Source organism: Lontra canadensis, unplaced genomic scaffold, assembly GCF_010015895.1.
Source record: "Lontra canadensis isolate GAN:19392208 unplaced genomic scaffold, GSC_riverotter_1.0 scaffold4, whole genome shotgun sequence".
In the NCBI taxonomy this organism is placed as follows: domain Eukaryota; kingdom Metazoa; phylum Chordata; class Mammalia; order Carnivora; family Mustelidae; genus Lontra; species Lontra canadensis.
The window spans coordinates 33,546,830-33,668,725 of NW_022630998.1; the positions used below are offsets into that span (position 1 = coordinate 33,546,830).

General features: G+C 41.3%; 3 protein-coding genes across 5 annotated transcripts; 1 reads left to right on the forward strand and 2 right to left on the reverse strand.

The window, feature by feature from the left end:
• Positions 1 to 4,415: 4,415 nt before the first annotated feature.
• BHMT (betaine--homocysteine S-methyltransferase) lies at positions 4,416 to 21,776 on the reverse strand. Its single transcript, XM_032847835.1, has 8 exons — positions 21,645 to 21,776; positions 19,855 to 19,987; positions 14,760 to 14,878; positions 13,081 to 13,272; positions 12,571 to 12,718; positions 9,133 to 9,315; positions 7,646 to 7,874; positions 4,416 to 5,076 (listed from the first exon to the last, which is right to left on the reverse strand). Exons 1-8 carry the CDS (start codon positions 21,675 to 21,677, stop codon positions 4,890 to 4,892), a joined length of 1,224 nt encoding a protein of 407 aa, XP_032703726.1. The 5' UTR covers positions 21,678 to 21,776; the 3' UTR covers positions 4,416 to 4,889.
• A 15,337-nt stretch (positions 21,777 to 37,113) lies between these two features.
• On the reverse strand, positions 37,114 to 56,095 carry LOC116861303 (S-methylmethionine--homocysteine S-methyltransferase BHMT2-like). Of its 3 annotated transcripts, none has more exons than XM_032847854.1 (4): positions 55,921 to 56,017; positions 50,983 to 51,115; positions 43,700 to 43,878; positions 37,114 to 37,189 (listed from the first exon to the last, which is right to left on the reverse strand). In XM_032847854.1, the coding sequence occupies exons 1-3, from the start codon at positions 55,951 to 55,953 to the stop codon at positions 43,736 to 43,738; spliced, it is 309 nt and encodes a 102-aa protein (XP_032703745.1). In that variant the 5' UTR covers positions 55,954 to 56,017; the 3' UTR covers positions 37,114 to 37,189; positions 43,700 to 43,735. The 3 variants fall into 3 exon arrangements, 2 of the variants coding, with proteins under 2 accessions (XP_032703745.1, XP_032703744.1); XM_032847853.1 differs by lacking the exon at positions 37,114 to 37,189 and adding an exon at positions 41,677 to 41,966; XR_004381461.1 differs by lacking the exons at positions 37,114 to 37,189; positions 43,700 to 43,878 and adding an exon at positions 49,693 to 49,766 and having other exon boundaries at positions 55,921 to 56,095.
• Positions 56,062 to 117,902, forward strand: DMGDH (dimethylglycine dehydrogenase). The gene is made up of 16 exons (XM_032847845.1): positions 56,062 to 56,230; positions 57,134 to 57,308; positions 65,187 to 65,285; positions 67,505 to 67,669; positions 70,759 to 70,963; positions 77,594 to 77,842; positions 79,625 to 79,823; positions 86,432 to 86,601; positions 87,373 to 87,526; positions 89,437 to 89,602; positions 90,072 to 90,202; positions 91,452 to 91,669; positions 93,569 to 93,726; positions 96,476 to 96,535; positions 109,749 to 109,883; positions 116,790 to 117,902. The coding sequence occupies exons 1-16, from the start codon at positions 56,130 to 56,132 to the stop codon at positions 117,003 to 117,005; spliced, it is 2,601 nt and encodes an 866-aa protein (XP_032703736.1). The 5' UTR covers positions 56,062 to 56,129; the 3' UTR covers positions 117,006 to 117,902.
• Positions 117,903 to 121,896: the final 3,994 nt, after the last annotated feature.

Here is a 121,896-nt window from a genome sequence, read left to right on the forward strand (position 1 = left end):
CTTGACACGTGGGGTGGGGTGGGGGTACTATTGTTGAGGGGGCAGGAAGTGGCAGTGTCTGGGGGAGGATGCACAGGGCAGAGAACACTCATTGCCACTGCTGCTGCTCTTGACTGCTGTTGGCCTATGGGTAGCATTGAGGTGGGAACCCCAACAGTTGAGAGCCAATGTGGGGCCCATGTACGCCACTCAAGTCAAAAGCTGACAGAGATATTTGGTGGCCAAGAGCCCTGAACTTGTCCTGTGTCTGACATGAGTCATACAAATTCCATGTTAACACTATTCTACACAGCTCATCTTACTTGATTCTGGGACATTAAGGCTGCACGTGCCAGTGGGAGCCATCCTATCCCCAGTTACCCTTGCTAGAACTGGAGTCAGAGTCCCAGAGCTCCTTAGGACACTTGGTGACTCCAGGAGTGAGGTGGAAATGGGAGGGGGTATAGAGGGTCATTGGGCACCCAGAAGGGAAGAAATAGGGACTAGGTTCCCTGCTTACCTGCTCAGGCCTGGGGCACCCCTCCTGGATGGCTCAGCTGACCAGACAGGGACTTAGAAAATTTTGAGGAAGGCATCTCTGATGAAAAGGCCCATATTTGGGTCCCCTTGCCTGAACAACCACAGATAGGGGCTCAGGGCCTGAGGTCCAGGGCCCAGGTCAGGGACTGACTTGGGTCTAACTGTCAGGCCGATGTCAAATACATGTTCTTGAGGATGGATCCGGTCTGGAGATCTAAATCTGCGAGCCATTAAGATTCTGAAAATGCCTTTACAGAAGAAGGAAGACGTTCTGAGGCTTCTAGCTCCCTGACTGCACCACCTTAATAAAATGGGAGAAGGTAGTTCTCTCTCTTCCTAGGTAGATGAAAAACTCTGGACAAGAATTATTGGCTTGATGGTTTCTAGAACTTCCACAGCTTATGCAAACCTACAAAGAACTCTGAGTCCTAAAAACAGAAACCGTTCATAATATGAAAAACCACAGACCCAAATCTCCCTAGGAAGCAGTACCTGTGGGGAGGAATGACATTTTTCATTTCCCAGTGCCAGGCCGAGTCTGGGCTGATAACATTTTCCTTGCCCTCTGAACAGTGTTATTTGTTTTAGTCTGCTGTCTGTGTAGTCAGGGGAGTAATTAATTAACAGTTAAGTCTGCTGGAAACATTCCACTAAGTGGCACTCGGTAAATATTTGATCACAATGATGAGGCTATTGCTTATCTATACCATCATATTACAAACAGAAGATTGTGGAGTCTTTCTCAGCAAGGTGTTAGAGATTTGTCATCGTATAGATGAGAAAATTGAAGGTCAGAGAAGCGAGGTGATTTATCCAATGTTGTACAGTGCGGTAGGGGCCAAGCAAGCCTCGTACCCCGAATTCCCGATTCTAAATTTATTCATTGCTTTTTCTGCTACACTGCACTAGTGTTTGTATGAAATAGCTGAATTCCACTAAGCAAATTCGTATGTTGAGACATTAACCTTTCCAAAGAACAGTAAAATCTCATTAAGTCGGAATAATTGGAAGAATGACCAGGTTGAATTGGGGGAAAAGTTTGAACTATTATCAGAGATACTCAGCTTTTTCCTTTCGAGGCCATGGAGTAAATTGGAACAAATAGCCACAAAAATGAGGCCGAGTAGAGGTCTCCCTGAACCTGTGTGAAGGAATAACAGGAATAATTCATAAATGGTACATTAACAGTTTGCATGTAAGTGACAACTACTAAAAATATTACAGGCATTTGGAGAAATAAATTTTTGTAAAAAATAAGCTAAATGTTTCCCTTGGAAACTCCTTGGAAAAATTTACATAAGGGCCTTCACGAACATGTCAAGTCAAACCATGTGCTAAAATGATCATGCCTTTGATTTAGTGGCATGTAAATTAACCTCTATGGTTTTGCTATACTCAAATTGGCATTATTTCTATAGATCCCAGCAGGACAAATGATGACCTCTGTCTCTCACTTCCCATCCCTTTGATTTTTTTCATCTGCCCAAGGCCAACAGAATTCTTCGAGCTGCTCGAAAACTGGAGGCATTTGCTTTCCCTGCCTACCCACCCACACTCCCAGCCGCTTTTCACCCAATGACCCTCCCCTTCCTGCTACCATCTGTGAGAAGTCTTCATATTTGGCTCTCTGTCAGGTTTTCCATTCACACACTAACACTGTGCTGTTCCTGAAGATGTTTAGAAATGCTGGGCCTTGCTGTCTCTAACTCGTATTTAGCTGAACTGTCGGACACAGTACTCCCGAAGCAGCTGGGAGGCAGCTTCTGTTTTTCTCTCTTCAGACCGACTTTTCCCTCCTTTATTGTGTAAGAATTAGTGTTGTCTACCTGGCAGGTAACGCATAGGAGGCTCCACACTAGGCAAGGGGCTGTTACTGACAGGAGGCTGTTTGGGAAAATAGTCTGTGTCATGCTCTCAGCTAAGCTATGTGCTCAAAGCTGAGAAAAAGGAAGATATCTGGGGGAAATGGGCACATATAAGGCTTTCTTTGCTGGGTGTGAAGTCCTGGATGGGATTCAAAGAGCCACGTATCTTAAGAAAAAAACTGATCAAAAGAAAGGAGGGCTACAGATATTTCTGCCATTTGATGTTAGTTTATTCTGATGAAATAGCTTAAGGTCAAAGTAAAATAGAGCACCTCCGGCCTTCCCTGCTGGTGACTTGCTGCCCCCCTCTGGAGAAGTTGGAAACTGAAGCTTTGGTTCCTTTCTGTCCATTTCTGTCTCTATTGTGGGTCTGTATTCCCATGGCTTCCCTTCTGAAAGGTGCTTTGCTACAGTGTAAAGAAGTATGGGGCCACAACCCACACCATGTGTTTAGTGAGTTTACAATGACTCTGAGTAATGCCAAGATTTTTATATCCTGGCTGGAGGATGAACTTCTTAGCTTTGTGAACTGTATGTCCTGGATCTATTGTCCTTCTACCAACAATCCAAACTAAAACCATCTTTCTCAGCAGAAAGTCCCTTCTGACTTGGCATCCTGCCTTAGGAATCTTATCCTTAAAAGGGAGAGTTTGGACTCCTGATCTCTGGGGTCCCTCTGGCTGATTCTATAAAAATACCTTTACTGGCGAGAAATGTCTGTTTAACTTGAAGAAACTCCTAGGTATTAAACAAGCCTTCCTTTTATTGAACAAGATTTCTGGAAATAAAACAAATGCACTTGGTGGAAGGGTTGAATTTCAAGAAATTTTTCAAAATAGGAAATCTGCCACTAGGAGGCAGTGTTGACATACAGTTCTATTCAAACATATCCACTATAGGTCCTTTTGAGGGAAGTATTTAAAATCGAAGGATGTAAGAATGATTAAATCAGAGGATGTGAGAATGGTAGAAAGATATGTTTTCTGTGGCAATAAACTTCTGAAAAGGTATTAAAAGGGCATCCATATTACATAGTAATAGAAGAGTAAGTTGAATAAAAGTTTCTATTATCTATGAATGAAATGTGAAATATTGAGCCTGGTTTGAGAGTGAGATATGGTAGGTAGCAACCTTGTAAAAGAAAAATAGCATTTACCCTCCTTTTATTGCCTCTCAGCCACATGGCCTCTGAAAGCTGTGCTGTTTTGGCTCTATTTCTGTGCACTGGAAGATGAGGGGTAGATTACTAATTACCTGGGTAAGAAAATTCTAGAAATTTCTTTCCCCTTAAATACTGCTGCCTTCACCTTTGAAACTCAAATACTTGCGAAGTAGGAAGGTTGAGATGAGTAAACTGAGGCACATAAATTTCATGTAAAGCTTAAGCAAATTATGGAATGAAAATAAGAATCAAATACAAATTGCTGAAGAAATTATGATTTTGAAACAGCTAAACCAAAAATATGTAGAAAGCAGAATGAACTCTTCATACGTTAAGTGTAGCCATGTTTATGCCAGTATCATCTTTGGGCTTGAGCTTTCATTAGAGAGTAGATGTTTATCAGGTAAAAATATCATACTTCTCAATCTAGGAAACTTGGACAGAGTTTGGAGAAGCCCTATTTTTTTAAAATTACACTTTTTTTTTTTTTTAAGCTACCAAGGTAACACAAACTCACGATCCGTCAGCCTTCCTGACGAAAGTATTTAAGTGGATCCTGTTTGAGGCAGGATGGACAAAGCCTAGATACTGTTGCCTTCTTTCCCCTCCACCTTGGTCTGTAATGGGTCGGCAGGGAAGGGAGAACAACTTTTGAATGCTGAGAGGACGGCACTGGTCTTTTGATATTGATGATGTCTCGTGTGACTGATTTTATAAGAACAAACTTAAAGAAATAGCAAAGTCCTCGTGTCTGAAGTGTTCCGTAAGTGTTTTTCAAACTATTAAGTCATAAAATCCATTTGAAGGGTCTCAGCCAGCATGTTTTATCAGTGAGATAGGACGGAAAGGAATGGAATAGAAAATACCAAAATGGATCCCACATTTTATTTCAGTGCTTGTATGGTATGTGTTTTACTGGGTTATTAAACTTTTGTTTCTTAGTAAGGGTCATATTGAAAAGAACTTGAAAGTCACTTCCCTATAGCACTCTCTCTGTCACTGTCATGTCAGCTCATATCTCCTCCTCCTTACTAGCCTGCAAACTAACTAAAGTGGGAATGAATATCTGAGTTACTTTTCACTGGCCACAGTGATTTCCTTAATACCTTCTGTGTGGGATAGGGAACCTGTTTAAGATTTACTTCTCACTTTGCTTCTAAGTAAATTTCTAAAATATACTTTTTAAATTATCCAGGGCTATTTGTAGTTCTGTTTTGTTTAGCTACTACCAATTTTATACGTAGCCTGGCATTAACATAAGCATTCTTTTTAAACCATCTTTTCCTTATTTTGGGGAACTGTGGCCCAAACATAGAAGTCACCAAAAATGGCTTCCACGGAGGCTACTGGGCAGATTTAAGTTTCTGTTTTTCAAAGAGCTCTTTCAGCTGCTGCTCAGTTGTGGCTTCTTTCTGCTGCATCAGCTCAGCCGTTCCTTTGGTCACTCCCCAGGCGTCGGGCTTCGACATCGAAGGGTCGTATGGCCTGCCTGAGGCTACGCGAAGACTCTCCCAGTATTCCTTCCTGGCCCTGGGTGAACAAAGCACACCACATCGGACTCCTTCCTGAGTATCCATGTCTGTGTGTCACTGAGCTAGGAATACTTCCACAGAACTGGCTCCAGACTCTTGAGAGTGCGTCCACTAATACACATTTATTAATCTGGACTACAAGTTTTTGGGTTTTTGTTTTGAATATTTTATTTATTTATTTTGGGAGAGAGAGAGCTCGAGAGCATGTACGTGCACAAGCTGGGGGAGTGGCCGAGGCAGAGGGAGAAGCAGGCTCCCCGCTGAGCAGGGAGCCTGATGATGCGGGACTCCATTCCAGGACCCCAGGATCATGACCTGAGCCGAAGGCAGACACTTAACGGAGCCACCCAGGCATCCCTCAAAAAACATTTTTTTAAATTTAAGTTTTGGGGTGGGTGGCTCTGTGGGTTAAGCCTCTGCCTTCGGCTCAGGTCATGATCCCAGGGTCCTGGGATCGAGCCCTATTTCAGGCTCTCTGCTCAGCAGGGAGCCTGCTTCCTCCTCTCTCTGCCTGCCTCTCTGCCTACGTGTGATCTGTCAAATAAATAAAATCTTTAAAAAAAATTTAACTTTTATTTATTTGTTTTTAAAGATACATGTATTTGTTTCAGAGGGAGAGAGAGAGAGAATGAGTGGGAGAGGCTCAGTCGGTGGTGTCTGCCTTTGGCTCAGGCTCCTTTGCCTCATGCCAGGGTCCTGGGATTAAGCCCTGTGTGGGGCTCCTTGCTCAGCGGGGAGCCTCTCCCTCTCCCTCTGTGCTTCCTCTCTCTCTCTCTAAAATAAAAAGATAAAATCTTTTTTTTAAAGATTTTATTTATGTATTTGACAGACAGAGATCACAAGTAGGCAGAGAGGCAGGTGGTGGGGGGGGAGGGGGAAGCAGGCTCCCTGTTGAGCAGAGAGCCCGATGTGGGGCTCGATCCCAGGACACTGGGATCATGACCTGAGCTGAAGGCTTTAACCCACTGAGCCACCTAGGTGCCCCGATAAAATCTTTTTAAAAAATAATAATAAAAAAAGTGTTGGATGCTCAACCAACTGTGCCACCCAGTCACCCCTGAAATCATTTTTTTGAATACTTGCATAGGGATCAAAAGCTAAGAAATTAGGATAGGGACATTCCTATCCTACACTCCCCATCTTAACTTTCTGGCACTCTTCCTCACAAACCAGGTGAGCTCACAGCTGCTGCTCTTCTCAAACCCAGTATCACTTCTGCACATCTCACCCCACGGATCCAGCCTCCTCCTCCTCTCTATTTCACTGTCTCCTAGTTCAGACCTCATCACATCTGATATGGTTCTGGCAAAGGCCTCCCTTGCAGTTTTCCCTGTTTCATGTCCATTGATATTTGAGAACCTAGCCTTGGACCCCTTGATATCCTCCAGTGTGCTAAGGTCATACACAGCTCATGAGAACAAATAAAAGTCCGCCTCCTGGTCCTGAGGTGTGTCTTCTATCAAATTCTGTCTCTGATATTCCCACACTTCCGGTGTCTCCGTAGACCATCTCTTTCCACCTCTTGGTGCTTTTGTACAGGCTCTTCCCTTGTCCGGCAGTCTTGACTCATCCATCAGAATTCAGCTCAGGCATCTGCTCTCTTAGAAAGTCTTCACTAACCCTCCTTTGCCTTCTGCCCCCGTAAGCATTAGCTCAGACCCCACAGCACCCGTGCATGTCTTCGTACTTGAGCTTACTCTTCCAGTTTGAACTTCCCTGTTTCTCTCTCTGCCCACTAGACTGTTAACGCTTTGGGGACAGGGTCGTGCCTTGTTCTTGCTACATCAGCATCCACAGTAGGGTCTGATAGAGTTGGGCAGAGTCACTGTCAGCTGAACAGAGTGCAGCCACTCCTTCTGCATGGGTAGTCATCCTTCCTTCACCCCCTGCTTTATCTTGTGGCTAGTTAGCCCATCAAAACACAGCCCCCGTATCCCTTCTTCTAGAACGTCTTTCTGTTAGGCAGAGAGAGCCATTCTCTTCTCTTACTACTTTTTAAATCTCTGCCTCTACCAAAGCAGTTACTACGGTATAATCCACTGACTTTCTTAATAGTTTTCCCCAGTAGCCTATGTGAATCTCTGGGCGGCTCTTCATTTATTTTCCCAGTACTCTGCATGTTGCCTGATGCAAAGTCTGTTTATTGTTCATCTTCCTCACTGGAGTGTAAGCTCTGAGGGCAGAGACCTGTCTTACTCACCAAGGTCTTCCCAGCTCCAAGAGTTGTGCTTGGCACAGAACAGGCACTTAGTTAATATTTGTTACATTTAACTTAAATCTTAACAACCAGATAATTCAGAGTTGTTGAAGTTCCGCGGCATGGTACTATCCCGGAGCATGAAATCGCATTTCATAGCAACCTGCATTATTTATCTGTTAAATCTTAAAGCCTTCTCCAGAAATCACTATATAAGGTTACTCTGTAAACATTTCTGTGAAACAATTTAAGGGGGATAACTAAGTATCATCATGCAGCAAATTAGCTATATTCTTTGCTCTCACCTCACTTGGACATACTCACAATGGAAATGAGTTTGGTTTGACAGATACAGTTGAAAAGTTCTTACCTTGCTCTAATCCATGGTTTGGTGTGCATGTCCAAACCACTTCCCCAGCTGCCATGCTTTTCTGAAGCTGGTGGCAAAAATCCCCTTTCTGGGGCCAGCTCCTCTGCAATCGCCCGGATGTGGTAGGGCTCAAATCCACAGCACCCACCAATGTACCTGACCCCCAGGTTGTAGGCCTCTCTGGCATATTTTTGTATATCCCATCTGGTTGCAACTCTGGGCTCCAGTCCTATAATAAATGGAGTGAATTCTTCATTTAAAAAACTACTCAAAATAAATAGCCATAATATGCTTGTAATTTTCAACGGCTGAATTAAATAAGTTGTCAAGACCTATTTCTTAACTTTCAAAAACCATTAAGTAATTTGTGTCTACACATCGTCTTAAATGTTGTGGTAGCCAACCTTCAGATGGTTCCCAACGAACTGTGCCCTTTGATGTTCTCACTCAAGGACACTCAAGCATCACAGTGGAAAGGCCCATAAGCTAAAGTACTGAGGCCTCCACAAGAGACCACAAGAAGTGAACATCTGTTCCCGATAGCCAATTAAGAGAGCTTGGAAGTAGATTCCCTAGCTCCCTTTAGGCCTTCAGATGACTGCATACCTGACCAATATCTGGACTGCAACCCTTTAGGGGACCCTGAGCAAAAACTCTCCAGCTAGGCTGCTCCCAAATTCATGACCCATAGCAGCTCTGAGATATAATAACTATTTATTTTCTAAAAGTACTAATTTTTGCAATAATTTGTTCTATGGCAAAAACAGGGGACTTGCCATTCCTCCATGGTTCTTCTGCATGGGTTATTTTGTAATATCTTACTTTTCTGAGAGTCCCTATAAAATATAGTACCTTAGGACTATAGGACCTTAGAATGGAACAGACTGGCCAGACTCTGGCCCGGGTGACCTCTCTGGTTTGATTTTCAGGTAGACCCATACTTCCCAAACATGCTTTCTCCCTTTTCCCAGACTGCAAGTCTGCCCTTGCTTCATCTGCTTGGTCTCTTTGTTCAGATTTGTTACGTAGTGATCCTGTGATGGTATTGTCTCCTTCCCCCAAAACTCTATAGTATCTGAGCAACATTCAGAACAGGAGAAAAGTGTCTTAGACATAAATTGGTCTGTCCTTCTAATTTTTCTGGTGAGGAAACTAAGGTCTAGAAGAACTAATGGGTTTTACTAAGGTTATATGATTTGGCAATCGAGCTGGACCAGGGCCACTATCTCTGCCAATCTCACTTGGAAGGGCATCGTTTTTTTACCAAACTACAGGTAAAAGGTTTAGAGGTCTTTTTTGCCTGCTGGTTCTATCTTTTCCTTCTGCTGTGGTCCAGTAAATCAAGGAGCTGTCTGTAGGGAGGGAAGCTGGGGGCAAGAGATGAGACATGCTGCCATTTGTTTACTATGAGAAAGCTCTATGGCTACAGTTAGGGAAATCTGTCCAACATCAAGACACTGAGATGATTTATAAAATGTCTGTCTTACCAAAGGGGAATTCTGGTAGGTCGATAAATCCCTGTTTGTTGCAGTCAGGAGTGTGGTAGGCCAACGGCTGACTCATCAGGTGAGCTTTTAGTCGGGCAGCCTCCAAGCCTTCTTTCATGAGCTTCACTGTTTGTAAACTGATTGTGGGGTCAAAATGGCAGTTCACGCCAACGATGGACGCTCCTGCAAGTGGGAAGAACAGTTTAGCTTTAGGGGTTCATCAGACAGGTAGGCTCAGCTCTCCTCCCTTAATTAGGGAGCTTTTATTTGGAATAGTGAATTGTAAATACAGCCTTTGGTTCTTGCTTCCTTGCAAACCTGTCTTAGGTTCAGGTGGGGATGATTGCTAATAGGCAGCAAGGGCTCTCCGTGAAAGGTGTTTTGAAGAATCTGTTAAAATGGAAGTGTCATTTATGCACACTTGGTTGTCCCACCTTTTTTCCAGAAACTCATTATTAGAGTTTTTTTAACTCCACATTTTAGATGTCAATTTTTCAGTCTTGGATACAGTAATTTTCCAACACTCCCAGCTGCTCGATTGCACCTGTGGTTATCATACCATTCATTTGGGGAGCAATGTTTCCTTTTATTGGGCCAGTTTACTAATATCACTAATCCAGATTCCAGGAGCTGCTAAGTTGATGCCATAGGTCATGGTATCCAGTGTTCAGTGACAAGCATCTCAGTAGTCCTCATTGTGCTGGGTGACAGTTTGCTCCTTCATTCTTGTTCCAGTCCTGCCTCCTGTTATTCCTCTGAATTTTTTTTTTCTTTTTTTTGTCAAGAGCACCAATGACCTCAACCTTGGCAAGGCCAGCAGTTGCTTCTCTGTTCTCATCTTACTCGATGTCTCAGCAGCATTCAATCTACTGGACCATCCTCTCTTTCATCAACACTCTCCTTCTCTTGGCTTCTCATGCTCTCTAGTGTTACTCCTACCTTGCTGGCTGCTTTCTTTGGATGTTAGGTGCTGAGCCCCTGCTCATGGCTGAACCTTTCAATCCTTCATTGTCCCAGGATCTCCGTGAGCCATCGTCTCTTCACCTCTCCTTCCTTTCCAGTCCCAGGGCTCTTGGGATCCAGAACTAGATCCAGAACTCTCTAATTTTCTCTCTTTAAGCCGGAATTTTCCCTTGGGTCCCAGACTCATATATTTAACAGCTTACTTAACATCTTCACATCTTCACTTGGATCTTGAGTACCTTTTCTCTTTCTTCTCCTTCTTTTTTGTCTTTTTAAATTTTTTTTTTATTTTTTTGATGTTCTGCTGCCAGAGTTTCTCTTTCCTTTCTTGACTTCATTACACTAATGAATTAATCATAGGTTGGCTACTGTTAGGTATAACTGTCCTTCTAAGGGGCTGTAGAGAAATAAAAACATAGGACATAGTCCCTGACATCAAGGATCTCATAATTTAGCACGGGGCTTCCAAAGGTTTGCTCCATGAGAGTAGGCTCTGAGATCGATTTAGAAAGTAGCTATTTAATCTGTCCCTTTCTTGGAGACTACCAGTATATATAAACATATGAAAGACTCAGAAATTCTGTGTATTGTTCCAATTTTAGTATGTGTGCAGCCTAAGTGAGCAGTAAGGCCCTGAGAAACTCTGTTTATTGGTTTAATACAGCATTTTCTCTCTTATTTTTTATTTTTTATTGTGTTATGTTAGTCACCACACAGTACATCATTAGTTTTTGATGTTGTGTTCCATGATTCACTGTTTGCATGTAACACCCAGTGCTCCATGCAATCATGCCCTCCTCAATACCCATCACCAGACTCACCCACCTCCCCACCCCCCTCTTTTATTTTTAAAGATTTATTTATTTGAGAAAGAGAGAGACCACATGAGCAGGAGGAGCAGAAGGAGAAGGAGAGAGAATATCAGACTGACATGGGGACTCCCATCTTACAACCTTGAGATCACGACCTAAGCTGAAACCAACAGTTGGATGCTTAAGGGACTGTGCCACCCCGGGGCCCCTAATACAGCATTTTCTAAATGTATTTCACTACAGAACCCTACTAATGTTCTCACAGATTAGAAAATGTTAACCAAGGATATCCCAAATGTGTGGTATAAGTAGAAAGAGTTCGTTTGCTGAGAGGAGGGCATGTTCACTTGTACCCAGTGCTGTGCTAGGCATGGGGCTGCTCAGCAATGAGCCCAACATAGTCTCTGCCCTCTTTGATCTTACAGTTTCGAGAGTCAGACATTAAAGAGATAAACAAATAAGGCAAATGGCAAGTGCTACAAAGAATATAAATAGGGTACGCTGATGTCAAACACTGTGGCCTCCTACCTTGAATGGAATGGTCAGGGAAGAATTAGATGCAGGCCAAGAATCTCTGCCAGTTATCAACGGGGTGATGAAAGCCTTCTCTGGTCTTTTTGAAACAAGTTAACTTGCTTCTTCCCCTCCCCCCATATTTATATTTCCGGTAAAAAGTTAAGATTATTTAGTTTCATTCCTAAATCTAATTGTTATTATTAATGACAAGTATGAAGTGACTTTCATGAAATATCAGGAGTTGGATAAAAATCAGAGATCAAACATAGCCAGTCAAAATCTCCCCATTCCACAGAATGAGCTGGGCTCTTCACTAACATAGAACAACTCCTTGCATTAAAAATGAGGCCGCTTTGAAAACAATCTGTGAGTTTTCCCTTATTGAAATGAAACCCAGTGTTAAGAATGGAAATTACTTGGGCACCTGGGTGGCCAAGTAATCTAAATCTAAAAAAAAAAAAACAAATGGAAATTACTTAAAAAGATAAATTACATGGCCCCTATTTCATACCAAAAAATTTTTTTTTCTAAAGATTTTATTTATTTATTTGACAGACAGAGATCACAAGTAGGCAGAGAGGCAGGCAGAGAGCGAGGAGGAAGCAGGCTCCCCGCTGAACAGAGAGCCCGATGTGGGGCTTGATCCCAGGACCCTGGGATCATGACCTGAGCCGAAGGCAGAGACTTAACCCACTGAGCCACCCAGGCGCCCCATACCAAAAATTTTTTTGACTTATTATACCAATTGCAAAAAGCAAAGCATATCAAGAATTTATGAAAAGGGGGAAAATTCTGTAAAGAAGGCAAACTGACTTAAAAGTTACTGTCTTAAAACCTCAAGTTAGGGTTAAAATAAAATGCACTTTTTCCTCAAGCTCCTTTTGAATTACTGAAATTCTTCCTGTTTCTAGGTGTGATACCTTGGTCTAGTTGCCACTTTCAGAACACTGGTATGTGTGTATGTTTTTTTTTAGTTTTACTTTTTTTCTCTTTAGGAGTCAATAGTGATATTATCAGTACTCCCAGGAAAGCACATTAATGGCTTTCCTTTTAACAAAACAAGTATATAATGATTCGTAGGTGGGCCTGTATTTGTACGTAGTTTTCAAAGACTCCCTAATTCAAACTGGTCAAAATCCATCATCACCTGCTTTAACCAGGCGCACTGCACACTCGCCGGGGCTCACGCCGTGCAAATCCCCCTCTGGGCCGATGCACATGGTTGCTGCCACGGGTTTCCCAGATGTCTTCAAGGCTTCCACTGCCCACACAGCCTCTTCAACATGCTCGAAATACTGAAATAAGATCAAATTAAGGTACTTTTTATCTCGTTTCTCCTGAACGATTAGAAAACTTATTTTACTGTGTAATAATTATCACTAAATGACTAGTCTTCCAACTTTGAGTTGTGACCCATTAGCATTTTTTAAATGGAATAGAAGGGTAATTACTGTGAAGTGCAGTCAAAAGGTTTGAAGAACACTTCATTAGATTAACTGAATCAAATTCAGTAGAAGCCCTAAACTGGAAAAAAGATTTAAAAACTAAATATTTACTAACCATGATTGGCAACTATCCCACATGTTCCTCAGGAAAGCACAAGGTAGAGAAAATACACGAGCTGCGATGTCTCATCTTTGATCATATATTTGTTTACCTCAGCAATCAAGAAGTCCACATTCTTCTTCGAAAAGACCTCTAACTGTTGCTGAAATACTTTTTTAACTTCCATTTCACTCTTGCAGCTGAGGTACGAAGGCGTTTGACTCACGCCTCCTGCCACCAAAGCGTCTCCCTCATCAGCCACTTGCCGGGCAATATCACAAGCAGCTTCATTGACTTTCTGCCCCTAAAATGAGTGAAATAGGATGTATCTACATTTTCATGCAGAATTGAAACCAAATTATTATTCAAATGTCCACATCTCAGTTGGATGTTACCATGGAGAGTTCTAGGAGATGATAGTGATAGAATAGTTCAATTTACCAAGCTGAGCAATTTGCAGTAACACCACCACCAACAGTAATGAAAACAATAAATCTAATGATGGTATCTAGGATATTACATACAAAAGCTCTGTGAGAGGATAAAAATCTTTACATAAAAGGATCTGGTATCTTCCAGTGTCTAAGTGGCACTTAGAAGAATACTTAGCAGATAGTGGTGATGATGATGATTATTTGCTCTCAAGATCAATGAGAATAAATGTAATTAAGATGACTACAGAATTGGGGCACCTGGGTGGCTCAGTGGGTTAAAGCCTCTGCCTTCAGCTCAGGTCATGATCTCAGGGTCCTGGTATCAAGCCCCGCATCAGGCTTTCTGCTCAGTGGGGAGCCTTCTTCCCTCTCTCTCTGCCTGCCTCTCTGCCTACCTCTCTGCCTACTTGTGGTCTCTCTCTCTCTGTCAAGTAAATAAATAAAATCTTAAAAAAAAAAAGATGACTACAGAATTCATGACTTATCATCATTATGTATTTTCTTAATTAACGGATGCATATATTGCAAGGTATTTTCTAATTACTTAGACATTAAAAATTGACACTTGTCTTCAATAAACCCCAGTGCTGTGGCTCACACAGACTCATGCTATTTTAGAACTTGGTCTTTTAGACTGCCTTTTAGAGCTCAGTCAGTGAAACCTCTGACTCCTGATCTCAGCTCAGGTCTCAATCTGATGGTTGTGAGTTCAAGCCCTGTATTGGGTTCCATGCTAGGCATGGAGCCCACTTAAAAAACAAATGAACAAAAAGCTTCTTTTTCATTATAAGGATTGAGAAATTGTCACTTTGATGGTGTAGGTAAATGGTTTGCCCAACATGATACAGTTGATTATAGCTGACTCAGGAAAGTTCCAGGATCACTGTGCCCTTCCTTGTGTCTTTGACCTTTCCCTACATTTCCCCACATTAAAAAACTGTAAGGATGTAAGAATTTGTCAGGATACCCACTCAGCAACTTAGGATGACTGGGAGAATCATTAATCATTAACTACCTCTTCTTTGATATGCTTCATTAAATGCCTTTCTGTCAATTTTGGGAACTCCACCTAAAACCTAAAGAGAGTTATTCACACATATCTCATTTCTGTATTATCTAAAAACTATATTCTGAGTGACTGGGAAAATGTTCTTTTTATAAAATGCTAGTGAGATATAGCAGGTGTTTATTTTTGTCAGAAGAATTAATGCGCAAAGTAAGAAATCAGCAATCCTGTATCACACATATCCCATTTCTGTATTATCTAAAAACTCAACATTTTTCTCTATGAGAACTTTGATGATGACATGTATGTCTACTGTGCCCATCTAAGAATGCCAGGTATGGCTTTACTCACAGATATTTTCTCTGCAACATAGTTTCCCCTGTTCTCCAGCTTGTCTTCACTTGCATAAAAGGTGAAGGTTTGCATGACATTGGATCCAGCTCTGAGGAACTCTCGATGAAGCTGGCGAACTGGGAGATTGGTTGAGGAAGGTTATTCATGACTATCAGTTTATAACCCATGATGCTTGCAAAAGGCTACCAGATAAACAGCTAATGAAAATATCTGCTTACATTCTTTGCCTGGCATCGCACATCCTGAGAGCAAACGAGAAGCAGATCTGGAGGCTCTTGTTATGAAGGAGAGATTATTTCTACCATGGATGTGGGGTGAAAGGAAGAGGGAGCTCCCACAGAGGAGGAATCATTTAACGTTTTTGCTGGGCAGAGGTGGAGAAAAGATTCCTTACAGAGGACCTGAACAAAAAGGAGGAGGCAGCAATAGGTTTGGCATTGGGGGTGCAGCAGGTAGTGTCAGCAGCTGAAGTTGAGGATGTGTCAGAGAATTAGTAGGAGATGCAGGTGGAGAGGGGGTACTGGGCCTGCAGAGTACAAATGGCCTAACACATCATCCCAAGGATCCTAGGCTTCAAACCGCAGGTATGGGGAAACACCAGTACTTTGTAAAAATATGAATGATGTGATTAGCTCAGTGTATTTGAAAGATAATTCTGGTAACTGAGTGGAATAAGAATTAAAGGAAGGGTCATAAGCATAGGTCCATGGATAAATGCCAAATGGTAAAGCTTTCACCGCTAAAGAAAATATGATGGGGCATCTCCCCCCATATAACCAATTATATTCAATTTAAGGAATTAACCTTTGCTCTAAAATAGTGGTCCTAAACTCTGATTGCCCATTAGATACCCTGTAAGCTTTTTAAAAATAATGGATGCTGGGGTCCAATTCACAGATATTTTAATTTAGTTGGAAACTGATTCTTAGCTTACATTTTATTGAGAACCGCCACTCTGAGTGACTGGGAAAATGCTCTTTTTATAAAATGCTAGTGAGACTTAGCAGGTGTTCGTTTTCATCAGGAAAATTAACTAAAGTAAGGAATCAGCAATCCTGTATCAGCCCCTGAATCTATTTTGAAATTTCATTGGCTTTTCAAAGCCAAAGATCTGGGAGTGACTACATTAGAGGCTAGGAAATTTTTAGGACAGTGGAGTTCCTAGCCCTTTAGTCTGGCACGTTTGCATCCCAGGGGCCTAGTGGAGTGCAGAGCACATAGGAAGCTCAGTGTGGTTTTTAAAGGAACAAGTCAGTGAGGCCAGAAAGCTTCTGAATTTCAGAAAATGGGTTTCTAAGCATGCTATCTCTAGTTCTGAGAGGGAACTTAAAAGCGTGCCTAATGTGGAAGCTTCAGACTTGTTTTAATTAACAACAGAACCAATGAAAGACATTTTATTCGGAGTCCCTGTTCATGGATCAAACACAGAGCTGCTGTGGCTGGAGCGGGGTGAAGGGCCTATCGATGAGGTTCTTGTACACTAGGAGGAAATGGATTCTAAACAGGAAGTCCAACCAGCTGGTCCTTGGGTGGATTTCCAGGGACTGTGTTAAAAAGCCCTGGAATGGTGTGCAAATTGAGCATATGTATATTTTACACTGCATTTTACACCCTTTTATTAGATTTTCCCAGAGGGCAGTGGCCCAACTCCTTGCTCTTAATCGATCTGGTTATTCTACGGTGCTTCTTAAAGCTGCAGTGCTTCTCAAAGTGTGACCCAACTGAGACTCACCTGGGGGCAATTAATAAGAATTAAGATTCCCCAAGCCCCTCCAGATTCAGCAAGCCTGAATTCTTTGCTGAATTATATGCTGATTCCACTGGGTGCAAGAACTGCAATTTTTGGCATAGACTTTAGTAGGACAATTAGTCCACTTAAATGAGCCCAAAATACTCAAGAAACAGATGGCCAAGAGATAAATGTGCTGTTTCTGTATTAAGAAAGTCAAAGTCAGTATCAGAGCAGTTTTTCTTGAACTCCTCGAACGTATAACTTTAAAAAAAGGTAACTTGTAAGATTGAAGCTTGTGTTTAAAGCACAATCTTATTTTATTTACATGGCGGAGTTTCCACCAAAGTACCTTATTGTTAATACCAGTTTCACCCGAGAAATATTTCACTGAACTTAACCCAGCAAGCAGACCTTAAGAAACAAACCGCAGATATATTTTAAATTCTCATTCTTGGATGTTAATTATTCTATTGTGTTCCTTAAAGCCCTTTAATGCAACACTTCTCAAAGTGTGGTTCACCTTGCTATCACCTGGGGACAGTTATAAATTTGTAGGTTCCTTGACCCACTCACAGACCTAATGAATCCAAATTTCTAAGTGAAGGCTGGGAATCTATCATTTTTAATAAACTGCTGGTGCAATGAAAATTTGAAGACTACTGTTGTTTTAGCTTCCCAAGCCTACTGAATTCTCTTTTCCTTTCCTTCCTTCCTCCCTCCACAACTGCCTGCCTGCCCCTCCCTTCCTCCTTTTCTTCCTTCCTTCCTTCCTTCCTTCTTTCCTCCCTTCCTCTTTCTTTCTTTCCTTCTTTTAGGGCAGAACACAGTATTATTTCTACTTTTATTTGGAAATATAAAAGTTGTGTATATTTGCCAGGCTTCATGGTGTGACTGTAGCTCTTTTACTTTGAATACAATTCAGAGCTAGTGTGATTTAAACACAAAATTTCTATACTTCTCCAGCAGAAATAGATACATTACAACCAAGACACTATCAAGAGAAGATACAATGGATTTAATAATAGACTTGTAGTGTTTCACATTATCAGGCAGTATTTTAACGACTTTACATATAACTTATTTAAATCTCATAACTATCTTATGAGATAGATGTCAATATTATCTCAGTTTTATAGAAGAGGAAACTGGGTCCCAGAGAAGCTGAGTAATTTCCCCATGGCCACACAGCCTAGTGGCTGTCAGAATTTCATTCAATTAGTCTGGATCCAGAATCTGTTTGCTTAACCTTAAAGCTGTACTGTCACTTTATAGGCTTTGTTAGTTTCTGTCCTTTATCACTGAGTTCACTGAAATACACTCTTTACTCTTAACTCTTTAATAAACATTAAAGACGGCTCTTCAACTTGGGTAATATTCATAAGAACTTCCTCCAGTTTCCTCTAAGTCAGCTTCTTTCAGTGTTGGCTACTGATGGCTGTTGGCTGAGACATCTCTAGGAAGTACCCTTGGCCAAAGGGAGCTTCCTTGCAAAGGGCTAAACCCTCTCCTGGGAGAGGGGAGAGTTGGTAGTTTGGATACAATGCTTGGTCTCTTAATAGGGAGAGAGCAAAGGTCCAGCTCCCTTGCCTCAATTTGGGACTACTCTGAAGGGCCTATCCAAATCCAGAGCTTCCTGAGGGACTGGCCAAATTGTTGTCTTTAACAACTGCATCACAGTGTAAATGCACTTCACATTAAAACTCCTGAGCACAGGGTGCCTGGGTGGCTCAGTAGGTTAAAGCCTCTGCCTTTGGCTCAGGTCATGATCCCGGGGTCCTGGGATCGAGACCCGTTTCGGGCTCCCTGCTCAGTGGTGCTCACTGCTTACCCCCCTCTCTCTGCCCGCCTCTCTGCCTACTTGTGATCTCTGTCAAATAAATAAAGATCTTTAAGCAAACAAACAAAAAAAGACTCCTGAGCACAAATCTCCACTTCTGGCCAACTGGCAATGAGCCCCTACCTCGTGATGGGTGTTAGAGTCCCCAGCATGCTCTAGGGGTACAGTTGTTTCAAAACTCATGTGTGGTGAACTGGAATGAGATGTCCTTAGAAGGGAATGTACTAGCAGGTGCAGTAGCTCAGATGGTTGAGAAGTTCAGAGGCAGTAGTAATTATAAGGACTTTAGAATCAGATGGCTATTGTTGGGTACAACTAACATACTAGAGAAAGACAGTGAAAGGTTAAGGGTGATTCATCACCAAATTAAAGCCAAGTATGAAGGGTGGCATAACAAGAAGCTCACCTTTTGTAGCTAGAGAGCAGAAAACGCTGAGGATCTGGCCCCGGACTAAATTATATAGGGAGCAGAAAGTCAGAGAGGGTGAATTCTCAACCAGGCAAGCCTTCTATTGCCAAAGTCAGGGCCTGATTAGGAAGATACGGGTCCCTGAGATTGGGATGAAGACATATAGGTGGAGTCACTTATGAACCTCAAAAACCTAGATCCCCCTTGAACCCTCTGGGCCTGCAGAAGTGGCCCATTTCTCCCTTTAAAGGGTAATGCTTCCTACTTGGTTTAGGCTGATAAAACCCTTGTAAGACAGCATTATCTCCCTCATGTGCCATCTCAGAACCCCTCTTGGCACTTTACCATAAAAGATTTGTGGTCAAAAAAGTGAAGTGAGAATAGGCTGTGTGGGTATAGGTGCAAGGTAGGTAGACAGTTCAATTTAAATAGGATGGGACGAGTATACAATGGATTTAATGAGTTGGGAAATATACAGTGGAGGAGAGCATATCTACAAGAAGTGATTGTTACTGTAGGTAAGGATGGATGATGAACACATGGGGTGAGAATGGATTAGAAATGCTAACATGGAAGGGATGAAGGACTGAAAATATTGATGAGGTTGAGGAGTGGGAGAATTAGAGTGAGCAGAAAAGATAGAAGGTGGTTGTCAGAGTGGGGTCTTTGTAATTGAGATTTCAGGAGTAGACGGTGGTGATGGCAAGGTCTAGGAGTGTGTTGCTGAGGTGAAGGATGGAGGAAAAATAGAGTTGGAGATGAGGAGGAGATCAAGGCACTGACAGGAAGAGTCCTAGATAGACCATCTGCATGGATATCGAGGTCACCCAGAGAGGTAAGGGAGGGAGGAGCAAAGAGGAAGGCGGTGAGCCAGCTTCTAGACTCACCTAAAGTGAAGGGCAGGAACCAAGAGGTGGATATAGGTGATAGCAACAAGGAGGACCACTGTGGTCATTCAATGTGTGAGTCTGTCCTTACATACCTAGCACAATGCCCAGCAGGCAATAATAAATGTTGGGAAATGTACCATAAATGGATCTGTTTGATGGTATGCTCCTAGACTGGTCATTGCAGTGCTCTTTCATGAGAACTTAGAATAGAGTTATGCACCAACCTGCTTCTGGGTGTTCCACAGCAGCCTCTGGGGTCCAGGGGCCTGCTTTCACGTAGCCCCTCTTCTCCAGTGCGAAGACAAACCCTCCATCTCCAATCACAACTTCTCCAGAGTTTAAACGTTCTAGGATGCCCTAAAATTATAGAAAGGAGTTACTTGAGTTTTGAAAACAATTTTCTATTTTTAGTACTTTGGTTATCATATTCTTGAAAAGAATGATTTCCTTAGAATTATCAGAAAGTACATATATTTATAAATTCATGACTATAAGGCAAACAATCAGAATGCTCACATAATGAAAATATGTGTATACATGTACTGAGGGTGAGGCTCTTTCAGAACACATCAAAGAATTTAAAAATTTTATCTTTTATTTTGATTTTTTAAAAAAGATTTTTAAATGTATCTATCCATCTCTCGGTCATCTATCTATTTAGAAGGAGCATGAGCAGGGAGGGGCAGAGGGAAAAGGAAAGAAAGAATCCCAAGCAAGTTCCTCATCCAATGCAGAGCCCCATATGGGGTTTAATTTCATAATCCTGAGGTCATGACCTGAGCCAAGACCAAAAGTGGGAAGCTTCACAGACTCAGCCACCCAAGCACCCCAGAACACATTAAAGTATTTTGAAGAATATGGTGGAAGAATGTTACCGTTGAAGAAATATGTACAGAAGAATTAAAAGAAAAGGTTTGATTGTAGAGCCTCAAATGAATACTTAGGCACACATTCTTAAAATGGTGAAAGCTAGTGTTCTTATTCTGTTGGTAAGGAGTCCTTACGGTTGTCCTTGATCCCCGGCTGTCTCCCTGGGGGCCTCTGTCAGCCGGGTGGGGGGCACTTTGATACCCCCGGGTCAAGTATATTTCCTCCTCCCTTGCCTCTTTTCCCACCAGCCCAACCATATAGCCCTGAAGTTGCTCCATCTGTCTGCGCCATGCATCTATCCTCCTTCCCCTCCCAATCTAGATGAAGGCCGACAGTCTGGACATTCATCCCAGCTAGGAAAGAGAGAGGATTGTCATTAATCAGGTGTTGGAGCTGCTGGGTTTTTGGTTTTTAAATCTTATTAACAGCCCTTACTCAGTATCTTAGAGCCTCTCTATCCGTTTTTGTTTTGTTTTGTTTTGTTTTCTGAGGCATGAATGGTACATTTTGTTGTGATCGCAGAAGCCAAGCTGGGGTTAAAAACTTACCATGGCCTAACCAACGCGTGAGCCTTGGAGCTGCGGCGGGACTGGGACGCCTGCACGCAAGAACCGGGCAGGGAGGCGACCCCGGGACTCCGCTGCACCCGTCAGGGCGCGGGCAGGAAACTGTCGGACTCCGGGCCGCGCGCCTCCCTGGCCCGCCCGCGGACGGCGCAGAGGGGCGTGCACGGCCGTGCGGGCACAGACGCGGGGTGGCCAGGGCGCGCCCTGAGGAACCCCCTACTCCCACCGCTGTAGGGAAGGAAAGTAGTGTGTTTGGGTCTAGGAGCCGCACTTCTGGGGGAGTGCTGTGGTGTTGGGATGCTGGACTCAGAAGATGTTGGGAGTCGTGGAGTTCCGGGGGTGTCCTCGAGTCCGCGGTCACGTAGATCTAGGGCGCGCTCGGGATATGGGCAGGGGAGTTGGGTGGAGCTCAGAGGCACCTTGGGAGCCTGCCCGAGAAGTTCTGAGGGCACCTTCTGGTCACAGCCGGGGTTCGAGGACCCCTCTGAGCTTCCTGAGGCTGGGGTGTGGGGCCGGTGGGCCGAGACGGAGAGCGCCCGCTGGGATGGAGAACGCCCTCGGGTGCCCCGCAGACTCACCCTCTTGGCCTTTTTGCCCCCAACGGGTGCCATCTTCGAGGTGTCCAGATGGCTGCTAGGCACGGATGCGGACCGACGAGGGGAGTATACCCCGCGCGTAGCTTGGAGCTGCCCCACTGTCGCGGCCGGGCTCTTTATACGGTGCCTGAGTGCGGGGTGGGTTTCCCCAGCCTTGGCGCGGCCAACGCGGGCCTCGCTTGAGAAACACGCCTCCCGGACTTTTTTTTATTGAGGCCGGCGGTTAGTTGGGAACTTGCCCTGCGGAGATGATCGAGACTGTTATCTCAAATCGGTGAACACACAAGGCAAGTAAAATAAGAAAAAGTAATAATGAGGTTGCCCCTCGCTCAGGTTTCTACCTTACCTGTGCAGGATCCCTCCCATTCTCTGCCCCCGCCCCCCTCCCACTGTTTAGAGGGGTCCCGACCCTGATTTATTTCTCTCTTGCAGGGCTCTTGCACAGTTACCCACTTAAGACACGGGAGGAGGCCCCTAAGAATTCTATACATGCACAAATAGGTGTCAAAGGCCAGGATACAAGGTTACTGAATGAGATTGTGTCCTCCAAGAACTTCGGTCTATAAAGTGTGATCTGTGGACAATATATCGAGCAGTTTCATAACCGTTCACAGATCGTTCACAGAACGGTCTCTGATACGAACTCTGAATTAGTGGGTATGTTCCGAATGACCTTCTGCTCTTATATTCAAAAATGCCGTGCAGTTTCTAATAATGCAGTAGTTTCTAGTAAGAATATCTTTGCATTATTTAATCAGGACGGACTTCTAACGTCTATATATCATAGTGGAGATATATACCTTAGCCACTTCAAAATTCAGTTCAAAAACTGTGTGTAAAAGCCTATAGGCACCAGAAAAGCTGGAAAGAGATAGAAATGGTAACAGCAGTTATTTGACGATAGTGGGCTTATGGTGTGCTCTGTTTTATTCATATATTTTACTATATTTTCCCAAATATGTTTACAACGAGAACACATACATTTTGAAATAATAAAAAATATTACTTTAAAAAATGTACAGCATGACTGTAAATATTCTAGAGGACAACTAAAAATTTTGAGAGTTTGGAACCTTTTACCCAAATAAAAGCACACAAGGAAATTTTCTATGTGGAGCAATAACTTCCGTTTCAACATATGCAAAGAAGAGAATTACTGTAACAAAGGATGAATTAGTAGAAATGTAGTTTCTACGGTGATGTGCACTCGAGATACAACTGAGAAAGGAGAAAAGTCCTTTTTGTTGTGATAACTGTCAAGTTAAAATAAAAAAAAAAAAGTATGGATGATGGATGCATATATGGTAATTTAAATAATGCAGTGTTTCAGTTGCCCAGCAAGGATGAGTAGTGAGGTAATGTCATCCTTCCCAATGCTTTTTTCGACCATTAAAGCAATGGAGTGTCTGAGTAGCTAATAGTTTATTTAATCCATTAACTACTTATAGTTGTACCCTGATGAGTATTGGAGAAAAGAACACGTTCCCAAAGAGCCTAGCCGTGGCTGCAGGGAGTAGATGTAGTGGTGGGTACCAGACGCCAGGGGGCGATATCAGGGCTCTGAGAGAAAGCTGAATGCAAACAATTCTCAATTTCACTGTTCCAAATTTAGCAAAACTTAGGAGAGATTTTAAAGTATTAGCATTTAATTTAAAAACGAATTGTGAATTTTTACTACATAATATAGACACATGGCAAAATTTTAAAAAATCATTCCCCAGCTGCTCTTCCCAGCCCAAGTCCTCCCAGGAGGTAACCATTATTCCCTATTCTTCCAGAGGAACTCTGTATGCTTATCTATACATGTATAGATAAGGATTTGTATATAAACATAGGAAATTTTAATTATTTAAACACTTGTCCACCTCCAACTTTTCTAAAATAATTTATGGGCAGTTGTTGAAATATTTTTGTTTTTTCCACACCTTCTCAGTTTGCTATCCTACCTCCCTATTCCCATCCCAATTAGGGCCATCAAACAGAATTCAGTCACCTAGTAGTTCCACAGTTGATAATAATATCCACAGTTCACTGTTTACTATGTGCCAGGCACTATATTAGGCCTTTTACATACACGGTATTATTTACTCCTCACAACTCTGTGAGGTCGGCAACCCCACTTTGCCCTCAAGAACTATGAAGTCAGAAAACTAGAGCAGTTATCAGTGTGACTTCTAAATTTCCTTTGCCCCATTCCCAAAGGACTAAGTCCATTTTCATACCCCCTGGGGAGTGAGTTCTGTAATAGCTGTTCTTGGGTGGCTGCCCATGTTCTCTGTTCTTTGCTAGAGCAATGAGATGACCAAGGTCGAAACACTGAAGTCTTTGGCCTCTTCCAAAGCTGTTTAGGATTAAAAGTAAATCCCAAAGGGAAGAAGGAGGGTTAGAGCTGGTGATCCATCCTGAATCTTCAGATTTATGACCTTCAAACGGAAGTTGTCCTTCTGTCTTCTGCTGGTGCTTTGCTCTTCTTAAAACCCCTTCATTCATTCAATATACCTTTAAACGTTTCACTCATACAATGTTTCAAACACCATGTTTGGTGTTTGAGGTAAAGGAAGTAATGTGATAACTCCTCCTTTTTTCCAAGGGAGAGATAGATGCCATCTCATGAAACAGGTAAAGTTAAAAGGTCCCCTTTATCAATATGTAGATGGGAAAATGTCAGGACTTCATTTTCCATTCAATTGGGATCATCTTTATTTATTTATTTATTTATTTATTTTAAAGATTTTGTCTATTTGAGAGAGAGAGCATGAATAGGGAGAGGGCAGAAGGAGAGGGAGAAGTAGACTCCCCCCTGAGGAGGAAGCCCCATGTGGTGCTCGATCCTGGACCCTGAGATCATGACCTGAGTCATGACGTGAACCTAAGGCAGATGTTTAACCAACTGAGCCACCCAGGTACCCCAACTGGGATCGTCTTCAAAATGAAACTGGCTAAAAGGAAAAAAAAAGAAAGAAAGAAACTGGCTTTTCATAGATCTTTTTAGACTAAAAATGTTACCTTTATCCTTTAAACCTTTGAAGATGTTTCATGTTTTAACACCATGTAGAACAGTGTTTACAAACTGGTGGTGTGGAAATGAAGCCAACCTCTGTATTTCCTTTGGCAGGGTCAGTGCTTTTAGAAACTAAGTTCCTTTATGTGGAGCCTTCCTGTTTGCCAGTCTGTCCCACATCCAGTTGTCCTACACTCTTCTGATTCACATAATTACCTCATCTTGAAGGCATTTGAGTTTTCCATTCCTGCTGAAAACAGAAAATATATGTGGAATTATTAAAAACATTTGAGATGTTTTTTGGCTTGAATTCTCCCCAAAAGCCCCCAAATTGTAGGTTTTACTTTCATTTACATTTTTCCATTGCCAGTAACTCCAGCTGTCTTTTGTTGGCACTGCCCAAGATTAAAATGACGGGATGGTGGCGGTGAGTTTTTCATCTACGACCCTCTTCCCTGGTGCACAGCCTTTCCTCACTTTATCTTTTCTGGTAGTACCTCATTCCCTCTGTCCACTGCAGTGGCCACACTCAACACACCAGGCATACCAAATCACCTCACACAATTACACCCCGCTTTTAAGAGCCTTGGTTTATTCATATGTAAAATTCCAGTTGAAACTAGGTGATTTTTCAGATTTCTTTTTCAATTGGTTTGGCATTGACTTAGCTTGGCATACACGGGGGCTTAAAATAGCCTTTTCCCAGGGTGGTCACTTTGCCTTCCCCCTGTGGTCATCAAGCACTCTTAGGTTGGTTTGGAGAGTGCCTCTGGCTCCTGTTCATGCCTCCAGTGTTAGCTCCTTCCTACTTCCTGCAGATACAGCAGAGTGTTTTGCTAGACTGTTCATGGCTTCCTTCTACCACAGGTAAAAACGCTTGTCTCAGAGCTCACAGATCTGCCAGCTTGTACAAAGCCTCCTGAATGCCGCAGGGAAGTCCTCCAGCCAAGGCTTCTGTGGGTTCTGGACACACCCAGTTTCCCCCACTATCCTCTGGTGTGGTAATTGCATCCCATTTTCCTTCTAGCTCTGAAATTTTCTCTCTTCTCTTCAGTTTTTCTTTTAATGCTTTCTGAAAGGATAATGGGCCTGTCTTCTGCTTTCATGCGCCCTCTTCCTTCTTTTGTTTGGAGTCGGCTGGCACTTGACTTTAGTCTATTTTAAGATTATTACCAGTACACAGCCCTCAGTTGATTTAGAAAAATAATAACATATTTCTAAATAGCAAAATTGGCATCGCCTACCAGCCTCTGAACCTCAAGAATATAGGAACATACATATTTTTCAACTTAACATGCATATAATAAGGACCCCAAAGAGTAAAAAAAGGGCATCCATAAAAAAAAATAAGGCTCTCTCTAACTTCCACTTCTTCACATCAACCTTTTTTAATAACTTACCCAGCTTGAAGAATTTTGGGGAAAATATGGTACTTTCCGAAACCTGGTTCCAATGATACCAATACACATGCACCAGAATAGCTGATATGGAAAATATGAGATGTTGGGGAGGATGGGGAGCACCTGGAATTCTCATTGCTGCTGTGGGAGTATAAACTGGCACAACTGTTTGGGAAAAAGTATTTGGCCGGTATCTTTTAGAGCTGCACATACCTCTATCAAGCATTTCTTCTCCTGTTGGAAACATGTGAGCATTCCTTAAAGAGGTTTATAGTACTGATCACAGCAGCCCATTCATAAACCAAACTGAAAAGTACTCAAAACGTGCATCAGCAATAGATCAATGAATTGTGACACAGTTACACAAGGGAGTGCTGTACCCAGTGCATATAATTCACTTCTAACTACATGCAATGGTGAGAATCAAAGCTCACAAGCAGTGTTGCGTTAGAGAAGCCAGACGCAAAAGGGCAATCCTGTCAGCTTACCTGTATGTGATGTACAAGAACAGTTAAAAACTAAGCTATCCTCTTAGAAGTCACAGGATTGATTACCGAAGGGGGAGGGGAGAGTGACAAGAAGGGAATGGGGTACTTCAGGGATGCTGGTAATCGTCTTTTTTTTTTTTTATCTTGGTGCTATGCACATAAGTGTGTTCAGCTTATGAATATTCTCTAAGCTGTACACTTAAAACACATGTACTGTTTTTGGTATGTATCTTATCCTCGAATAAAAAATTAAAAATACAAATAAAAATGACATAAAGCAGCTTCTTGGACTTTTCTGGATCCCACAAAAAGTCCAATGAACTAAATAAACTAAAACATCTAAAATAAGCCAGTCAAGATTTTGAATACAGTCATTTCTCCCGTGGTGGGGAGTGATTCAGGCAGATGGAATTAACTCTAATAATTTTCTTATTATAAAAGTAATCCATTTTTGAAAAATAAATTCAGTACTTAATATATACAAATGGTACCCAACACTCAAAAGGTCCTTAATTGTTAATGAGATTAACTATACCAGCATGATCTAGAATAAACAGTAAAAAGAAAAAATTAAAACGCTATTTCAGGGTCTCAGTTTCATTTTATTTTTAAGTGACTGTTAGATCAGCATTGCATAATGTGTAGAAGATCCATTTTTTACAAGTTAATTTCACTTTAATTAATGAGTTAATTAAAATAGGTAAGATGTTCATTTGGTCCAAATTTCAAAAATTAAAGAAGGGCCTCCTGCCCCTCATGGCACCCAGTTCCAGTTCGCCAATGTTCCAGTCTTGTGTGACCATTGAGATATATTTTAGGCACATACGACAAATATATATAAACATTTATGCCCATTTAACCAACCAGTAGTGCACCATAGACACTGTCTTTATCTTGCTTGCTTTTTTCCCCTTTAACATATCTTCTCAATCATTTCACATTAGTAGATAAGGAGCTTCCTCTTTTTTCTAATGGCTTAATATTTATTTATTTATTATGAATGTAGCAGGATTTATTTATTTATCTTTATCTTTATTTATTTATTACTTATTAATGTAGCAGGATTTATTTATTTATCCCTATTGATGGGTAGTAACATTATTTCAAGGCTTTGCCACTTCAAATAAAACCGAAATGAACAGCTTTCTACCTACGCTATTTCATACATTTGAATAAATATCTATCTAGTAAATCTAGAGGACTAGTTAACTTTGTAGCATCAATATTCATTTTCTTTCTCCATGTAATAGTTTTAGTTTTGAGGTTAAAACAATCAAAAGTGAGTCCTAGAGTTCTAAATCGTGAGGGTATTCAGATAGAAGAGATTGATTGACCCATGAGCTCATTAATTTCTTCAACAAATAATTACCAAGTCCTACTTTATTCTCCCAGATGAAAAAAAGGGACATTTTCTGCTGCCCTGGTGTTTACATTCTGGTAAATGTGGGTAGGGAGAGGAGAAAGACAACACATGAAATGGCTAAGTTATATATACATGTCAGGAAAGGTTAAATAATACCCTGGAGGAAAATAAAGCAGGGATGGGGAGTAAGTCATTCCAGGAAGGGCGTCGTAACTTCCAACAGGGTCAACAGGGCCACTGTAAAAACTTGGTATTTACCCTGTGTGAGCTGGGGACCGTGGGAGGATTTTTCCTACCATTACGTTTTCTCTGTCTTTTTGAAAAATACGGTTTTTGTTTTGAAATAGCTTTAGGTTCATGGAAAAGTTGCAGAGATAGCATAGATAGTTCATTGTCTCATCCTCATCGTAGAGGTCCTAACAGGAGCACATAGCTCTTGAGAAGTTCGCTACAAGGATTTCTAAAAGCAGGCTTCCTCACCCAGTTTCAGTTTCCCTTGAAGATACTACCTCTCATTGCTGTGGTGCTTTTCTCAAAACCGAGAAACCGCCATTGGTATACTCTTAGTAACTCAGCTGCGGACTTTACGTAAAGTTTTCACCAGTTTTTCCATTCATGTCCTCTCTTTATCTCAAAATCCGATCCAGGATACTACATGGCATTTAGTTCTTAATGTCTCCTTCGGGTCTCTTGGCCATGACTTTCTCAGTATTTCCTGGTTTTTCATGACCTTGACAGTTTTGGGGAGTACTGATCAGTACTGTCCCTCAGTCTAGATTTGTCTGGTGTTTTCTTTATGACTAGAGTGGGGCAGTGGCTCTGGAGAAAGAATACTAAAGAAGTGCAGTGCCTTTCTCCTTCCGTCATGTCAGAGCCACCTGAGCAGGTGATGCTGACCTGGTCATTTGGGTTGGGTGGGTCTGCCACGTCGCTCCACTATTACTTACTATTTTCATTATCTTCTCCCTTTCTATTCGTTATTCTTTGGAAGCCAGTCACTAAATACAGCACACACTCAACTCACATACATTTTAGAAGGCTTTTCCTGCTTCCTGGTTGACACTAGATTGTCAACAGGACAAGGGCAAAGGCAAGTATCAGGCTGAATTGATGGAAGCTGGAACCCGTGCAGCCACAGAGGAGGCAATGAGAAGTGTCTGGCTTCCGTTTCTAAACTCCAGAGCCAGGGAGCCCTGAGCCAGTTCTGTAGGGATGTGAGGATACGTATGGATGTAGCGATAGACCACCTGAAATCGTGTCCTTCTCGCCTCTCTGGGCTGGGCTTGGGCTTTATGTCATTCCCTTTGCATGTTAACCTGGAGAGGATTCCGGCTGTAGATGGGACATGGGGAAGTTCGGTTTACTCGCTGAATTACATAATTCACATATAATGCAGGGATGTACAAGTTCTAAACGCGTGATACGTTGGCACTTGCTATTATTTTCACTTGTTCAATAATTAATAATGGAGAGTCGATGATTTATTTCTAGGTGTAAGTGAATAATAATTGTTAGGTGGAAACATAGCACAGGGTGGGGCTCTCAAAATACTTGTTGATTCAGCCGCAAGAAATTAGGCAGCAAGTGACTGACAGAGCAATGGCCCCTCTCACCTGGTAACCTTGGCCTCCAGAGCTTCTCCTCTCCTCCTCTCATGGCCATCACTTGGAATTTCCCCTCTTCCTACTCTTTTTCCTTTAAATTGCTGCTTTCTAGGGATAATCCCTTCACCTCCATCCCACGTTGGGTCAGATGGTTCTGGGGTTGGTTAGCTATGCCACAGAAAGTAAAAAGCCCCAAAGAAGTTAAATAGAGAAACAGCTCACCTATCTAGTCTTATTTCCTCCTGAAATAAAATAAATCTCTTCTTGATTCTTTGTTTTGAGTGTCCAACAGTCTTTCTCTGGGGGTGATAGAAGAGTTATTCTTTTCCATCTTACGAAGTCTGCTTTCAGAAATCCCCATAAGGGTATGTGCTATGGTGAGTGCTGTGAAGTGTGTAAGCCTGACGATTCACAGACCTGTACCCCTGGGGTTAATAATACATTATATGTTAATAAAAATAATTAATTTAAAAAAAAAGAAATCCCCATAGGTAGGTTTTAAAGACCTTGGTGGTCAGGTCCCTGCTGGCTCAGTTAGTTAACGCTCTGACTTTTTTTAAGATTTTATTTATTTATTTGACAGACAGAGATCATAAGTAGGCAGAGAGGCAGGCAGAGAGAGAAGGGGAAGCAGGCTCCCTGCTGAGCAGAGAGCCCGATGCAGGGCTCGATGCAGGGCTCCATCCCAGGACCCTGAGATCATGACCTGAGCCGAAGGCAGAGGCTTTAACCCACTGAGCCACCCAGGCGCCCCATCCTCTGACTTTTGATTTTGGCTCAGGTCACAGTCTCAGAGTTGTGAGATCGAGCCCTGTATTGGGTTGTGTGTTGGTCCTGGAGTTTGCTTAAGATTCTCTATCTCCCTCTTCCTCTGAACAACCCCCCCACAACCGCTCTCTCTCTTTCTCTCAATAAATAGCCAGGTACTTATATTAGTCCTGTAGAGTTGGGGTGAAAGCTGAAGCTGTGCTCTGTTCTGTTCTTCTGCCTGCAGTGGGCTTCTTGTCCTTGAATTGTTGGTTATTCTTTAAGATTCAGGCCCAAGTTTTCCCTGGTAAATCCTTCCCCAACCATTCGTTCCCACTTCTCCCAAAGTAGGAACTCTGTGCTGGCTTGGGAGCCTAATCACATTCTGAAGTAGGAAAATTGTGTTCAAAGTCTCAAAATATTTATAAATTTGTAAACATACTTTAGAACACAACTATGAATTGCTTGTGTCTTTAAAAAACTACCAAGCTACAAAATATTAAGGAAATTAATATAAAATTAAGATCATAATGTTTTTAATTAGGCCTTTGAGATATGGTTTTGGCTTCAGGTAGTTTACCTGGGACACAACTTGAGGCAGCCTGAAGGAAGAAGTGGGAAGAGTAAGACAGGAGAGGGGTAAGGTCCCTATGTGGTGTCCTAATAAAGGTTGCTAGCTGTAAGCAATGGGGTTGCATTGCTTCTTCTGTAGGACCTCCTGAGAATCATCCGGAATATCTGTTGGAATTGTCTACTTGGAAGAACAGGATGCTGGAGCAGTAATCCACTGGATCTATTCCCCAAGCAGTTGAGGGTTGTCTTGAGGGTGTTACCTCTCTTACATTTTTGGTCATCTGTCTGTGGAAACAGACGTTGCATCTGCGTGGGTGAGTGTCTTGGGCCACAAGCAGGATGAGTCAGGCGGTACCAGAGAAGGGTGCTGTTGGCGCCAGGTGAGTCTTAGCTACAGGGGAATTCCAGTTGGAGGTGTGGAGGTGACAGGACGTGGGACCCTGGGGCTGCCTGTTCTAGTTATAGGATGAATCAAGTGCTTAAAATAGCAGGCACTGCCATGGCTTGAAATTCTGGTCTGGGGCTCCTTAAAGTGTCAAATAGAGGAACTAATTCTGGGTGCTTATTACTGTTAACTTATTGTACAAGTTCCCAAATTTGATTGCAAAACAACTCTGTGAGATATTCCAAACAGATATTACTCTCCTGAGTCTTTTTTTTTTTAATTGTGGTAGGAGATACGTAACATTAAATTTGCCATTTTAACGATTTCCATGTGTACAGTTCAATGGTGTTAAGTACACTCACATTATTATGTAACCATCACCACCATCCATTTCTAGAACTTTTTTAATCTTCTCAAACTGAAATTCCACACCCGTTAAACAGTAACTCCCCATTCTGTCCTTTTGCCATTTCCTGGCACCCACCGTTCTTTCTGTCTCTTTGAATTTGACTACCCTGGGTACCCCATATAAGAGGAATCATACAGTATTTATCCTTTTCTGACTGGCTTATTTCATGTAGCATAATGTCTTCAAGGTTCATTCATGTTATAGCGTATGTCAGAATTCTCTTCCTTTTAAAGGCTGAATAGTATTCCATTGTCTGTATATACCATTTTTGTTTATTACTTCTGCTTCTTGGAAATTGTGAATAATGCTCTATGAACATGGGTATACAAGTACCTGGTTGAGTCCTTGGTTTTGCATTTCTTAGGTATATATCCTGAGTGGAATCATTTGATAATTCTATTTTTAATTTTGTAAGGAGCCACTATACTGTTTTCCTTTTTTTTTTTTTTTTTTAAGATTTTATTTACTTATTTGTCAGAGAGCAAGCGCGCAAGCTGGGGGAGTGGCAGGCAGAGGGAGAAGCAGGCACCCCTGCTGAGCAGGGAACCTCATGTGGGAGTTGACCCAGACGCTGCCGTCATGACCTGAGCCAAAGGCAGACACTTAAACAACTGAGCCACCAGGAGTCCCAAGGAACAACTATACTGTTTTTTACAATGGCTGTACCATTTTACATTCCCACCAATAGTGTTCAGATGTTTCAGTTTCACCACATCCTTGTCAATACTTGTTATTTCTAATGGGTGTGAGTGATACCTCATTGTGGTTTTGATTTGCATTTCCCTAATAATTAGTGATGTTGAACCTCTTCCCATATGCTCCTTGGCCGTTTGTATATCTCCTGTGGAGAAATCTGTAATCAAATCCTTTGTCCAGTTGTTTTTTGTTGTCGTTTTTGAGTTCTTTAAACTCTGTAAGGAGTTCTTTATGTATTCTTTATATATTAACCCTTAACCAGATACATAATTTACAAGTATTTTCTTCCATTCCATTGTTTACCTTTTTCTCTGACTCTTTTGTTTGTTTTTAAGATGTTGGGGCTTAGAGTGACTTAGTGACTTGTAAAGATCACAGATATCAAGTTGGAGCCACTGGAACTTGAACCCGGCTCTCCTATTTTTTACCTAGTCTCCTATTTTCACTGTCTCACCCCAATCTCCAACATTTGGTCACATCACCATAAAAAGTAGTTTGTCCTGCCAATGCTAAGTACCAAGTAATAAAATTTTAACTGGTCCTTTGGATGACCCAGGCTCTTCCTGCTCTCCCCAGTTAGTCCTCCTCTCCCATCATCCAGTGCTGATGCTTATAAAGATACAGAACGTACCTGGGTGACTTTAGTTATGTTAGTTAGCTAATTAATGAATTAAATTTATTTTTTTCATCATACCCACCTTAAAGTGTTCTATTCTGCTCCTTAAAATGTTTTTAGAAATCAGAACATGTTTTCCAAAGGCTATCATTTTTTTTTTTTTAACTTAACAACTGCGTAATGTTTTACAATGTAGACAGCTATGGGTTTTTCTACCACATTTTAAAGAAGAGACTTTTATTCGATGGAGCAAGTTTCCATCCATTCCAAATTAATCCTAAAGCATCGATGCTAATAAATGCAGGCCACTGCTGAGTAGAATGCCTGACACAAAGTAGGTCTCCAATAAACATTTGTCACATGAGTGCCACGATGCCACAATGAGTGGGGGAGGATTTATAGGGGAAGCAGGCTCAATTGTTTGATTTAGCAGGGGAAAAGAAGCAATATTTTCTACATTATGGCCTCTGTGGAAATTGGTTTTATTTGTCTCATTCTTCATGTCTGAGGCTTTGGGACACAGCACGCTCCGGAGGGGGCAGGCATAAATCTCCGCAGGAGAACACAGCAAGCTGGAGTAGCCTCTCTGGCTGGGTGTTGCAGGGAGCCTGAGGGTGGGCTCTTTTGAGCAAAGCATCCTGCTTCCCCACTGTATTGTGGGAGGCTCTGAAAAAGGATTCTTGAAAAAATGAGGAAACTATTTGGACTTTCAACATGATTTCTTTTCAGCAGAGTCCCCTTGAGCAAATCACTAAACTTCCCTGGGCCTCTGTGTCCTCTCAGCAGCAATAATGGAGGTGAAGTAGGAGAGCTACTTTCTTTGGGCTCTAAGATGGTATATTTCTAGTTCAGTATTCAATGTGCAGGAAAAGTCTGGAAAAATAACTTGAGCAGGCCTAAGAGTTAAATATACATATTTTAAATCAGATCTTTTTTTTTTTAATCAGATCTTAACTGTTATTAAAATTTTGGAAAATTTATTTATTTTTACTTTTTTTAAAAAAGATTTTATTTATTTATTTGACAGACAGAGATCACAAGTAGGCAGAGAGACAGGCAGAGAGAGAGGGGGAAGCAGGTCCCTTGCTGAGCAGAGATCCTGATGCGGGGCTCAATCCAAGGACCCTGGGATCATGACCTGAGCTGAAGACAGAAGCTTAACCCACTGAGCCATCCAGGCGCCCTTATTTTTACTTTTTAAGAAAGATTTTATTTATTTATTTTGTCAGAGAGAGAGCATAAGCAGGAAGAGGGGCAGGGGAAGAAGCTGGCCCCCTGCTCAGAGGGATCCTGATGTGGGGCTTGATCCCAGGACCCTGGGATCATGACCTGAGCTGAAGGCAGATGCTTATTAACTGACTGAGCCACCCAGGCGCCCCCAGACTGCACATCCATAACATCACTCTGTGACAGTATGTTCATGTCATGTGAGAGTTGTGATTTAGATGACACCATTTATAATCTTCATGTTTGAAACTGTTTCTCTTTTATTACAAAATTTAAGGATCAACAGTCATAACTGAACCATGAAAGAGTAGACTCCCCCCTTTTTTGAAAAGATAAAACTGGGGGCACCTGGGTGGCTCAGTTGATTAAGCATCTGACTTCTGCTTAGGTTACGATCTTGGGGTCCTCAGATCAAGCCCTACATCGGGCTCCCTGCTCAGCAGGGAGTCTGCTTGTCCCTCTTTCTCTGCCCCTCTCCCCTGCTCATGCTCTTGCTCTTTCTCAAATGAATAAATAAAACATTTAAAAAGAGAGATAAAAGGCACATAATCTTTCCATCAGTTTCATTGGGCACAGCTGAGAAGGACTAGAACTTTCCAAGAAGATAATTTAAGGGGCACCTGGCTGGCTCAGTCAAAAGAGCCAACTCTTGATCTAATCTCAGGGTTGTGAGTTCAAGCCCCCTACACCGCGCCCCCCCCCCCACCGTTGGGTGTAGAGATTACTAAAAATAATGATAATAAAAGGACAATTTAAATACTACACCTCCCTGTCCTATTGTTTCCTTTCTAAGGCTTATTCTTAATACAGCAGCGAAAATGATCCTCCCTAGGTCAAAACTCTCCTGTGCCCTTTCCTATCACTCAGAGAAAGCTGAAATCCTTGCTAGGACTGACATGTCCTTACATAATCCATCTGCCCTTGTCTCTCGGATCTCATCTCCTGTGCCTCTCCTCTCACTGTGTCCTCAGCAACCCTAGCTTCTTGGCTGCTCCTTGTGTTCATGGGGCCAGCAAGGCATCTCTGGCTTGGACCTTTCTGGACAGCTCTTTTCCAAGAAAGTCTGTGTGGCTGTTATTATCTACTCAAGGGCTTTTCTTCAAAATAATCTTTAGCAAGGGCTTCCTAGGGCCCTCTGTATCTAAAATCTCAACTCTGTGGGCTCTGGGATGACCAACATCGGCCCAGGAGAGAGGGCTTTCCTAGCACAGAGGACTCTCAGTGCTAAAACTAGGTTTCTCCTGGGCACACCAGTCCAGTTGGTCACCCTGTATAGTCCCAGCACCTAGAACAGAGCTTGGCTCATCAGAGTCTTAATAAATATTTGTTGAATACAAGGAATGAATGAATGAATGAGCAAGTAGGTAGAGGAAAGAAGTATTTTTAGTGGGAGTGTAGAGGAGGTACGTATTGCCCATAAAATCAGAATATATAGATATATATGTTCACCATAGCAACTTGTAAGGCTTCTTTAGCATGGAAAGAAGCCCGACTTTCGTGAACAGGGGACCACTATTTCTTAATCTCCTAATCAGAAAAGTGTAATTTACCAATTTTGCTGCTACCGAGAGTGGTTTGAACATAGTGTCCCGAACTCATCTTTTAGAGAAAATTAATATGACTGTGTTGGCTTCCCTGTTTTTAGACTTTAACATGGTTTCTGTATTTTAAATGGATTTCTGATGCATTTCTCAATGTGCACTTTTTCCATCGCTAATGACCCTGAGTCAGAGCCCCCTCCTCTATCCTAATCCTTCCCTCAGCTCTTGCAGCCTGGACATTCCTGGGGATGCTCATTTAGCCATCTGCTCGCACAACCTGCAATTCCACTTACTGATGCCCCCTGTTTCCTCCCACCCATCTCTCCAACTTCAGCTCCTTTGAGTCAGCACTAGCTAATGCTGTTCTGTCATACATGATGTACTTGTTCTTCCAAATTTTTGGTTAGAGAATTCAATAAGGAAGCATAAGACAGTGGTATATGCGTCTTTGCCACCTTGGACCTGACTCTGGTTTGTATGTTCATTCATTCATTCATCTTTTTGAGTCCTACAACGTGCCAGGCCCTGGGACTCTAACAATTAACAAGATATTTCCTCTATCCCCTCAAATAGGGACAGGCGAGTAAACAGGAATGATCCAGGGAGTACTGACACTGTATTGTACTTTTTTATGATAAATATTGGGTACTATGGGAAGGGTGCCGTGACTATCACAGGTCAAGCACTAAGTGCATGTTATTTGGGTAATGAATGGATGAGTCAGTGATTGAGAGTGGATATAATTGTGGTTTTTTTTTTAATTTAAATTCATTTAGCCAAGGTTTGGGACATCATTAGTTTTTGCTATAATGTTCAATGACTCATTAGTTGAGTATAATACCCAACGCTCCTTGTATCCTGTACTCTCGAGAGTGGATATAATTGTTATGAGAGCACAGAACCCTCAGAGTAGGTCATCACCATCAACTGGAAAGATGCTTCTTCCATTTTTCTGTTTTGAAGAAGCCAGCTCATCTGGGTCTCTATCATGAAAAGTACGACTTCTCTTTCCCTTTCTCTCCTTCCCGCTCTAAGTAACAGAACGGAAGTGCAGGTGGCAGCAGAGTGTCAGCAAGGCCACTCAGCATGCCCCATCTCCTTTGCTCAGGACTCTTTAGGAAAATAACTCTGATGGCGGGCGAAACTGTAGCCTCCTGAAATTCTCTCCAGCATTTGCATTATTGATTAGACAAAGTGCGTGCTGGTCTCCAAGGCAGTTGACTGTACAGCCAAAATGAGTTGCTTAACTCTGCTTACGGTTTTGCAGAAGGGAATCAGATCTGGTCTGTGCTGTGGGTGAAGGGAATTGTTTTTCCAGCTGAACTTCGCTCCTTAGATGCCACACATGTCTTCCATCCCTTAACAGCTATTCACAGGGCGTGCACTGTTGACTCTACCCGCAGCGCAAGCAGGGTTTATCAGGGGGCCATCGACTCTTCTAGGTAAGTCCCCGGTACAGTAAACATCTGCTGCAGAACTGGAAAGAGCCGGTTCAAGCCAGTCGTTCTTCGTTTCACTGGGCAGTCTTGGTTTTGATGATTACCTTATTCTTAATTTTCGGTACATGTTGACCATTTAATGTATTCTTCTTAATGGCTCCATTGTTTATCATCCTATAGATGTTTCTTAATTCACTTAACTGATGTTTCATTATGGATATTTTGGTAATTTCCAGATATGTACTTCTGCACAAATATGAAAATAAATATAGGTTACATTCCTAGAAATGATACTGCTCATTGCTATGGCCTATTCTTTACAAATAGTACCAGTTTACACTTCTACAAAAAGCCTATGTGTGATGAGTCTTTCCCCCATACCCTTATCACCATAAATTATTATCAATTTTTTGGTTTTTATCAATGATAGGTGAAAAAAGATATTTCATTGTTTTGACATGTACTTATCTAATTTTGAATGTGTTGCGTATCTTTTCTGACCCTTCGTAGATTAAGGAAATATATTTCCTAATCTATAGGGTAAGGAAAGTCTCTTAGTTTCTGAAAGGTGTGGTATTTGTAGCAGGATATTAGCATTCAGATTGCTTTAATCTGTAAATCTGTTATCCCTCCCTTTTCCCTACACTGCAAAGCTCTAAGGCAAATATTTCCCCCGCCTCCAATAAAAATGCCTTTTAGGAAAGTGGACTTCATTTTTCTGTTAATTTTGGTCTAACATCCTATTGTAACTCATACTGTGAGAGGAAAAGAGGCTTTCTCTGAAAACCTTAAAAGATTGTGGGAATTGAGGGAAATGGAGAGAAGGCAGTATGATGCCCATGTGCAGGGTGCAGGAGCTGGAAACTGATCCCCAGAAGTTGCCACAAAAGGGAAAAGACCTGCTGCCTGGGAAAGGAAGAGGCAAGTAGCGCCTAGCAAGTACCATGTTAAGGGATAATGAATGTGTCCATGCCCAGAAGTTGCCTGACGTCTCTGGCAGTGCCTGGAAGCTCACATCATCTCTGCTGGGTGCACTGTGCTTCCTGGCACCGTTGACTCCCAGCGTCATAGCTTACAGTGGAATAGTGATTGTCGAAGAATGGTGATGCTCCTGGTGCTTACTCCAAGGTTTTGCTTGGTCCCCAGCTGCATACAGCTCCCTCTCATAACACTTGGAAGCCCAAGAAAATTGGGTGGAATGGAACTCTGAATCCCAGTCTCATAGGTGAGCCCCACCTTCATAATATCTGCATAAAAGGGAAGAGAGTTGAACTAAGATGGCTCAAGATCCCCTCCTGGAACAGTAGTTACTAACCTTGTACACATTATTCCCCTTTGACTTTACCTCTGTTTAGAGGATTTTGAGTTTTGTGCAGACATTTAAATTTTTTTGCATGGTAAAGTTGATGTTTTTTTCTTTAATGACTATTCTTTCATGCATTTATGTTTAAAATCAACCTTTGATCAACCTTGAACTTGTTTTAAGAGATCTACTTTTTTCTTTCCATATGATTGTCCATTATTAAACAGTCCAGTTTTTCTTCACTGACCTGAAATACCCCCTTTATCATACATTAACTTCTATTGATCTTTCTTTTCTTTTTTTTTAAATGCACATATCCAGTGGCTTTAATCGCTCCAGCTATGTTACATATAGTGATTTTTTTGGCAAGGCTACACCTTCCTGACTACCTCGGTTTTTCTAATTTTCCTGTAACCCCTATGGTTTTTCTCCTGATATGAACCCAAGAGTTTGCATGTCTATTTTCCCTCAATTCTAATGATATTTTTCACTGGGATTATATGATAATTATTAATCAATCTAGAATAACTTTGCATCTTACAAGATTGTGTCTTTGTCTTCATAAGCATGTGTAGATGTATTTGTCTTAATCTGTATCCTACAGTAGCACCCTCAAATTCCCTTCAACAGCTCTTGTACATTTCTTGTTAATTTTTTCCAGAGCTACTTAATCATTATGCTGAATCTGTAAGAGATCTTTACTTCCACTATACTCTCAAAATACTTGTAAAGTTTATGTAGAAAACAATGACTTACATATATAATTAAGATTTATTCATTTATTTATTTCATCTATCAAGCTGTTGTACGAGCATCCACTCCTGGAGCACGGAGTTCGGGACCGGGTACTAAACTTAAGGAGAGACTTTGGTGCTGGAGTGTGGCCGGAGGAGAGTCATCGTGAGGGTACAGGGAATGGGAACCAAGTCACTTAATTATATTACACTATATTATGTACACTGAATGCCTGCTATATGCCAGACACTCTTCCTAAGTATCTTGTTATTTTACTTAATCCTCATAGTAATCCAATGAGGATGGTTCTGTTGTTAACCTCATTTAAGAGATGAGAAAATGAAGGTAGAAAAGTTAATTGTCCAATTCACGGTGCTAGTATGGCAAGGCACATCTTAGAAGTCTATGTCTTTGGTTGAGGGAAATGAGGTAGAGTAAGTATAGAGAAGCATGACACCTACCTTCAAATTTTTGAAACTCTCTCATATGGAAGAAACCATAAATTTTTTTCTTTGGGTGCCCAGAGACCAATATGTGGACACATAGGCAAGAGCTATTGATAAGTAGATTTCTGGCTAATGTACGTAATAACTTTCAGAGAATGAAATATATCTTAAAAAAGAATATGTGATCTTGCAAGGTAGTGAGTTCCGACTGGAAAAGTCCAAACAGTGATTGGATGGCCTTGGTTGAAGATGTTGGCAAAGCTACTCAGGCTTAGTGATTTGTATTAATCATCCTTAAGGACCCCCAGGGCCTTGGGAGGATGGTAAAGGATTTACCCTTTAATTTCCAGTACAGTGGGGTTATGGGTACAGCAGCAACATTTAATGAGTTCCAGGTTATCTACCTCACAAAAACAGGATTGAAGGGCTGATTCATATTAAGCAAAGCTGATAAAATCCATGAAACTCCACAACAGAAAAATTGGATAGCATCTAATAAAAGCAGCAGCAGTGTATATGATAGTGGTTGTGCAGTACAGTCCTTGTGAACATGGATTCCGGAGCCAGACCATGTGGGTTCAGATCCCAGTTCTACCATTTACTAACTATGGACCTCAGTCTCCTCACATTTAAATTACTGCGTTAAAAACACTCTCATATGGCACCTGGGTGGCTCAGTGGGATAAAGCCTCTGCCTTCGGCTCAGGTCATGATCCCAGGGTCCTGAGATCAAGCCCCGCATCGGGCTCTCTGCTCAGCGAGGAGCCTGCTTCCCTCTCTCTCTCTGCCTGCCTCTCTGCCTACTTGTGATCCATGTCTTTAAAAAAAACAAAAACAACAACAACAACAAAAAAACACTCTCATATTTTAACCCCTGTAAGGGACAAATGAGTGTAAATAGATAGGTGGATGGATGGATGAATGAATGGCTGGTTGGATAAATAGAGTGTGAGAATGAGAGAGAAGCAATAACCTGAAAACCTAATAAATGTTTGCTATTATTTTTCCAAAGGATTTCCATGGTATTTTAAATATTCAAACACAATAACAGTAAATCATCTTTAATTGTATAAATTGTCACAAACTAATACATTGTTTTGGAAAAAATAAAGAGAGGCACATGGCAAATAACACAAACCTAAGTCAAGAAAATACTAAACTATGATAGATTAGAACTCTGACTCTTAAAATGTTCTTCTAAAACTGTCGATCTATTTTTATTTATTTTAACAATCAAAAATAAGTATTTCATTGAGCATCTAGAGTGTCTATTACTAAGGACAGCACAGTGCTAAATACTTTAAGGAAAAATATAAGAATATCACATTGTCATTGTCCTTAAGTAGTTTATAATTTAGCTATTTGTGATTATAACGACACATTTTTTAGATTTATGTTTTTTACTGAGGGTGGAGGGGCAGAGGAAGAGCTAGAGAGAGAATGCCAAGCTGGTTCCATGTCAAGTGCAGACACAGGGCTCACTGCTGGGCTGGACGTAGGGCTCGATCTCATGACCCTGAGATCATGACCTGGGTGGAAATCAAGAGTCAGATGTTTAATTGACTGAGGTGCCCCTCAGTCAGGTGCACCTCTTAAAGACACATTTTAAAAATGTGCCCCTCAGGTGCCCCTCTAAAGACACATTTTAAAAATTCTAGGACTTAACACCTTTTTTTTTTTAAAGGACCTAACACTTTTAAGTAAAATCATCTCTGAAAGTAATCACTTTGAAAAGTTATACACTTACTTCAATAATTCTGCCATTGTTCAAAACACTTTTTGCATCTATCCCTTTGGGATTACCCTTGGAGTCATTATACAAGTAAGTCATGTAAGAAAAGCAGACTCATTGCTCCTCCATCTTCCTCCAGCACCTAGCTTAGTTGCCTGAATTCACCAGTAGATTTGGTGTTCAGTGACTTCTGGTTATTTTAACATCTCAGATTGACCCTAAAAGCCAAATTTTGCTATTCTTGATGACCTTCCAAAGAATGGACCATGACGTTACTGGACAGTAAGTAACTGGAGGACCAGGGACCTGTCTCATTGTCTTTGCATCTCGGGCAGCACCAGTTGGGTGCTCATCCACAGCAGGAAGGCAAGAGGCATATGTTGACCTGAACTGAAGGTCCAGGAGCACATTAGCTGTTCAGCTGGAGACAGCAGGGTGCGCTGAGGGTAAAGGCAAGTAAGAGTTCCAGATGGGACTTGAGGGGGATTTCTTTCTGTTCTGTCATTTCACTGTTTCCTCTCACCACTCCTTAGGTGTCCAGAAGGACAGAAAGCTCTGCCTGAAGCTGGCAGCAGATTTTCCCAATACTCCCTCTAGTCCTGTGTTTGAAAAAAATAATTTAAAATGTTTACCTACTTTATAAGTCCAATATGTTTTATATATATATATATATATATATATATATTTGTGTGTGTATATATATTTATATATAAATATATATATGTATATGTATATGTGTGTGTATGTGTGTATATATATATTTGCCAAATACACACAGAACTTCAGTTTCAACCTACAGACTAAAAAACTATGTCCATTAATGCCTTTCTCACATTTCTATCAAAAGCAAGCATTGGGTTTCATAACACCTTTCAGAAAAAGATGTGTTTGAAATCTGGAGGTATTTAGAATCACCAGGAAGGACAGCTAGACACGACCCCCTGCTGAAAAAGCCAGGATCTGAAAGGGAAGTAGCAGACAGAGAAGAATGCAATGCCTGTGGCATGAGAAGTACAGACCCAAAGTTCCCAGTGGAAGCCTGTAAGGAGCACTGGTGAAGACCTGCCAGGCCCAGAAAATGCGGTCTTCCTGTTAGGCTGCCAGCCAAGTACAAGCAGTTGACTCCGCTTGCCATCCTCTCTTCTCTCCCCTTGAATCTGAAGAGGTCAGAAATCCTGGTTAGCAAGATAGGAAGAGAGGGCTGGAAGCATGAGACAGAGAAAGAGAAGGATCAGGCTGGCCAGGCCTTCCCTAGTTGCCTGCCTTTTGAAGGCAACTGCTGGAAAACCAGAGAAAATACAAGTTTTCATGTGTTCCAGATTTTGATTTTACGTGGAACTGAACATTTAAAAAAAAATTGGCCTCCATGCCCTGTGTGGACATGCCAATGCAGGGCTTGAACTCACAACCCTGAGATCAAAACCTGGGCTGAGATCAAGAATCGGATGCTTAACTGACTGAGCCACACAGGTGTCCCTGGAACTGAACACTTTTAATTCCTGAATTAAGACTATGTTTGCTAAATAAAGTGGTCATGGAGCTTTCCGTTGCCTAATATGGACCCAGTGAAGTCCTAGGGCATGTCAGTATTTTCAGATAGGGAGAAAGGATAGACTTCACCCAATGAGCAGGTTTAAAGAGACAGAGGAAGACAAAAAGAAAGTTGCCTTCTGATTATTATATTTCATGAATCCTGTTTGTTTAATATAATTGTAATAATATTGTTAATGTTATTTACTAGCTTTACATTTTTATAATAAATCTATAAAGCTTGAAAGACTTAATTATATTTATAGAGCAGAACACAATGGTTCTAAACCTTGACAATTTAAGAGTAATGGCGTAACTTATGCCAAGAGGTAGATGAGGGAGGAAGAGTAGAGGGGAGTGGAAAGAATTAATTCTTATTTTACAGAGTGTAAGTAAGAGATGTTGCTTTACATCAATGGATTAAGGAAATGGGAAGTTAAACAGAAAATTCAAACTTATAAAGATAATGAACAGAAGAAGTAAAAATGTAATCAAAATTGGGAAAAGTAAAACAGGGAGAAAAGGGGAATGTTACATGATTTAAATGCTTGAGGCTTTGTAAAGGGTTAGCAGTAATTACAGCTTAAAATTGTAAAACCAGACATTAGGTATAAGACTTAAAAACACAAGCAGCAAACAGGTCATTAACTCTGGGAATTGGAAAGGTGTCAGGAGAGGGGCGGCCATAGTTTTAATCTTATACACTCTATACTTTTTGAATATTTATTGCATGCATAGTGTTTCTACCAATAAATAAAATGAGGTTAGAGAAAAATAGTGATTTTAATTAAACAATTCCCACCTGGCTCAAATCCAGGGTTTGATGTGCATATTAAGGCTACTTCTCCAGCTGCCATGTTTGTCTGAAGCTGGGGCCAGAAATCCCCCGCCTGGGGCCAGAAATGTACCAGACCCCTAGGTTGTAGGCCTCTTTGGCATATTTTTTAATATCCCATCTGGTTCCAACTCTGGGCTCTAGTCCTGCAACACAATGATCACAGAATTTCTGTCACTGACCCTACATTCACATCATAGGCGCTCTGATGGGCGTCTTTTAAAGTTAAAACATTATTGGGATGTCTGGGTGGCTCAGTCTGTTAAGCAGCTGCCCTTGGCTCAGGTCATGATCCCAGGGTCCTGGGATTGAGTCTCACATTGACTTCCTTGCTCATCGGGGAGCCTGCTTCTTCCTCTGCCTGCTGTTCCCCCTGCTTGTGCTCTCTCTTTCTCTCTCTCTCTCTCTCTGACGAATAAATAAATACATAAAATATTTTTTTAAAGTGTTTTTTTTTTGTTTTGTTTTGTTTTTGTTTTTTATTTATTTGACAGAGAGAGATCACAAGTAGACAGAGAGGCAGGCAGAGAGAGAGAGAGAGAGGGAAGCAGGCTCCCTGCTGAGCAGAGAGCCCGATGCGGGACTCGATCCCAGGACCCTGAGATCATGACCTGAGCCGAAGGCAGCGGCTTAACCCACTGAGCCACCCAGGTGCCCATAAAATATTTTTTTAAAAATAAAATTAAAATATGATGAACTTTAGATTATCTCATTTTTTTCATTAACATCGACTGTTTTTGGTCTTACTCTGTCTCTTTTCATTAGACTGTACCATAACTGTTCATTATAGCCTTTTCCATGTTGTCAGCATAAGAAAACATGAGGACAGGGCACCTGGGTAGCTCAGTCTTTAAGCGTCTGCCTTCGGTTCAGGTCATGATCCCAGAGTCCTGGGATCGAGTCCTGCATCGGGCTCCCTGTTCAGTGCGGAGTCTGCTTCTCCCTCTGCCACTCTCCCTGTTCCCTCTTTCATTCTCTCTGTCTCTCAAATGAATAAATAAAATCTTCAAAAAAAAAAAAAAAGAAAGAAAGAGAGAAAGAAAAAGAAAACACAAGGACCGCTCCTATGCCCTGAACTTACCAAAGGGATATTCTAGGAGACCCACAAACCCACCTTTGCCACAGTCAGGGGTGTGGAAGCCCAGGGCCTGCACCATCAGGTGTGCCTTCAAGCCTGCAGCCCTATAGGCCCCTCCTTCATGAGTCTCATTGTCTTCAAGCTGCTGCTGGGCCCAAAGCTGCAGCTCACGCCCACAGTGGCCATCCCTAGGCAAAGAAATAAAGAACTTGTACATTTTACTTATTTTATTCTTTAATAGTTGGAAATTGCCTTAGAGATTAGTTATCCTGCTCTACTTCCCAAGTTTTACCAAGAGGGAAACCAGTGCCAGTTAATTCTTTTGCTGAACTGCTCTCACAAGATTAAGTAACCTTTGTTAAATTTCTCAAACAAGAGCTGAATTGCTGACCACATTATGGGTCCGTTTACCTGCCTTCACCAGCTTAAGAGCACATTCTCCTGATGTCACACTGCGCTTGTCTCCGTCCGGGCCTATGTACATGGTAGCTGCCACTGGCTTACCAGATTCTTTTAAGACTTCCACGGCCCATACGGCTTCTTCAGCATGCTCAAAATACTAAGGGAGATTTCACTTTTTCTATTGGTCCAAATGTAAAGCAGATTTTGAAAGGTGAAATAAATATGTTGCAAAATCGTTGTAAGAATGACCAAGTATATGTGATAAAACTTAACTGAGGAACAGGTCTTCATCAAACTAAGGAATACTCTTCTGAGTAAACATTTTAATTCCTTTAACAGTAATATAAAGATTTGCATTCAGAGATCATTGATTCAGCAAGATGAAGACTGTTACGGAAAGAAACAGAAAAACAACACAAAGGTTTTTAACGTAATTGAGTATTTAAAATCATAATTTTGAAGGAACTAAGGGTTTTTTTTTTTTTGCTATCTTCTATTTATTTGAGAGAGAGAGAGCAGAGCAAGCGAGAACATGAGTGGTGGGGGAGGGGCAGTGGGACAGGGAGCTCCCCACTGAGCAGGAAGCTGGATTCAGGACTGGATCCCAGGATCCTGGGATCATGACTTGAGTCAAAGGCAGACACTTAACCTACTGAGCCACCCAGGTGCCCCAGGAATGAACATTTTAGAAATAAATATTATTATTATTTTTTAAGATTTATTTATTTGAGAGAGAGAGAGAGCACACCTGAGTAGGGGAAGAGGTAGAGGGCGAGAGAGAGAGAATCCCAGACAGACTCCTCACTGAGTGGACAGTCCATTGTGGGGCTGGATCTCATAACTCTGAGATCACAACCCGAGCTGAAACTGATTGGGGCACTTAACTGACTGAGCACCCAGGCGACCCTTACTAATAAATTTTATACTCCTCTTTATGGAGCTGGGGTAATCTCTGAAAAATAATGAATAGTTTATTATACTTTCTACTTCAAAGTGATTTTTTTTTAAGATTTTATTTATTTATTTGACAGAGATCACAAGTAGGCAGAGAAGCAGGTAGAGAGAGAGCAGGAAGCAGGCTCCCTGCCGAGCAGAGAGCCCGATGCGGGGCTCGATCTCAGGACCCTGGGATCATGACCTGAGCTGAAGGCAGAGGCTTTAACCCACTGAGCCACCCAGGTGCCCCTCAAAGTGATTTTATATTCACTTCTCTTTAGATGGGATTTCCCCCAATGAGACCGCTGTGGCACAGAGGAGGGAGGAATAGCTGCTGAGTTTGTCGAGGGTGGACAGGACACCTTGCCTGGTAAACCCAGGTCATTTGTAGGGGTCTTCCCAGGAATGCCCTTAAGGGCCACAGTTGAAAAGCTGACCTTAAGGAAGTGAAGAAAAGCCAGCAAAAATCTGTCTTCTTGACTTAGATTCTGCAGAAGCAATGTGTGAGGAATGGCAGAGAGAGTCCACAGAGAGGTTCTTAACAAAATGAACTTGTGTTCCCATCCGTCTGGAGAACCTATCAGGTGGAGTTTGTGCCCATCTGTGCAGGTGATTGTTGCCAAGTGCGTCTGCCAGGATTGGGTGGCCCTGAGCCTTGGGAAGTTTGGTGAAGCAAGCTTTTCAACAGATTCAGAGAGTGATAAGGGAAACAGCAGCTGGGAGATTATTGGCCTTGTTGGGGGTAGAGACTTGGGCTGAGAGTTCGACTCCAGGTGGTTGCAAAGATGGGAAATGGGGAATGAGGGCTTTTTCATTTTTAGAAGTGGAAGAAAAAGAATGTTCTGGGCCTTCATGTCCAATCAATGACCAATTCTCTTTCTTTCTTCAAAATATCCCTCATATGTTATAGCTTGAGTGAAAGCAGAGGGATGGGAGTGAGCACAGCATGGACAAAGGAGGGCAAGGAAACTTGCTGGTACTGAGTATTATTAGTGGGGCCTCATGAGCCTGACTAGCCACCTACCTCCTAAGCTTTGCTCACTCGAAGCCTCCACCCCCACACAGCTCTGTCCAGCCCTGCCTCTGCCACAGGAGAGGTTGCTCCCTGAAGCACTGTTCCCTTCTCACCCAACATTGTAGGGTCCCTTTGAGTCACCTGCTACAACCATCCAAAGAAAACCAAGGCTATGGCTGGGCCTCTTCTGGGTTCTGCCCTTGGACTTCACTAAACCCCAGCATGCAAGTGAGAGATGTTTGCCTTGACAGCAATGCATGTACATAAACCTTTGACCCTGTACCCTGAGGAAATGAGGGCACAAAGCAATCCAATACCCTCATGAAAGGTGAAGACTATATAGTGGGATTTGTCAGAAGAGGGTGACTCCTCTCCCTAAAATACTAGGCTTACCCCTGCAATCAAGAAGTCTGCATTTTTCTTGGTAAAAACCTCTAGCTGAAGTCGAGAGAAGTTTTTTTTTTTTTAATATTTAATTTTTTTTATAAACATATAATGTATTTTTATCCCCAGGGGTACAGGTCTGTGAATCGCCAGGTTTACACACTTCACAGCACTCACCATAGCATATACCCTCCCCAATGTCCATAACCCCACCCACCTCTCCCGATCCCCCTCCCCCCAGCAACCCTCAGTTTGTTTTGTGAGATTAAGAGTCACTTACGGTTTTTTAACTCTAGCTTCATCCTCGTGGTGTCTGCACACCGATGTCTGGCAGATCCCTCTGCTATTAAAGCATCACCTTTGCCAGCCACTTCCCCGGCAAGGTCACAGTCACCAGCGTTCACATCTTCCCACTGAGGTCAGAGAGCAAGAGTTTGGATGGTGAGCCTGGCATTATCACGGTAAATGTAATAGATAACAAAGGGGGCAATGAGCAAATCAGACAAGTCCCAGTCACGGTTTAAACTGCAGTTTGAGGGGGATGGGGTAACTGGGTGATGGACATTAAGGAAGGCATGTGATGGGATGAGCATTGGCTGTTATATGCAACTGATGAATCACTGAACTCTACCTCTGAAATTAATTATATACTCTATGTTAATTGAATCAAAATAAAATAAAATTTAAAAAACCCTGCAATTTGAGAAGACCAGCAGAGTTGGGGACCTTTTCCTTTCCTACCAGTGAGCTTATATTTCCATTAATGTACTCACCACATGGCATTTTAGTAAATGTTTGTGTTTGCCTCTCTCACTGGACCGTGAGCCACTTTCGAACAGGCTCCATGGCTTTCTTTCATCTTTGTTTTGAGCATAGAGATTGGACTATAACAGGTACTCAATAAATGTTGGTTGGTTGACTGAGTAAATGGGCATGAGCATTGACAAGTATGAACACTTTATATGTACACAGTATCACACAGTACTTACACGTTCTTCCCCGCTCTAGTTTTCTCAATAACCCTGTGCATTTAAGCATAAATGATCTCCATTTTGCACAGAGAAGACCAGTGCTCTGAGCAACCAAGCATCCTGCACAAAGTCACATGCCCAGCAGGTGGCAAAGTTGGGCATCAAACCCAATTCTTCTCATTCCCAGGCCAGTGCTGTGTTCCCAAGGACCACCCTATCTCTAGATGGACAAGTTAGAAGAGAAGATGGTTAAATAAGGTGAAAAGGGCATCTAGAAGTGTTTTCTCTACAGAAAAATAGCACAGGATAACCATTTCCTTCCAATGGCTTATTCCTTCCCAGTCCTATCTTCCCCTCCACCCCAGCTAAAGATGCAGAGAAAAGCTCATTTATGTAGTAAATATTCATTCACATAATAATTTCTTAATAAACATTTTATGTGGAGTTTGTTATTAGTAACATATTAAGTCAGTTCCATACCTTACCCTCAAGAGGTTATTTTTATTACAGATGATCCCTGACACTAAACCCTGCCCTCCTCCCACCCCCCATCTCCACCCCCACAAAAATGACAGTTTATCTTGCTATCTATATTGTCCTCACTGGCAGAAAAGGGAAAGTCTGCATGACATTTGATCCAGCTCTCAAGAATTCCATGTGAAGTTGACGAACTACAAAGTAGATTTTAAAATTAAAATTAAGGAGATAAAATTCATAGGAGCTATCATGTGCAGCAAATGCAGCTTATGCACTCACAATCTCTTTCAATCACACACAATTTCAAGACTGGTTCTAAAAAATTGCAGCTTAAGGTCAGTAGAGTTCAAGGACAGGAAATGGCAGAGTCAATACTAAATTGGGACTGTTTGGAGTGGCCTCATATTGTCCTGTCCATGGGCCTCAACGGTCTGGTGCAGCCATAGGCAGACATTAAGGTCTGGGTGACCAATTGCCCCTTGGTCTTTTGGTCTACAGAGGGTTTATTCATTTGCCTGTGTTGTGGAGGATGCGGCTAGTCTACTTACAGTAAGGAAATCCTTCCATGAAGAAATTCTCATGGTGGACAAGATATGTGTCGGTGGTGCCCCCACCAAACTGATTCAACAGCAGGCAGCTGGGGAGATGCGGTCAGAGAGCTTTCATTGGGCTGTCAGGACATCCTTCCCTCCTTTCTCTTCATCTCTTACCAACCTCAGTCCTCATCCTTGCTATTTCAACACTTTCTTCCTGGTTGAGCAAAAAGATCTTCTAAAATTAAGAACAAGTTCTCTGTGGGCCAGATGAAATCTTGGTGCTAAGCGCCAGAGAAATAAAATTTGGTCCTACCATATAACTCTGAGTGTCTGATGAAACAATAAAATTGGTCAGTGGGTATGATGTGTTGGGCTTTTTATGCTGGTTAACTCAGGAGGCCTCACAGCTAGTCATGTCATATCCTCCTGTGACATGGGTCAAGAATCTAAGCCTGGGGGTGCTGAGCGGCTCCTTCGGTTGAGCAACCAACTCTGGATTTTGGCTCAGGTCATGATCTCGAGGTTGTGAGACTGACCCCCACATTGGGCTCCACGCTCAGTGCGGAGTCTGCTTGTCCTTCTCCCTCTGCTCCTCCCCCCACTCACACTCTTGCTCAAAAATAAATGAATGAATCTTAAAAAAAAAAAAACAAAACAGAAACTTATCCTTGGAAAAGTCAAATGACTTGTTCAGTCACACAGCTGGTGGGTGGAAGCATCAAGACAGGATCCAGGTTTCTCAGATACATGGTGCATATATGAATATGATCAGAGCAAATCAAAAGACCCACTCCCAGCTTGCAACCATTTCATTCTTCCGCTTTATTTTCCACTTTAGTTTAGGAGACTGCTCTCAAAGAAGAGTAAAAATAGAATCAAAGCTCCAGTTCGATGTTACTCGCCAATCCCATCACAGTTTTTACCTCCAACTCTTACTGTTTTGTTTTTTTTTTTCTAGCTCAGGGGATGAGGTGAAACTGTGTTGGTCCCTTCACACCCCTCTCCCCCAACAAACCCCAAATGTCTATCTATGCTGTGTTAATCTGGTGGTTACCATTAATCATCTTTACCAAGCACACTGTTACAGTACAAGACACAAACTAGCCAGAGGCATTAATGTGAAGCAATAGCAGTTTCACTTTGTTAAGGAAACTCTTGAATATCCACAGGGTGGATATTCATGGAACAAATATTAAGGTGTGTATTTTAGCACTCCCTACACCTGAAGATGCTAGTGTGTGTGTGGAGGGGGGCACTGGAAAAGGGAGAGGTCGTTTTCTTCTATATGCTTCAGCCCATGTACTGTCACTGTCTCGAGGTCTTGGCAACTCTGGCAAGTGAAACGGTCCTTAGACAACACTCAGAATTCTTTATTTATCTTCTCTCAGTCAGATTTAAACAAACTGTCACCCTCTGAATTAAACACTGTCTTGGGGGATGCCTCCATTGACCTGCGTCAGGATGATCTGCTGCCACTTCCAGAGTCCAGAGCCCAGCCTTCACGTAGCCCCTCTTCTCCAGAGTTATGAGAAAGCTGTCACCTCCAACTACAACCTCTCCACTACCCAGACGTTTCAAAATACCCTGATGGAAAGAAAGAAAAGTCACTTAGGATACACACCTTTTTTTTTTTCTCCTAAAAGCAGTCTCCAATTTTAGGAAAAGTGGTACTGTTTTCTTACAGCTCCAGTTCCATTAAAATCCTCAACGTCTAATAATATTTCAGAAAGATTGAGTATATTATATTTCTTGGACACTCCAGATATTCGTTTTGTGCAAAGTGCTGTGAATAGTTTTTCTCAAATAACATTTAATCTGAGTCAAGTTATAGTGAAAGTGCTGATTCTATGATAATTAGTTTGGTTTTTCAACATGTTTGTGGCAGACAGTGATAGTTGCCTAATTAATATGTATTTTCTCTCCTCTTCTCTGTTAATGTATTTCATTTGGGGAGACAAGTGTCCCTAACTTAAAACAAATCCTTGGGCTCCCTTGCTCCTAGGGGTGGCCATTTGACATGGTGTTGGCCAGTGAGACATAGGTGGAAGTCAGTTAAAGATTTCTGAAAAGTTTTGCTTTCCTGATGTAGAGGGGTACTGCCTTCTAAAAATCTGGGCATTTTTCCTTTTCCTTCCTATTTGGAATGTTACCATAAGTCCTGGAGGAACAGCAGTCATCTTTTACCCATCCCATTGGAAGCTGACTAAAAGCTGGTGTAACTAGCAGCAGTGTGTGTGTGTGTGTGTGTGTGTGTGTGTGTGTTAATAACAACTTTGAGTAGCTAGCTGCAGCAACCAAGGATTGTAAGACCTCATGTTAGGTGGAAAAAATAGACTCTTTTTTGTGTAACCACTACACACAATCCTAAGGGACACATAGTTTCATAACAATGCCCTACATTTTCCAGCATGTTCACATACATGTTTTTATTTGGTACTCTGGACAACTCTATGAGCTAGGTAAGGCAGATGGTTTTTATTCCCATTTTATAAATGAGGAAACAGACATTCAGAGAGGCTAAGTGACTTGTCCAAGGTCACAGAGCTAAGCATGTAAAAAAGTAGACTTTGGATCTTCTAAATTCCTAATCTAGCCTCTTTCTACTCCCACTTCTCTGTTGGGCCCAGCCATACTTGTATGCAGAGCAGTTCTCCAAGGCCTTACAGTTTCCATTGTCTAAAGGGTGACTCCCCCAGATACCTGCATGGGTCACCCTCTTACTTCCTTCAGGACTTTGGTCAAGGGTCATCTTTTCAGGGAGGGCTTTGCTGACCATCTTTTAGAAACACTGCAAACACCCCCATGGCCATCCCCATTCCTCTTGTATAGACTGCCTTAGTTAAAGGTAGGGGTTTTTAAAAAATTTTTTAAGATTTTTAATTTATTTATTTGTCAGAGAGAGAGAGAAAAAGAGAACACAAATAGGAGGAGTGGTAGGCAGAGGGAGAAGCAGACTCCCTGCTGAGCAGGGAGCCTGATGCAAGGCTCGATCCCAGGACCCTGGGATCACGACCTGAGCTGAAGGTAGACGCTTAAAGACTGAGCCACCCAGGCATCCCGAGATACAACCTTTTATTGAAAATCAAGGTCAGTTCATTTCAGCCCGTGTACGGCTGGACACAGAGCAATGCATGAGTGGGGGAGAAAAGCATCTAGTTGCTTCTTCTAACCAGTCTGCAGTCCCAGAAGGTACATTAGCAAGGCTTGTACTTGAGGCCACCTTATCCACAGCATCTCCATTTTGGAATGGAATTTGGAAGTGGGATGGAGACCAGCTGTGTTAACTGTGTTAGCCAAAGACACTGTTTTGACAGAGAGGGCTCCCGACTCTGGGTACTTTTTCCATACTTCATATCTAAAAATGAATTTTAGATGAATGTGGAAGAAATGTTAAGATTTATTATGACTCTCACCTCTTTCTCTCTTCTATACAATGCAATTCACCCTTTTAATTCTGAACTTTTGAAACATAAAAAGGACTTCAACTTTAAACTCTCCCAAGACCTTTCCACCTGCCAGGTGTAGTTCCAGGCAAGAGGGATAGGATAATACACCTTGGAATAAGATGAGGTCCCTGCCCTCAAGAAACCCAATGTCTGGCCACCTTGGGGAAAGCCGGGGTGTCAAAAAGTCCTCACAACTCGCGTGATAAATAAATGCTGCAGAGGACTATGGAAGAGAGAATCAGAAGCAGAGTCGTTTGCATAAAATGTTGTCTTGAAAAATCTAACACTTCAGTTCAGTTAACCATGTTAAGAATCAAATTTAGTTCTAGAGGGGGAAAAACACTGCCATACAATCTGGGTGTTACAGGATAGTATCTCACCTCCCACATCCAGTCTGTCCCAGGGTTATGACAAGTGTATCTATTTAACACTTCTTAGAAGTGAAGCCCCCTCCCGTCCTCAGTGCCCCTACATTGTTGAAATGGCCTCCATCTCACTCCAGCCCACTCCGGCATATCTTCCGTTGCCGCAGAGTGAAACCCTGCCTGACCTACTCTCATCTGGGATTGCCTCCTGCTTTGTTCTGCCTAAGGCCAAACACCATCCATTCCTGCATCTATCACCTGTATTGCACGATCTGGTTACCTTCCCGTCTCCTCTGTTTGGCTTTAAAATGCTTGAGGCTCAGGTGACAAATCTCATTTGTCTCTCTCCCTACCACCGCATATGGCAGCTCACCAAGAGTAGGCCCTTCATAAACTGTGCCAAGAGTTAGCAGACAGGGAAGACTTTTGAAAATGTCCCTTGTTTCATAAATGCTGCAAGTCTGGTCCTGAAGAGGGGAAAAAATGGCACTCTGGAACAGAAAATTAGCTAGGGTTTTAAGAAAATGACAGAGCTTATTTTGATTGTATCCTCGTGATAACAAGTCAAGGCATTTTGATCTGTCACCTAGAGGTTTGTCCAAAATTTTAAATTTTGCCTGTTTTCTAAATAGCCATTAGCAAAATAACCACATCATCAAGATTTGAATTCAGAGCATCTTTTAGTTCTTCCTTCACTGCTCTATTTACCACCTCAATTATTTACTACACCAGGAGGATCTAAAGACAGCGCTAGTATGACGGAGGACTGTGGAAAACACAGATCACTGTAAATTTACTTCCAGTACATTTCTATTTTCATTCCATTCTGTCTTTCATTTTGGCAGTGACTCTGCCTCAGAGCTGACAGTGAGCTCCGAGAAGCATTTTTTCTTCATTTTTGCAGACCTCAGTCTCTAGACTTCTGGATTTAAGGTCTGGCTCCCAGGTGACTCTGTTCACACACAGAAGAGCAGACCAATTTCACCCTTTGGCGGGAGGCTACCAGGCACCCATTCTGCCTGAAGCTGCCACTAGGACTGCTCTTGGGGATTAATGAGGCTACTGGAGGTGTCCCCTGTGGCAATCAAATGAATTCTTAAGATGTACCTGTTAGCTGACAGGAGAGGTGAGATTAGGTGATTTCCACTAACATTTTAACTCTCGGGTACACATTAGCATGGGTTATCATATGATAGTCTTGGTGTTACAAGAGCAGGGGCTGGGAAGAAATTGGACGGGGACAGCATATTTTAAAAATCTTTTTTAAAAAAATGAGCTCAAGGTGAGCACAGTATTACAGAAGATTTAGAGGAAGAAATCAGCACAATGTCTTTATCTTTTTATTAAGCTCATTTTCTTCAATGCCCATATTTTACGTTCATAATCAGAAAAACATATCCAAAGATTTTTTCATTAATTGTTAAACCCATGTTGCATATCTTATGTAATTATCACCATTATTATTTCCTTCCTTGCAATGCATATATAAATATTTTTACGTAGTTGAGATCAGTCCATGACAAAGTATAACTCCTTTCATAAGGTAACATTGCCAAAGCAGTTTGCTTGTTCCCATACTTAGCTTCTTAATTGGCTGCCTAATAAGTTGGTAAGTGGGTGCACCTTTATTTAGGGAGCCCACCATCGTTGGGCACCTTGGTTATTCCTAACTTTTTATTATAAACAGATCAGTGGTTCACATTTCCACAGCTATATAGCTGCTCCCTTCCCCACCCTTACTGAATTTTGGGGCACAGGTGGGTTGCTTTGAGGGATCCTGGAGATGTCCTGCGTCCAAGTTCATGCCTTTCCTAATTTTGTTTTGTCACCCCTTCTCCTCAGCAAGCACACAGCCAGCAGAGAAGCAGGGAAGGGTGTGGTGGGAACAAGGCTCACAGCTGGTGAGCAGATGGGGAATGAAGCCTAGAGAAGGGGTCAGGAAGACCCATCTGACTGATGAGAGGAGGCCGAGCCCCTCCAAACCACCCTATGCACCCCCCTACCTGGGCATCCCCCTACATACCACCTTTCTGCAGCCTCGGGTATGGGAGGGTCTGCACCCGGGACTGGTTTCAGGCCAGCCCCCCGCTTGCAGGGCCAGGCCACCACCCTTCCCAAAACGTGAGGGAACCGAGCTCTGGGGCAAGTTGACCCGAAGACCTGACGGTGTTGGTGGGCTGAGGATAGAAAATGTGAGCATGGCCCCTGAATCCGAAACTGGACTTCACCCTCCTCCTTTACCCTGTAGTAGAATGGGGTGACCTTGAGCTAGTTGCCGGACTCTCTGGGCCTCAGTTTCCTCATCTGAAAAATGGGAATAATCGTGAAAACGCGATAATTTGCATAAAGCAGTCTCGCAGCATGGGGCACCGGGTCAGGGCTCCATAAATGCTACCCAAAATTATCTAATCCTGTCGCCAAGGTGGCATTGTCACCCCCCGGCAACTGTCGATCGCGGAAACCCAGGCGCGGAGCCGTCTAGGTTCCCAGCCAAGAGCTGAGGTGGGGTTTGAACTTCAGGCACCGGGAGCCCTGTGGCCCGAGGGGCTGAATACCTCGCCGACGCCCGGAAACTCACCTTTTTGGCCCCGGGGACTCCGGCCGGTGCCATCCCGCCGCGACTGTGTGGGCGCCGGGTCTGGGAGAGCGCGCCAGCCCTCGAGCCCGCCCCTCGCCCCGGGGGAGGGTTCCCTCTCTCAGCGGAGCGGCCGGCCCCGCCGCCCCAGGGTTTCGGCTGGCCTCGGAGCTGCTGCCCGCGCCCTCGGCCTCGGCCTCCCTGGCCTCGCCATGCTCCGCTCCGGCGCACAGCGGCTGCGGGGCCTCCCTCTGCAGAGCCTCCCGCTGCGGGGCTCCCCCGGCCGCCAGCGCTCAGCCTGCGGCCGCCAAGGGTGAGTGGAGGCCCGGCCAGTGCTGAGGCCCGAGGCTGGGTGGCTGCGGGGCGGGAGCGAGGGCCTGAGGCAGTGTGCCGGGTCAGGGGCGCTTTGGCCTCCAAGAAGTGGGCGTTTGGATTTCTTCTAGATTTCTCTGTTTTCTTTTACATGCACCCACATACAAAGTGAAATAGTATTCAAGGGTTCCCAATGCGAAGCCACTCCTACCTCCATCTTTTTCCCTAGTCAGCTGTTAACAGTGTCCTCTGAATCCCACCCCCCCCCATCGTCTGTGTATAAGCAAACAGGGGTGTATATATATTCCTCTTCTTAATTACACCTTGCCTTTCACAGTGTGTCTTGGAGAAGTTCACGATCCAGCTAGGAAGAATGTCATGCAAATAAATATATTGAACCCCTGAGCAATAATTATAAAATGAGAGAAGAACGTGAGCAGTGAGGAAATTAAGTGAGAAAGTAACATTTTACTCCACCTGTCTCTTCAGCCTGGAACACAGTGGATGGAGGAGGAGATCAAGGTTTATAGAAGCTAATCTTCACGTTGATTAGGGGTTTTCATGGAATAAAATGATTATAAGTGTGTTCTTTACGTAGACTGAGAAAAATTATTCTCTACATCCTTTGGAAATTAAAAAAAAAAAAAAGGTCACCTTCAATTCTTTAGTTCTGTTAGTTTCAATGGACCAGAATTATATGGAATGGGGATCACATGCCTCCTCTTCCTTCCCCTAACCAGGTTGCATCAGTCAGGATTTAGATGTCCTAAATGATTAAAGCAGCACAATGCCAACCTCCCAGGCACTGTTAAGGTATTAGAGAAACCAGGAGAAACACATGAGTCAGAAAAACTATAGCTACGACTGCCTAGGAAAACTACCATTTAAAAAAATTGTCTTCCAGAGAGGAGAATGCACCCTTATCTGCAGAAACAAGATGGAAAGACAGAGCAGAAACTGTGATCATTGGAGGCGGCTGTGTTGGTGTGAGTCTGGCTTATCATCTCGCCAAAGCAGGGATGAAAGATGTGGTCCTCCTGGAAAAATCTGAGCTCACGGCTGGATCTACCTGGCACGCAGTAAGAAAAGCACCTCGAAACCATCTCAGGCATTGAACCATGCACCAGGGAAATCACTCTTCTTCCCCCTTAGAACTCCCCACTTCGAGCTCTGTAGAGCAAGTTTCCTTTCAGTCATGTTGGAAGGTGCAATTACAGTTTAGTTGGTGTACTTCCAGGGCATGATCAACATTTTTAATGTCTTTTTCTTGGACATGTGGTTTCCGAATTCAACCCTGGCTCCGCCATTTTCTACCCAGCTGACTTGGGACCTTGTTACTTAAGCTTCCATTCCTGCTGGGCAGAAAGGGGCCATCAACAGCACCTACCCAATAGGGTTGTCACGAAGGTTGAGTTAATATGTGTAAAGTTATTAAACACATGGTAAATGTTTAGCAAGTGTTAGCTTTTGTGTGGAAAGATCCTGGCTGCCTGATCCTGGCTGCCTGATCTCAAACATAGCAGGAGACCTTTCCCTAAACTCCCCTCACCTGGGTTTCATGGTCCTTTTGCTTTTATGATTTTAATTCCACACTGTGAGTCGGCAGCTTGGCTTCATGAAGTTGAGAACTATGAGGGCTGGGAACATGCGACATTGTTTTCAAAAGTGTTGTCTAAATAGACACATAGCCTAGGCAATCGGAAGTATTTAATGATACACATAATTGTTCCTGTGCTACACAGTAATTGGGCTGAAATGGAAAGTTGCTCAGGTAAAGGAAGTGATTGACACTGCTTTCATACCAGTATGTCATCCCAATGATTTCTGAAGTCAGCTAAGGATGGGAGAGAAAGTTTTGGTGACTGTTGGTACAAATCTCTTTTGGAGAAAGGGTTGAGCAGTGTTAGCCATGGCTCGTCATCCCTTTGTGTCTCTAGTTTTCCTCTGCTGAGACAAGAGGGAACCCTGCTTTTCGGGGACTCTTGAATCTCGGACCCACTCTAGGTTTGGGGGTTGTCAAGTACTGAAAGAGCTGCCTGTCTTGTGCTGAAATTGGGGGAGAGTGCAGCCCAGATTTAGGCCCAGTTGGGCCCAGCGTCCCAGTGGTCTCATAGTCAGACCACACCCACTGACTGGATGGAGACTTCTGGAAAAGTCATGCCAAGTCCAGCTCCTCTCCCTGTCTCTTTTCCCTCCAATCCCCTCATCCTTCAGTCCGAGCAGGAGGTGCAGGTACCTGGTCCTCCCTCAGTGTCCTTTCAGAGCCTTTATAGGCACACTGGCTCTCGTTTCCTCAGTTGTCCCTCAGCTCACTTCCTCCTACCTGGAGAGAGGGGTCTGGGAAGCCACCAACACTCCTGGCTCTACCCCACTCCCTGAACTAGACTTTCGAGGTGGCTTCATATTGTCACACAGGAGGAAGCCTGCATTTCTCCTGTGGCTCTCCTGTAACTTCTCCTTAGTGGCCATTTGCTTATTCTTTCAACATTAGTGACTGAGAGGCTGTATTGGGTTCAGGCCAGTCCTATTCTAAGAGGTGAGGACACAACAGGGAAAAATGAATGCCTGCACCCCCAGAGCCACATTCTGTGAAGCAGACAGAGAACACACAAGCAATGCTTGAGAGTAATCAGTGCCGTGAAGAAGAGGAAGGTGGGATAAGGGGATGAAGAACAATGGGATGGAGAAGTCAGGACGCTACTTTGAGGAGGTGATGCCTCAGCACAGACCGGGAAGAAGTGAGCAAGGGTGTGGTGAGGCTGTCCAGGTAAGGGCATGTAGGCAGGGGGAAATTTAGGCAAATGGAGATATTCTGAGAGAGAGGCTTACACCCTTTTAAGACTTCTGGATGGTTAAGGAGGGCATGTGTTTCAGTATTTTAATTACAGATTTGATCCTTTATATTTGATTGATTTGATGTGGCCTATGTTTTACAATAGATTATTGGACTCCCTGCATTATTACTTCTTAGACATCCTGTTAACGAAAACTCAAAAAAGCAATGTACTCCTAACCTGAGTTTTTTCAGGAGAAGTGGGCAAAGTTCTTAAGATGATAGCTTCTTGTTAAATGTTAACTGTGCAGAATAATTTCCCCTTAACCAGAGAGATACCAGAGTGAGTGGGAAAGGCATGCTCCTGCTTTGTGCACAAGGTATTATGCTCTACAGTTTACAAAAAGAGACCCAGGCAGTGTGAGCTCAACATGGACTCAGGCATCAGGAGCCAGATTATTTGACCCCCTGGGGATAAAGGAAAAAGCAACATGAAGAAGTTCCACATATTCGTAATTTTTAACACAGAGAAGTATTTAGAGCAGATTTGAGAATGTGGAAGGCTGGGGAGCCAGCTAAAGGGGCAGATTACAAAAATCTAGGCAGCATCACTGAAACATGACACGTGCTCAAGGTTAAACGTATCTGTAAAGTACAGGAATCAAATACTTATGGAGGAAGGCACAGCTTGCAAAATGAATATTTAAAATGGAGTCACAAATCCCCAAATCCTGAGGCTTTGCTGTATTTTAACAAGACTGCTTTGTCAGCAGGTGCCACGACTACCAATTTAGAACATTTCATGTAGGATGGAGGGAAAGGGGAGAGGATGGAGGGAGAAGCAGCTTTGGAGCATGGGGCGCCCAGGAGAGGAAGTCCCTGGGGATGGTGACAAAGTGAATATTCTGGAGAACTGAGGACTGAAGATCTAAAGATGCACAGTGATCCATTCAGGACGGAGGGAGACAATACTAGAACTTTCTATTCATTTTCATCTAAAAATGTAACAAAGAAATTAAGCTTTACTGGTCTTTATAAATAGCCTTCACTTATGATGCAGGTGACATACTGGGTATGATTCCAAGGTTCACTAAAAGGAAGGTCGGCACCACAAAGGAGGCACCCCTATACTTTGTTTTTCTTTAGTCTACCATGACATAATGTAGATCAGGTGCTATAGAGAATCACTGTTGTGATGAATTGAATGGAAACAGGGGTTTAAATAATACAATTTGTGATGAAAGGGAGAGGGAATGAACTTGAAAGTGTTGTGCCACATCTCATACAATAATTTAAAGGGTTGTGAAACAACATTTTTCTTTCTTTTTTTAAAGATTTTATTTATTTATTTGACAGAGAGTAGAGAGATCATAAGTAGGCAGAGAGGCAGGCAGAGAGAGCGGGGTGGGGGGTGAGGGGGGGAAGCAGGCTCCCTGCTGAGCAGAAAGCCCGATGTGGGGCTCGATCCCAGGACCTTGGGATCATGACCTGAGCTGAAGGCAGAGGCTTTAACCCACTGAGCCACTCAGGTGCCCCCAAAATTTTTCTTTTACAAAAAGACAAGTGTCCTAAATCTAGTGACCTTTGTAGTGATGAAAATGGCTGCCAGTCATTTCCATGTAGCAGATACACATTAAAAAAAAAAAAAAAAAAAGAATGCAAGCTCTCCTTTCAAAGTAAAGATGATATTTTAAGTGAGAAATAACTGCTTTCTGCAAAACAGTCCTTTTGGGAAGAGAGCATTTTGAAAAGAGATGTTTTGAAATGTTGGCTTCATTATTAGATTTTTCTGGCCAAAATGATACGTATCTAGAAAAACTCTCATATATATACAAGAGATAAATTTTTCAACACATCTAAGATTTTTCCAAATGATGAGTTTCAGTGGGACTTGTACCCATATATTTAAAATACAAAAATGCGGTGACTTCCAATTAGCTCATAAAACAACTGCTGGACAAGAGTACATGAAAGGTGACTAGTCAATCAAGTTACAACAGAAACGTTTGTGTAGGTGTTGATGGGGGGGAGGAGGTGGGGTCACAATGCACAGAGTACAGCCAAGAAGGTGCCTTTTTCCCGCTCAGACCTTTGTATCATTCATAGCTGGCTTACCCAGCTAGCATAGACATTCAGACCAGTCTCAAAATAAAAGAAACCTGGGATTAAGCCTTCAAGTTGCTGCTTTACCAAGGCTAACCCTATATATATTTCAGTAATAAAGCACATTATTCATATACCTTTGGTAAAATTTTAATAAATCAGTTGACTATTCAAGCTATTCTATATAATAAACTTTACATAATTCTATATAATTATATGTCTATATTATATATTTAATTTCAATTATATGTAATTATATATTATAATAATTTAATTTGTTTTATAATTCTGTATAATAAACTTCAAAAGCACAAAAGCTTTTTAACACAAGTAAATTTTAAAAATTCATAAGCTTTTCTACACAATAAACAAAATAAAATTATTTAAAATATTTAATTCATTTCATGTTGTTTTTGTATGTTTTATGATCTCTGTTACAAATAGTAATACAGGGTGCCTGGGTGGCTCAGTCATTAAGCATCTATCTTCGGCTCAGGTCATGATCTCAGGGTCTGAGGATTGAGTCTGGCATCAGGCTCCCTGCTCAGTGGGGAGCCTGCTTCTCCTGCTCCCCCTGCTTGTATGTTCTTTCTCTCTGTCAAATAAATTAAAAAAAAAACAAACCTTAAAAAAAGCCCAAATAATAATACATATTCATATGTCATGTGAGAACAAAGAAATCCACATATTTTAGTGGGTGTGTTTAAATTTTTTTATCAGATGTGAGTGTCTGGATCGCCTGGCTTATGTAATGGCTTGAGGTCAGTCACTGGGCTTTTTTGAGGTTGTAGAGGCTCGTGAAAGAGAGGGCAGGCTTATTAGAGAAAGATCATCACTAGCTTTAGTGATAATTGATGATTTCTCAAATGCCATCATTCTTTTCCTACTCATTCATTGTTAGCCTACTGTAAGGAAGAACTTTTTCTTCTCCCTGTCTGAGTATTTGTTTATTTGTTTAATCAACAAGGACTCATAATTCTAATTTCATTCAAAGAGTTATAGTTCTTAATGATTTTTAATAATTTTGTTTCCTCAAATCAAAGGTAGGCCCTTTCCTGTCCTCCCTATAGACTTGTGACCATTCTAGTATCTTCTCTTTTTTTTTTTTTAAGATTTATTTAATTATTTTAGAGGTTGGAGAGGGTCAGAGTGAGTGAGAGAGAGAGAAAGAGGAAGATACCACACTGAGTGTGGAGCCTGACTTGGGGCTCAATCCCATTCCTGAGATCCTGACCTGAGCGGAAATCAGGAGTTGGAAGCTTAACAAGAGTCGGAGGCTTTTCTCTTGGTTCTTATGTCTTTCTTGAAATGCTTTGGCACTCAATCATATGCTCTTGATTTCATTGTTTCATATATGAAAGTTTCACAACTTCAGTCAAGCTACAAAACCTTGAAGGATAAGAAGGATAAAAACAATGTGTTCAGGGCACCTGGGTGGCACAGTCAGTTAAGCGTCTGACTTCAGCTCAGGTCATGATCTCAGGGTCCTGGGATCCACTCCTGCATGGCTCCTGGCTCAGCAGGGAGCGGCTTCTCCCCCTCCCTCAGCCCCTCCCCAACTTGTGCTTTCTTTCTCTCAAATAAATGAATCTTAAAAAAACACAATGTTTTCCCCTTCAAAATTCCTATTTACTATATTCTTTCTGAAGCCCAGAATAGAAACACAGTGTTCCCTAAACAGAGTTCATTGGGCTAAATGTCTTAAATAACCATTTTACAAAAACGAATCCATGTGACTTTTTCAGATAAAAGATTATTAATTCGTAAAGGAAACAAGATGGGATCGGGAGGGAGACAAACCATAAGAGACTCTTAATCTCACAAAACAAACTGAGGGTTGCTGGGGGGAAGGAGGTCAGGAGAGGGTGGTGGGGTTATGGACATTGGGGAGGGTATGTGCTATGGTGGCTGCTGTGAAGTGTGTAAACCTGGCAATTTACAGATCTGTACCCCTGGGGATAAAAATACATTATATGTTTATAAAAAATTTAAAAATTTAATAAAAAAAGATGATTAATTCATAATTCTATTAAAATAGCTTTCTGGGGAAGGGAAGAGGTTTGATATAGTGTAGATAGACAATTTTCTGGTGGTCTGATTTATTCCAAGTTAAGCTCAGAAGATCTTGAGTAAATGGTGAATGGAACCCTACACCAGGGTTTGTGAATATCATTTTTTTTTCCAACTGACAGGAGATATATGGAAGACATGCCTAGCAGACACCTGAAGGCTAGGGATTCTCCATTATTGATCTCGAAAAGCTCATATGCACACTGATACTAAGGAGAGTGGGATATTTGAAAGTGAAAGAGCCTGACCCACACTTCCCTCTAAGCCTTGTCAGGATTTTTCAAGAAAAAAAAAAAAAAAAAGGTGTGCATGGGTCCAAATGCTTGAACAAGTACCTGACAGAAGCCCTAGGGTTCTGATCCGTAAAGGATGACACTGAGGAACTTCAAATGGAGTGCTTTTGAGTCCGGGAGAACCAAATATTTACCACTATCATAGAAGAACCTTATAAATCCTCCCAAACAGATTTTATTTGGAACAGATTGTGTTCTGATGAGCTTTCCAGGATAAATTAGCTACAAAATGGGGCTCCATGTTCCAAGATTCATTGTTTATGTACCACAAAAAGGAAAAAAAAAAGGCAAAAAAACAAAACGGGGCCCCAGATACTTAATTTAGAGAAGCTGCTTCATAGAATTGCTTAGAATTCTTTTTTTGGATACTACATTGCATCTTCCAGAGTTAATAAAAGGGGTTTTGGGCATGCTACTATTTAGATATTTTTTGGTGAGAGTAATTCATAAGTGTTTATTCAGCAAATACTTGTGGGGTACAATCTATGTGTTCATCAGACAGGTTAAGCTTCAACAAAAGTCTGTTCACCAATTAGCCAGGCTCTCATTCTCAGGAATTTTCCAATTCTTGAATTTTGGAAATTTCAGGAAAGAGAACAGGAGGGCTGTTCCATTTAAGAGAATGGTGGGGCTTGGGTCAAGGAAAATTTTGCTGGTCCATGCTCCTCCTCCTAATGGGAACACAGGATTTGTTGGTTTGGGTCCATACTGTATGCCACCCCTACCTGCATATTCTTCCTAACAGCATACATCACTAAACTTCTCATCTAAATCATCCCCTTTATGAACCTATGAACACTCTTTCCTTAGTAACTTTTAGGGACTTGCTGTATATGTTCATTGCTTGACTTCCCATTACCTACATAGTTCAAATTGCTTCTCATGACTGTGCCCATAAGTCTTATGCCCAGCTCTGCTCAAGCTGGAACTGATGTGTTCTCATCCCAAAAGAATGGCTGACACCTCCTGGTTTCTTGCCTGTAATAAAGTCCTGCTTAACAGATAAACTACTTAAACTTAGAGAATGTTGTTGGCAAGGATGTGGATGAAAAAGAACCCTTGTGCACTTTGGAGGGAGTGTAAATTGGTGCAGCCACAATAGAAAACAGCATTATTTGCAATAGCCCAGTTGTGGAAGCCACCCAGATAAAAGGATAAAGAAGAGTGGTATGTGTACACAATGGAATATTAAGCAGCCATAAAAAGGGATGAGATCTTGCCATTTCTGTCAACATGAATGGACCTGGAGGGTATTATACTAAGTGAAGTAAGTCAGATGGAGAAAGACAGATAACATATGGTTTCACTTATATGTAGAATCTAGAAAAAAAATGAATAAACAAGCAAAAAGAAGAAACAGATTCATAAATACACAAAACAAACTCATGGTTTCCAGAAAGGAGTGGAGTGGAGGGCGGGGGGATAGGCAAAAGAGATAAAAGAAAGTGAGAGATAGAAGCTTCCAGATTATGGAATAAGAGATGGGGTAAAATGTACCGCATAGGGAATATAGTCAATGGTATTGTAATCGTGTTGTATGGTGACAGATGGGAGCTACACTTGCGATGAACATAGCATAGCGTTGAGTTGTTGAATCCCTATGTTACACATGAAACTGGTGTAACACTGTATGTCAACTCTACTCAAATAAGAAAACATTTTAGAGAATGTTATTATTATTTTTGTATTTAGTATTTTCTTTCCTTTCCTCTTTCAAGGCAGGTTTAACAACTTACTTTCATCCTGGAATAAACTTGAAGAAGATACATTATGCCAGCATCAAACTTTATGAGAAATTGGAAGAAGAAACTGGACAGGTAAATGTATTTAACTTGAAATTGTCTTTTAGGTTGATTTCTCAGAAATATGTAGGATTTCTGAAGAAGTTGGACATACCATCATTAAAGCTGTGTGTAGTGACATTAATGGCATGTGAAATGTTTCACATGGTAGAGAAATCTGATGGGTGTTTCAGGTAAGAATCCCAAGTGTGCTTTACTATCCATTTAATTTTCTGAAGTACATTTCCCATGTAGTTAACCACTCTTCTTGATTTTTTTTTTTAATGAGGAAAGGATACAAAGAAGCTTTCAAAAATATCTTTAGTCAGTTACTATATCTAGAAACTAAGAAATCGGAGCGTTTCAGCAACTGGATTACAAAGGAGCCGAAGGCAATGCCTGCCAGATTGTCACACAGTTTTGAAAAGTACTTCACTAAAAGCCCTTCCCTTTTATTTTTATCTCTTTTCATACTTATTAGTGCTCTTAAAATAAAGTGGCCGGCAAAAACTATCTGTAGGCTAAGATAGGAATTTACTTAAATTTTTCATGTTATTTTCCTTGCCTGAAACTATCAAATGGCCCCCACAGCTTGTAGGCCAAAGGCCAAAGGAGGAGAATCTTTATCAGCTGAGCCCTGCCTGCTTTCCAGCATTTTCTTTTGCCACTCTTTGCTATTTCATATGCTTCAGCTATTCTTAAAATCAGCTTTTTTTTTTAAATTTTATTTATTTATTTGACAGATCACAAGTAGGCAGAGAAGCAGACAGAGAGAGAGAGGAGGAAGCAGGCTCCCCCTGAGCAGAGAGCCCGATGCGGGGCTCGATGCGGGGCTCGATCCCAGGACTCTGGGATCATGACCTGAGCCGAAGGCAGAGGCTTTAACTCACTGAGCCACCCAGGCGCCCCAGCTATTCTTAATTACATATATTTTTGAAACGTGCTGGGCTCTCAGCCTGAAACAACATCTTCTCGGACCCCATCTCAGTATTCACCCTCCACTCTTCCCCAAGGTCATCCCCCTTGAGAAGCTGTCCTTGACTTTCCCCATCCACCAGTCAGGCCAGATGAGGCAACATCTCTTGGTTCTAACAATATATAGCATTCTTTTATTTTTTTAAAATTTTATTTATTTATTTGACAGAAAGAGAGTGAGCTCACAACCAGGGGGAGCAGTAGGTAGAGGGAGAGGGAGAAACAGGCTCTCAGCTGAGCAGAGAGTCCCATGTGGGGCTCTATCCCAGGACCCTGGGATCATGACCTGAGCCAAAGGCAGATGCTTAACTGACTGAGCCTTCCAGGCACCCTAACATGTAGCATTCTTATAACACAAATCACAAATCTTTCTCTCTCTCTCTGTTGTGGTGATTGCTTTACTGTTTGGTTTTCCTAGGTACTATGAGAAACTTGAGGGCAAGGAATCCATCTTTGATCTCTGTAACCCAACGCCCAGCTGAGTGCTTGGCCAAGTGAAGGACTTCAGTGAATGTCAAATAAATGTGTGTTTCCATTCATGCTTCAGCTCATCATTGCAACATTCTGATTCTTTATATTCCTTTTGTTTTTAAATTTAATTTTATTTCTTTTCAGTGTTCCAAAATTCATTGTTTATGCACCACACCCAGTGCTCAATGCAATACGTGCCCTTCAAAATACCCACCACCACCTAACCCCCCACCCCAGACCCCTCCAAAACTCTGTTTGTTTCTCAGAGTCCACAGTCTCTCATGGTTTGTCTCCCCGTCTGATTTCCCCCATCTCATTTCTCCTCTCCATCTCCCAATGTTTTCCATGTTATTCCTTATGTTCCACAACTAAGTGAAACCATATGATACTTGACTCTCTCTGCTTGACTTATTTCACTCAGCATAATCTTTCCTCAGATCCTTTGTCTTTCTCGTTTTCACAGGCTTTTCTTTTCCTCTTCCATGAACACTATCCCATGTTATTGTAATTATGCTTTCAGCTGTCTGCCTTTCACCCGCAGACTGTAAGCGCCATGCCTGCAGGCTCTTTGCTTCCTGTTCACAGCAGCATCTCTGGGGCTTACCACAGGGTCGGACACAGAGGAGCCAGTAAGTAGTTGCTGCGTGAATGTCTTCTTGTAAGACACAAAGATTTTATATAGTTATCTCTTGCACCATAGGGTAAATCTCTTTTTTGTATGCTTGCATTTTTATTGTGCTGCAGAGGAACCATGTTTGAATGCCAAATAATGATTTACTTACGTGTTTCTGTTACCATGATTGTCACAGGTGGTGGGATTCCATCAGCCAGGTAGTATCAGAATTGCCACAACTCCTGTAAGGGTCGATGAATTTAAATATCAGATGACTCGGACTGGCTGGCATGCAACAGAACAGTATATTATTGGGCCTGAAAAAATTCAAGAGATGTTCCCTTTACTCAACATGAATAAGGTATTTATTTTCACCATTTGTTGACCTGAATTAGGATTAGAAAAATTTACTTTGAGAAGTTTATTAAAGGTAGAAAAGCTTTGCGCACACATTTGGAATGGCAAAATCAGATGATAAACGCTGGAATCTGGGTACGTAATAGGTGAGCTATTATGTATGCTAAATGAAATATAAAAGCATAATGAAAAAACTTATTAGTTTTCCATCTGTGACGACTGAGGAGGCATTTTTATTACCTTTCTATTACTGTGTCCCACAGATCTCAGGGTTTCCATACATAAACTTCTGTTTGAGAACCACAGAGAGAATAATTATCTGGTATGATAAATATGCATATAGACAGGCTGTCTTATTAAAACTTTTTACAAAATCAAATTTAGAAGTGCCACCCTATGTTGCTCCACAAATATCACCGAGGTCTTAACTGTACTCCCAACAAGCTCTATGTCAGGTATTGATCTAGTTTTAACCAAACTTGGCTGAGAAAATCCTCTTGGGAATTTAGTGGCTTTTTTTTTTTTTTTTTTTTTTTTTTGGCCAGGCAGTAATCCCATTTGGATAATAAGCAATACTAACACTATACAACACTACAGCATAGATTTACGTACCAGCTACTAGGCTAGGCCCTTTATATGCATAATTTTACTTAATTTTCACAATAATATTATACAATATATATTGTTACTGCATAGGAAATTGCAGTTTAGATCATTTACGTAATGGACTCAGGCTCATCTGGCTAGAAAGAGCAGAGAGAGACCTGAAGCCGGGTTCTCAGACTCCATTGTGCACACTATTCAAGTTCACCACCAGGTGGGGCTGGTGAGAGAAGCGTGGGCATATGGTCCTCTTTAGTGACTACAGCAGGACCTGAACTGAACTGGGGTGGCACTTTGTATCATTGAGCTGGGTGCTGGGGCTGTTTGCCCTCGGGAGCCTATAGACGTTTAGATGTGTAGGCATTCTCTTGTCTGTAGTTTTGTGTGATGACAGTGTGGTGACAGACTGAGTTGCACTGTCTGCATTGAAATTGCATCACTGTAAGGTTATGCATATTATCTGTTTAACATGTCACTGTGGGAATGCTTTACTGGAAGTCCCCACCATCACAGAGTTTTCTCAAAGGTATTAGGCAATGGAAACATGTGGGAAGAGTATTCTCTGCATCTGGGGGCAGGGTGCCAAATCAAATAGATAACGGGATTACTGCAATGAGACATATCCATTATAAAATACCAATGTGACATTTGGAAGTCTACAGTAATATGAATTCCATTAAAATCAAAATAAGTCTCTTGGACTAAAACTGTAAAAAGAGATTGGATTAGTAATCAAAAGCTGCCCACAAAGAAAAGACTGGGCCCAGACGGCTTCACTGGTAAATTCTACCAGACATTTAAAGAAGAATTAATACTAATCTTTCATAAACTTTTCCAAAAATAGAAGAGAACACTTCCCAACTCATTCTAAGAGGCCAGTATTGCCCTGATACCAAAACCAGACAAAGACATTACAAGAAAAGAAAGACAGGTGAATATTGGTACAAAAATCCTTAACTAGCAAGCCGAATTTAGCAATATATAAAAAGGATAATGCAGTATGACCAGGTGGAATTTGTGCCAGGGATTCAGGGTTGATTTAACTTCTGAAAATCTGGGACACCTGGGTGGCTCAGTGGGCGAAGCATCTGGCTTCTACTCAGGTCATGATCCCAGGATCCTGGGATCCAGTCCTACATCGGGCTCCCTGCTCAGCATAGAGTCTGCTTCTCTCTCTGCCTGCATCTCCCCCAGCTTGTGCTCTCTCTGTCTCTCTGTCTCTGATAAATAAATAAAATCTTTAAAAAGTAACACTTGAAAATCAGTGTAATGTGTCACATTAATAGAATAAAGGACAAAAACACATGATCATTTCAATAGATGCAGAAGACAGTTGACAAAAGCTCTTTGATCGTATTGGGTGCTTAGTAGATTTCTACTGAATGAATGAGACCTAAATATAATACTGCACGGTGTTCTGTCTATCAACTTGGCTCATCAGACTGTCATTCTTCTTTGTTTCCCCATAGTACCTAGCCTGATGGCCTACCGCAACATAGATATTCAAGCATTAGTTGTTGAATGACTAAGTCAAGTATACATTTTCCTGATACCTATATGCACTTAACATGTGAAGTTGTTAATAGTATTGAACAATGAAATACAAATAATTGACCAATTAGTATCAGATGGATTGCAAATGTCAGAAACTAAAATGGTAATGCTTAAACACGACAGAAGTTTCTCTTTCATTTAGGCAGTCCATGATTTGAATGGTGGCTATTCTCCATGAAGATTTCAGGAGACCAGTTGTCTTCTAGATCATTGCTCTGTCATTCCTAGGGTGTGTCTCTTCTGTTTATATTCCAAGATGGCAGCAGCTAGAGCTTTAGCCATCATGTTCTGCATTCCAGACAATAGGAAGGAGGAAGGACAAAGAAGGGACAAAGGGCATATGGTAGTGTTTTTGGTTTTTGTTTGTTTGTTTGTTTGTTTGTTTGTTTAAGTAGGCTTCATGCCCGTTGTGGAGTCCAACTCGTGGCTTGAACTCAAGACCCTGATTGAGATCAACACCTCAGTTGAGATCAAGAGTCAGACAATTTGGACCACCTACGTGCCCCATGCCAGTGTTTTCTAAAAAATGATTCATGAAAGCTGCCACATGACGCTTTCATTTGTATTTCACTGACCAAAACTTAGTAATACTTCTAACTACCAGCTGGAACTAGTAACTGCCAACTATTGAAAATTGTTCTAAGTGGCTGTGTGTCTAAATAAACATTCAGTTTCCATTACTGTGGGGGGCAGGGGAGAGAATGGATGTTGGAGACAGTTGCAAGCCTCTCTCAAACAGCGTGTCTACTTAACACTCAGTGTGAGTCCTGCCCCTGCCTGAGCTTTGATAAAGGAAAAGGAAGGACAGACTGATCAATCTGATGCCATGATGCCCTTTTAAAGTCCAGTTTTACTAAACATTTCCTGGCAGGATACAGTTATACTGAATAATGGGTAAGTTTTTGTTCAGCATTGACTCTTTTATGATTAATTTAGGTTTTAGCTGGACTGTATAATCCTGGAGATGGTCACATTGATCCTTACTCTCTAACTATGGCCCTAGCTGCTGGGGCTAGGAAATATGGTGCCCTTCTAAAATATCCCACCCCGGTGACTTCTCTGAAACCCAGGTCTGATGGAACGTGGGATGTTGAAACGCCACAGGGATCTATGAGAGCGAATAGAGTTGTGAATGCTGCAGGTAAGCATCATATATAATATATATATATTTTTTAAATTAATGGGTTCTTTCAAGTGGCCAGACATGTGGCCATAGAGTAAAGTTTTACACTATGCACATTGTTGGGCGATACTGTAATGTTCCCGAGATGGACATTTTGTCTGTTTCTAAACTACAAAGCTCCCGCCTCCATCACTTTGCTTTTGGCGTGTGATGCCACTCTGCCCTTGGTGATGCATGGAAAGTTGGTGTTCTCGTCCACCCTGTTTTCTTCTACTGCAGATCATGTTTTGTTAATTATACTGCTTTTTCTCTTCTGTGTTCGCTCTTTGTTTATACTAATAATCAAAGTCTAGTGTGTGCAAATTTGTGAACATCCTTTATGTTCTCAGTTTGCTTTGGCAGGGCAGAGTTAATCATTTGTGTTCTCTCTCACCCATTTCTGATTGGTTGACTCCAGTCAAACCAATCAGAAATGCCCATCAGGGTGCCTGGGTGGCTCAGTTGGTTAAGCAGTTGCCTTTGGTTCAGGTCATGATCTCAGGGTCCTGGGATCAAGCCCTGCATCAGGCTCCCTGCTCAGTAGGGAGTCTGCATCTCCCTCTGCCCCTCACCCCACTCATGCTCTCTCTCGTTCATGTGTGCTCTCTCTCTCAAATAAATAAATAAATAAATAAATAAGTCTTTAAAAAATATTTACCCTTTTTCCTTTCAGAACATTATTAAATATATTTCTCATATATATATATATATATACACATACATATGTATACATATGTGTGTGTGTATATATACATATATATATTTTTTTTTTTTTTGCTCTGTTACAACTTAGACTCAGAGTAGTACAGTCAAAAGGGATATTTGAGATAACAAGTCACTCATTTTCCATTGTGGAGACCAAGGTCCAGAAAGGTCCTGTTACTTGGCAAAGCAACATAGTTAACGTTGGAGCCAGGACTTGGACCTGGGTTTTTGACTCCTGAGTTAATAGACTTTCTAACAGGTCATTTACCTGTGATGTCATTTCCAACTGTCACACATACAAAAGTGAGTTCTTGTGCAAATGAAAATGCTTATGCAGTCTAAACTGGACTAATAATTTGTATTTACCTGTGGTTCAGAGTGGTTAATTTAAAACCCAAAGTAAGCAGGAGGCAATAACTGATTTTCTTGTGGTCTGCTCTTTGAGTCATTGCTTAAATTATAAAATATTTTATTTATTTATTTATTTGTGAGAGAGAGAGAGAGAGAGAGAGAGCGAGCACAGGCAGGCAAAGGCAGAGGGAGGAGCAGGCTCCCTTGCTGAGCAAGGAGCCAGATGTGGGACTCGATCCCAGGACACTGGAATCATGACCTGAGCTGAAGGCAGCTGCTTAACCAACTGAGCCACCCAGGCGTCCCATTGCTTAAATTATAAAATGAAAACAATCATTATTTATCAAGTGAAATGATATGTCCATGAAGACAGGTCAGAAACAGGGACCCTTAAGTTCTTTCCTCTAAATTAGTAATTTTTGATTGATGTTATATTTTTTAACAAAACATTTAGTGGTTCCAGAAAAGTCATGTCTTCAATATTTAAGAGTTTAAGATAGTATTTCTGAATTATTCTAATCCATGCCCCCCATTTGAAAAGCATAAAAATCTCAGGCTTTCTTCAATATCATTTGAAATTCAAAATAATGTTAAAGGACCTGACTATAAAATAACAGCAAAGGCATATAACATTGCTTTGTTTTTGAGCCTCACCCCTCACCCCCCAATCCCTATCTGAGACCTCCCCATTACCTTCCTTAGGGACCATTGATCTAAATTCTGTTAGAAGATCTAAGATAATGAAATCATTCATCTTTTTTTTCCCCATTTAGTAAGGACTCTTTCTAATCTTACAACTTTATGGTCTCACAGATTTAGTCCCTAAAAACAGTGGACCGTTTCTAGAGTGATAGAGCAAACTAAGCAAACTAAACAAACACACTCTGACCTCCATACCCATACCCGGGCAGACATCACAAATTGATCACTGCGCTCATTTGAGATGCACTTGGGCATGTGCCCCCATTTCTGTCACCATAGTGTGTCAGGCAACCACTCCCAACTGATACTTTGAAAAATCACGTAGAAGAACTTATTTAACACATTTATTTATCATTTTCTGAAAATGGTAAGCTTAGGTTTACATAATTCATTACTGCTGTAATAAATTTTTTCTTTACTGTGAGGAATAAGGAATCACTGAAGGTAAAGACAGAATAATTCTCAAGGAGATCTCATCTAAACAGTGAGTGTCCAGATGAAGTTTTCCATGCAGCTATGAAATCTGGTGGTGTGATTGGGGGAGGGGAGGGCAATGGCAGGAGGAAAACAAACCCTGGAAATTAAGTTGATGGTGTAGCCCTGTGTTTACCACTACACGAAACCGAATTCCTGGGATTGTTCTCCGGGATGTCCTTCTTTGTCTTTTGCTCCTGAAACTTTTTATCCAGCCACATCTATGATCTTTCCCATCCTCGGTTCTTGGTAATCCAGGCAGCTCCTTCTTAAAAAAAAAAAAAAAAAAAAAAAAAAAAGATTTTATTTATTTGAGAGACAGAAACTGAGTGACAGAGTACAAGCTGGAGGAGGTGCATAGGGAGAGGGGGAAGCAGGCTCCCCACTGAGCAGAGAGTCTGACATGGGACTTAATCCCAGGACCCTGGGACCATGACCTGAGCCAAAGGTAGAGGCTTAACCCACTGAGCCACCCAGGCACCCTATAGGCAGCGCCTTCTTGAAAACTGTGTGAAGAACCAGGCTGTCTCCATTTTCAATTCTTTATTTCATTCCGATCATATCTCTGGCCTATAATCTTGTTTTTTCATTTCTTCCTCCATCTCTTCTCTTCCACTGGGTAGAAGTTACTGAAGGAAATCTAACTGATTGCATATTTGTCATCCATGGAAGGTATAGAAAGATGTGTATTTAATTATTTGTAGGTCTGTTTTCAAAAAAAAAAAAAGTTTATTTAAGGTATAAAAGCTCCCCAGAAGGTAAGTCTCAGTAACTGATGGCAGAAGTTTGGGCATGCCTGCTTCTAGAATTGAAGCTAAAGGAGATTCAATTTTATGAATAAAACAACCATTCATGGAAGGCATTGTGCTAACATGATTTGAGAATGCGTGGCTGGTGAAATGTATCCCAGAGTTACTCAGTGAGAGTAGGATGTTTCACAAATTCAGGCAAGGCCTTCAGGCCAGCTCTGAAATCTAATTAGAGTAACCAGGATATAGATACTTGGAAATGTGACCCCAATGAAAAGATATAAATACCACTATTATCTACTCAATTGAACCATAGTCTGCTAGGAGTTTCTTTATATGAAGTCATAACAGAAGGCAGCTGAATCTTCAGGATATTCATGAAAAGGGAAGTCTAAAAGTAAAAAATGGGTCTGTTTGCTGATGTGTCTCCAGGACAGTCTAGGGCAGTGGGGTTCTCTGGCCCAGAAACACATGTATTCCCAACCCTGTGACTGGGCAGATTACTCCTTTGTAAAATGGAGATAATAGTGCCCATCTCAAAAAGTTGTTATGATCAGTAAATGAACTAATAATGTAGGGCACACAAGAACAGGATCAATACCACATAGTAAGCAATAAAAAAATTAAGTGTAATAATTATGATTCTAGGTATTTCTTTGAAAGTCTGATCCGTGCCACCTCCCTCCCAACCCGCCCCCCATTCCGGGGAGACTAGCATCAGTTTACTATGACCTCTAGGTACAGGCTTTAAGATTACCCACCTCCTTTCACTTGCTCTGTGGTCATACAGCACCCATTATACTGGTACATTTGGTTCTCAAGATAATAGGTATAAGAATCGCCGGAGGCCATTTCCCAGACTTGAGAAGAAATCTAACTGAAGTAGTCTGAGTGGGGATTCGGAGCTGTATTTTAAATAAATGTTCCAGGTGCTGTGGGTTCTGCTTCAGATGGTCTAAAAAACGAGCAAACAAACAACAAAACTTTAGAGAAACACTACTACGTAGATGTTCCTACAGGAAAGAGAATGTAGTAACATTATTCTTGAGGAAGCAGAGCTGAAAACCAGTTTCAGACATTCCTAGCATCTCGGGATGAAGTAGACTACCCTGTCTTTGCTACCTGAAGCTTTTAAAATTTGCTTCATTCTACCCACCTAATGTGTAGCTCAGGGGCATGAGCAGAAACAATTTGTTATGATGTAAGTCTTTTCGCTGTGTGGTGAAGAATGTTTTTCTTTACTTCATTTCTAATTGACTCATTAAGCCTGAGATAACTTATAAGCTTTACTTAAGAATTTTCCTAACATGGTAAATCAGAAATATGATTGGATCATACCAACATGAAGCCCAGGGTTCAGCCAAAAAAGAATTGCTTAATTTTGCCTGAGACTCTGCATCAAAGAATGTCACTGTATAAACCATTATCATCACTGTATAAACGATCTTACGCAAATAAACTTGTCCGTGAACCTTCGCTCTTTATTTGAAATCCATATCTATTAATCATTGCATTTTTTTAAATGGAAATGGAAGACATTTCCAATAACATTGTTATTGACCCTTCAGTTGTTTCTCAGGTTGAAATGGTAGATTTTAGTGATTCTTCCATATTTGTCTCTCTTACCTCTGAACTTGGTGGGTGGGTGATGTAGCAAGAGTTGAAGTGTAATCCTGCCAGATTTAGGTTAATTTTCATGACAAAGAGAGGAAGAAAATACCAACGAACAGCACCACTATAGGGTAAAACAGTGTAGAGCTTGTGATGGAGTTCAAAATCATAGAGCTCTAGAATACCTATGTGTTTGTTTTCACTGTATTTTAATGATCAAGTGCATTAATAAGCAGGCAATTAGACTCAGAAATTCATAAATATGTTTGAGTAGGACAGAATTTATTTTCTGCAATTTATGTTTTTAATTGAAACAAGTGTATTGAGGATACGGTAATAGTTTGAATTGCCAGGCTAAATATTTTGGTTTTTTTTTCATATTTTAAATCTGCTAGAGTTGCATATAACTAGGATATATGGCTTTCCTGTATTTTCCTGCAAAGTCCTGACATTGGAAATTCACATCTTCCCTCTGATAAAAATAAATTAAATCTGTAAATTATTCAAAGACCAATAAGAGACTCTAATGCCCACAGGTATGATTTTTGGTTTGCAAATAGGCATCCGTTTATGGGACTATTAAACAAGTACGGCCAGTTTAGCCTTTAGGCCAGAACAAAACAACAGAACACAAGGTTGATGTTTAGATAGTTAAATAGAAATAAGTTTGGACACATAGAGTACATAGTCTGGGTTCCCAGACTGATTCATAATTGATAATTCTGTATCTAGCCCTGAATCTCATAATAACAGAGGCTCCAGAACTCATTATTAGATGCCTAAAAAAACAGAAGCAGAAATGGTTAAAAATTAAGAGTGTATCCTCTAAAAAAATAACCTGAATAAGATTCTCTAATCATTTGAACGATTACTCAAAATTATTATGAAGTGAACAAGCAACTAGAACCTCTTCTTCCCAAATAATCCACTGATGGGTCAGGTGACACCACTTCCCTGCCCTATAATCATTCTAGATTCTGAAATACCTTTACGTAAATAAAGCTGTCTTAGATTTTTTTTTTTTTTGTCTTAGATTTTTAAAATAAAGTCTTTCCGTTGCAAGAAAACCAGTAAAGTGCGACAATTCCAGAGTCTCCCAGTGGGACCTTGGGCATGTCTCTTTCCTTCTCTGGAATTTAGTTCCATATCTGTATACAGAATCAAGGGTACTTTGAGCCACAATTTCATTCCTTCTTTTACAAAGTAAAAATACCATTCATCCCTGTGGATGACAATCCCAGCACACACTGGAAAGTGAGGTACACTCTCATACAGGAAGTCCTGCCCACATAGGAGCCCTTTCTGTTTTTCTGTGGCTCCTCATCCCTCCCTACTCTGGACTCCTGGTTCCTTCATGCCCTTTGCAGGAAAGGATTTTACAAATGTATTCTAACTAAACTTGTACAATAACAGATAAAACTTACTGTGCGCTCTCTCCCAAAGTATATACGTTTTCAAATTTTAAGTTAAGACCACAATTCTGTATTTGTAGAACCTTAGGTATCAGTAACTTGGGGAGAGGAGGGCCTGGAGGATGGGGGAACTGACTTTCAAGGCTTTCTTATGCATAATTATTATGTTGATCACACTGGGCCCCTTATCCCTTAATCAGCGCTCTTTCAGGAACAGGGTCAGTCCATTACTGTCTTTCTGATCAACATTTGTACATTTTATATAATTGGATTGTTTATGTTCCCCTTTAAATAAATTTGTTTTTGTTGTTGTTTACCTGCCTGCCTCTGCTTATGGACAAAATCTTTTTTTTTTTTTTTTTTTTTTTGGAGTAAATTCTTATAGATACCTTTAAAACACTGGGGCAGGGTAGAATACTGTCTTCTCTTCCCCCGCTTAGTTTTGCAATGACAAAACATTTGAAATCGTTATGACATTCTTTTGACTTTGTCATGCATACTAAAGTCTTCTAAATATTTTATTTAAAAATAAATTGCCATATTAATGTCAGATGTGATATGCTTACATATGGGGTAACATTTTAAAATGATATTTTTTCTTTAAGGATTTTGGGCTCGTGAAGTAGGTAAGATGGTGGGACTAGAACATCCTCTCATTCCGGTCCAGCATCAATATGTTGTTACATCGACCATACCAGAAGTGAAAGCTTTGAAACGAGAACTGCCGGTGCTCCGTGACCTGGAAGGCTCCTATTATCTCCGACAGGAAAGGGATGGACTTTTGTTTGGTCCATATGAGAGTCAGGAGAAAATGAAAGTGCAGGATGCGTGGGTCACCAATGGAGTCCCTCCAGGTGGGTTCCGTAAACGCAAGCGTGTGCAGGTCAGTCACATATGTTTTGTCTTCTCTATGGCTGGGGGCTGGCTGGAGAATCAGATGATATCATAATATGAGACTACCAGATACCTGGGACTTTGGAGGTGCATGGTTTGTGGTAAGCTCTGTTCTCATGTCCCTTGGAACTATCACAGCAAGATAAGTAAGGAAAGAGAAAAGAGGCTGCTGGTGATGGAGAAACTGAAGAAACATATCTCCCATGGTTTGGAAGTCTTCAGGTCATTTTTGCCTGCCTACACTGACCTCCTGTCTCCCCCTTTTTCCTCAATCCCCTACCTATTTGGTCGAGTTTCCAAATGGTCATGTTTTGACTGCTGGAAATATGGTGGGTATCAGAGACAGGATTTCCAGCCTGCTAAGAGTGCGTCACAGAGCGGATAGGCTGGCCTGCAAACTGAAGCCTTCCCCTACTGCATAAATGGCTTAGAAGAGCCCTATGCCACAGAAGGAGGAACTGTAGTTTCTCTTTCAAGTTCTGTAAGGGAGATGGACCTGTTTGTGTTTTCATGAAACATGTCTACAGAGCTAGATTAAAGATGGAGGTTACATAAGGAGGTAAAAAATTAAAACAATCTACAGAAAGTGCTAAAATGTCATTGGGACACTGAAATAAGGGGTATAAAGAAATGGAGGAAATTGTACTTCTAGAATTATATTTTTGATAATTGCCCTTGGGATAGGAGATGAACCTCTCTTCTACTTCTTGATACGCCTATGCCCATGTTACAACAAATGGTCACTTAGTTGCCTTCCACAGAAGTTCGACCAGCTCCCGCTAGCTGAGGGCTTTTGTCTTGTTGTGTGGCCTCTGCATGTTTGGGCCTGTGTGGAATAGCTCCTGATCTCAGAGGGAGGGCTGATCTCCACCCGAAAGCTTTCCTTTCTGCTCTCCCCTAATGCTGGCAGCCTCACTTCCAGATAAATGTTGAACAAATACTTAAATAATTCCACCTGGAGGGAGAGCCAGGGTGTCAGCTGGACCTGGGTGCATGCACATCCCGGTCCCAACCTAGTGATCTGCAGCCCTCCATGTAGCGGACCCAGTGCGTAGGTAGCAGGAGAACAAGCTGGCTGGCTGCTGTGTTGGAAAGTCACCAGTCCCCAGCTCATCTGTGGCCCTGCCTTAATCACAGTACCTTTGAGGACTGAGAAAAAGATTGTGTTCCAAGACCCTAACTCTTTTCTCAGAATTCTAGCTCTCGGATACTTGGGGGAGAAGGCTTGAGGAAGGAGGCCTCCATGCCCTTCCTCCTCTGCTGAGACCTGAAAGGCATCTGGGAATCCCTTATCCTCGATCCTGGAGTACTTTTCTGTTTATCCCCCATGTCCTGACATGACTTTGTAAGCTTGCATTTGCCCTTACCTGGGAGGATAGAATAGACGTAGGCTAATTAAAGAATAAAAGCTCTGTCTTGAGAAACCAGTAATTGTTTTTTTTTAATTATGGTTGGATTAAATGTGAAAACTGTTAATATACCTAGATTTAAATTTATTATTAATGAAAAAGGTTGACTTTCATGATTTTTATTGTTTCAACAAAAATAACATTATTATTCTCAGTACTGTGATGGGTACCTGTCTGTTGATAGTGAATATTAAGTTTAGACTTAAAAAAAAAAAAAAGGAAGTAACTTCCTAAAGACCATCTTTACATGTAAGCTGATTCAGATTTAGGTCACTTTAGAGTACGTATCAGGGCAGCTGTGGCATCCTGACCACAATGGTATGTCTCTTGCAGGGTTTGGAAAGGAGCTCTTTGAGTCTGATCTTGACCGAATCATGGAACACGTTGAAGCTGCCATGGAAATGGTTCCAGTCTTGAAAAAGGCTGACATCATCAATATTGTCAATGGACCTATCACCTATTCTCCTGACATTCTGCCTATGGTGGGGCCCCATCAGGGGCTCAGAAACTACTGGGTGGCTATAGGCTTTGGGTGAGTATCTCCATTTGATTCAACATTTATTACAGAGTCAAGTTTTTTTTTTCTTTTTTAAATGGAGTCAAGTATTTTAGATAAGTCTTGTCTCCTAATCTCAGGCCAAAATGGAAAGTGGTGGTGGGGCAGAGAGTTTTCTTCCTTTCATGACCATTGAGGTATGAGGAACAAATTTTTTAAAAAGATTTTATTTATTTATTTATTTATTTGAGAGAGAGAGAGAGCACAAAAGGGGGAAGGGCAAAGAGAGAAGGAGAAGCAGACTCCCCTCTGATTTGGGAGCCTGATGCAGGGCTTGATCCCAGGACCCTGAGCTCATGACCTGAGCCAAAGGCAGACACTTAACCAACTGAGCCACCCAGGCGCCCTGAGGAATAAAATATTTGAATTTTAAAATAATTACTATGGATTATTAATGGTTTAATCACTGGTATAGGTTTTAAAGCTTATCATACAGAAGGGCAATTATTTCCTGGAAACTTCTTTTTGCATATTTCCCGCCATTTCCATTATTCATGTCTCTTTTCATGCTGTATATGTTCAGATTGGTCAATTTACCCCAATTTTACAAGGATGTTTTCATAACACAATGTGACAAACATAATTCACAATATCAAATGAATAATGTATCTGATGCATTTTTCACTGTAATTCATGTGTGTTCAACATAATTTACTTCTTTATGATTCCTCAGGTTGCTTACTATTTAGGATTCCATTACCCATTTGATGTTTCATCTTTAATATTTGTCCCATTAATTTGGTGAATATTAATGTCAAGCCCACTTTACCATCATATCGGAATTTCTAATATTCTATTTTTCTTCCCCATTTTATTTGGCCATTTATTCAGCTAATATTAAAGATTGCTAGCTCTGTGCCAGGCCTCGTGGTAGGCAGTGGGCTACAGCTGAAAGCAAGGCAGTGAGGTGCATCCAGAGGCACAGGGCTGGTTAGCATGTGGACCTGCCAATACAGTACAGAAGCTGTGGTCTGAACTGAGAGAAATGGGAGACAAACTTACTTGGACTTGATGATTGATTGCATTAGGTCTTGAGGAAGAGAAAAAAAAATAGCAGATGCTGGGAAACTATCTAACTTGACCTTGACCCCTGGTTGGATGCTGGAGCCATGGGGAGAGAGAAACCAGAAAAATAATGAGTTTCATTTTTGAGAGTTTGGGTTTGAAGTGTTAAGTTTACATCTGTGGGACATCTAAAGGGCAAAAACCAGTTGAAGGTATAGGGCTAGAGGGCATAAACTAACTGAGGGTTTAGGTGATCACCTATAGCATCCAACGCAGGCATGTGCATGTAGGAGTGTTTGTCAAGTATGTTACTTTCATATCTTCTTTGGAGGAATGCCTATTCATATCCTTTGCCCATTAAAAATAAAACATTATTTGTCAGAGTGCCTGGATGGTGCAGTCTGTTAAGCATCTGGCTCTTGGTTTTGGGGGTCATGATCCCAGGGTCATGAGATTGAGCCTTCGTGGGGCTCTCTCTCCCTCTCCCTCTACCTACCCTCATGCACATGCTCTCTCAAATGAATAAATAAATCTTTTTAAAAATTATTTGTCTTTTTATTGTTAAGTTGTGGGAGTTCTTTACATATTCTAGATACAAGACCTTTATCAGATACATGATTTGCAAGTTTTTTCTCATTCTTTGAGTTGTCTTTTCACTTTCTTGATGGTGTCCACTGAAGCATGAAAGTTTTAAATTTTGTTGAAGTCTAGAATGTGTTTTTTTTTTCTTTTTTAGCATGCAGTTCTGGTGTCATTTTTTAAGAAACCATTTTCTAATCCAAGTTCATAAAGATTCATACCTATGTTTTCTTCTTAGAGTTTTATAGTTTTAACTCCTACTCTTAAATCTTTGAATAATTTTGAGTTAATTTTTGTATGTGGTGTGAGGTAGGGGTCCAACCTCGTTCTTTTGTGCATAGCCAGTTATCCCAGCACCATTTATTGAAAAGACTGTTCTTGTTGAATTGCATTGGCTTCTGTGATATCTTTTTTTCTAACACCACTCTGACACCGACATCCAATTTTCCAAGTCTTTTACACCAACTGAGTATCCAGCAATTCAATTCAATTCTGATACTAACTTCCAGAGTTAGTGCAGATCCCACTGGTTAAGGACTCAGTCCCACAAAACTGTCTCCACTTTAGACACCAATTGCAAGTTCCAGGGATCGTCTGTTCTTCTGAATGACAGACCATAATGTGGGATTTCCTACAAGCCCCTTTTCAGGTTTGATAACTCACTGGAATGACTCACAGAAATCAGGAAAATACTTTCTTTCACCCATTTGTTATAAAGGATACAATTCAGTAACAGCCAAGTAGAAGAGATACATAGGGTGAGGTTGGGGTGGGGGGATATGGCACAGAGTTTTCATGCCCTCTCTGGCATACCACCTTTGTAGCACATCAGTAGGTTCACCAACCTGAAAACTCTTTGAACTCTGTCATTTAGGGGGTTTTATGGAGGTTTCATTACATAGGAATAATTGATTAAATCATTGACCATTGATGATTGGCTTTTTTTTCTTTGATGATTGAACTTCTTGTGACCAGCCCCTATCCTAAAGCTATTTAGTCCCTCAAGTTACCTCTCACCCCTTCTTGAGCCATCTCCTTAGCATACAAAAGACTATGAATTCCAGAGGCTATTAAAAGTTCTGTGCCAGGAAATGGGGACAAAAATCAAATATTTATTTTCTATTATACCATGACATCCTTGTCAAAAGTCAATTCACGTATATGTATGGGTTCATTTCTGGACTCCCAATTCTATTCCATCTATAGGTCATGCCAGTACCACACTGTTTTAGTTACTGTAGCTTTGTAGTAAGTTCTAAAGTTGGGAAGTGTGAATCATTGCTGTTTTTCAAGATTGTTTTGGCTGTTCTGGGTCCCTAAAATTTTTATATAATTTTTAGGATCAGTGTGTCAATTTTTGCAAAGAAGCCACCTAAGATTTTCTTAGGTATTGCATTGAATCTGTAGATCAACTTGGGGAGTATTGCCATAACAATATTAAGTCCAATTCATGGACATGAGGTGCCTTTCCATTTATTTAGGTCTTTTAAAATTTCTTTCAGCAATGCTTTATAGTTTTCAGAGTATAAGTTTTATACTTCTTTTGCTAAATTTATTCCTAAATCTTTATTCTTTTTAATCCTGCAATTGACTCATAGAATTACTGATTTAGTCAACAACTATTTGTGGATCATTGGCCATAAGCCATGCTCTGAACAAGCAGACAGTATCCCTGGCCTTATTATATTTGTACTTTAATGGAACATCTATTACTATTTGCCAAGGAAATTAGGAAGTTGCTTTCTTTAGAACACCAGTTACTGATTATCTAGAAGTTGTATCTAATTGCATGGGGCTGATGTTGCATTCCTGCTCTGATTGTTCTGGGTAATTTTCCCAGATTGTAGACATTGGGAGGTGGATAGGGAAGATGACAGATGGGGGACAGGCAAAGTGCCTCACTCTCTTTGACAGATTTAGTCTAAACCAAAAAGGACTTCTTGTTATCTACAAGTTGAGATTGCTAAGATATTTCTCATGTAACATAGAATGCTCACCTTGGCTGTCCCTTCTGGCTTACATCTGTGATCATTCCATGGTACTGGAGGCCAGTGGTTTTCATACCCGGCTGAACAACAGAATCATCCGACTGGCGTGTTAAAATAGAATCTCTACCTTGTGATTAGTCTCTGGCACAAAATTCATCCTCCTTTACATCCTATCTGTGAAATTCCTGTTTGTCAGGAGAACCCATGAAGTTGTGTTGAATCAGAAAACCAATAAAAGCAAACAGATTCCCAGACATTACTCCTATAGATTCTGACTCCATGGTCTGGAAAGGGGCTCATGGATCCGCGCTTCAGTATTGTCTGTTATTCTCATACAACCATTCCAGAGAATTTAGAGAATTTGCAAACTGTCTACATATATGCCAGTTGTTTTTTTTTTTTTTTAACCTTATTCACTGATCACCCTCAGTCAAGGCTGTTTTACTTTTGTTTTGTCATAATTCTAACAAGGTTTTCTGTTGCCCCCCAAATGTTGAATGGATTGTATTGAGTTGAATCTAGTTTTCTTGGTGTAGAACAGATTACAAACAGCAAATTAAAGGAGGGGGGAGTGCTATAAGATGTTACATGTAACAGTGTAACAGAGCTATTGCACAGAGCAGACACAAACACTCAAAAAGCACAGGAGCTGGGCCATCTAGAAGAAGCATGCGCCACAGCTTAATACCAGCAACGGAAGAACCCACCTCTCCTTTCCCCATCAAGTTCCCTTCCACTTCCCCTTCACACATTAGTTCCTTATGAAAATCTTACCAGCTGGGCACAGGCACAATCAGTTGTTGGCTATACAAGGACCCAACAGCCACCATGTATTGCTTGCCTGTTATGTGCTTTTCAATGCCATGTCCGTGAATTCTCCACCAGCACCATAAAGAAAGCATGCGCAAAAGAAGACTAAAGCTTAGGGTGGTTACGGAATTTGCCCGAGGTCACACAGCTAATACTGGCAGAAGAAAAACCATACCCAGGTCTCTCTTACTCCATACTTACGTTTAGCTACTAAGCCAGGGCCTCCCAATAATTGTTTTGGAACACTCAGTTGTGTGGCATTTTACATATAACTTGTTAATGGTTGGAGAGCTGAAGTTTGTCATGGATTTACTTTCTGAAAACAAATTAGACTTGATTCGGGATTATCCCCAGTGAACAGGGCTCTGCCCTACTTGTTAGCTCATATACATTGTTAAAAGAGAGAGAACAGAATGGTGTAGCAGTGAGACCAAAGGAAACCATGGCACAGCCCTGGCTTGGCCCAAAGTGTCTGTCAAGAATGTGAATGCTGTCTGTCAAGTGTGTCTTGGCTGGAAAAAAAAAAAATTGAGAACCATCAAAGGAGCAAAGTCCAGTAATAGGGAGTGTACACTGGGGTCAGATGAGTGAGTCTGGATCCTGAATCTGCTCTTTATGAAAGGGTAACCTTACTGAACCCCTGTGTGGGGGCTGGTCTTCCTGTTGGTGAAATAAAAGTGTTAAAGAATAAATCAGCTGGTACATGTTAGATGGAAGCAATGCCTGGCAAAGAGCAGTCACTCAATGAATGTTAATAAAACTTTACACAATTTCAGGCCCTATCAACAGTATCTCTAGCTCTCAAAAGTGACGGCTTTTGTATATTGTCCATGGACCTGGATGGGTGAATTTTAAGCATGTTTAAACATTTTTATTACCTTCTTGAAACTTAGTGAAAATTTTTATGGGTGATTGTGATGACCCATGTCACTTTTTTAAATGATGAAAAGAAGTATAAATTGTTGCCTCTTTATTCTCTCTGAGGAATATCCTCGTAACAACTTTAGTCATTCTTTTTTGTTTTTTAAAGATTTTATTTATTTGAGAGAGAGAGAGAGCATAAAAGAACACAAAGAGGGAGAAGCAGGCCACCCATTGAGCAGAGAGCCCGGCGCAGGGCTCGATTCCAGGACCCCGGGATCATGACCTGAGATGAAGGCAGAGGCTCAACCCACTGAGCCACCCAGGCACTCCAGTCATTCATTTTTATAAAATAACCAAACTGGTATCTTGTGGGAAAAGTTAGTTAACACTTATAGTCTTTTGCTAAGGTCCTCCCAACCTCTCAGAGTGATTCTGGCTGTTAGAATCCATTTGGGATACTGGAATTTCTGGTATTTTGAGGTCTGCCCCTGTAGCTCCTTTTCTTGGTCCACCCCCCTCCCTCCGCCCCCAATGACTTTCTGCTCATCCAATTACTCAGACGCTTCTCTTGACCTAAACCACAGACAGACCTACAGGAAAGTCCTTCATGACTAGCATGAGTGGGTAGAACTCCATGCAGCCAGTGTGAAACTGTGATTCCTTCATCTGAGATCAAATTATCCACCACAGTCATGTTCTTGGTTTTAAAGCATCATCATATAGAAATAGCAAACAAGCCAACCTTTGCCACCAAGTGACCCATTTGTTGCAAAACACAAGGGACGGCGGTACTTTCCCTCCCCTCCCCACAAGCCCCTGGGTGAGTGCCTCTTCCTCTGAATGTTTCTGAGATCAAGGTTCAGGTACCTGCACAGAGGTCCTCACCTAAGGGGACTTGAACTAAATTGAGTCTGAGAAGAGATGCTTGTGTCCCTCTGCAGTGTACAGTTTCTCCTGCAAGCTTCCTGTCACTCCAAGATACTCCTAGCTCCCGGCGGGGGTGGGGATGGGGGCTGAGGAGATCATAACTAAGTCTTCCTCTTTGTTTCCTTTCCCCCATTTTCCTAAAGTGAGCCTCTTCCCTAGAGCTGTAGGGTATTTTGCAGGTGTACATCTCTTGAAACTATGGAAGCAAACTAGCTATACAGTCAGGTCCCTTTAATTTAGATGCCTAAACATTTTTTTTTTTTTTGAGAAAAAAGATTACATTATGTTGTCGAGTGTTCTGAATAGCACAAAATACTCCAACTTGGGGGACCTGTAAAATAGTTGGACATGTTTCATTATTTGAAGATAACACATTTTAGTAACTGTGTATTTATCTCTGTATTTTGAAAGATATGGCATAATCCATGCTGGTGGGGTGGGGAAATATCTCAGTGACTGGATCCTGCATGGAGAACCACCTTTTGATCTGATAGAATTGGATCCCAATCGCTATGGCAAATGGACGACAACGCAGTACACTGAGGCCAAAGCAAGAGAGTCATATGGATTCAACAATATTGGTAAAGTGCAAATTTACAGTATCTACAAAGTGTATTCTGAATCGACTTGCAGTGCCTCTGATTTGAGCTGCTTGCTATTCTGTGCACTGTGGTAGGAGTACGTAGGGATTCTAATAAGCACTATGCCTTTAAGACACAACAAGGAATCTATGTAAATGTGTATCTTTAACATCAGAGTGTATCAGTGATTTTAAGGTCTAAGTCTCCTTTTACACTAGCCTTGGATAGTTATATAAATGATAGTTTGGCTTTTTTTACATAAGATTTTTAAAAAGATTTGTTTATTTATTTGAGAGAGAGAGAGAGAGAGAGAGCAAGTGAGTTAGGGGAGGGGGGAGAGGGAGAGGGAGAGAGAAAGTCCCAAGGAGACTCTGTGTTGAGTCCAGAACCTGACTTGGGGCTCCATCTCAGGACCCTGAGATTACTACTTGAGCTGAAACCAAGAGTCAGTCGCTTAGCTGACTGAGCCACCCAGGTACCCTTTTACATAATTTCTTAAAATTGCAGTATAGTTGACATACAATATTATGTTAGTTTCAGGCATACAACAGCATTTTGACATTTGTATACATTGTGAAATGGTCACCACAAGAAGTGAAATTTCTATCTTTTACATAAGATATATATACATACATATATATATATATATATATATATATATATATATATGCTTCTGGGTGTTAAGAACTGTGTTTTCTATTTTTTTAATGCCTTCAAAGTTGTTTATAGTTTTGGTTATATGCTATTTAGGTACTAGTTTTCCTTTTTCAGTTGGTTATCCTAAAGAAGAACGATTTGCTGGGAGGCCGACTCAGCGAGTCAGCGGGCTTTATAAAACCCTGGAGTCTAAGTGTTCCATGGGTTTCCATGCAGGCTGGGAGCAGCCACATTGGTTCTACAAACCGGGTCAGGACACTCAGTACAGGTAAGTGAATGGTAACCTGCCTGAGGCTCCAAATGTAGAATGAAATTTTGGAGATGGAATGGAGGGACATAAGAAAAACACCCCCGCCCCCCACTCCAAGTCACTTTACCCCATTCCCAAGAGCATTGAGCCTTTTCCTACAAAAGTTATTTTCTGGGGGCACCTGGGTGGCTCAGTGGTTTAAAGCCTCTGCCTTCGGCTCAGGTCATGATCCCAGGGTCCTGGGATCGAGCCCCACATCGGGCTCTCTGCTCAGCAGGGGGGCCTGCTTCCTCCTCTCTCTCTGCCTGCCTCTCTGCCTACTTGTGATCTCCATCTGTCAAAATAAATAAATAAATAAAATCTTTTAAAAAAAAGTTATTTTCTGGCAGTGGAAGCATTAGTCTATGCCATGTGACACTGGCTTGCATCTAGGACCCCTGTGGCCTCCAGAGTCCTGCAGCCAGCTAAGATGAGGTATCTACTTGGCATTTCCAGGAGCTCAGAGGAACCTTCCCCATCCCCTCCACATCCCCGCCTGGCTTCAGTTGGCTTCTAAAGATGGGTCCTGGTTTAGGAGGCCTGATCAAATCCCACTGAATGGAAATAGTATGTCAATATGGATTTTCTGTTGATCAAGGAAGAGCTCATAGCAACAGCTTTCTACTGTGTGTGCAGTGAGTCATGCAAATTATGTGTACCATTGATAAATTAGGAGGAAAGATCATTTACTTAGCATTTTACATTAAGCTAAAGCATAGAGCACATCACTAAAACAATTCTCTGAATTCCTCTAAAGTTGTTGCCATAGTTGCACTTGGATTACATGCCATTGTTGTCGTTTGGGATTAGTAGTGATTATATATTTTTTCTCATAAGAATCCATAAACCAAGAGAAAACAAATAGCAAATCTAGAAATTGTTACTTCTCTCTCTCTCTCTCTCTTTTGGACTTTCCATTTTGTGTGTTTAAGCAGATTTTAATGTCTACTTTAAGACCAGATCTAAATGGTATAAAGAATAGTAGAGTCCCAGTTGTTGATTAATGAGTTTGGGCTCAGTTGACAATCAGTCTAGAATGTCTGGGGCCAAAATACTGGTTCGGTTTTTCCTAAATGACTCAGGTAAATGCCAGATCTATTCTTCACCTTTGCTCTTTGGATCTGACCGGTTTCTTCTATTATTTTAATAATTAAACGACTGAAAACTCATTTAGCAGACATCTGTTCTGTGGTTAAAATACCACATTAGAAGTCACCTCTGTCAAGTAGAAAGGTCCCTCCATCAGTCAGTGGACTTTTGTTCCATTACAAGCGCTGTCATTTACTAAGGCAAAAGCTTTGGAAATCACCTTATGCCTTTTCTCTAAAAAATGAAGATGTTGAACCAAGTCCTTATTCTGGGTGTGGACCAACAGCATGAGCATCACCTCTAAGAATGCAGAGTGTAGGGCCCTGCCCCAGACCTGCTGCATTAGAATCTGCATTTTAACAAGTATAAGTGATTTGTAGTTGTGTCAGTGTTTGAGAAGCACTGGAGATGATAGCTCTACCCCCTCATATTCTGATTTAATTATATCCAAAAAAAGGTGATTTTTTTACATGCTCCCCAGGTGATTCTAATATGCAACCAAGATTGAAAACCTCAGGACTGGTAGACTTCTGTGCCTCCTTCCAGATCTGAGAGCCCGCATGGCCTATCATAATCTCTACTTAGTTAATACTACGTCATTCACTCCAAAATGGGTCAAAGGAATAGAAGAGTACCTTTAAAAAAATCAGTTTCTACCATATATGTATGATTCACAGAACAGAACGTTAGGTTGTACCTTTTTCTCTAAAGGGGATTTTCTAGATTAATAGCATTTAGTAAATATTCTGTATTTTTTTAAAATGAATGACAGTTGTTTTATGACAAACGTTGTGTTTCAGGCCCAGTTTTCGCCGCACAAACTGGTTTGAGCCTGTGGGGTTTGAGTATAAACAGGTTATGCAAAAAGTAGGGGTTATTGACCTGTCACCATTTGGCAAGTTTAACATCAAAGGCCAAGACTCTGTTCGATTGTTGGACCATCTCTTTGCAAATGTCATCCCAAAGGTAAATAACCTTATATGGGTTCGAGGGTCAGGATTCTGGCCTGCTTAATTCTCTGTTCTCTCATTTTTTTTTTCCAGTTAGTATATTATTTTAGAACACCTAATGATTTCTGTATGAATGCTGGAGCTCTTCAACCGACCATGAATATTCTAGCTAATTTTCTAATTTAAATTTTGTTGAATGAATTATCATCCAAGGACCTTATGACTTTGCTAAATTGTGTCAGCAGGGAACTGCAAAATTGACTCCAGTGTAATTTTTATGACAAATAGTTATAATTATCATTGAAATTAAGAACTTCAAAATTAATCTTGGGTTTAGGTTTAAAGATAGTTCACACAATTGATATAAATGGTAAGGTTCAGATGTTTTTCATTGTTGATACTTGCATTTTTATTTCCATGTTGTATTAAAAGGATATGTAAGATTTCATTTGCATCCTGAGGTAATTTTAAATTCTTCTGTGTAGGTGGGTTTTACGAATATAAGTCATATGTTGACACCAAAAGGTCGAGTATATGCTGAGTTGACTGTTTCTCACCAAACTCCTGGGGAGTTTTTACTAATAACTGGTTCTGGATCTGAACTTCATGATCTTCGGTAAGTATGCACCTAATAAGAAAATTTTATGTAGATTGTGTACTGACTCAATCTTGCAGTGAGCTTTTCTTTTACCAGTAGCTGAAAGTACTTTAATTCTTAAACCTTTTTGTTTCAATTAAACTTCATGTCTTTTATAGGAAATTATTCGATGTGAGGGACCCTGTCCCCACTCTTCCCCCTCAAAGGTAATCCATTCATAGGGTTTGCTGGTTCTAAAAATATGAACTCCTAATTATTAGACATCATCAAGTGTCAAAACTCTCTTTAGACATTATCTCAATTAATCCTCTTAATAGATATATCTGCAAGGTCTATATTATTCCCATTTTCATATGAGAAAACTGAAGTCTGACTTAGAGTAACTTGTGTAAACCAGTTCCTTTTGATTCTGATGCCCGTGTTCAGTCCACTTCAGTAAGCGGCTTCCCTGGGTTATCTTCCTCCTTCTTCATGCTTGTTGCTCTCTGGCCCACAGCTAGATTTAAATCATTGACTTGCCACGTCAGTCCTTCACATGAGTCTTTGGTCTATGATTTAGTCTACTATCAAACCTTAGTCTTTAGTATTCCAAAAATATTCCAAATGCTATTGTTTAATAGATGTCTTACTCTGAGATTCTCACTATGGTTGTAAAATGATGCAAAGTATACCCTCCAACCCAAGATGTATCTTAGTAGCATAGCTTTGTGTAAACCCAGATGATCATTTTCTGTAGCTCCAGGGACTCTCAATAAATTATAACCCTAAAACTGGGTTCCAATAATTCATCAAGACTTAGAAATTGAAACCAGTCTTTAGAGTTTTTATTGTTTCCTTCTGATTGTCAAAGCAATTATGTGTCTGGTGGCAGGGCACATTATTAACCTTCAGCAGCACAAATGGGCCTTCTGTGTATAGGTATTAGAGAAAATTTGGGTTCAAATCTTTGAAGATTGAATCATTAGTTTAAATGCAATAGGGCTGTCACTATTTAAAAGAATTATGTGGCAGAACTTACTTAAATTGAAGGCTCCTTCTGTACTATGAAAAATTATCCCCAAGTTTATTAGTGGGTGGTTTAAAGAGAATCACTGAACATCTCTGGGACTCAGTTTCCTCAACTTAAAAAATTAGGTTGTTATACGAAATGACACTCTGGGGACTTCCTGGTAATTCTAGACACAGAACATGTCTTCAGAGAATTAATATGTTACCAACATGCATTATTCAAGCAAGATTTAACACAATGTTTGTGACTCAAATGCAGATGGATTGAAGAAGAGGCTGTCAACGGTGGATATGATGTTGAAATTAAAAACATAACCGATGAGCTTGGGGTCCTTGGTGTTGCAGGGCCGCATGCAAGAAAGGTTCTTCAGAAACTGACTGCTGAAGATCTTAGTGACGATGTTTTCAAGTTTCTTCAAACCAAGTCTTTAAAGGTTTCAAACATTCCTGTCACTGCTATTAGGATATCTTATACTGGTAAGAATTGGAAAATAATTCTCTAAAATTTCAGAGGAGGCCTCTAAAATGTAAAAGAAGCGAGCACAAATGAACATATGCCTGTGTGCACACATACACACATGCCCTTGCAGACACGCACACTTTTGTCAGTATAACTGTGGAGGAAGATTTCTCCTGTCCAACTCTTAAAATAATAAGTCTGTTCACTCCTAGTCTGGGAGAGCCATTTCCCAGATTTCCAATCATTGTTCCAATCCCATGACACCTTATTATTTGGAAGGGTAGATAAAAAAGTTGAAGAGGATAGCTGTTAGAATCGTTGGAAGGGTTGACAGCATATTCAGGTCAACTGACTCTTTCTAGGAACATTCAAGATGGTCTCCCATGGGGCGTCTGGGGAGCTCTGTATGTTCAGCACCTGCCTTTGGGTCAGGTCATGATCCCAGGGTTCTGGGATCGAGCCCCACATTGGGCTTCCTGCTCAGCAGGAAGTTTGCTTCTCCCTCTCCTCCTGCTTGTGCTCTCTCTCTGTCAAATAAATAAACCTTAAAAACCTTAAAAAAAAAAAAAGAAAAAAGAAAAAGAAAAAAAAAGATGGTCTCCCATAGATAAAATCTCTTATAGATACCTTAAATGTATCAAGTACCTCTGTTCAAGTATTACCATTAAGGCTCTTTTAGGGACGTCTTCTTATAGCACCTAACCTTGTACATAGTGTGTCTTTGAAATAGAAATGAATGATTGCTCTTCGGTTCCCAATTGGTGCTGTGGGCTCACTTCCAACTTCCTCTGGCCCTCCTTGTTCTTTCACACAGTACTTGGTTCCCAGGCCTTCATTCAGTTACACGTTACTCATGTTCTGGTGGTATCCTGGAAAAACACATCAGCATCAGCCCTCAACATTGGGGAACAAGGAGAACATACAGGAAGTGTAAAGGCTCTAGTTCTTCTCTGGGCTTCCACTGTCCACTTTCCCCATCCTTCTTTACTTGACCCTCGCAAAGTAGTGACTAGCATAAAACATAAGCAGAATAAAAAATAGACAGACTGTTTGGGTTGAGTTTCATTTCCTTTGGGTTTTTCCCAGCTCTCATGGTAAATAAAAGGACCAAGTGAGAAGAAGAGGAGTGTAGGGGGCATTAGGGTTCATGGTTCTCCCACAGTGAAGACCATTTGAGTAACTGTCGATTGTCTATATTTTTAAGCCTTGTGATTTGGGGACAAGGAGCTGGGGATTGAGGTTCCTTCCTTTTCTTTCTTTCTTTTTTTCTTTCTTTCTTTCTTTCCCTTTTTTCTCTCTTTCTTTCTCTTTCTTTCTCTCTGTCTTTCAATAAAAATTTGTTCATTTGAGAGAGAGCACAAGAGAGCAGAAGCAGGGGGAGGGGCAGATGGAGAAGGAAAGAGAATCCACAAGCAGACTCCCACTCCCCCTTGAGCACAGAGCCTGACCTGGGGCTAAATCCCAGGACCAGGAGATCATGACCTGAGCTGAAACCAACAGTTGGCCGCTCAACCAACTGAGCCATCCACACGCCCCGGGGGCTGAGGTTTCTAAACCTCAAACCCTTTATTGTGATAAACTCTGCTGTGCTAATTACTCACTTAACATTATGAAGCTGAGGTCAAGGGTCCAGATTAAGTCCTGTATTACTGGCTTTCTGTGTCATGAGAAGAGGTGTCCTGGATATCTCTGTCTATGTGGGAGACAAGCTGGGGCATGAATGCATCTGTGATATGGCATCTGCCTTTGCAGGGGGGAGTTTGTTGCAACTTTGTGGTGAGCTGATCTTTTAAAACTCCAGCATATCTATATTACATAAGTGGACACACTCCATTTATTTATGTGTTTTCTCTAATGCACGTTAGACCGAGTGATCATTGACCTCACTCGAGTGGGTACTTGTGGGTTTGTTTCAGGTGAGCTGGGTTGGGAGCTGTACCACAGACGAGAAGACTCCGCAGCCCTTTATGACGTTATCATGAACGCAGGCCAGGAGGAGGGAATCGATAACTTCGGAACATACGCCATGAATGCCTTAAGACTGGAGAAGGCTTTCAGAGCCTGGGGGTCAGAGGTTTGAGATGCTGGTCTTCGTCACAGTTTTGTTTATTGTATCTGACTTTGATGTAAGGGCTAGTTTTAATTGCATCAACACTGGCTCTGGCTGTTATGTCAGAAACGATGTGCTACTAGATAACTTTATTTAATTAAGGGAAGATGTTTTTCGCCTTCATTTCCCAGTTGAAAGTTTGGTGGAATTATGACACACTGTTTATTCTGCTTTACCTCCTCCCATTTGGCCATGAGCCCCGGACATCCATCTTGACTGTGTGTGGAGCTGTGGCTTCTCTAGGGGGCCTGCTTGCCCCACAGTGTCTGAGGGGTGCTTTTCTTCCTCTTCTTCTGTTGCACTGCCCACTCCCATTTTCTTCTTATGTGCCTTTTGGGGAAATGACACCAAAAGGTGTGTCTGAAGAAGAGAGTTGGTGATCTAGGATGTGTTGGTCTAACCTGCTTCCACTGTTAGTAATGGGAACTAAGGGTTTCTGTGGGTTTTTCATGGGCATGATTTATTTTACTTTCTCAACTCTCCCTGAAGAAGTTATTATTGTTGATTCTGGGACAAGGGGTTTGGAGTTGGGGGGGTTATCTATATGATCCTATTCTATACACAATCACACTGAGAAATAGTAAACAACTTAGTTCTGATTACACAGAAATAGGCAAACTGTGGTTCAGAGTCTGTTCTGTTTTATCTCCAATGGCAGGCTATCTCTGGACCCCTTAATTTTTTCATATCTCCTTAGAAGCTGTTTCCTTGAGTTTGCGGCCTGACAAGTGACATAAAGGATAGTAGTAAAGGATATACTTCAGAGTGCGGTCTCTTGGGTTTGAATTTATCCTCCATCACGTATTAGCTACGTGGACTTAACCCTCCAGAGCCTCTGTTTATTTCTCTGTAAAATGGAGATTATCTTATTTTTTAAAAAGATTTTATTTATTTATTTGAGAGAGAAAAAGAGAGCACAAGCAGGGGATGAGGAGGGGCAGAGGGAGAGCGAGAAGCAGACTCCTCACTGAGCAGGGAGCCTGGTGTGGAGACTTGATCCAAGGACCCCCAAGATCATGACCTGAGCCAAAGGCAGACGCTTAACCGACTGAGCCACCGAGACACCCCTAAAATGAAGCTTATCTTTATCCTATAAAGTTATCAGAGTTATTATATAGAGTTCCTAGCACACGATGAATTTAACTGGAGCACAAGGTAGGTTTGAAGGCATAGCCGGGCCCTTGGGACATCCAGACTGTGGGCAGAAGCAAGTGGGCTTCAAGGTGGAGAGGAAGCTTCTAGGAGCCACTGAAAGAACCAGGGCTTTGGAGCAAGTTGCTTTTTTTTTCTTTCTTTCTTTCAGGAGAGGCACTCTACTAGGGGATTCTCAGCCTACAGCAGGGGCTTTCGATGAGGCTGCTGCAGGGAGAGACATAGAAGACAGAGACAGCTCTGTCCCCACATTCCTCAAGGAATGAAGCAGCAGATGGGGCCTTTGGAGCTAGCCATTTCTCCACTCTCCTTGCTCTTCCCCAGCCCTCTGAAGTGTTTCTTCCTCCCACAGCCCTCGGATTTCCCAGCAGTGCCAGCACGCCCTCTGGTGGTACCACAGCAATCTTCTGTGCTTTGTTTTCATTTTTGTCTAGAGAAATTCTGAAACTTTGGACAGAAAAATAAGTTTAGAGTTGCTCAAATTGATTAGAATGTATGAGAGACCAAATTTTATATCCTATAAAACAAGTTTATATTACTCATCTTGTTTATATGAGTGCTGTGTTGTCTTTTTAAAAAAGTTTGGCTACTTTTAATGGAGTTCGACCAGTTTTCTTCGTGCAAAAGGGAACAATAAGAAAACAAACAAAATCCAGTAACTTCTGGTCTAGTCCCAAAGAGTGGCTTTAGTTTCAACTTAAAGTGTATTATAGGGATGTCTCAGTGGCTCACTTGGTTAAGTGTCTGCCTTAGGCTCAGGTCATGATCCTGGAGTCCCAGGATGGAGCCACACATAGGGGCTCTCTGCTCCGTCTGCTTCACCTTCTGCACCCCCCCCCCCACCGCTCTCTCTTTCTCTCTCACTCACTCTCTCTCAAATACATAAAATCTTTGAAAAAATAAAGTGTATTGTATTTATTGTAATTATTCAGTTATTCAACCATAAATGAAAAGGCAGATATTCAATCCTTGTTTCCTTTTTTCTTTCTTGAACTCTGTCGAAGCCATTTTCCTACCATTTGCTTTCTCCTCTGCTTGTCCTGATTCCTGGCTGATTGCAAGATAAGTAAATTACCTAATAGCTTTTCAAGACCTAACTATATATAACTATTATATAAAAACATATTAGTGTCTTATTTCGGGGAGGACCAGCATGTTGTGATATCCCTCAGATATTTATTATCAGTAGAAGAGCCACAGGAACAAACTGAATTTTAAGGTTTAATACGCTATTCCAATGATAATATTTCCTGACAAACTACATTTCAACTTTAGATTAAAAATTACTTTAAAGATCAGTCTATAACTTTCCTTTCAGAATCTGTGTTCAAAATCCAAAAGTGTTTCTCTTCACTGAAAAAAACTGACATACGAAGGTGATGTTACTGAAATGATTTTCACTCATCTAAGACTGAAAATTCATGTTTCCAGGGGCACCTGGCTGGCTTGGTTGGTAAAACATGTGACTCTGGATCTCAGGGTTGTGAGTTCAAACTCCACGTTGAGTGTAGAGATTACTTGAAAATAATATCTTTTAAAAAGATGTGTGCTTCTCTTTTAGATGAACTGTGATACAAATCCCTTGGAAGCTGGACTGGAATATTTTATAAAGTTAAACAAGGTATGTTTACATTCCAAAGTGTTCTTGAAGTAAATCTTAAAGTTATGAGGCTGTTTTGTGACAGAGCCATGCTTTAAAATTTAAGCAAGGGTGGTTATAGGACAAATGGCTTGAGCATAAATACTAAGCATTGCTCAGGGGCTTTGTATTAAGCTTTTCTCAAAATTACGGATCAGTCCAAACTATTACAGTGTGCTTGTAGATGTAGGATAGTAGAATCCAGCAACTTTAAAGAGCAAATCTAAATTCTGGGATAAAAATTACTAAGGAGAAGATGTCAGGAGACCTTCTTGTCAATCCCGGTGATCTGTGGAGTCACACGTTAGCTCATCGAACATACAACATTAATGCACTCTCCCTGGGTGCTCACAGCAGAAAGCAGTCTCCCCTCAGCAGATCTGTCCATCTGCTTATTAGACACTTTTGTATGTAAGTGCGACATTTCAAATGTGTTTAGCAGAAAATGGGTATTTACCGAGAAGCCAATACAAGTATGATAGCTGATATTAACGGTCCGGTGGGAATCCCTACATTAGTAGTTCTTTTTTTTTTTTTTTAAAGATTTTATTTATTTATCTGACAGACAGAATACAAGCAGGGGGAGGGGAGAGGGAGAAGTGGGCTCCCCGCTGAGCTGGAGCCCGAGGAAGTGAGGCTTGATCCCAGGACCCTGGGTTCATGACCAGAGCAGAAGGCAGGCATTTAAGGACTGAGCCACCCAGGCGCCCTTACATTAGTAGTTTTCCAAGTGTGGGCCTCAGACAGAGCATCAGCATCACCTGGGAGCTTGTGAGAAATACAGATTCTCACATCTCACCCCAGACCTGCTAAGTCAGAATCTCTGGGGCTCAGGCCAAGAAACCTGTGTTTTGATTCACTGCAGGGGATTCTGGTTTGATTCTGGTTTGAGAAGCACCATCTTACATAATTATTGTGGAAAAGCAGATTTATTACCGCCTAGATCATCTATACAAGTCCAAAGCTAATAAAGGAAGTGATCCCTTTGTTACGAACTGAATGGTTGTGTCCCTCTGAAATTCATACGAAGAAGTCCTAATCCCCATGTGATGGTGTCTGGAGGTGGGACCTTTGGGGGGTAATCAGGTTCTGGTGAGATCATGAGAGTGGGGTCTCCACAATGGAATGAGGGTTCTCATGAGAAGATACCAGAGCTCGCTTTCCGTCTACACTGTGAGGACATGGGGAGAAGGCAGCTGTCTGCAAACCAGAAAGAGAACACTCACAGGGGAGCTGAACTGGCCAGTGTCTCCATCTTTGACTTCCCAGCCTCCAGAACAGTGAGAAATAACTCCCTGTAATTAAAGACGCCACATTTGTGATACTTGGTTATAGCAGTCCCAGCTGACTCAGACACCCACTGAGTAGTGGCTTAGTTACTGGAAAAGAACTTAACAGTGATGCAGTTAGTGGAAATATTGAAGGAGAGGACAACAGCTGCTGCTGTGTAGGATACTTGTTAAAATTCCAGAAATAAACCGTCCTGTTGAAGTGCTAATAAGCTAAAGTAAAGGCCATTTTCCCATTCTACAGAACATGTGAACACATGCATATGAATCAGGCTAAGGAAACTTTTTTTAATGCCCCTGCCTCAAGTTCCCAAATTCTAAGCTAAGATATTAACATAAACATGTATATTTATAGTATTAGATTTTAGGAAATAGAACCTCCTTAAGGGTTTTAAAGGGAATAGCTTTCTGTACGTTTTCCCTATGACTTTTATTTTTATGATATACCATCTGCCTCCAGACCAGAGAAAGCAGGTGCTTGGAATTTGGGCGGACCCTTGCAGCAGATTGCTCCTTCTGATAACAGAAGTCTTGGTTTAGCGGTTTAAAATAAGGATAAAAATGGCCTGACTCTTGAAAGCACTAAAGTTCCGTTGTTGGTCACCGATAGGTAAATAGATAACTGACCCTCTTGCTTCACAGCGTTTGGGTATTATTGTTTGGGGAGAAGGCACAGATAAATGAGCTCTTTGTGTTGAAATTGGGTTTTTGAAATCCCTTTTATGATTATAAGCAGGTGTGGATTGTATATTTATTAGTTCCTTCAAATTGTTTCAATAACCAAAGCCCAGCTCACAACTAAGCTGTTTAACAGAGAATGATTTTGGTTTATGGTATGCTTTTTATGATTTCTGAATTGTGGGTTCTCATTTTGGTGTCACAGAGTTCATTGTTAATGCTTTCAGTGGGTGCAGGTCCACGTAGCCCAAGGACCTGGACCTAACTGAGCTAGTCTCTTTCAGTTATGTGGACTCTGGTAGAGAGTGGCTGTCTTAGCGATGCTAGCCTATTTTCAGGACTGATGACTAGGTTGAATCCATGTTGCCCAGATCCAGTATGGTGGTTTCACCACAACTTCATCTTTGTTTTGCAGCAGTCATTAAGATGAAGCAGGTTTCTGGAAAACTAACATTGTAAGCGAACCTGTAATTTCATAGTTCACGTTCTGTGCCTTAAAACAAAAATGTGAAAGTAAATAAAAAATGTTACCAATCTGGCTTCATACTACATTATAAAGAATATATAATGTCCATTCAAATTGCTTTGGAAACTTGGTGGTCTATGAAAACTGAAGCAATAGCTGAGACAGAGGAATGTTGATATTTCCATATTATACCAATAAAAACAAAATTTAGCAGCATTTTATAATTGTTTAAAACCCTTTTTTAAATTTTTATTTAGAAGATTTTATTTATTTATTTGATAGACAGAGATCACAAGTAGGCAGAGAGGCAGGCAGAGAGAGAGGGGGAAGCAGTCTCCCCGCTGAGCAGGGAGCCTGATGAGGGGTTCAATCCCAGGACCTGGAGATCATGACCTGAGCCAAAGGCAGAGGCTTAACCCATTAAGCCACCCAGGCACCCCTAAAGCCCTTTTTTAAAAGATATTTATTTATTTGATAGAGTGAGTGAGAGAGAGAGAGAGAGCAGAAGAGAGAAGAGAGGGAGAAGCAGATTACCCACTGAATTGGGAGCCTGACTTGGTACTTGGTCCCAGGACTCTGGGATTAAGACCTGAGCCAAAGGCAGAGGCTTAATGGACTGAGCCACCCAGGCACCTCTTTTTCTTTCCCTTTGAAGCAAACATGTAGAGTTCCTTGCTTGGCTCTTAGGTATTTACACAACAATTGATAAGCCATAATAGGAAGAAAATTACCATAGGATGCAGGCTGTGTGGGAGCTGGGAGGGCCCAGGGAGATGGCTCCATACCACCTGGTTTGAGGGAGAGGAAACAGAAGCAGAGAGGTGAGGTGACCTCTGATCTCACCGTGAGGCTTTGTCACCCACCACTTTCCCCAGCAAGGTCCCTTTGCTTCATGGGCCAATCAGCCTTGAATAATTGCCCAACCATGTTTTTCTGACAACATCATCCTAAAATATGCATGCTCTACATTTTATTGATTGACGCCTCCCATAATCATGTGTTTGTTGTAACTGATTTTGTATCAGAGTAGCCCCTTTAACCACACTCAGAAGGAAAACAGGTGGCGGAGGGAATCGGCCATTGCCAGGCCTCTTAAGACAGACCTGTGTTCTTGTCAAAACCGGTAGGGGAGTAAGGAAAAGAAAAATGGAGTGTTGAGCAATCTTAGATGGCAAAGGAAGATAGTGCATGGTACTTGCCAGCCTTACTCTTGAGAGTGCTTTGAGCCCTAGCCTTCCAGCGGTGTGGGGTTGTGTGACCTGCACAGCCGTGCCCACAAGCGCTCTCCTTCCTGGTAAACAATGAGTAAGTATTGTTTATTAACACTTGGCGAGGCTGCAGGTCTAACAGTTGAGGACATAACTCCTGATGGCTCTCCGATCTCACGAGGCTTGAAATAAATGGTATTTCTGGAACTAAAGCTGTAGGACGCATTGTTAATATTCTGAAACCATCATTGGGCTCCAGCGACGGCGTGTAGCCGTACGCAACAGTGCCATCTTGTGGACAGTGAGCATAGAGCCTGGAAAGGAGCCGTTCACCCGGGTGGTGATACAGGCAAGAAGAATTAAATAGATACTTTGAAATCTCCTCAACTAAAATCCCTTTACCTGAAACAACTTATATCATCGTTATTACGGTATTATAATTCCAAAAGAAGCTACTTCTTGGGAAAAATTAGTGGTTCTGTTTTCTTGTGTTTTTTTTCTTTTTTAATTAGAAATAAAGTGCATTAACCATGAGCAAAAATCATCTGCCTTAGGATGGAATCATATGTAGTATTGGAATTTTCCTCTTGGAAATGCTGAATCTTTGTTCATTTAGAGAGAACCCCAGCCAAGATTCAGAGACTGAAGTACAAATAACATATGTTTAAGAAGATTAGAATTTTTTAAAGATCTCCTCCACCCCCAATTTCTTTCTTTTTCTCATTTACCGTATCATAGGCTTCTAACCAGTGGAAATGGAATAAAGTGATGATAACTGATGTGGGAAACAAAGGCAAAAGAAATACTATTAAATTTCCTTACCACCCACAACCCATTGACAAGTGCTTGAAACAGGCAGAGTGACCTCCCTCTAGGGACACAGGTGCCTCAAAGTTAATTCTTTGCTAAGGGCAAAAGGGCAATCTTAGTGTCCTTCAGGACCCTGTAAGTCTACTTTAACATAAAAATTCCTTTGGAAAGTTCCTTTATCTCTACCCACCAAGATACATGTTGGCAATCATCCCCAAGCATATGACCCACTGATAAACATCTGAAGAGTCTTATGACTGAGTGTTGTTGTTTTTTTTTTTAAGTTTTGATTTATTCATTTGACACAGAGAGAGAGAGCACAAGCAGGGGGAGTGGCAGGTAGAGGCAGAGGGAGAAGCAGGCTCCCAGCTGAACAAGGAGCTTGATTCAGGGCTCAATCCCAGGACCCTGGGATCATGACCTGAGGGAAGGGCAGACGCCTAACACACAGAGCCACCCAGGGACCCCTCATGACTGAGTTTTTACTAAACAGTGATAAATGACCTTTTCCCAACAATAGCTTGCCTCCTCAAAGTCCTAGAAACCTTGCTTCCAAAATTCCTTAGAGACTTAGGCTATCCCTAACCCCCTCCCAACTTGAAAGTAAGTAATGGGCCACTCCTCATGACCCCAGTGCACTCTTTCTGCCCATGGGTCCTGTCACTGTGCTTTCATAAAGCCACCTTTTTGCACCAAAGACGTCTCAAGAATTCTTTCCTGGACATTGGTTTTGAACCCTAACATCTTTTCCTACATCAATAATCACAAGATAGAAGACAGTGTTCATAGAAAATACAGGGTTTCTCTTTGAGGAAAAAATTATTTAAAGCATAACTAGTAAACAAAACAAAACAAAAAGATGCGGGGCACTTGGGTGGCTCAGTGGGTTAAAGCCTCTGCCTTCAGCTCAGGTCATGATCCCAGGGTCCTGGGATGGAGCCTCCCTGCTGAGCAGGGAGCCTACTTCCTCCTCTCTCTCTCTCTCTCTCTGCCTGCCTCTCTGCCTACTTGTGATCTCTGTCAAATAAATAAATAAAATCTTTAAAAAAAAAAAAAAGGATGCAAAGCATCACCAGGCTTACTACATTCTATCTATTCAATAAGTGTTAACATTATTAAAACATCAAAATGAAAATAAATCATTGTTCACAAACAGGTTAGAAAGGGATGTCTCATGAATGGTATTAAGTACGTACCTGTAGGGAAATTTTTTGTTTGTTTTTGTTTTTGTTTGTTTTTAAAGATTTTATTTATTTGACAGAGAGCACCAGCAGGGGGAGTGGCAGGCAGAGGGAGAGGAAGAAGCAGGCTCCCTGCAGAGCAGGGGAAGCCTGATGTGGGACTTGATACCCAGACTCCGGGATCATGACCTGAGCCGAAGGCAGTGGCTTAAACAACTGAGCCACCCAGGCGCCCCATGGGGAATTCTTAGGTATCATAGTAACAGGCAGAAAATTTTCAGTGACTCTCCATCCTGGCTGTACGTTAGAATCATCTGGAGTATGTCTTTTAAATCATATAATGCTTAAAAAATCTGAGCTTAATGCTGCAACCCAGATCAATTTAAAAGTCTCTTGAGGTGACGATTCAAGCTTCAGTGTTTTGTTTTATTGGGTTGTGTTTTGAATTCCCCAGGTGATTTTAAAGAAGGTTGAGAGTGATTGTGTTAGACTGATGCTTTTCAGCAGGCTGTATCTGACCATCACGGAGAACTTCTTAAAAATGGCTCTATCTTCAGTGGTTCTCAAGTGTGGTTCACAGACTGGCAGCACCTATGTTACCTAGGGATTGGTCAGAAATGCAGGTCCTTGAGTGCCATCCCCAAATCAGAAACTCTGGGGTTGGGGCCCAATAACCTGTTTAGAGAAGCCCTCCAGGTGGTTCTGATGCCCGCTCAAGGTTGAGAACACTGACCTACCCCAAACCAGTTGGATTAACTCTGGGGGTAGGGTCTGGGTTTCTTGGTTTTATTACACAACAAAGATTGACAACCACTCTCTTAGTTCTTTAGCCTTATGCCTGCTGTGCTCCTGTCAATAAGCAGGAGAACGGAAAGACAAGTGGATTGGTCAGAGGAAGGGGCTATAGAATCTGTAGCGAATTGTAAGTTAGTGAATCTCTGACCTACTCTGGCTAGGGTGCAGGTGATATATTCTGCCCCCTGGGGCACCTGGGTGCCTCAGTGGGTTAAGCCTCTGCCTTCAGCTCAGGTCATGATCTCAGGGTCCTGGGATCAAGCCCCACATCAGACTCTCTGCTCAGCAGGGAGCCTGCTTCCCCGCCCTGCCCCCCACAAGATAGAAGCAGGGAGCCTGCTTCCTCCTCTCTCCGCCTACTTGTGATCTCTGTCTGTCAAATAAATAAAACCTTTAAAAAAAATAAAAAGAATGCTTAACTAATGAGTAATTTTGGTTAGAAAATGGAGATGAATTGTTCCTTGTACATTGCCGAGAACAGAGAATGAAAACCTTGTAGGTGGGAGTATTGTTTTCCAGCCAACGATAACAAAATTAAGTTGCTATGCTAATAATCTAACATTTTGCTAATAAAGAGATATTGAAATTGTGGTCATTATGAACATATGTGGAATGTTACTAAGCTCTGCATAGTGGAAAACGAATGGAGAGTTGAGAAGCCTGGGTTCCAGGTTTGGTGCTAAACTCACTTCATCACCCCAGGCAAGACCGTTGAGCTTCCTGCCTGCTTAAAAGCTGTGATTCTAATGATGTAAAGATGAAATGAATGATAGTCTGCTGTATCTTGATGGGGTGATGGGTCACTTGACTCACCCCCTAGATGAATGAACCCGTGTATGGCTTTATCAGTTTGAGTGTGGGATAAGCATGGACGTACCTGTTGTTCATCAACTGACTGAAGAAAGTTAAGATTGACATAGACTGCAGCTTAGTAATGGCCACATGCTTTACAGAAGCATTCCTATCAGGCCTGTTTTTAAATGATGAGTCCTGAAACCCATTTAAAATAAGAAATGTTTTAGGGTGCCTGGTTGGCTCGGTCAGTTAAGCATCTGACTCTTGATTTGGGCTCAGATCATGATCTCATAGTTGTTAGATCGAGCCCCGTGTCGGGCTCTGCACTCAGTGGGGAGTCTGCTTGAGAGTCTATCTCCACTCTTCCTCTGCCCCCACCCCCCACCTCACAGGCTCACTCTCTCTCTAAAATAAATCTTAGGAAAAAATGAAAAATAAGAAATGTTCCAGTAAAGTATTACAGGGACAAGCTCTCCCCATATCTGTCTGTAAGCACAGGAGCACGATTCTCCCACTCGTGCTATACCTGGTTTCTAAGGGAGCCTTGTTGGGATCCAGAATGTTCCATTGATTGTCTTATTTATTCTTTGGAAACTTCTGGTATTTAGGTTAGAAGGATTTTGGACAATTAAATGAAACTGATAATTTTCTTGAATTTTCTGGTAGGTTTTGATTCCAAATATATGGTATAGAAAATTCTGAACTAGGTTTTCCTGGTCTGTGAAAACCCACTAAACGACTCTCCATATCAGAACCTTCTTACCACTACTCCTGTTAAATTAATGGGAAACTCTCCATGGACCTAAGAATCACAACCACAAATATACTGGTTTAATTTGTTTCATTTCCATGTGCTTTGGGGTAATAGAAGTACCATTTTCCCCCTCAAGATTTCTCTGTTTATTTAAAGAGCGAGGGAGAGGGAGGGAGGGGAAAAGGCGGGGCAGAGAGAGAGGGAGAATCCCAAGCAGACCCCCCCAATGAGCAGGGAGCCCAACATGGGGCTTGATCCCACAACGCCGAGATCATGACCTGAGCTGAAGCCAAGAGTCGGAGGCTCAACTGACTGAGCCACCCAGGTGCCCCATGAGTGCTTTTAATAGAGCCAACAAGCTGAGTAATTATATTTCATGTAAAATCTTAATTTATTATCTTTGTGGATATTATATTTAGAATATATTACAGATGGCTATTTTAGTGGCTCTTACTGCTTTTATAAAATCAATAAATTAAAAAACCTGAGCCAAGACTACTTTTGAGCTATAGTCTCGGTGCCCCAGAAATGTATGTTTCTCAAATACATTAACAGCTATTTATACAGTTAATTTGACAGTGACTCAGTAAATATATTTCCATTCCCAGGTCGTCCTGATAGCACCAATTTTAATCACAGCACTTAACTTCAGACATATTTTTTTCTCTTGTTCATAATTAAAAGCTATGTAATAGAGTAAAATCTACAGTCTTGGAAGAAAAACCAAGTAAAGGAGAATGAAATGGCACTGCCCCACTTCAAATCCTTCCATGTCAGGTGCAAGGTTAGCTTGGGAAGGGAGAATGGTCTCCAGGGGCAGCTGGGATGTTTTAAGTATGTGTTCCTTACTTTTAATTAGATTTTTTTTTATTGTGTGTTTTCATTCATGTCTGAGGGCAATATTGCTGACCAGATGACTTCCTAATTCAGGGATATGCAGAGCTAGATGTCAGATTTCATCAATAGTAACCTTCAGAATGTTTTCAAATCCTCTTTCCTAGTACAAAAGTACTGTGCGGTGAACATCATCCAGAACAGGATCAGAGTACCCAGAAATAATGTAAAGGAAACATTCTGTAGAATATTTACATAATCTCTGCCTTCCAATGAGAGACTCTATGTATAGTCACTTTAAAAAATGTACAGATAAAATCTAAAGGTGGTGACTCAGTTTCCATGTAACTAAGCCTTGGGAAAGACCCTTAACTTGGTTGGGCCTTTCTCTTCCATCAAGTGGGCATAGCATTACTTCTCTCCTAGCAATGTCATGGGGAGGAAAGGGGGTCATTAATGTGTATCCCTCAGCAGAGTGTCTGGCACACAGCAGGTAACTAATAGATTGTAAATAGTACTTAATATTTATTTTCCCTGAATTTATTAATTGTTCTCTTCTAAAGGAAGTTCTCTGAGGCCCTCCCCCACTTTTCCTATTTCTTGTGATTCGCTGACATTAGACTTGGGTTAAATTGTGCTTTTGGCAAAGGTGGAGTTAGCTGTCTCTCCCTTCTAGCATATCTGGTTCCTCTTACTCCACCACACATGCCCAGGTAGCTTTTGTCTAGCATCCCAAAGGGACCCATTTCTTTTCTTTCTTTCTTTTTTTTTTTTAAATAAGGTGAAAAAACTTAGATTTAGCTAGCTGGACTCAGTTTAGATGATCCCAATTTTGTTGGCAACATCAAAAGCATCATAGTCTGGAGCCAATTGAACATATGCCTTCTTTTCTTCATCAGGCCTGATCAAGATGTTGACCTTGGTCACATCAGTGACCTAGAACTTCTTCACAGCCTGATTGATCTGGCGCTTGTTGTCCTAGACATCTTCAGTGAACACAAGTGTGTTGCCTTCTGTTTTCTTCACGGCTGACTCATGGGCAGGGGGAATTTGATGATGTCCTTGTGGTCAAGCTTGTTCCTTCTGGAGGAATCTATTTCTTTTTTTTTTTTTTTTTTGTAAGATGTGTTTATTTATTAGAGAGCAAGTGAGCAAGTGTGCGTGTATGGTGAGGGGAGGGGCAGAAGGAGAGGGAGAGAGAAGAGAATCCCAAACTGACTCTGAGAAGAGCATGGAATCCAACATGGTGTTTGATCTCATGACCCCAAGATCATGACCCGAGCCAAAGTCAGGAGTTGGACGCTCAACCAACTGTGCCATCCAGTGCCCCACGAAGGGACCCATTTCTGAAAGCTTTGGTTGTGGCCAACTTTTGACACAGGTGTAGCAGACATTGGCCTAAGTGGTTCAGGACTGGGCATGTTGTGATGTGGAGGGAAGGAGTCACATCTCCTTAGGGGCCTCCTAGAAGCCATAAGAACATTGTCTATTTATCTCTCAATGCCTCCTGCCTAACAAGTTTCTGAACACAGCAGGGGTATACAACAGTTGAGTAAATAACTGAAAGAAAATTCTCTAATAGGGACTCAGGAAGACCTAAAACCTTCGAAATCTTAATGACTCTGTAACGGGAAAGATCCAGATTCCATTACAGGAGATAAGCAAACTGCTTAGGATCTCCTGGAACTCCACAAATCACAGAAACTAGCCCACTGGCTGCTCAGTATTGTTGTAAAATGCTTTTCCACACAAAGAGTGAGAATTTTTTTTTTTCATTTTTCATTGATTCCTAGGTAGACAAGAACTCTAAAGAGCTCCACTTGTAGCCATTTATCCACAATAGCAAGTTGTCTTTTAAAAAGATAGCAAAAATTTGTTATTCTTGAAGTTCTTTCTGTATTTAGAAGTGTTTTCACTATAATGCATTTTGGTTTTGTTATTAGAACTGGTTCCGAACTCAGGGTTGGCTGCTTGCCACTGGAAAGTCAACACTGGAGAAAGAAGAGGTGGTGGGAAAGGAAGGTGCCTGCTTTATTCAGGAAGCCGGCAACCTGAGAAGATGGCGGATTAATATCCCAAAGACCATCTTCCCTGTCTTGGGGAAGGCTGAGGGTTTAAAGGGGGAATGTAGATGGGGATGAGTGGCTACCCACACGGGAAGCTGGTACCCAGGAGGTTAGTTGTACATTGACATGACCCCGAACAGACTTGTTGGCCTCAGTGGCAGCTGTTGATGGATGTGATTGGGCCTTATCTTCTGGGAAAGTTTGGTCCTTCCCCTCTCAAGGCCAGTGGTCTTCAGATCTCAAGAAAGTAGTTAATTTGGTTACAGACTAAGGGACTTAAGTCGGCAAGCAAGAAGTGCATAAGCTTGAAGCCAGTTAACCTTTGAGACCTGTTGGAATGCTGTTACAGTTTGTTACCTCTGTTTTCATCAATTTTTCTTACATATGAATTCAAATGAATCAGGCTTTTTCTGTGAGTTGGTGGTTTTTTTCCCCAGCAGTCCTGTCTTAAATACATCACATTCAGCTGTCTTTGAATTTTTATCTGGCTTCATATTAAACCTTATAGTTGGTTCTCACCATCTGGATTACCCTGGGGGAGGTCATCGGACTTTGATTTTGCAATTATTTTAACCTTGGTCAATGGAAACTTTCAGTTTCCTGTGAAGGTCAGCAATTTGAAGTTGCAATATCTATAGAAATCATACTTCGTGTGGGCTTAGCCTAGAAGGTCTGAACCGTAAAGGAGTGAACAGGGAGGTGTCAGACAGAGGGTATGTGAGGCCCCCTCCTACCCTTTGACTGAGAGGTTAAGGGGACTTACTGTGGCCAACCCAAAATGTTTTGTGTGCAGAAAGAGCTGTATAAACCCTAAATGTTGGTGGCAGAGGACATTTTTGGCATGAGATACTGTTTCCTTTCTTCTTCTGCCAATGGGGAAATTAAAGTTGTTTCCTTTCTTCCTTCAGGAGAACTCTTGAGAATTTCCCCCCTCACATTGTAACCTCTAATTAAATCTCCTTTGTAGAGATGTGATTTGTATATCACAGATCCCCCATTTCCCTGAGTAAGATCGGAGAGGCTTGTTTGGCTTCTTTATGTAGAAGCCTTAGCCTATGCCCCTCTGGGGGGTCAGCCTTCCCTCCTTCCACTCTGACTGCTCTTGGCCCCTGACTACATTCTCACTCTTACCCCATGTCCCTGGCAGGCTGGTTAGGTAGAACTGCTCCTTCATTAGCAAAGTGTCTCCATGAGGAGTCCTCACTCAACTGTTTGTTGTAGGTGAATGACTAATAAATGTAGAAGTCCTGAAGTTTGCAGGAGGCCTGCTTTTTTTTTTTTTTAAACACATAAGCATGGACTCAAGGTTATCCCTAGAGCAATGTCACTCCCTAGAGCAATGTCACTCTCACTTGTGTTGCATTCGCAGTAACCCTGAGTGTGCCCAGGGGGAACATGTGAGGAATAGGAACGTCATCCATCAAGTGTTGGCTAGAAGGAAGAAAAGCAAGGTTGACAAACGTAGTGTTAGAGAATAAGCTCTTTGATCAAAATGTCCATATGTAACTTTGTAACCCACATAGGGCCTAGCGTGATGTCTCACACACAGTAGGGCAATCAGTACATTCTTGAATGAGCTGAGTGCAATGCAACAGTAGACACATGTCTTGGACCACTATTCTGAAGAAGGAAAAAAAAATGTGCAACATTCTGGGGGGGTTTTGACATCATATTTCAAAAACACAAATTTCCTCCTTTTTTTTCTTAATTTTAAAAATTTTATTTATTTATTTATTTTAAAATTATTTTTATTAACATATAATATGTTATTTGCCCCAGGGGTACAGGTCTGTGAATCATCAGGCTTACACATTTCACAGCACTCACCATAGCACATAGCCTCCCCAATGTCCATCACCCAACTACCCTCTCCCTGCCGGCAACCCTCAGTTTGTTTTGTGAGATTAAGAGTCTCTTATGGACGAATTTCCTTCTTGAAAGAGGCTTACTATGGGTAGAAATTGAGTGGTTCTTTGCTCACTCCCATCCAGTAATGCTGTCCAGAGCCATTAGATCCAAGGGTCGCTTTCATAATCTACCATCGCCATATCATGCCTTATGTTTTTCTGCCTAGGTGGTTCTGGTAAAATTGTTATCACAAGTGATTACCCTTAAGTCTAACCTATTCTGAAGGCAAATGTGGCTGATACTGTCATTTGAGGACTAAGAAATATTTGTCTAGACGTTTGATCCAATCTGTATTTTTATTTGATGTGTAATTGGCGAGAAAATCGCAAAGACAAATTTAAATGCTTGCATCTCTAACCTTGTCACAGTGTCTGAGCATTCATTCATCATCATTATCTTGGATTCCTGCAGCCAGCAGACTTCATAGGAAAGCAAGCACTGAAACAGATTAAAGCCAAGGGGCTGAAACGGAGACTGGTCTGCCTCACCTTGGCAACGGACGATGTTGATCCGGAGGGAAATGAAAGCATCTGGTATGATGGCAAGGTGAGTGCTGAGGACCACGTAGCCAGGGGCCACTGCAATTTTTCACACCAGAAACCCTCCTTGCCTCTGTTTCCTTTTAGAGTTCTGTTGCTTTTTTGTTGTTGTTTTTTGTTTTTTGGGGGGAGGTTTGCTATTTATTTATCTATTGGTTAGGTAACACACTTTGATTTCTGAGCTGACATTCAAGAAATAAAAATCGGTTAACTGAAAGGAAAACGAAAGGCTCATTTTCAAAAACATCAACTTCTCTCTACTTTGATTAAAGAAAATAAAACAAAGCACTTAAAATACAATGGACAAGGAGGAGGTATAATTGAGAGGCTCCGATGATCTACTTGCTCACCAAGTCCGTATCTGTGAATGCAAGAGATGGATTTTATTAAAAAAAATTTTTGCATTCTGGATTAGCTTCTCTGGGGTCTTGGAGAAGGAAGTAATTCTAACCTTAGCACATTTGCAGGGAGGAAAAAAAAAGTGCCAGATGAAAATCTCCATGATAACAGAGGGTAGAGCCTTAGAAAGTAAAGTGAAAGGTAGGAACCACTTAGCTCTTCAGAAAGAGTAAATGTGCCTTCCTGTTTGGGAATGTTATTTTATTCTGTCTGTTGGTATTCAGTAAGACCAGACAATTTTCCAGTAGAACTTGTTATCTTTGACTTTTTGCAAGTCTTTGTAAGGCCACGTTTGTTTTATGATTTTGCTGTGTTTTGGCTGGGGTCATCAGGCAGGCGGGGTACTCTCCCCTTAGACCATGGGGTGATCACATGACCATTGAGGCTCATCAGAACAGCTGTTCCATATTGAACAAGGTCTGCTTGGCCAATACCCAAAGACTCAGAGATCTGGCTCCATGGGTTTTTTCTAATGCACGGCAGCCTCCTTGATCCTTGTTTTCATTTCCCTTTTCTCTTCAGTGACAAAAAGAGCACCAGAGTTGGAGAAAGCCAGTGGCATCCAATCTCAGTTTTTGGATTACTAAAGAAATGGTCACGTGGGCTGAGGCATGGATTGTTTGATGTACAGCAAACATCTACACAGTTTCTATGTGCTGGATATTTTTTACATACTCATTTAATTTTAGAACACCCCTCCCAGATAGGTATGGTCATCCCATCTTAGAGATGAGGCTTTGGGGCTCAGAGAAGTGAAGTAACTTGCTTGAGGTTACGTCGCTAGTTATTGACAGAACTGATTTCTGACCCGGGTGTAGTTGGACTTTGCATTCCTTATCCTTCCTTCTAAGCCATGCTGAATACTCTGATTTGCTCTCTTCTCTGTCTCTGCTCATGTCCCACTGTATTCAGCACTTAATCAGAGCTCCACAGTTGTCCTACATCCCAAAAGCAGGTGATGTTGTTAGACCCTTTGAAGCCAGCAGACTCTTTTCAGATTTCAAACTGTTTCTTAAACACCTTACCCTTAATTGTGCTGAGTTCGTTCTCTTTGAGCCTCTTACCTCACTGTCTCCTCCACCTTTCTGTTCTAAATTTCTGGTTCAGAATAGGCTTTTTTTCATAATAGGCTTTTTTTTCATAATAGGCTTTTCCTCATACTTCACATTTGCCCAGGATTGCCACTGATAATCACCTCTGCCATTAACTAGCTGCTTCGCTTGACCTGATCTTAGCCTCTCTGGGCCTCCATTTTCTCATGTCTTAGATTCTTGGTGCCTCTAATTAATTTTTTCCCTAGTCATCAAATTTCCCCCACTTCCTCTTTCTTCTGTTTCTCGTTTTTTCACTCTGGTCATGGCCAGCGTTCTAATACAGTCCATACCAACCCCTGCACAGACTTTCTGTTTTGGCTGTGGAATGACAGATGATGCTGTTCTGTTCTTTTTTTTTTTTAAGAGAGAGAGTGAGTGAGCGAGCGTGAATGAGCGTGTGCAAGCCAAGGGGCAGAGGGGCAGCAGGGTCAGATGGAGAGAGAGAATTCCTAAGCAGACTTCCACTAAGTGTGGAGCCTGACATAGGGCTCAATCTTGAGACCCCGAGTCACAACCTGAGCTGAAATCAAGAGTCTGACACTTAACCGCCTGAGCCTCCCAGGCGCCCCTATGCTGTCGTGTTCTGTATGCAACCACACAACACCACCCTGATGAACATAGTATAAACCTGACACCCACATTCAAGTTAAAAAGGCTGGAAACTTGTATTTTAAACATACAGAATATTACACGTCAACTATAGCTCAAAGCTGGGAAGGGTTTGAGCTGAAAACCCAAGTTCCATTATTGAATTTCATCTCCTTTTCTGAATCAGTGTGCTGTTTCCCTGCTGTATCTTTCATCTTTCCTCCTGTATGCCATCTGCTTACAGAGCTGTTAATCCAGTTGTAGTTGCCTTTTTTTTTTTTTCAGATTTTATTTATTTATTTTTCAGAGAGAGAACACAAGCAGGCAGAGCAGCAGGCAGAGGCAGAGAGAGAAGCAGGCTCTCCACTGAGCAAGGAGCCTGATGTGGAACTTAATCCCAGGACCCTGGGATCATGACCTGAGCCAAAGGCAGCAGCTTAATCAACTGAGCCACCCAGGTGCCCCTGTAGTCACCTTTACAAATAGCCCTTAAATTTCCTGATACCTGCTTGTCTGCTCTTTGATGTTCAGTAGGGTCGTCTCCTCACCATGCCTCTTTATACTCTGGGAAGATAGGAAATACTCTTTGCTCTATTTCCTGACTTTGTGGAGACTTGTACTACCTTTGGTATTTGGTATCCTATTCTTGCAAATATTTTACTGCCAGGGATAAGGTGCAAACTTACAAGGTACAAATTTGTTATTCAACAAATGCTAGGCACCAGGGATGCAGCAGTGAACAAAACAGACAAGCTTCTGGGCCTCCATGGATCTGACATTCCAGGGCAGAGAGAGCTAGACGGTGAACATACTCACTAAATGGCACATCCGGGGTGCTGAGTGCCCGGAGGAAAAGGAAAGTCCAGCTGAGAGATGGGCAGTGATTCCAGGAGGGATTATGATTTTAAATAAGGCTTAATTTTTAAAAATTGAGGCATTGGGGTGGGTATTAGTTCTTTAAAACTCCCCAACAGGGGCATCTGAGTGGTACAGTCAGTTAAGCATCTGACTCTTGGTTTCCACTCAATGAAAGTCGTGGGGTCAGGCTCTATGCTTAGCATGGAGTCTGCTTGAGATTCTCTCTCTCCCTCTTCCTCTGCCCCTCCTGCTCATGCTGTCTCTCCCTCTCTTTCTCTCAAATAAATAAAATCTTGTAAAAAAAAAAAAAAGAAAAGAAAAGAAAAGAAATAAAGAAAACTTCCTAACAAACCTGCTTTTATAACAGAAGCCTTATGCCTCACCCTAATGCCTAACGTAGGTAGTTTCACTAATCTTAGCAACTGGTTAAAGCAATTGCCTCTTCAGCAACTACAGACTTGTATAGAAATGAGATTCTTTATGCATTAGGATGAATGTTGTCCTTCCAAGTAAGTAATCCTGGTTTTTTTTCTTCCCAATTATGTTGCCATTACTAAATATTTTTCTGAAAATGGTTAGAAGAGTCCATTTGTAAGGCATCCAAAAGAATTAGTCTTGTCACTCATTTTTGTCATATGTAATTTTTTTATTAAAAAGTTTTTAAAGATTTTATTCTTAAGTAATCTCTGCATTCAGCAAGGAGCTTGAACTTACAACCCCCAGATCAAGAGTTGCATGCTCTGGGGCGCCTGGGTGGCTCAGTGGGTTAAAGCCTCTGCCTTTGGTTCAGGCCATGATCCCAGGGTCCTGGGATGGAGCCCCACGTCAGGCTCTCTGCTCAGCAGGGAACCTGCTTTCCCCTCTCTCTGCCTGCCTCTCTGCCTACTTGTGATCTCTGTCTGTCAAATAAATAAATAAAATCTTAAAAAAAAAAAAAAGAGTTGCATGTTCTACCCACTGAGCCAGCCAGGCACCCCAGTCACAGGTTCACTTTGACAAGAATCTTGACTATAGCTGTATGTACTTTGTTCATCAAGCTTGATTAAAAATATTTTATAGTTATAAAAAAAAGGTATTTTGTAGAAATGAAGTTTGGAGAGTTGAGAAAGTGGTCTTTTTATTATTTAAAAACAAAAGCACACAGGGACACGCAGAGAAATAGAATGCATCCTCCAACTTAAATTACATTCTCTCTTTCAAAGGCCATCTACCCTGTTAGCTCCCCTAAGTCAGAAGGGTCTTGAATTTTCACAGAAAGGAATGAGAAAAGGCTAAACCTGAATGAGGACTGCTTCTTTGGTAAAAGGAAAGCCAGTGTTTAGCAAAGAATATGAAAACTTGCTAGGCAGAGGGTGGGTACAGGTTGTTTTTGTGATTCACAGAGCAAAAAGGAAGAATGGATTTAATTGAATCTGGAAGATTTTAAGGTAGAATGATATAAAATTGTTGCTAGGGAAAACCTTCCCTTAGAAATTTAGTAAGATAAAGAGGAAAGGCTGGACTTCTAAAATACTCTAGGCTACTCAGCATTGGATTAGAGAGAAATTAAAGGAGACATGGAAGTTATCTAGGACAAAGCAACACATTCAATAAATACATTAAAAATAGCACTTGTGGGTGCCTGGATGGCTCAGTGGGTTAAGCGTCTGCCTTTGGCTCAGGTCATGATCCCAGGGTCCTGGGATCAAGCCCTGCATTGGGCTCTCTGCTCATCAGGGAGCCTGCTTCCTCCTCTCTCTCTGCCTGCCTCTCTGCCTACCTGTGATCTCTGTCTGTGTCAAATAAATAAATAAAATCTTTTAAAAAATAGCACTTGTACAATAAATATGCTATTTCTTTACATTACTCATGCAGCGATAACTATAAGATGAATCACTGCTGGGATTTTAAGAGATGGAAGGCCTGGGGAAGTGGTTCACACAATCTCTGAAAAGGGATGGGAGGTTTTTTGACCCATTAGGGGATTTAGCCAAGAGCCTTGCTTTGGCCTCTTCTTGTTTTCTTAAGATGCTTGCCCAAGCAAATCAGGTTATCTCTCCAGGATTCTAAACACAGACCTCAGGTTTACAGACTGGGGAGTGAAACCAAGGTTACCAAGAAAGTCTTCCAAAAGCTGTGATTAAAACTCCAACCTTCCTGACCCAAATCCCTGCCTTATATTACTCACAATGATTTAAAAGGAAAAAAAATCATTTTAGGGGCACCTGAACGGCTCAGTTCGTTGAGCGTCTGCCTTCAGTTCAGGTCATGAACTTGGAGTCCCAGGATTGAGCCCCGTGGGGGGCTCCCTACTCAGCAGGGAGTCTTGCTTCTCCTTCTGCCCCTCCCCCTGCTAGTGCTGATGTGTACACGCGCCCGCTCTTTCTCTTTCTCAAATAAAATCTTAAAGAAAAAAGGAAAAACCATTTTAAAGCGTATGCATTCTCTCAGCAGTACTTCAGCAGTTAATAATTTGCCAGAGAAGCTTTTACTAATGAATACATTCATTTTTTTAAAAATCCACCAATTAGCCCCATAATAAGTTCAGAAATGATATGGAGAGCTTCTGATTTGGGGTTTCGGTGAGATAATTACAGACTAGGGCTATAGAGCTAGGAGTCTGTATTTAACGTCATAAATGTGTCGGCATCTAAGAGATGAGAAATGCTGTAATAAGACTGTTGACTGTAGTGGGCTCTTTGCTGAGGCAGCTGGAAGATCACCAGGCTGATTCCCGCCCATGAATTTTTGAGTGCCAGCTACAAGCGGCCTGCTATGCAAAACAGTCAGGCTGTACGGATTAGTGCAATGTTGTGTAGCCAGGAGAAGCCATTTTGAGTGGGGCTATATATCATATTTCGCTTTTGTTGTCTTCCTTTTACAATATTTAAATGTGGTGTTTTAAACTGACATTTTCTATCACCTTTTTTCTTTTTCTTTCTTTCTTTCTTTCTTCCTTTTTCTTTCTTTCTTTCTTTCTTTCTTTCTTTTTCTTTCTTTTTCTCTAAGTTTACTGTTTCTCTTTCATCTTTTCCTTTAGATCTGGTTTTGACTTACCCTCTTATCTTTAAAACAAGCCTGAGTAAAGCCTTTGTTTTCACCTCCTAGGTTTTTTTCTTTGCTCAGTGTTTTTCTCTGGTTTGCCATCCTCTGTGATTCCATTTCATCCTCCGTAATGCTGATTGCTCACGCCTGACTCCCTGTCTCCGCTCATCCTGGAAAGTTTCATCCCCCTTTTCCACCAGCCTCATTCCACCCAGCTTCCAAATGGAGAACAAATCCTGGCTTGATGATGTTTACTTCCTGGCTTCTCGTTCTATTTTCTTCTATCTCTGTGTTAATTCCTCAACAAGGCTGGAAGATTCTGAGGGTGGGAACCAAACCTCATTCATGCTCTAGGATGTCCCTCAAAATGTTTTGGACGTGGTGGGTCTAGAGAGGGTAAAGTTAACATTAAGTGCTTAGCATTACCAAGAATTGTTAAATGCTATGTACTCAAAGAATGTTCACTTCACATTAACTATTGATTTATCAGTAGTTTAATTCGACAAGCCATTTCCTCAACCCCAAGAGGAACAGTTGACTACATTTACATTAGGAGTTTTAGAATTTTTTTTCCCTTGTGTCTTTTGCCATGCTAGTTGGATGGTGGAAGAGAATTTTTTTGAAGTTTAAAATGGAAACATTCGAGTCTTCGCCTATCATATCTCTTGGCATGAAACTGAGGAAAATAGTGCCAGCTATTAAAAAAAACTAGGTGTGATTTAAAACTGAGAAGTTCGAGGCTGTTGATAGGTATTTTGAGAATTATTTTTCACAATTTGCAAGCCTACTCTTCTCAGAAGTCAAGTTTGCTTCCTGGTGTTAGCCCCACAGAGAATAATCCCCAAGACTTTCAGGTTGTTAGTTGAACCTATTTTTGAAGTGTTTAATCTGGAGTGGGGAGCACAAAGCTGTGGTCAAGGTGCTAAGGATTGCTGGGTATTGTTTTTCAGGTGGTTGGCAACACGACATCTGGAAGCTACAGTTACAGCATCCAGAAGAGTCTGGCATTTGCCTATGTCCCTATAGAACTAAGTAAAGTAGGACAACAGGTGGAAGTTGAACTGTTGGGCAAAAATTACCCAGCAAGCGTCATACAGGAACCCTTGGTATTGACAGAACCAACCAGAAACCGGCTTCAGAAGAAAGGTGGAAAGGACAAAATTTGAAAAAGACCTTCGGCAGGCAACTGAATTATGTTAGCTCTATGACTATGCCAAACATCATAACTGATTGTTGGGGGAATACAAGAAACCAAGAATTCATTTCAAAATCTTCAAAATCTAGATTTATGATCTCAATAAAATCTTTCTCAATTTTTTCCTCAGCAAGAGAGAATAATGGATTAGTGATTTATGTTGTTCTTTCAAATGAAGACATTTGAAATGAGTGTTTTTTTATCAACCTATGTTGTTTGTAAAACTCAACAAAACATTTAAGTGTCCGCTAATATACAATCACTATTACAATTGAATTAGAGAATGTTGTATAATTTGGGGAATATATGCTTATGGTTCTTGTACCTGAAAACAAATTGTTTTACATAAAAGCAAAAGCAGTACTATGGATGGATTTGTTTCATTGAGAAACAGTGGTTGAATAAGGGATAGTTTTAATTTTTTATAATATATCTACAATGAAAATAGTAAAATTTAATATTGATACATACATTTTTATTCAATTCTCTGAAATACTTATTTTCTTAATGAATTCCCTGCAAGCAGTATTATGGGACATCATTATTGTCCTTTCAAAGGTTGTTTTGGAAGAGTAATTGCAAAAAAGAACAGTCTTCCAAAGGAAGCAGTGCTTGTAGACCTTCTGAAATGAAGCTGAAACATAGATTGTGCCAGGAAAACACAGTTTGAATACTGAACACCTCTCTTTGGGAAAGAATTAATGAAAGTTGACATCACATGTACCCTTCTGAATATCCTTTCACAAAGCATTTGACAAAGCAGGTCAAACAAGAGCTTAAGAGCTGACAGGATTGCCCTTAGCACTGTGTACAGCAAGAAAAAGGATGTATTTAGAAATAATTCTCTGATAAATTTTTCAGAATTGAATTTAGTTGACTGAACAAATCAAATTTTTTTTTTTGTAAAAGGTGGCTTATCACTTATAATTTGTTATATAAATGTTTGTTAAACATTTACGGAATCTTTCCTAGATATAAAAGTTGAATGTAAAACATAAAATGTATTCTAATTACAAAATTTTAAAATTTTTTGTAAGTTTTACCAAGATGCCAAGTATACCTTTAAAATGTTTGATCAAAGCAATCATATATTAGAATGAATGAATTAGGCCATTCATTTCTCATTAGTATAGCTTTTTGTATGAGAAAAGAGGGAAATCTTGGTAACAAAATTTAATAATCTTGATAATTTCCTATTGTCAAGAATATTATCTCGGCGCAGTCACTATGGAAAATAGTATGAAAGTTCCTCAAAGAAGTAAAAAGAGAATTGTCATTTGATCCAGCAATTCCATTTCTGGGTATTTATCTGAAACAAACAAACAAACAAACCACGAATTCACAAATCTTGCTGTTTGTGATAATGTGGGGGGAACTAGAGGGCCTTCTACTAGGTGAAATTAGAGAAAGACAAATATATGATTTCACTTATATGTGCAGAATCTAAGAAACAAAATGGACAGACATTACAAAACTCAGATACAGAGCACAAATTGGCAGTTGCCAAAGTGGAGGGTTGTTGGTAGGTGGCAGAATGGATGAAGGTGGTCAGAAGGTACAAACTTCTGGGTATAAATACGTTTTGGGGTTATACTATGTATCATGGTGAATATAGTTAGTATAGCACAGAATATTTCAAAGTTGCTAAGAGAATAAATCTTAAGAGTTCTCATCATAAGAAAAAAATGTAACTTTGTGATGGGCGATAAGTAGACTAGTGGGATCCTTTCACAGTGTATATGAATATCAAATCTTTGTACACCTGAAACTAATATAATGTTAAAATTTAGTTAGACCCAATTTAAAAAAAAAACAACCCTCCATATCCATGATCTCAGTTCTGGTGTTAGGTGCTATTTAAAGCCTTTGCCTGGGAGATCCCGCTTCTTATTCTCTGCCTCTGTGTAGTCCTTTAACCATTAAGATACCTACTTACCATCTCTGGATTCCTTTTCTGCACCATAGACACTCCAGGTTTTTTGGTGCAGTAATCAATAACGAAAGGACAACATTGCATTCACGCCCTCCAGTTAATATAGCACTAGTACAGATCAATAAAGAACATTTAGATGAATATTAAAGAAGTCCTACCCATAGTGTAAAAGACATGTGCTTCCTAATTTCCTTAAGAAGTTGTGCCCATTCCTCCTTTCATGGTTGGTTGGTGCTGTTAAGTCACCCTGGCATCCCGGCCCACTCAGCCAGTGTACCTGGCCTGGCTGCAAGGCTTGGCCTCAGCCAATGCATAGGCTGACCAGTGACCTACAAGACCACTTAGCCAGACTTCCCATGGGAAGTCAAATTGTGAAACATCAGAAAATAAACCTATGAGCCCTGAAAGCTGAAGCTGAGAAGATGAAGTAAAGGTGTAAGAGAAGTTTTGGTGTAGCAAGAACACCTGACAAGGGGAGAAGCCCCAAGAGAAAGACCAGTTTCTGAAGCTTTCAGTTCCCAATGGCTTATCAGCTGGCTGTTAAGTCAACACCTCGACCCAAAAGAGCCTCCCTAAAACCGTTAGCTGCTGGAGGGTGGCCCCAGGCCCCGAGAGAGGCCTCACAGGAACAGGCCCAGGATCAGGGTCAGCCATGAAGAGCAAACAACCAGCACGCTTGAAAATACTCTTTACTGATGTGCAGAAGTCTGTGTCTACGGCTTAGGAAAGAATGTTCTCGAGAATGTGATAGTGAATGATGGGCGCTTTCTTTCCTTGAGCTAGGAAAGCTTCTCAGAACTGCAAAACCACTGTCTAGTCAACACAGTACCAGAACATGGATGGATGTTGTTAAGTTGCTGGTGTTCACCACTAATCTATGTTTTTCTCCTTTTCTACTGATGGGAAAGGTGGCAGAGAAACCCATATTTAAGTATTCCATATGGCCCATTAAATAACAGATTCTGGAATATTACTGAGAGGAATTTGTGCATGTTTGAACTGCACAAAAAGGTTGACATTAGAAGGAAACAAAGCATCTGTGAGAGGAAGAAAGTTTCAGCTGTACAAACAGCATCCTTTAGCCCAAGTCTCATAAAAGCCAAGAGCCCAATATCAAATCAAACTCTTCTCCTGATGAACCGACAAATGTTAAGTATAAATGACAGACCTTATTTCTCTGCCATTAATGAATCTCCAGAATAGTTCAGTAGTTTATATGAATTATAAAGGCATATAATTTATATAAATATAAAATCATATAAAATATATGAATTAAAAAAGACAAACACATGACTTAATTATATTTTCTCCAGGTATACACTTTGGAAGTATTAGCATGCCATGAAACATAGGAGTGGGGTGCTTAAAAAAAAAGGTACTGGACAGAAAGCCAGAAGACTTGCTTTTCCCAGCTCTTTCACCAGCCAAGAACAGACTACATCATCATCTGCTAAAGCCTTTCTTGTATTTAAAGTTCTCTGGGTAATTGCTTTCCTCACTGAATTATTTGTTAGTCTACAGGTGTTCACTGAGTATTTCCAACAGGCCAAGCACTGGAATAGCAGTGAACAGACATGGTCCCCGCCTTTGTGGAATTTATAGACCAGAGAGGTCAAGCATTTAACGGAAAAAAACAGGTGTGTATTTTGTTACAAACTGAGGAGTCATGAAAGCCAAGGGGAGAAAACATTTTGAGAAGAGGAAGGCTAACTGGGTCCAAAGGTAAGATTAAGGGCTGAGAAGTGCCTCTGAAGTTAGACTACAGTGTCATTGGCGCCATTGGCATGAGCTCTTTCTGGGGTACTGGTGAGGGTGGAAGGTAGACGGTATTGAAAAAGGACTAGGAGGTAAAGTGTTGGAGGCAGTGAACATAGACTCTTATCATCCAGGAGCAGCTCCTACTAAGGAACAGAGGGTAGCAGTCAGGAAGCTTTTGGCTGCAAGTAAGAAAACATCCCATTAACAGCAGCTGAAGCAATTATTTATTTATTAATTATTTATTTATAAGCAATTATTTATTTTATTAAATTAAAAAATTTATTTTATTAAATAAGAGCCAAACTCAAGAAGAGTTTGATTTGATTTTGGGCTCTTGGCTATTTTATTAAATAACATAGTAAGAAGTCTGGAGGTAGGCTCAATGATGCCATTAATTACCTCAGTTCTCTTTATTTCATTTTGTCAAATCCTCCTCCCTGTAAAACAGTTTTTTGGTCTAAATCATCTGTTGTCAATTGTTGATGTTTTGATCATCTATCTACCTCAAATTAGCACATCTTTATTCCTTCTCTTATTGAATATTGGCTTCCACATGGAAATTAACTTAGAGAAGCCCTGGGCACCTGGGTGGCTCAGTAGGTTAAGCATCTGCCTTAGACTCAGGTCATGATCCCAGGGTCCTGGGATCAAGTCCACATTGGGCTACCTGCTCTGCAGGGAGTCTGCTTCTCCCTCTGCCCCTCCCCCAACTGGTTTTCTCTCTCTCTCTCTCTCTCTCTCTCTGGCTCTCAAATAGGTCAATAAACATCTTTAAGGAATTTTTAGAGAAGTTCTGGTTATACCATAAGTACTTAACCACTGACAGACTCAGCTGTATGCATTCATTTCAAGAGTAAGTTCTTTTTTTTAAGTAAATTAGCCTTTCTTTCTTTTTTTTTAAAAGATTTTATTTATTTATTTGACAGATAGAGATCACAAGTAGGCAGAGGCAGGCAGAGAAAGAGAGAGAGAGAGAGAGGAGGAAGCAGGCTCCCTGCTGAGCAGAGAGCCCCATATGGGGCTCGATCCCGGAACCCTGGGATCATGATGCAAGCTGAAGGCAGAGGCTTTAACCCATTGAGCCACCCAGGCGCCCAAGAGTAAGTTCTTTACTGCAGGAATCATTCAAGCTTACTTCAGGCATAATTTGAGTCTTCAATCCCTGTGAGGC

Coding starts and splice junctions, on each gene's coding strand:
- BHMT (XM_032847835.1), bottom strand. CDS start 21,677: ATGGCACCCGTTGGGGGCAAAAAGGCCAAGAGG. Junction 12,719..13,080: donor TGGACTTCTTGATTGCTGAG/GTAAACAAATAT, acceptor ATCTTATTTCAG/TATTTCGAGCATGTTGAAGA. Junction 7,875..9,132: donor CCTACCAGAATTCCCCTTTG/GTAAGACAGACA, acceptor CATTTATTATAG/GACTGGAGCCCAGAGTTGCA.
- LOC116861303 (XM_032847854.1), bottom strand. CDS start 55,953: ATGGCACCGGCCGGAGTCCCCGGGGCCAAAAAG. Junction 51,116..55,920: donor GAGTCCCCGGGGCCAAAAAG/GTGAGTTTCCGG, acceptor TCTTTCCATCAG/GGTATTTTGAAACGTCTGGG. Junction 43,879..50,982: donor AGCAGATCATCCTGACGCAG/GTCAATGGAGGC, acceptor ATTGTGTTGCAG/GACTAGAGCCCAGAGTTGGA.
- DMGDH (XM_032847845.1), top strand. CDS start 56,130: ATGCTCCGCTCCGGCGCACAGCGGCTGCGGGGCCTCCCTCTGCAGAGC. Junction 77,843..79,624: donor CACCAATGGAGTCCCTCCAG/GTGGGTTCCGTA, acceptor TGTCTCTTGCAG/GGTTTGGAAAGGAGCTCTTT. Junction 90,203..91,451: donor TCTGAACTTCATGATCTTCG/GTAAGTATGCAC, acceptor ACTCAAATGCAG/ATGGATTGAAGAAGAGGCTG.